The following is a 144,179-nucleotide window of genomic DNA, read 5'->3' as shown; positions in this document are numbered from 1 at the left end:
AAGAGAATTGTAACCTCTAGCTAGTAGATTATTTTACTCCTATCTTCCTTGCTGGTTTGATGAAGTAAGTTGTCATGCCGGTGAAGCCCATGTGGCAGAGAACTAAGGGTGACCATGGTTAACAGCCAGCTGGAAAACAGAAATTCTCAGTTTAATATCCCCAAATCAAGTCAATCCTGGCAACAGTCATATAAGTGAGTTTGGAATTGAATCCTTCCTCAATTAGATGTGATAGAGCCTACAATGGGGTCTCACTGATAAGATGGCTCCACCAGATTCCAGAACTCTGGCTACGTGATCATTCCTTCAAAGAATTTTTCATTGGTGGGGTATAAGAATGACTCCATCAGAAAGGGAAGATGCTAGTTCTCCTTAAGAGCCTCACCCTCTCTTTTCCCTCTAATAAATTTCCCTTTTCTTGCCTGACTGCCTGGCTTGCTCTCTTTTTCTCTGCACTCGTCTAACAAGATCTTCATATGAAACCCAGTAGATACTGATAACTTGATTGTAGCTTCATGAGAGACCCTGAAGCCAAGGACCAAGAAACATACTATCCAGATTCTTGACTCACAAACACTGTGAAATTACAACTGTGTATCATGTTAAGCCATTAAGTTTGTCATAACTTTTTCACATTGTACACATAATAAATATACTTTTCTAGAGTTTTAGAAAGAAATGTATCAGTTTTATCCATTATTTTCCACAACCACACCAACTTTTTGGTGTTCAGTCAATTTTTAAATGAATCATCTCTTTTTAAGTTGCAAAATAAGGAAATAATTACAACCATTAAATTGAAGAAATGTTTTTTAAAAATTAATCTAGTTAAGTCGTTATTCAATTAAGAGAAATTGGATGAACAGGTTTCATTCCAATATTTTAAAACTTAAAAAAAAATAAAACTTTGATTACCAAGAGAATATATGTATATGTATTAGAAGAAAACAATATTTTCCTGTATTTGAACAGACCCAGACTCAATAATATTTAATGGAGAAGGAAAAATAAAGTAATACGTGGAGTTCATAGTTGATGTATACCTTTAAGATATTGAGGAATGCCAGTCACCATGTATATGAGGCCTTGTAGACAGCTTCTTTATCTCAACAATATTAAGAAATATGGATGCTTTTATCAAAGTCCAGCAGTTTTGCAGAAATTTAATATACTATTAATTGAAAATGCTGAATCATTGATTTCTTTCACATTCTTGCTAATCCATTATGTTCAGCCTTGGTTCTCCTATCTTAATTTAGTCTGTGTATGATAAATTTAATGCTCCATTTGAAAGTATGTGAAATTTGAATAGATGATGTTTCACAATCGGTGAGTTCATTAAGTGATTTAAAAATGCATGTACAACAGAACACTAATACCAGACAATATGTAAAAATGCTTAGCTTTAGCACTGATAAAATTTTACTTTTAAGACTGGAAAATCTGGCTCAGGGAAAAGAAAACTACATTTTAAAGAAACTATTTATAAAGGAAGCTATCTTGCAGAAGGGAAAAAAAAAAACTTCAAAAGCTAAAAAAAAAAAAAAAATGTACCTGCCTATTACAAGGATCTCAGTAGAGACGAACAAGAGAAATTGCCAGCAGCCATCTGAGTGACGCTTAACAGAACTCAGTCAAAAGTATTAGGTCAATGAATTTGCGTGTGTTATTTAACATTAAATAGGGAACTATTTAGCCAGATTATCTGGTAGTTATTCATTCCACATTTATTCAGAGTGTACTTGCACAGCCTCCAGCTATTGTATGCCTTGGCTCTTGTTTTGTTCTCCAATACTTACCATCTGGAGGGAGAAAAATTAAAGATTTGCATGAGTTGCTAGGAGTTTTAGATTATGAGCATATAACTTATGGTGGGGATTCCCTAATTTTTCTTGCTAATTTTCTGCTAAAGCAGGTAAAATTAATTGCATGTGTATGTAATTTGGGGGTTAAAATTAGGTATAAAAATATTAAATATTTTGATGTTTAACATAAAAGAACAAAATCAAGAATAATAAAACTTCAAATAAAGTGAAATAAATTCAAATGAGGTTTAAGGAATTGAAATATTGTAATAAAAACAGGTTTTAGAGGGAGGGAGTCTCAAGAGGAAGGAGATATATATATATATATATATTATTATGACTGATTCACTTGGGTGTATGGCAGAGACCACGACATTGTGAAGCAATTATAGTTCAGTAAAAAAAAAAAAAAAATTCAGAAAAAGTTGTCCATTATTTTGGTAAGAACTAATTTTCAAAAGAGATATAATTATCAGTATCATTTTATTCCTTAAACTTATTAGCTGTGGAGAGATTTCTCAGTATCCTCATTAATGAGATCTTTAAATCTGTGATACAGTAAGAAAAAAGAAAGTTCTTATCTTGACTTTCGCAGTGGAAATAAAATGGAGCTTGAAGGTGCAAATTTGATGTCTGTCTTTGGGATCTTATTCTCATTTGCATTTCCTACCATCTCCTTTGCATTTTCATCCTATTCTTTGTTTCCTATGCTGCATAGTCTCTGTTTCTAGAAGTTCCAATCTGGTTGTGAGAAGTGCTCCATTCCCTCTGGCTAACCAAGGCCTGTTTATTCCCACAGCATCTTTTGTTTTTCTCCTGAGAAATTGTTCAACTCATTGCTTCAAGCTCAGGCTGGCTTTTTCATTTCAAGTGGTATTTCTTCAACTGAGAAGTAAAATTCACATTAACTCCTGAATTTAGAAGTACCCCTAAGGGGTACTTAGGGGTACTTAGGGGTGCCTAAGGGGCTTCCCTGATAGTTCAGTTGGTAAAGAATCTGCCTGCAATGCAGGAGACCCCAGTTTGATTCCTGGGTCGGGAAGATCAGCTGGAGAAGGGATAGGCTACCCCACTCCAGTATTCTTGGGCTTCCCTGGTGGTTCAGATGGTAAAGAATCTACCTGCAATGTGGGAGACCTGGGTTCAATCCCTGGGTTGGGAAGATTCCCCTGGAGAAGGGAAAGGCTACCCATTCCAGTATTCTGGCTTGGAGAATTCCATGGACTATATAGTCCATGGGGTTGCAAAGAGTTGGACACGGCTGAGAGACTTTCACTTTCTATGCCTAAGTCATTCTTTGCCTCCTAAAATTTTAACTATAGCCTTTAACAAAATTGAGTAACACATTTGTGCTGGTGCTGCTGCTAAGTCACTTCAGTTGTGTCTGACTCTGTGCTACCCCAAAGAAGGCAGCCCACCAGGCTCCCCCGTAAGAAATGACCATGGGTGAGAGTTACATACGCTATAGGAGGAGAAAAATGCCTAATAGTAGATCAATGGGGAATAATATATTGGTACAGGAAAAACAAAATGGCATCTTTTGAACACATATTTGACCACAGCTAGATTTGGCTCAGTGATTAGCAAACAAAAAATTGGGTTGTATATAAGCATGAAAATATTCTGTCTCATCTGTTCATCATTTACATTCATTATAGAAAAAGTTACAAGGTACCAAATTCACAAAGTAATTTGGTCAGAGAATATTGATTCTTGACAATATCAATTCTTGACAAGTTATTATCTACAAAAAGTAATTATTTTCAAATTATTAACTTAGATCATTTATATGCTAAAACATTACTTTTAATCTATAAGGTTTACCTTAAATCTCATAGGAATAAGGTAGAGCCTACATGTGTTAATATATATTTTCAGATATATATATAATTATGCAGTAATTATATATAAACCTGGAAAGTAGGAAAAAATAGGGAGTAAAAATTTACATGAGATGACTTTGAAGAATTTCATAATCTTTAATGTCTAGTATTGCAAATTCCCTTCCAATATAAAATCCATAGCAGAAGTAGGTGTTTTTGTGGACTTAAGTACACCCCCAAAATAAATATTAGTGAAAATTTGTTTTGGATGGTTAATGCCAACTTACTAGTTTTAGCTTTATTTTTTGCTTAAGCCACTTGTTTCAATGTTTTAGTAAACATTTGTTTTTAACTACTGTGAAGAGAAAAATGAAAGGTGAAGAAAATTCAAAGAAATTATTGATATCCATTATACTTTCAAGTTACTTTTAAAACCAGAAAGATTTTTGCACTTCTTGGACTTGGACGACTGGTTCTGTATCAGAAACAGAAATTAACAAAGCAACCTCGTTTACCATATTAAAAAGGATAAAATACATAGGATAAATTTACCAAAGGAAGCAAGAGACCTAATACTCCAAAAATTATAAGATGCTTATAAAAGAAATTAAAGATGACACAAACAGATGAAAAGATATACCGTGTTATTGGATTGCGAGAATCACAGTCATTGGAATCACCATACTACCAAAGGCAACATATACATTCAATGCAATCCCTATCAAATTACCAATGACATTTTTCACAAAACTAGAAGAAAACATATTTTACTTTATATGGATATACATAAAAAACCCAAACAGCCAAAATAATCTTGATAAAGAAAAATGGAACTGGAGGAATCAGGTTCCCTGGCTTCAGACTATACCACAAAGATACAGTGATAATAATAGCATAGTACTGGCAAAAAAACAGAAATACAGATAGATGGAACAGAATAGGAAGTCTAGAAATAAATCCATGCAGTTGTGGTCAATTAATCTTTAACAAAGGCAAGAATATACAAATCAGAATAGACAGACTTCAATAAGTGGTTCTGGGAAAACTGGACAGCTATATGTAAAAGGATGAAATTGGAACATTATCTAATACCCTATATAAAAATAAACTCAAAATGGATGAGAAACTTAAATGTAAGACCACATACTATGAATCCCCGACAGGGAAACATAGGCAAAACTCTCTGACATAAATTGCAGCAGTACCATTTTGGATTTGTCTCTTAGGCTAATGGAAATCAGTGGGACCTGATTAAATTTAAAAGCTTTTGTGCAACAAAGGAACCATAAAGAAAACAAAAAGACAATCTATGGAATAGGTGAAAATATTTCCAAGGATGCAACTGACAAAGGATTAATTTCCAAAATATACAAACAGCTTATACAACTCAGTAGCAACTGAGCCACCGGGGAAACCCCTAATACCAAACAGACAACCCAATAAAAAAATTGGCAGAAGATTTAAATAAACATTCTGCAAATTATACACACAGATGGTCAAAAGACACATGAAAAGATGCTCAGCATCACTAATTGATTTATATTTCTCTAATGAAACTACAATGAAGTATTACCTCACACCAGTCAAAAATGGCCATCATCAAAAAGTCTACAAATAATAAAGGCTGGAAAGGGTATGGAGAAGAGGGAATCCTTCTATGTTGTTTGTAGGAATATAAATTGCTGCAGTCACAATAGTGAACAGTATGGAGTTTCCATCAAAAGGTAAAAATAGGGTTGTCATATTTTCCAGTGACCCCACTCCTGGGCATATATATGGAGAAAACTACAGTTCAAACAGTCACATGCACCCCAGTGTTCACTGCAGCCATATTTACAATAGCCAAACCATGGAAGCAACCTAAATGTCCATGGACAGATGAATGGATGAAGAAGATGTGGTATATTCACACAATAGGATATTACTCAATCATAGAAAATAAACAAACAATGTTATCTGCAGCAATATGGACAGACCTAGAGACTGTCATACTGAAGTAAGCCAGACAGAGAAAAGCAAATACCATATGCTTTTGCTTATACGTGTAATCTAAAAAAAAAAAAAAAAAAGATACAAGTGAACACATTTACAAAACTGAAATAGAATCACAGACATAGAAAACAAACTTATGATTGCAAAGGATAAATGCAGGGAGAACAGGTAAATTAGGATTTGGGGATTAACATATACACACTATTGTATATGAAAGAAATCCCCAATGAGGACCTACTGTATGGTACAGGAAACTATACTCCATATCTCTGAAGAAAAATAATCTAAGACAGAGTGTATATACATATACATCTATCTATATATATGTATATATACATATTCAAAACTGAATAACTTTGCTGTACACCTGAAACTAACACATTGTACATAAACCATACTTCAGTTAAAAAACAGAAAGATTTTTAATATCCTCAGAAGTTCTTCTTGACTTTTAATAACACCCCTGTCTTTGCTCATTTTTGGTATGCATCTTTTCTTGTCCCTTTTGTCTTCTTGAATCCGTTCTGAGAAGTGAAAATGTCTGCCAAATAAAAGGCTCTTTTGATTAGGTTGATAGATGGTTTTTAGAAAAGGTTTCCTCAAGTATGCTGGATAAGTGAAATGAAAATCAATATTCTTTCATAAAAGATCAAAAGCTTTTTAGGTCTTTAGGAATACTTCAGTTTATAAAATTATTTTGGATTTTTTTCAGGTTTATATAAGTATCTCTTTCATAGTGGTATTTCTTATTCATAGTATTTTTTTTACTGCCTGTACACCCAGCTCAGAATGTTGCTCCTTATTGTGATATCCTGATTCTTTTACAGAAAACCATATCCAACAACATAGCAAATGTCTATAGATTTTATAGAATTTAAAGAAAATAATTTATTTTCTGGTACTGGCTAATGAAACTAAAATGAGAAAGAAAATCTGGAAGTGTTGGGGAAAGCATTCCCATTTTGTTTGAGAGGTGGCATACCACTTTCTATGAGGAATCCAGGAAACTAAAATAGTCATCAAAATCACATTTCCCATTGACTTCTTAACTTTGTAGACTTTGTACACTTCCCCCAAATTCACATGTAAGTATGAAACTATTATTCTCTTCATAATTACTCTGTTTACAACAGTGATAGTCTCATGATCCCAAACATAAGGGATGATGCTTGTATTTTAGTTAGCCCATTTAGTACAAAGAGGAAGAAATTAGTCCCCAGTCACAACATTATAAAATACACATGTACATGCACACACACACATATCAAGGAGTGAGAAGTTGGGGAGGAAATTAGTCATGCCTCATTTAATTGTCCATTTTTTAGTATGTTCAATAGTGCCACATATTGGATTCCCAGGAATGGAGTACATATTAAATATTAAAGTGTATCGTAAGAAACTCCAATAAATTTTGTTAGACATTATACCTAAGTGTCACCCATTCCTATAACAAATTGAATGAGCTTTTCTTCTTGAAATTGCCCTGAATACACTTTTCATAATTATCATTTTTGTCCATCTGAGATTTTTAAAGATCTAGATAGAAAGGACAGAAAATTAAAAATAAATATCCTATGTATGTTTATAGGTTTTAGTCCCCAGTAGATGTAATAGCAGTGCCTAGTGATAATTGGTGTTCAATATTGATAAATGAGTTGATTGTTTACAGTGACAGGGAAAAAGTACATTTTCTCAATGACAAGGTTCTTATAATTTTGTTAGCTACCTAAAACTTTGGTCAGCAACAATGCATTTAGAAATATTTAAGTTTCATAGGGAAAGATGAATATTTACTCATTATTTTATGCTACTTACATCTACTAAGCACTGCACAATTGCCAGCCTAGTTATTAACGGGAAAAACTTTACCCTATGAGAAGTAAAAATAAAATACCTTAAAAACCCTGAGATAACCAAATTCTTTTTAATACTTGCCTCTATAAAATGTTCATTTCAGCTGTAGTTACAAGATCAAGACTCGGAGTATATTCAGAAGACCAAATTGTGTGACAAGTAGATGACATGCAACAGCTTTGGCATTGTTTTGTTTTATGATATTTTCAATTTCAATCTTGATCTCTCAAGCAGATAAGCTTTTTCTATTTTAAAATATTTCTAGTCTTCCTAAAGTAGTATTTAATAATTTGAACTTATTGTTAGACAGAGATACACTTGTCTCTGAATTCATTTAAAATAAAAATTCAGAACATTTTTTGGAAAAGGTAATCTCCTAGACACTATATTCCTTTCTAATTCATGTTCATTGTAATGCTATTTTCTATATGAGCGGTCAAACTAAATTCCAGCTGACTTCAGTTTTTTCAAGGAAAGTTTTATCACAGCACAGGCAGACTCACTTTCTTAAATACTGCCTGTCTCTGATATCCTGCTAAAAAGAACAGGCTTGAATGGTTGTTACAGGGACTGTATGGCCCAAGAAGCTGAAAATATTACTTGAGTTTTACATAAAACATTTTTCAGCCTTTGTGTTGTACTATCAGTTTGAACAATGCTAAAAATCAGATTAAATATTTGATTTAAATTATTGTATTGTCAAAAAGAGGGGTAAACCTTAATATACATGTTTATATTTAAAGAACCTATAGTCAATGCCTAAACAAAATTAGCTCAAAACCGTACTTTAGCACCATGGTTCTCAGTTTAACTACAGAGAAAACAATAAATTATCTTTGAACAGTTAAATGACTTTCAAATAACTAACAACTGCGTACAAACAAATTAAACTTATTTAAGCAACCTAATTACAAGTGTTATTAGGTTTTATTGATCTGACCAACACATTTAATGATATGTTTCTTTAGTTTTTGTTGCCTAAAGAAATTGCAAAAATCCTTAGAACTTTGCATGTTATAAACACATGGAGTAACATCTCCTAAATAGATAGATACTGGTCTTTTACCAATATCTGAATCATTCTGGGCTTAACTAGGAACATGCATATATTTTAGCTCACTCAAAGAGTATTTAAATTAGAAATCAGTCCTTCAAGCCTCAGTAACTCAAGTCAATTAGACATTAGGTTTACAAGTTGGGTCATTATATAGTAATTTTATATCCCATTTCTACCAAAAAGCCATGCTTTTCTGCTCATTTGAACATTGAAAAATAACTATTACCACTCCACAAAGACTAAAATAGAGCAGTGCTATTTTAGCACATAAATATCTACTAAAACCAAAATTTTTTAGTACTCGTCTTTAAATATTATTTTACACAGAGTAAAGCCTAGGCCACAGTTCCATTCACAGAGCATCTGAACAATGCCATGTATACAGCAAACACTATAGTAACAAAAATAATGGTGGCTAAAAATATGCAAATAGGTGATTTGATGATTAGACTTGAAATTAAAACAATTCTGTAAAATGAGTGTTAATATATGTGTTGATTTCTCATAGACTCTGGAATGTTTTATCTATGTTACCAAAACTCTCATTTTACAAGTTCTATGTGATGCAAAGGTTTCACACTTATTGCTAAGTTAGAAGATAATCTTAAGAGAATCACAACTGTTCAGTTTCTTCCAACTTAGTTCATGACCCTTCCACGGAGAGACTAGCACTCTCATGTTGCACACAGTTGTTTATCAATCTGTAAAGTCATTTAAACAATGTACTTACTGCAGGATGTATCAGCACTTTGAATAACATTATTCTGGATGGATGTATATCCGGAGAAGGCAATGGCAACCCACTCCAGTACTCTTGCCTGGAAACTCCCATGGATGGAGAGGCCTGGTAGGCTGTAGTCCATGGGGTCGCGAAGAGTCGGACACGACTGAGCGACTTCACTTTCACTTTTCACTTTCATGCATTGGAGAAGGAAATGGCAACCCACTCCAGTGTTCTTGCCTGGAGAATCCTGATGGAGCCTGACGGGCTGCCGTCTGTGGGGTCGCACAGAGTCGGGCACGACTGAAGTGACTTAGCAGCAGCAGGATGTATATCATATTATTTCAGGCAGCCAAAGTTTCAGTAAAGGAAGAAGCATACATATCAAAAGATAAAAATTCAAAAAATATTTCATTTTGCAATGAAAATTAATGAACTGGCAAAGAAAGAAAAATATCCAATCTATTTTAAAATGCCTTCAACAGTATACAGATTCTGTTCTTTTTTTCTTGATGACAAAAAATAGTGTTGGTCTAAATAATTTTTGAATCACCATTTTCTGAACTCTTGTCTAAAATGTTCCATATGGAGCTGGGAAAATGGCAAGCTCGCAATCTATATTTAACAATCCTAGATTATAAAGCTTATGAAAGAAATTCATTTCATTTTTTAACTATGATGGTAGTGTTTATGTCTCACTCTCAATACCTTTGAATTTCTAAAAACACCTGTATTTAAAATTGTCTATGGTTCTATAAAGAAAGGCACATTATTTCAACTCTGGCAATTAATTGTATTTTCTAAGGACTATTACATAGTAAAATCACTATTGTTTTGCTATTCTGATAATATATCTGTTGATTGAATGAAATCGCCGTGATCTATCAAAAAATCATCAATGTTAAACACTCTCAAAGTCATTCCACTGGGTTGCTGGAAGTAAAGGTTGCTCTGAAGGGAGGGATAGACAAATGTTAAAGAAATAAAACAGGTAAATATTGGAATAAGTTTGGCTGTTTCAAAAGAAAAATGAGGCTGTAATTGTGGGGACCAATATAGGGATGAGGATATAATAACTGTGTACATTGCTTTAAGGAGGAAGAAGGCAGGGTGTGCTCATTTAACATTTAAGATATGCTGAGATATTAAGACTTTCATTCAAGATTTAGAAGGGTGGTGGTGTGCAAGAGAAAGACCTCCGGAATATCGATAATCAGTGACTGTAAAGAGAATCAGGAAGAAACATAAAAATAGTGAATGGTAATACAAATATATTGGTAGGTTTAATGGCAGGAACTTAGATACTATTTTCTTGGTAAAGATATTTGAGTTTTTCTGCTGCTAGAGGAAAATTTGTAGGGTTCAATGCTTAAAGAAATTGGAAAACAATTTAAATAGCTATTGTGAAGAATCTGAATGACATAGATGATTATCCCACAAGATAGAAGGCACAGCTGAGGATGAATCCTCTGAAATCAAACTAGCAATATGTTTAAAATTTTGTAACAACACACATTTGGAGTTTCCCATGACTGGAGTTTTGCCAGGTGACTTTAAGGGATGGGGAATGTGAAATGAGGGTTGAGGTTCTTTTAACACTGTACCTAAACTGGAAAGCTAAGACATACATAAATAGAATTGTTGGACAACAAAGGCAAAACAGAAACAAAAAACTTAGGGGGGTCACAAAATCGGAGTTCTCAAAGTTAAGGCAGAAAGGTAGTAGGGGTAACTGAAGGAGAAAAGACATGGAACTATGAGAAGTTTGAACATAACATTTAAAATAACATACAGGGTCATTATTAAAAAAGAGAAAGATCATTGAGACTGGCCACCCAGGGAGACTGGCCACCCAGGGAGAAAAAGTAACTATATCAGGTAACTAAAGCTGGATGTTCTTTGATATTCTGGATGGAATATCAGGAAAGTTGGTGGCAAATCTGCAAAAAGCAGAAAGATATAAGTTCCAAAATCAATAAAATTGAAGTTTACTTGAAAATAAAGAGAAGAGATGACTGTAGCTGAGTGGCTTTTCTCTCAGTGGGGCTCAGGTATTTAAGGGTGGGCAGGGAGGGGCTGGGGAGAAGTTTAGAAGCAACAGGGCATCAAGCTGGCCTAAGTCCCCACCATCCAGAGAGGGCAGCAAAGGAAGAAGTGCAATGAGTCTAAGTTACAGCAAGGAGAAGAAACAAGTTAGGAATTAGCGTTTATTTTCTAAGAAACAGATGTTCCATAGATTTCAGAGTACGTGGTGAAATTATTTGGGTGTACATGAGAAAATATTTGGGTGACAAGGTATTTTAGAATGATATAGGGATGCAAGTGTGGGAGGTGATGACAAATTGAAATTATAGTGCAGCGATTGTAGTTTGGTCAGGCAACCAATAAGAATCTGGTCTCAGACACATTCCTGCACCACTGAGAACTTGAATTTTCTCTGAACTATAGCAAACCCAAGGACACCACCAGGCATATTTGGAAAAACATCCACCAGCTGCAACTTTACGTTCTCAAGGTCTCCCTTAATTGGTTCAGTTCAGTCGCTCAGTTGTGTCTGACTCTTTGCTACCCCATGGACTGCAGCACGCCAGGCTTCCCTGTCCTTCACCAACTCCTGGAGCTTACTCAAACTCATGTCCGTTGAGTTAGTAATGCCATCCAAACATCTCATCCTCTGTCGTCCCCTTCTCCTCCTGCCTTCAATCTTTCTCAGCATCAGGGTCTTTTCCAATGAGTCAGTTCTTTGCATCAGGTGGCCAAAGTATTGCAGTTTCAGCCTTAGCATCAGTCCTTCCAATGAATATTCAGGACTGATTTTCTTTAGGGTCGAGTGGTTTGACCTCTTTGCAGCCCAAGGGACTCTAAAGAGTCTTACCCAACACCACAGCTCAAAAGCATCAATTCTTTGACATTCAGCTTTCTTTATGGTCCAACTGTCACATCCATACATGACTACTGGAAAAACCATAGCTTTTACTAGATGGAACTTTGTTGGCAAAGTAATCTCTCTGCTTTTTAATATGCTGTCTAGGTTAGTCACAGCTTTTCTTCCAAGGAGCAAACATCTTTTAATTTCATGTCTGCAGTCACCATCTGCTGTGATTTTGAAACCCAAAATCACAGAAAATAAAGTCTGTCACTGTTCCTCTTAATACTAGGCAACCATTTCAGACCCCAACCAATCCTAGCTTAACACGTTCCTTTACTTGTTGCCAGCTCCAATTATGGCTTTCCAGTTGGCACTAGTGGTAAAGAACCTGCCTGGCAATGCCAAAGATATAAGAGACGTTCATTCGATTCCTGGGTCTGAAAGATTCCTTGGAGGAGGGGATGGCAACCCATCCCAGTCTTCTTGCCTGGAGAATCGCATGGACAGAGGAGCCTGGTGGGCTACAGCCTAAAGGGTCGCAAAGAGTTGGATACAACTGAAGTGACACACATGCACACATAGCTCCAATAATAATTCTTGACAAACAACTTATATAACTAACTGCAGCTACAGGTTTTGCCTTTATAAGCTTCCTCCATTTTTTAGTCCAGGAGAGCACCATTCAAGTGTTTCTGGAACCTGTGTCTCTAGGTTACAGCCCTGACCCCAAATAAACATCTATTTTAACCAGGTCTTTGTTTCTGAAATTTTGATTACAAAAGGGATGTACAATCAGAGAAGACCCTTCCAAAGATAATAAATACAGATATCAAGAATATAAGGTCTGGTAGTTTAACTCTCACAGCATTTTTCTGAGTATTAATCAACAGTACTTAGGTGGATTACAACACAAGAGGATGTTCAGCAGACTCACCAGCAGTGACCAGAATGGGCGGCACCTTTGGTGGTAAGGGAGATTCCAGCTCACTTGGAAGGGCAGTGGTTTGGGTTCGTGTTATGTTCTAGTTGTGTAACAGACCTATTGTTAGAGAGCCAGCATCTACTGCTGCTTATATTCAGGCTTGTACGGTGAGGGCTCTTGCTCTTTTACACCATATTTCTGTCTTTATCTGCACACTTTATTCTTTCCTTAATATAATTGACTAAATTTGATGTGTCCCAAGTTTCTGTTCAGCCATAATTTTTAGTTGTATGTACTTGGTATAACTTTTTTTTAGCCTCTTTCCCTAGAACATCATCTAAACACTTCAATTCTCACTGCTAATTAGCACATTCTTCCCATATTTCTTTGTTTAGAGACTGAGAGGCCTAGCTCCTTTTCACTCCTTGCTGAGCAACAAAAGACTCCAGCAGTCTATGGTAACCCTTAGGTCACATCTATTCAGGTGAACTGTGTACAAAGCACAGCTTTAAATCACAGCAAAACCTGAAGCCAGGGAACAATTTGTGATAGATCTTCAGATCAAAGATAAAAGAATTCACATTTTAAAATATATTGATCTTGTGCCATATAGAGGATTACTTTTTTTTTTTCATTGAACAAATTGCAAAACTAGCATTAGACCAAAGAATGTACCAAGGCTTGCAAAAACTTTGACTATATCATCTTTTTTTTTGAGAACAATGAAGCAAATTGAGAAATTAATAACATTATCAGATTCCTGGCAGAGGTGGGTAAGATAATTTTTCAGGAGGTTATTTGTCCACCTAACTATTATTCTGATAGAGCATCAACCCAAATCCAAAGCTGAATACAGTTTGAAGCTCTCTTATGACTGGATGACAGAAAAGCCATAGTCCCTATCTTTTTCAGAGAACACATTCTTTACATTACTTCTACCTGGAACTTGTTGGAAACATTTATTTGGGGGAATTATTCTCTTAAAATTTGCCACTTATTTCTTCAAATAATCTATGTATATGTTAACACAAGGAGGACTATAGAGAATTGTATACACACATCTGTTTTCATACAAATACATTTACTGAAATTCATTTCATGTTAATAACTTTCTATAAAATGTGTTATGAGGAAAAAACCCTAGATTAAAAAAACTGTTTCTGTAATAGGATGTTCTTGAAAGAATCATTGTTTCATTGCACAGAGTGTATCTAATGAAAATACAAGACAGACTTTCAGTATGGTATTTTTAAAACTTTATGTACACAGAGAATCATACAACACATGTTGTGGAAAATAAAGCTTCATACTCAGAATTTAAAATAAGACTATTTTCTGAGAACCAAATACAATAAAACAAAAATAACAGTGTGAGTATATGTTGTCTGAAAGTGAAAGTCGCTCAGTCATGTCCGACTCTTTGCGACTCCACGGACTATACAGTCCGTGGAATTCTCCAGGCCAGAATACTGGAGTGGGTAGCCTTTCCCTTCTCCAGGGGATCTTCCCTACCCAGGGACAGAACCTAGGTCTCCTGCATTACAGGTGGATTCTTTACCAGCTAAGCCACAAGGGAAGTCCAAGAATACTGGAGTGGTAAACTATCCTTTCTCCAGTGGATCTTTCCATTGTCTAAAGGAGTTTATTTTCACTCTGCCTCAGCTACTGAGAGTACATGGACACTGCACAGCAGGTTTCTCTGGCAGACCCTCCTGACTGTTCACACCAGATCTTCCTGAGCCAAAGCTAATCCCCACTTCCCAGCTACCCTCGTGGTCACTGTGGCCATGTGATTAGATCTTGCCATGTGATATTTGTAAAAGTCCAGGTTGAAGTTTTAAGGAAGCAAATGTGTCTCCCACATTCTTTTGCCATTGGCCTTTAGGATACAGATGAAAATGAGACTTTAAGAAATGATAGCTAAAGACAGCACTTATGGTCCTTAAATAATCCCTGCCTCCCCCAGATTAGCCTTTCCACTTACACGGGCCTTGGACTCATATGTGAAAGAATACACTATCCTGATATTCCCTGATTTGCCAAACTAATTTATTTTAAAGTTTCTTTTTGGCCAGTAGGGGAAAGAGGACTGTGACATCATGAGAAAGGGATAAGGAGACTTTATTAACACAAAATTCTATCTTTTATAAGACATGATTCTTCCTTCACAGACTCAGTTTCTCTTTGGTTGCTAACTAGAAAATCCTTATGTAAACAGACGACGCATAGTAGGTTCTTAAAGGTTCATTGCCTTGAACACTCAAGTTGTTAATGCCAGCTGCTAATAAGACGGGTGTTAATTTTGTTTTACTAATCATTATAGCCAAATTTAAAAACTACAACTACACCTATTGAAGGCATTTTGTTTGTTATACTAAGTCTTTCAAGTTACCTTCTGGACCATCTTCCTTTTGTTTCACAAGTATCATTTTTTTTGGTCCATGTTTTGCTATTAGTTGCCTTTATACAAGAAGATTAGAAATAAAGCATTTGGTTTCTTCAGGTAGCTACACATTCTACAACTCAACTCCTGTATGATGGAGTTCTCCATTCCAGAATACTCGAGTGGGTAGCCTTTCTCTTCTCCAGGGGATCTTCCCAACCCAGGGATTGAGCCCAGGTCTCCTGCATTGTGGGCCGATTCTTTACCAGCTGAGCCACAAGGGAAGCCCAAGAATACTGGAGTGGAACTGAGCTATCAGGGAATCCCTTAAAAAAAAAAAAAAAAACTATTATAGATAACTCAAAATTTATTCTGGGAACCTTCTGCAGTGAAAATAGCAGATATCATGACACTGACCAATAGGAAAGACAAAAAAATCCTAAAAATATTTGTCTATGAAGTAAATCATATTTAAATGTCATGGTACTACAGGGGAACATCACCAATTTTCCACTTTTTGCAACCAATTTAGAGAACATCTTGGAATGTCCTACAGTGGTTACAATTTTGACAAAGTAAAAGTGTAATTACAGCTGCGAGGGTCTGGAAGGTGAAAGGGAATAAGGACTCTTTACAAAATGAGAACTGGAATCTGTGGTATATATAAAAGTAGGGCTTTAGTTATGTTATTTGAAGATGAAGTGGGACCTGTGAGGAAATTAAAACTATTAATGTATTTGAAGATTTTTTAAAAAGGTGGAGAGTAGGATAAATTTTAGCCAAATTTTCTATGTGCATATTTAAAAGAATTGTAATTTAAAGAAGGCAGTAAATTTTATAGAACAAAATATGGCCAAAAGTTCTCACTGCTAGGGAGTAGGTCAGTGGGTAGTGAGGATAGTGAGTCTCATTACCCCTTTATTATATTAATAATATGGTATGAGAATGTGTTGCTGTGATCATTCTCATGGGGATAAAGAGAGACTGGAAGAAATTTCACAGATCTAAGCTTTCTTTTTTAAGATTAATCTTTTAGAGATGTCCAGTGAGGCCCACAGTATGTTGTAATACCTGCTCAACCTTTGAACACATCATGTTTACATAAGAGAAATCTGCCCTTGACCTTCAAGGGTAACTTCAGCTTATCATTGGCTATAGATAATACCCAGCTATATAACTTCAGTATATAAAGGTGGGTAGTATTTTGTGAATGTACAATAAGACTAAATTTATTTTGAAAATTTTAACCAATATTGAAAAATATATTTTAATAATTGAACATTGAATATAAATATTTAATAAATACTATAGACTTCAGTTAAAACTCTTCAAAAAGGCATATTCTAAATAAAATGTAGAGAGTCACAATAGCTAAATTTTTTCCACATTCCTACAACCTATTTCTGTTGTTGAGACCCGTAGCATCATAAGTGTGTTCTAGATTAATTTGATGAAAAGTAAACCAACAATTCCAACATAGCAGGGGTGGAGGGGTGGGGGGAGGTGCAGAAACAAGCAGCTACTAGTGTAAATACCTAGAAATATAGAAAGACTTCCTAGCCTAGCTGATGAAGACCAAGAGACTGTTTCTTAACCATTAAATACATCTGTGCATTTCCTACCTACTCACACCAAGGCCTTCATGTTAAATGAGAATTCACACCCTCATTAGAATAGCTAGCCATTACGAGACTCTTCCTGTTACAACGGTACTACACAGGCTGCGTGTTTTCCTGGTTCACTGATTCATTGATGGGTGGGTTTTTCTTCTTCAGACTCGTGTGTATTGTCAGTACCCCAAAAAGAGAGAGAATGCTTGCTCAGATTTGCCAGCTTATTTGACGTGTACCAGAGCTCTTTTCATCTGATAGAATTTTGTGATACACACATATATGAGGGTCCAAACTAAATATTTAGAGTTAACTAAAATGGATCTTTAATAGTTGAATAGATTGTATCTATGTCTGTTAGTATAGTAATAGTATTTCCTTCAATAGGACACTAGAAAAGTTTCTGCCCACATTTTCTCTCAACATGGCATTAGGATCCTCTAGGTTTACCTAACGTCAGACTGGTATAGCTCAAATAGTAAAAAGCAACTTCATTTCACATTTATAAGGGATTCTGTGGTTGGCTTTGCTGTAAATTGGGCATGAAATAAATATCTTACTGCAAAAGCAGAGAAGTAAAATCTATTATGAACTTGAAATGAATCTCAAAATAGCAAATCATTTTCTATGGTATAGTATTTTCTCTGCTATTGTTTTGCTTCTTTCATTTTTAAAGCTTTGCCTAGAAGCAATTATGTTACCCTTTCTCTTTTCTCTCGTTACTTATGAATTCGATATTAACTTCTACTTATTACCACTTGGTTTTATTTTTAAAGAACTATAAGATTTTAAGGACATTAAAGACTTTGTTGGCTAGATGACTGTTATATATTGTCTTTTAACTATCTTCTCACAGATTAGAATGGTCTGAAATTCTTAATATCTTAAAATGCACAAACCATTTAAATTTGTAGAAGAATTCCTTGATGATTACTTGATGACAGTTCAGTTATTTACAAAAGATGTAAAAAGTGAACAAGCAATCAAATTTCCAGAGTTTTTAACCTTATGGTTCCTAAATACCTTTTTGTCATAGTGTTAATATAACTTATTTAAAAAGCTGCCGGTCAGCGCATTTCAGTGAGTTTATGTGAAATCAATATACTTTCAGTTTCATTTTTTGTTGTTGATGAAAAATCAGGTTAGGCATCCATGTATATATAAAGTACACCTCCTTCAAATGAGTTAAAGGTATACTAAATGTTAATGATATGCTTGTGATTATGTGAGAAAGTCAAATGGTCTGAATTTTTAAATTCAGTAAAGGAGTATAGAAGCTTCTGCTCTAATATTATTTAAGTGCTTTTGGAAAAGTCTTGGTGAGGAAATACCAATAGATTAGAGGGTCAAAGTTTGAAATCTATGAAACTTTGTAATGGGAGCAATAGCAAAATCATAAATCAAAATAATAATGCAGTAATATTTCTAGTAAATGAAGAATACCCTAGTAAATATAGAATTTATCTTCAAAAATAGACTGTGAAGGTTGTTTGGTAGATAGGATGATGAAACAGGATTGTAGCTGAGAAAAACAAGAGCAGAAAAACTTCCCCAGAAAGGATAGGTGGAGCAGTACTTTCTTTCGCACACACAAAGAGTGGTGAAATGAACCCTTCCAAAGCAGAATGTAAAGTTAAAACTAACTCATGGAGATCTGTGGGTATAACATCATGCCATGCTTCTATTTCAGTGGGATTTGACTGCCTTTAGCTGTCTGAGGGAAACTTACTTTCAGCTACAGGTTCTTTGTAGTAAAAAGCTTGAATGTGCTGAGAAAAAATATATATGAATCAATGCTATTTCTGAATTATGGTGTCACTCATGTATTGTCAGTTGCATTTTATATTTACCTTTTTCTTTATGGAGATATGCATTGTTGAAAAGCAGACTGTGCTTGTTTTAAGGAATTAAATTGCATTTTCCTCTTTAATACAAAAGTGCATATGAGTTTCAAATGATTTTCAAATCAATGCTGGACTCATACTTATGTTCCCACAGTATACTCAAGACTAATAATGCTCTTACATTAATTTTGTTTAGGAAAAACTTACCTGAGCAGTGTTTTAAAACCTCTTTAACAAAAGCTCTATGTAGGCAATGTCATAAAAACATACACCAATTTCTTTAATACTTTGACTCTCCGTGAAGCATCTTCACACTCTCTGATAAAGTCAGTGGATTCTAGAATTAAAATTCCAACTGCAGAGAAATAGTATCAACTCAAAAAATTTTTGTTAATGAATTACTTCTATATTTTTAAATTGTACTAGTAATTAGAGATAAAAATGAGTAAAAGATATTTCAACACTCAAGATTGAAAACAAAAAGGGATATCAAGCAAAGAGCAATTATAAGAAAACTTCTGCATTAAAAAAAATTTTTTTTTAGAATCTTAAAGTACACTTCAAGACCATGAGAAATACAGAGATAAATAAAGTCACTTTGCAATGAATAACCTGGTCAAGTTGTTTACAAAGTTACTAAAAACTAAGTATTTATACAATTAATAGAATTTCAAAATAAAAATGGATTTAAGGAGGGATAAATCCATAACTGTAGTTATTCTAACATTTTTCTTTCAATAATTTATTCAATGAGAAATAATCTCTAAGGATATAGAATATTTGCAAAACACAATTAACCAATTTGAATCAGTTGCATTTAGGACACTATACCTAATAGTAACAGAAAACATATCCAATTTAAATACACAAATAACTGTCATCAAAAGAGACCATCTGCTGAACCATTAAGTAAATCTCAATAAATTTCAAACCATACTGAAAGATGGGAGCAAAGTCATATTGAAGATGTTCTCTGACCACAGCAGTGCTAAATTAATCAGTAAATGCTGCTGCTGCTAAGTCGCTTCAGTCGTGTCCGACTCTGTGCGACCCCATAGATGGCAGCCCACCAGGCTCCGCCATCCCTGGGATTCTCCAAGCAAGAATACTAGAGTGGGTTGCCATTTCCTTCTCCAATGCATGAAAGTAAAAAGTGAAAGTGAAGTCGCTCAGTCGTGTCCGACTCTTCGAGACCCCATGGACTGCAGCCTACCAGGCTCCTCCGTCCATGGGATTTTCCAGGCAAGAGTACTGGAGTGGGATGCCATTGCCTTCTCCAATCAGTAAATAGGTGTCTAGAAAATCCCTAAGTGTTTAAAAAGCACACCACATAATTTCAAGTAAGAATCATAAGAAAAATCATAAAGCAAATTTAAAAAAAATTGGAACTAAATGAAAATGAGAGCACAGTGAGTGAAAAATTGTCTCTGCGGCTAACTCATTCTACAGAAGGAAACAGAACTTTATCGACTAATATGAGATGAGTGCATTAGCTTCCTACAACTACTCTAACAAATTAGCACAAATTTAACAACTTAACACATAGTTACTCGCTTATAGTCTAGGAAGTCAGAAATCCAAAACCAGTTTCACTCTCCAGAACTCACAATGTTGGCAGGGCTGCGATTCCTCTGCAGGCTTTGGGGAAGAATTCATTCCCTTGGTTTTTGCAGTCACTGGAGTTGTATTATTTGTACCTCTGGCTACAGGGTTCCTGACTGCTCTTCCATCTTTAAAGACAGAAGCACAACACTTCACGCGCCTCCATTCTGCCTTCCATCTCTCTAGTACCTCCCCCACCTGCCTCTCTCTCATAAGGATGCTTGTGATTACATCACTGAACCCGCCTAGATAATCTAGGGAGAAGGCAGTGGCAACCCACTCCAGTACTCTTGCCTGGAGAATCCCATGGACGGAGGAGCCTGGTAGGCTGCAGTCCATGGGGTCGCGAAGAGTTGGACACGACTGGGCGACTTCACTTTCACTTTTCACTTTCATGCATTGGAGAAGGAAATGGCAACCCACTCCAGTGTTCTTGCCTGGAGAATCCCAGAGACGGGGAAGCCTGGTAAGCTGCCGTCTATGGGGTCGCACAGGGTCGGACACGACTAAAGCGACTTAGCAGCAGCGGCAGCAGATAATCTGGGCTATTCTTCTCACCTTAAATCATTTACCCTAGCACAACTATAGAGTCCCATTTGCCATATAAAAGGCAACATTCACAGGGTCCAGGAAGCAGGACTTGGACGGATGTCTTGGGGGTCACTACTCAGCCTACCAGAGGAGGCAAACGGGTTTAAAATTAGTGATCTAAGATTCCATACAAAAAAAAAATGTATATATATATATATGTATATATATATATATATAAAATATTATGGCAGATAAAAACCAAAAAGAAAAGTCACAATGAAGATAAAAACAAAGATGGATAAAATAAAGGCAGTCATTCAAAACAATATGTTAAAGACAAAACTTATTTCTTTAAAATGATTGTTAATAAACTCTAAGAGATTCACAAAGACAATTAGGAAAAAAAATGAAAATAAGAATGGTACCATAGATCTTTCAAATGTAGAAAAAGAAAATACTGAATATGTCATAAGCAAATTAAAACAAATAAATTTGACAACATAGATAAAATCACTAGTGTTTGTGTACTTTAATTATTTTGGACTGTGTTTTAGTTTGGCTGTTTTTCTTTTTAATTAGAGCGATATAAAATAATTAGAGAATAGGAAATGAGAGAAAAAAAGTTCAGAGGTATTACTGTGTCATATATAAAGACCACCGGGGACCTACCTGTAGATTAAAATTTCCAAGAAGCCATTCATGCATCACAGGGGACCATGAACCATCTCAATTAAAACGTGCTATTCTATACAGGGGTCCCCAAGCCCCTGGCCACGGCCACAGCCTGTTAGAAACCTGGTCACAGAGCAAGAGGTGAGGGGTGGGTAAGCAAAGCTTCATCTGCTGCTTCCCATAACTTGCATTATCTCCTAAACTGCAACCCCCCAAACCCCACCACCCATCCGTGGAAACAATGTCTTCCATGAAACTGGTCCTGACACCAAAAAAGGTTGGGGGTCGCTGATTCTGTAGGGTTTGGGTTTGCACTTGGTTTTGAGTAAAGTTTAAAAACGCAAGCATTTCCTCTGATATCAGAAATTTGGGGTAATTTCATGACTAATTTCCTAATAAGATTCACCTAGGAGACAGGTGACATGAATTGAGGCTAAAATAATTGGGAAAGGAATTTTTCAGCACAGGGAGCCCAAATAGGAGGATGTTTGGTTACTTTTACAGTTTTCGCAGTGTTCTTGTTTCTGAGTTTACACATGATTACAGAGTGAGCTTGTTTTGTTCTGCTCCTACTCATTCTTGGACTGGGGTGTCTTAATGGCAGCCTGCAGACTTTTCCACGTTAGTAAGGAAATATCTTGGTGCAACTGTTAGTGTTGTTAGGAACCAGCTGACAGCTGTCAGGTCTGCCTTTTTCTTTCTCAGAGGCCTGAAATGTCTAGAAGCAATGAATACATTGCATTTCCCTTGTGGCTCAGTAGTAAAGAATCCATTTGCAATGCAGGAGATGTGAATTCTATCCATGGGTCTGGAAGTCCCCTGGAGAAGGAAATGGCAACCCACTTCTTTATTCTTGCCTGAAAAAATCCCATGGACAGTGGAGCCTGGCACAGCCCATGGGGTCACAAAAGAGTCTGAGGCTGAGTTACGCGACCGAATGACTAAACAACAACAACAATGAATGCATTGTTTTCAAAAGTATAGAAATATTTTCATACTCTAGAGAAAGGAGAAACCCTGTGGGTTTTGGAGCAAGTTGAAGATTGAATGGAGTGGTAGCTATGTGGACCATCAGTATTGGGTGACATACACGCTAGTTCAGTACCTTCCTGAAAGGTTCTCATGTCCAACCTGCAGATGTATCTATTAGATGTCATCTAGAAGGAGCTGTGAGGATTGTAACAAAGAGCGTTAATGCAGTGAAGTATGTGAAAAAGTAAGTTACCAATGGCTTTGAGCTGCTTCCTGTTACCCTATTAACACGTGGGCAATTTTAAGACAGAAACCCAAAATTTAGTGGCTGGGGAGAATCTTTATGATCCTGTGTTAGGATCTCTTCTATCTCAAGGATTTTGGAAGATTTGTAATCAGAGATTAACTGGTCTCCAAAACAAAAATTACTCTGTGAAACAAAATAAGACGATATGGTTTTTAATAATTTCTAATTGTGAATTTGAAGTCTAACCAGATAAACTCACACAGTTCACATTAGATGACACTTCTTGCCAATTTTACATGCATTTATACTATATATCCCCTGGTAGCTCAGCTGGTAAAGAATCCGCCTGCAATGCAGGAGACCTGGATTCAATCCCTGGGTTGGGAAGATCCCCTGGAGAAGGGAAGGGTTACCCACTCCAGTATCATGGCCTGGAGAATTCCATGGACTGTACAGTCCATGTGTTCGCAAAGAGTCCGACTCGACTGAGAGACTTTCACTCACATACTGTATATAATGGATCTTCACTATGTCATGAGGTTATTTTGGGAAAGTCAGTACATTTCTATGGGCTTTAATTATGACATCTCTCAAATAAAATGTATGCACTAATATATCCTTTGTCTCTATTCTTTTGTTGAAATATGTACATTAGTATCTATATTTAACTTCAAATGTTTATTCATATTTGGAAGAACCACAGAAGAACAAAACTCAGTTCCTGAAAATATTAAGCTGTATTTTGAGGCTGTCTAGAGAAAGCAAAATAATTTTTCACCCAAGAATAATGTTAAAATAACATTAGCCAAACAGTCTATAAATAACCCAATGTCTTTTTCTTCCCCCAACTACAGCTTTCTCTTTCTCTCCTTTATAGACGTCCTTACTATTTAGAGTTAAGACTAATAAAAATGGGTCAGCAAAGGAATTGGGAAAGTACATCACTAGTGCCAGCAGCAAAACTAAGTGCATGCTTGTAGCCACCTCATATCTTTCACTCATGGCATCTATATGAATTTACAGCACTATAGCACTGCTGCACCATCATATTCCATGTATTTTCTGAATCTACATATGCTATCAAATTAAAACACACCTAAATGCGTGAGAATGATGAATGTTTTATTAAGTAAAAATATGTTTATTCTACAAATAAAGGAAAATTTCTAGCTCATGAAATTATAGAGAAGAGACATAAAAATACTGACAACATCTATAACAACTTGATTTGTGACTGATGATTATGAACTGTGTAAAGGAAGTGACTTGAGTGCTCATTTGCTTCAGTCATGTCTGATTCTGCAACCCTATGGATTGTAGCTGTTAGTCTCCTCTATCCATGGGATTCTGCAGGCAAGAGTACTGGAGTGGATTGCTATGCCCTTCTCCAAGGGATCTTCCTTACCCAGGGATCGAAACTGTACCTCTTGTGTCTCTTGCATTGCAGGTTGATTCTTTAACCACTGATCCACCTGGGAGGCCCAAGGCAGGTGGCAGATGGAAGAAACTACTTGCAGGCCATGGGGTTGATTATTGGCTATCTACCACTGATCAGGTACACGGCCCTGGACAGGTTATTTTACCAGTTTCCTCATTTGTAAAATAATATGTTAATACATACACCAGAGTGTTGTGATCTAAAATTTAAAAGCACATGCAAAGTGATGAAATTATTTGGCAAATAGTAAGCACTCAATACCTGTCAGCTATTAGGTTGTTCCTATCCACTCTGACCTCTGTGGAAATTTATTTTTCAGGTTTGTCCTTCCAGTGTTTATTTACATTCTTTTTTGCTTGACTTCCTTAGATCTTTGACACTTTTTACACCAACCAGGAATATTTAATATAATATAAACACTCAAACAATGAATATTTTTAGATAAACCAAGGGGAAAGAAAACAATGGGGTCATCTATTCATTCTATCAGTAGAGTTACTGTTTAAATTCAATGATGTCAGCTGGTCTGTCCATAATATAATTCACATGCCTCTACTCGTATCATAAAATATGATCCCTATGCTTCTGATCATCCGAACAAAGCAATTTCTCTGTGTGTCTATATTAAAAATATCAAGTGTGGTGGACATTAGTACAATTTACTAATATTTCTAGTTTTCCTCCTTCCAATTATACAAGGTATTTGCATTACCTGCCATCTTAAGGTTGTGGCTCAGGTGGCTAATGAAATGTGTGCCCTTTCAGGTGGATGCATCTAATGTCTGGTGCTCAACTCTGCAACCCATACATTCTCTGCATGGGTGACTGTGGAAAAAAGTGATAAGAAGATGCCATAAGATTGAGACTGTGTGGACCACTGAGTCTATACATAGACAATAACTATCTTAAATTGAGGCTTAGATGCACAGCAGATTTTGAGTGAGTATATATATTCTGTGTGAAGCCACTGACATTTGGAAGTTATTTGCTACCATAGCATAGACTCAGTTCAGTTCAGTCACTCAGTCGTGTCCGACTCTTTGTGACCCCGTGAATTGCAGCACGCCAGGCCTCTCTGTCCATCACCAACTCCTGGAGTCTACCCAAACCCATGTCCATCGAGTTGGTGATGCCACCCAACCATCTCATCCTCTGTCGTCCCCTTCTCCTCCTGCCCCCAATCCTACCCAGCATTAGGGTCTTTTCCAATGAGTCAACTCTTTGCATGAGGTGGCCAAAGTATTGGAGTTTCAGCTTCAACATCAGTCCTTCCAATGAACACCCGGGATTGATCTTTTAGGATGGATTGATTGGATCTCCTTGCATAGATAGCCCAACATGATTTTATATGATGCAAACTAAGCATTGTTATATTAATGTTAAATTCACTCTTAAGGTAACAGAATTTTTTAATTATTAAAATTATCTCCGTACTAATGTTCTTAAAAAGATATTTACAGCATTGATTAAAATATTTAGAAATCAGAGAGGTGTGCTTAGTAATATATTATCTATGTATAATGATTTGAAAGGGTAGAGGAACTTGAGCTATTACCTTTCATTGACTTCAGAATGTACCTTTTTTCACTATGTTTGTGCAAAGAGATCTTGGTCTGTTCACAGTGATGTAGATTACCAGTATGACTGTAATAAAACAAGGTAAACTGATTTAAACAAAATTTAGAATAACAACTTACCACTTGTTACCTAGATTTGCCCTAAATATCAAATACAGATCTTATTTTATATTATTTCTAGCATATCTTTCCCTCAGCTCTTCAAGATAAATATTTGGGACACTTCCCTGAATCTATAGGTTGACAGAAAATCAAGGAAAGGTAAATCAAATTTGTATTATTTCCTTCCCAGCTGAATTTACTATGCAGGATTGTCCTGATCAAAAGAGTACATTTCAGTGATATCACTCTGATAGGCAAATAGCATAGTGTTAGGTCAGTGTTTGACCAACGACAGCCAAGGTGACTTGAAGTCTCTTCTATTTCTAGCAGTACAGCAGTTTTCTTCTGTTTTACTATTATCAGTACATCAAGATTCCAAATTTATTGATATATTTTCATTCTTAAATTTCCAGCAATCTTTAATTTTATAGGGAGTGATAGTATTTCAAATTGGAAAGCTGCATAGTTTAGGTATATATTCAGGGAAAAGATTACTGAGTGTCACTGAAAAGGGTTTTACCGGATGACATTCTTGAATTTTCCACTCTGGTCAGCTCTCATCTTAGCAGCCTTAAAGCAGTGAGTTCAGGACACATAGAGTGAATCCATTTATGAGTCATTATACTTAATATATCTCATGAGACTAACTTTAACCTAATCTTCCTGCTAATTTTGAACAAGTGACATTATAAGTGTTGGTTACTATACTTTATGTATTTTTCATTAATGTGTTCTTAAGACATGCTGCTAATTTATAATACTACACATAATATCCATGTCAATTGCATTGCTTGTTTCTGAAATATTAGAATACCTTCTCCCTCTTTTCAGATCTACCTGGAAGCCAAATTAAAATAATACATTTTGTTGCTGCACAGACTTTCTTGCATCAGCCAAAAGTAACAGAAAGTCCAAATTAGCACTGGTTTTGACAAAATACAATATATATATATATATATATATATATATATATATATATATATATTTCTCTCTCAGAAAATTGAGAGTTAAATTGAGTAAGTTAAATTGAGGCAGTAGCCTCAGGGCTGGAAAGGTGCCCAACTGTACCAGTGGACAGGCTTTTTTGAACTGGCTGTTGTAAGGTCTCCCTTACTCAGTATGTTGCTGGTTTAGAATTGATGTTTCAGTTCCAACTTTCATATCCACATTACAATCAATAAGAAGAAATAAAAAAGCAATAATGGACATGCTTCTTCCCTTAGTGACTTTTTTTCTGTAAGTTGCACATACATTTGCATTCTGTTGGAATGTAACATAGTTACATAATCATTACTACTTGTTAAGGCAGAAGAAAGTAAAGGCTACATTCTGAAAGGCCAGGTGTCCAACTAGGACATTTTGAACGAGATAATGGTTTTTAGGGGATCTCAAAAGAAAGATTTTATCATTTAGGTATTTTATAAATTACAGTCATAATACCTAAAGTCTGCAATGGGAAAGGCGTGGGCATTTACGTTGGGACACACTGAATCTTTGCTCAAGACTGTATCTTAGAGATGCTTAGACGGGTACTGCCAACATGCAGCTCTACTTAAAGCTACTGTAGATAACCAATCCATTGGAACCAATATATTTTTACTATACACTAAGATTTTTTTCTTTCTTTTTTTCCAGCTTTATTGAGATATAATTGACATATAGCATTGGGTAAGTTTAAGTTGTACCATATGAAGATTTAGTACCATATATGTTGTAAGATGATTAGAAAAATTAGAATAAGATGTTAACACATGCTTTACCTCACATAATTACTATGTTGTTGATTTTGCTGTTATGGTAAAAACATTAAAGCTCTACTTTCATAGTAACTTCTGGTTATGTGTATATATCAGTTCAGTTCAGTCAATCAGTCGTGTACGACTCTCTGAGACCCCATGGACTGCAGCATACTAGGCTTCCCTGTCAATCACCAACTCCTGGAGCATACTCAACCTCATGTCCATTGATTCGGTGATGCTATCCAACCATCTGATCCTTCGTCATCCTCTTCTCCTCCTTCCTTCAATCCTTCACAGCATCCGGGGCTTTTCCAATGAGTCAGTACTTCACATCAGGTGGCCAAAGTATTGGAACTACAGCTTCAGCATCAGCCCTTCCAATGAGTATTCAGGATTGATTCCCTTTATGATTGACTGGTTTGATCATCTGTCAGTCCAAGGGACTCTCAAGAGTCTTCTCCAACACCACAGTTCAAAAGCATCAATTCTTTGGCTCTGAACTTTCTTTATAGTCCAACTCTCACATCCATACATGGCTATTGGAAAAACCATACCTTTGACTAGATGGACCTTTGTTGGCAAAGTAATGTCTCTGTTTTCTAATATGCTGTTTAGATTGGTCACAGCTTTTCTTCCAAGGAGCAAGCATCTTTTAATTTCATGGCTGCAGTCACCATCTGTGGTGATTTTGGAGCCCAAAAATGTAGTCTGTCACTGTTTCTATTGTTTCCCCATCTATTTGCCATGAAGTGATGGGACCAGATGCCATGATCTTCATTTTTTGAATGTTGAGTTTTAAGCCAACTTTTTCACTGTCCTCTTTCACTTTCATCAAGAGCCTCTTTACTTCTTCTTCACTTTCTGCCATAAGGGTAGTGTCATCTGCATATTGATATTTCTCCAGGCAATCTTTATTCTAGCTTGTGCTTCATCCAGCCTGGCATTTCACATAAAGTACTCTGCATAGAAGTTAAATAAGCAGGGTGACATTATAAAGCCCTGACATACCCCTTTCCTGATTTGGAACCAGTCTGCTGTTCCATGTCTGGTTCTAACTGTTGCTTTCTGATCTGCATACAGATTTTTCAGGCAGCAGGTAAGGTGGTCTGGTATTTCCATCTCTTGAAGAATTTTCCACTGTTGTGATCCATACAGTCAAAGGCTCTGGTGTAGTCAATAAAGCAAAAGTAGATGTTTTTCTGGAACTTTCTTTCTTTTTCTATGATCCAATGTATGTTGGCAATTTGATCTCAGGTTCCTCTGCCTTTTATAATTCAGCTTGAACATCTGGAAGTTCTCGGTTCACGTATTGTTGAAGCCTCGCTTGGAGAATTTTAGCATTACTTTGCTAGTGTCTCCTGCATTGCAGTGGATTCTTTACCCACTGAGCTATCAGGAAAGCCCGTGTGTATGTATGTACACACACACACACACACACACACACACACACACAATATACATCAGAAAATTAAATCACTATCTTGGTTAAATATGTGCACTCCCATATTCACAGAAGCATTATCCACAATAGCGCAGATATGAAAACACCCTAAATGTCCAGTGACAGATGACTGGGTAAAGGAAATGATGTATATATGTGTGTGAGTGAAGGAGACCCATACCTGAAGGAGACTTGTGAAGATCAAATTAAAGATAAAAATTGAGACTAGATTATTAAAAGGTTTTATACATTTTCTCAAGTAACTTAGACTGTATGATTTGGTCATTGAAAAATTTATAACATTATATATTATGAATTGAAGAAAATTATTTTAATTTTTAAAAAGAAATAACTCTGGTAGTACTAAAGAATGTAACTGGTTTTTATAGTGGAGAGGCATATACGAATAAATACCATATAAAGCTAAGGAAGGTTAAAGCAGAGAAGCTTATTTGCATGGGCATGTGCAAGATACTTCAGTGAGTGAAGTCGCTCAGTCGTGTCTGACTCTTTGCGACCCCTTGGACTGTAGCCCACCAGGCTCTTACATCCATGGAATTTTCTAGGCAAGAGTACTGGAGTGGATTGCCATTGCCTTCTTCAGGGGATCTTCCCAACCCAAAGATCAAACCTGGGTCTCCCACATTGCGAGCAGATGCTTTGCCATCTGAGCCACCAGGGAATCAGAGGGGGTAACAAAATGTTCACATATTTATAAGTTTTTATAAAATTTGAAAAGTTAACCACAGTTTAACTTAAAACTACTGTCACCACATTGACTTTTATTTTTTTTCCCATTTCTCTTCCACATATCAGACAGTGATTCAGTTTTCTTGGGCATTTTGTCCGTTAGTTCAAATTCTTGGAAGATACAGAGACATTTAACTTGAGGTATATCAGGACAGGGCTTCCCAGGTGGCGCTAGAGAACCCTCCTGCCAATGCAGGAGACACAGAAGATGCAGGTTTGATTCCTGGGATGTGAAGATCCCCTGGAGGAGGGCATGGCAACCTACTCCAGTGTTCTTGTCTGGAGAATCCTACGGAGAGAGGGACTGGCAGGCTACAGTCCATAGGGCTGCAAAGAGTTCAGACATGACTGAAGCGACTGAGCATGCATGCATTATGAGAACCAGAATGTAAGCACAGCAATTCTGTGGGCATGGTTTGTTTAACACTTTGAGTTTAACCAGAGAACTAGTGAGAAAGAGCTGAGGGATCACAGTGGAGCTTCTTCAGTCCTCCAGGTTCTGTCACAGTCATTCGCAATACTGTGATCTGAAAAGAATATTATATTTTGTACACACCAGAAAGAAAACCAGACAACATCAGACATCATGATGGAGAAAAAGAGTAGAAAAACCACTGCCCATACTCAAATAAAGAAGTATTTTTTTTTTAATGAAAATATGTTGTCATTGATAGTAGTCCTTTCAGATGATTCTGAGTGAGGTACACTGGATAGGAACCTCTGTGGACAAAAGAGAAGGATCAAAGAAATAAGTGGGATTTGGTTTGAACTGAGTGTTATCATAGCTTCTATGACTTGTTGCGTATCTATATTTTCCCAACCACCCTAGAAGTTGCTGACTCTAAAAAGAGTAAACTACAGGTGGGGAAGTGCAGAGGTGTTGTTAATTATTTCTTTCTGCATGTTTCAACCACAAACTTACTGACTTAAAACACAAATTTATCATTTGAGTTTCAGAAGTCTGGGCACAGCTTAGCTGGATTCTGTGCATAATGTCTCACCAAGCTGCAAAGTATTGGTGGGACATAGAGTCCATCTGGAGGTTGGAGGAGTTCAGAATGTTCTTCCTAGGCTCTTTTGGTGTTGACATCAATCAATTCCTTGTGGTTTAAGTGGACTGCTTCATCACAGGCAGTGAGGGAGAGAGACAGAGAGAGAGAGAGAGGAGACTAGCAAGATGACACTACTCTTATGCAATCACACATGTAACTGTACCCATCACATCACCTTGGCTGCATTGTACTGGCTAAAAGTAAGGCACTGGTCCTTAACATTGCAAATACCAATGAGATGAATTACAGCTTAAAGTCTATTGGCCAGAGGCTCCACTCCTCTCTTTGTGAACAATGCTGTGAATGACTTAATGTAGGCTTCTTGTTGGGCAAATGACTCTCCAAAACGGAGTCGGCCCAGCCAAAAACAGTAGAATAATAATAGCTCAGTAACTTGGAATAGTAGCTAATGATGATCAAATCAACCAATTAGGATTGCTAATAAATTTAAAACCAAGAACTTGGAACATTGAAAATGAAGAGAAACATCTGCAGTTTCTCTTGCAGTTTCAATCTATGCCATGCTCAGTTAAATACCTTAGAAAACTTTACTAAATATAATGATAAAGTTTGTGAATATCTTTATTTTAAGATTTTTAAATTTAAGGAGAAAAGTAAAACATTTACTGCTATAAAAATACTTGCTCTTCTCAATATATTAAATTGATTAAAAAAAAAAAAAACCCTACAAACTAAAGTGCGTTTCTTTGCCAGCAAATACTATTGAAATATGCATGGAAAACATTGCAGAGAATATGAAAAGTGTTAGCATACTAAGTTACAGTAATATAGTTACAGTATGAAACATTTGCTACCTAGTTGAAAAATTTTCAGATACTCCCAGAATATCTGAGCTTATGGTATTTTCTGGATTTGGTTTCAATAATAAAATATTCTACAAATTGCCTCTTTAATGACATATTAAAGAAAAGTGAAAGTGAAAGTCGCTCAGTTGTGTCTGACTCTTTGCAACCCCATGGACTACAGTCCATGGAATTCTCTAGGCCAGATTACTGGAGTGGGTAGCCTTTCCTTTCTCCTGAGGATCTTCCCAACCCAGGGATCGAACCCAGGTCTCCCACATTGCAGGCAGATTCTTTACCAGCTGAGCCACAGGGAAGCCCAAGAATACTAGATTGGTAGCTTATCCGTTCTCTAGCAGATCTTCCTGACCCAGGAATCAAACCGGGGTCTCCTGCATTGCAGGCAGATTCTTTATCAACTGAGCTATCGGGGAAGCCCTATTAAAGCAAAGAAGTACTGACAAAGAATATAGTTAAAGGCGTCTTTAACAAAAGTCAGTGCTTGGGTTAAAAACTGTGCATGGATAACCATTGATGAAATGGTCACTTTAACTTGGCCAGAGGTTATGGAATATGGTCCAGAGTGAGCACTAGAGCATTATCTGAAAATTTTCCAATGAATTATTCATAACCTATTTAATGCAGCAAGTAATTAGTTTTGTCAATTGCTAGCTTTGTGACCAGAAAAAGATTATTTAAAGTCACTAAGGGCTCCAGTTCTCTTGTATGTCAGGTGGGAACATTACCTATCATAAGTACATGATAAGCTGTGAGATACTTAGCATAGTGCTTGGATTGTAGCAGGCACTGTCCATCTCCATGTCTACCCCTCACTTACCTTTTCACTGCATTGCACATCTGCATCTTAGGTCGACCCACACAGCAGACCAGAAGAGTTGGTGAATTATGCCCCTTGTGAGAAGCCAAGCCAGGGATATACTGGAGTGGGTATGCAAAAACCTCGGTGTTCTCCTTTCTCAATTAGGATAATTCAACTCATTAAATATTTGACTCTGTTTAGGAACTATTAGGTCAGTTCACTCACTCAGTCATGTCCAACTCTTTCTGACCCCATGGACTGCAACATGCCAGGCTTCCCTGTCCATCACCAACTCCCAGAGCTTGCTCAAACTCATGCCCATTGAGTCGGTGATGCCACCCAACCATCTCAAACTCTGTCATCCCTCTCTTCTCCTGCCTTCAATCTTTCTCAGCATCTGAATCTTTTCCAGTGAGTCATTTCTTCGCATAAAGTAGCCAAAGTATTAGAGTTTCAGTTTCAGCATCAGTCCTTCCAAGGAACTATTAGGTACACCTTAATAAAAGAATGGATACTAATGGAGCACTCTGTGTATTTGTGTATTTGTTTTATTGCACTTGCCAAGGAATGCACATGGAAATGTTTATGTAGTCACATTAAAATGATACCTTTACTAGATATTTGTTGTTCTTGCTTTCTCCTTTATATATAATCTAACTTCTTTTTCATTTAAACAGACTTATGTATGTATTGTAATCAAGTTTACTGAAGTCTCTTTTTGAAGCAGGCTATATAAAAATTGGATAGACAGTATAAGGTAGGTAGAGAAAAGAAAACAAAAGAAGGAAATAGTAAGGTTAACTATTTGTAGATTTTTCCCAGGTCTTGGGAATCCTGAGATATAAAACATGAGACTTTGGCCAGATGATATCAGATTTCCTGGGAGGGCAGGAAGAGGAGGTTGTGTTCAGTCACTGGCAATCAGTCAATCAGTCAAGCCTATGTAATTAAAGTCTAATAAAATCTGAACCACGTAGATAGAGTGACTTGCTGTTGGGTGACACATGTTGATGTGCCAGGAAAGTGTCATATCTTGAGGACAAAGAAGCTCCATGTTTGGAACCCTCTTATTCTCACCCTTTGAGTCTATTCATTTGGTTGATTGTGATTTGTATCCTTTATAATAAAACTACATTCATAATTATAGCAATTTCTTGAGTTCCATGAATCATTCTAGAAAATTATCAAATCTGAGAGGACAGTGAGAATCACCAAATTTGTAGCCCACTAGTTGTGTAGGTGGCTGATGAATCTCAGAGCTTTCAGCTTCACCTCCTCTGAAGAGGAGAGTCTTCTGGAGACTCAGAGGTCAACCTGAGAAGTCTACGCTAACTCCAGGTAGTTAGTATCTGAATTACATTGCAGAATTTAATATAAATGAAGAGCAGAAAGAAGGCAAAATTGTGTTTAGAAAATAACAAGAAAGAAGGAGGTAGGTATAGACCAAACCAGTGGGAGCTAAGGGTATGCAAAATATGGAGTTTGAATGTTTTTCCTAAGTGCAATAGGAAGCTTTTTTAAAAACTTAAAGCAGATAAATAATGGAAATAGAATTATGGTTAAAACATTACCCTGGATGCTATGTGAAAAACTGCAGACTGTTTGGTGGCTACAATGATCATCCAGTGAAGATAATCCAGGCATGGACTTGTGTAGTCACAGTGGAAATGGAGATACTGGGATTTATGTTGGTCTTAGAGCCTCAAGTCTTGCAGCTAGTTGGATGAAGAGTAAAGAAACTGAGAGGAGACAAGGGGCTATTTATTCTTAGGTATTGACATGAACTGCCAATGCAGGAGACACAAGAGACAGATTCGATCTCTGGGTAGGGAAGATCCCCTGGAGGAAGGTGTGGCAGCCCACACCAGTATTTTTGCCTGGAGAATCCCATGAAGAGAGGAGCCTAATGGGCTACAATCCACACAGTCGCACAGAGTCAGACACAACAGAAGCAACTTAGGATGAATGCATGCGTTGGCCTGAAAGTAGTAAGTACTCAGATGGGAAAAAAAAGTGGGGGGAAGAACTGACCTATTTGGAAAGATGGAGAGAATTTTGTGTATCTTCAGATGGTTTATTGTGCCAGCAGATTGATGACTTCCCCAAAGATTTTTACATCCAGATTTTTGGAACCTGTGAGTATGTTGTTCAGTCACTCAGTCGTGTCCAACTCTTTGTGACCCCATGAATCGCAGCACGCCAGGCCTCCCTGTCCATCACCAACTCCTGGAGTCTACCCAAACCCATGTCCATCAAGTCAGTGATGCCATCCAAAAATCTCATCCTTTGTTGTCCCCTTCTCCTCCTGCCCCCAATCCTACCCAGCATTAGGGTCTTTTCCAATGAGTCAACTCTTTGCATGAGGTGGCCAAAGTATTGGAGTTTCAGCTTCAACATCAGTCCTTCCAATGAACACCCAGGGCTGATCTCCTTTAGGATGGACTGAATGGATCTCCTTGCAGCCCAAGGGACTCTCAAGAGTCTTCTCCAACACCACAGTTCAAAAGCATCAATTCTTCAGCGCTCAGCTTTCACTGTCCAACTCTCACATCCATACATGACCACTGGAAAAACCATAGCCTTGACTAGACGAATCTTTGTTGGCAAAGTAATGTCTCTGCTTTTCAATATGCTATCTAGGTTGGTCATAACCTTCCTTCCAAGGAGTAAGCATCTTTTAATTCTAATTAGTGGGGAATTAAGTTTTCAAATAAGCTGACATTAAAAAGAGAGAAATTAGCATGTATTATCTGGATGGGTCCAAGGTAATTACGGTTTTTTAAGAGTGGAAGAGAGAAATATAAGAAAGAGAACGAGAAAGATGGCAGAGTGAGGACTCAGCTCAATGATGCTGACTTTGAATATGGTTAAGTGGGACATAATCCAAGGAATGCAGGTGGCTTCCAGAAAAGGCAAGGAAATGGATTTTCTCAGAAAACCTCAAGAAGGGAACTCAACACTACTGACAGCTTGATTTTAGCCCAGGAGAAGCCTGTGATAGACTTCTAATCTACAGAAATACAATATTATTATGCGGTTGAAATCAGTAAATTTATGGTAATTTTCTACAGCAGCAATAAAAATCTAATATACCTGTTAATCATACAGTTAGAGGTTTTCAGAAAGAAGTTATTTTATAAATATTTAGTTCAGAGAAGGTTGGATAAAGAGATGCAGACGTGAGGGTCAAGGACATATTGACAAAGGCAGATAGACAAAGGAGAGGCTAATTTAGATAGTACATAGGTTAAGATAGTACAGCTTAGCATTTTGGATGTCTAATACTACATAGTTACTGTGTAGCATAAAGAGGGAATTACTTAAGGTACATTTTGTGTCAAGTGACACATGTGAAATCTTACTTATTGTAATTGCTGATGCATGTTTTACACTGTGAATTATTTTGTTTAAGGTATTCAAATCTATATTTTCATCGAGTACTGTTTTTAACATGGAAGTGAGCATCAGAACGCAAAGAGAAAAGAGAAGCTCAAGGCAAAGGAGAAAATGCAAGATATACCCATCTGAATGCAGAGTTCCAAAGAATAGCAAGGAGAGATAAGAAAGCTTTCCTCAGTGATCCATGCAAATAGAGGAAAACAATAGAATGGGAGAGACTAGAGATATGCAGATGACACCATCCTTATGGCAGAAAGCAAAGAGGAACTGAAGAGCATCTTGATGAAAGTGAAAGAGGGGAGTGAAAAAGCTGGCCTAAAACTCAACATTCAGAAAATTAAGATCATGGCAACCGGTCTCATCATATCATGGCAAATAGATGGGGAAACAATAGAAATAGTGACAGACTTTATTTTCTTGGGCTCCAAAATCACTGCAGATGGTGATTGCAGCCATGAAATTAAAAGACGCTTACTCTTGGGAAGGAAAGTTATGACCAACCTAGACAGCATATTAAAAAGCAGAGACATTACTTTGCCAGCAAAGGTCCAACTTGTCAAAGCTATGGTTTTCCTGGTAGTCATATATGGATGTGAGAGCTGGACTATAAAGAAAGCTGAGCGCTGAAGAATTGATGCTTTTGAACTGTGGTGTTGGAGAAGACTCTTGAGAGTCCCTTGGACTACAAGGAGATTCAACCAGTCCATCCTAAAGGAAATCAGTCCTGAATATTCATTGGAAGGATTGATGCTGAAGCTGAAACTCCAATACTTTGGCCACCTGATGTGAAGAGCTGACTTATTGGAAAAGACTGGTAAAGATTGAAGGTGGGAGGAGAAGGGGACGACAGAGGTTGAGATGGTTGGATGTCCACCGACTCGATGGACATGAGTTTGAACAAGCTCTGGGAGTTGGTGGTGGACAGGGAGGCCTGGCGTGCTGCAGTCCATGGGGGCACAAAGAGTCTGACACAACTGAGAGACTAAACTGAACTGAACTGAAGCACCAGAAAATATTTAACATAGAGATTTATATACTAAAGATAATTTTAAAAATGTATTCTATATTAGGAAGATTGGAAGATTTTTTGTTTTCTTTTTATTCTTAGACATAATTTCATACTTCTTGAAAACTACTGAAGAAATTCCAAGAAAGCACTGATCAAATACAAGTATGAACAATTTTCTGTTTGCCAAACAATAATTATTACTTCTCAAAGGATTACAAAATGTATATTAATGAATTTTATTATCATTTTTGGACTCTGCCTTGTCAATTATCTTGAGAAATGTAAAATTATTCCCTATAAATTGTCAGCAATTAGAGTCCATTTCCCTGTGTTTGGTACACATATTTCATATTATCCTATAGTGACATTATAATTGCCTAGTTAAAGTGTTTAACCAGTTGTACTTTGAGGGTTATTTTCCCTGGCTTTAGAAGTATCTTATTGAGACAATAATGAATTCTGTGGAGCCAATCTTATTCTCTCCGGTTGAAAAGACTTTATTATATATCACAGATAGAGAAAGGCAGTTTTCTTCACTGAAAAAAGCAAATTAAAGTGAAGTGAAAAAAAAGAGGATTGCTGGAGCAAAAATTTGGGAAAGCTGCTTCATGAGAATAAAGCAGGCTGTGAAGAGAAGCTGGCCTTTTGTAGTCAGATGTTGCCTTTCACTGGTATCTGCTAAATTTAAAGACCCCATGAAAATTGTGTGACATTGCATTCAAATGCTTTTAGACCTCTCTTTGGATACAAAATGTAGGTTTCATGTACCTTTTATCTCTCCAAGCTAGTGGAGACTAGGGCAATGCTGTTTGTGCTTCAGAGCACTGTGAGTTAGTTAGAGAATCCAAATACAGCCACACAAGAACTTGGGCAGCTTATTTTCAATTGTACTTTTTAACTGCAATGGTTTAAAGATGGATATTTTTTCATACTAAAAATTAGCTGCTTATATGGATATTTTACTTAAACCCAGTCACATTATTTATGTAGTATCAAAATTATTTTTTTAAAACTCATCTATCAAAGCATTTTTACCATTTGCAAAAAATCTTGAAATATTCAATTATAGGAGGAGTTTTGAGCAAAATGTGAGTGTAACTCATAACACTTATTTATCATGAGAGGTCTGCTTTAATGAAAAATGAACTCTTATTGCATAGTATGCCTGGTTCTGGAATATCCTCAAACGTTGTGAAAGTAAAAGCACACCCCTTCGCCTTCCTAAGAGGTGGAGGGTTTTACTTCATCTCTCTCCTGGACAAGGGTCCTTTTCTGTTTGTTTAATGAGACAATGCTACTTGAAGCACATATTTAAATATACAATTTTCAAAGCTTGAATAAATATTTTAATTTCTTTAACCATTAAGAAATGAGCATATTCATTATTCCCCAAAGTTTCCTTTTGTTTCTTTGCAATGCCTCCCTCCTGCCTCTACAGCCAATCCCCAGGCAACAACTGATCTGCTTTGTCAAAGTGGATCAGTGTGTATGATTTCAAATCTCATATGAAAGAATTTATAGAGTATGTATCTTTAATTTTGTTCTTACTATATTTTACTCACTTTTTTTGAAATTCATTATGTTGCAGCGTGAATCAATACTTAATTTATTTTTAATGCAGTGCAGTATTCTATTGCATGTTATTGTTGTTGTTCAGTCATTAAGTCGTGTCTGACTCTAAAGTATAGAAATCTTACAATTTATGTGTCTGTTCCATATATGGGGCTTCCCTGGTGGCTCTGAGGTTAAAGCGTCTGCCTGCAATGCAGGAGACCTGGGTTCAATCCCTGGGTGGGGAAGATCCCTGGAGAAGGAAATGGCAACCCACTCCAGTATTCTTGCCTGGAGAATCCCATGGACGGAGGAGCCTGGTGGGCTATAGTCCATGGGGTCACAAAGAGTCAGACACGACTGAGTGACTTCACTTTCACTTTCCATATATTGATGGATATTACAAATGATATTGCTGTGTGGTTATAAGTTGCATTTGTCCAGGAACTGATGATGTTGAATATGTTTTCATGAGTTTGTTGGTCATCTATCTTTGGGAAAGTGTCCGAATCTTTTATCCATTAAAAAAAATTGGATCACATTTTTTATGAAATTTATTATATTCATTAAGAGTCTGAGCTTCTAAAATTCTTTCTAAAGACCATATTCTGGATACAAGCTCTTTATGAGACACATGGTGTACAAAGAGCAAATATTTTCTCTGTTTGTGTCTTGTCTTTTCATTCAACTCCGAATGAAGAAACCACAAGTGTCAAATTTAAATTCTACAAGTCTACACTACACACTTCCTTCTCAGGAATACTCAGGAGTAAAATATTATTACATCAAACAACAACCATAATGATAGAATTTGGATAATTAGAAGCTATAAGCTGTTTAATGACAGGGCATAGTTTGATCTCTGAAATCCAGGCATCTTAAAACATTGATTTGTTCAAATACTTCCAAGGAGAATTTTGCAATAATAGAAAATAAAACAGAGTTGTACATTTTTTATACAGCCTCCACATTTGACAAGAAATAAGACTGGCATTTTGAGAATATTCTCAATTTGATATCAGCTGTAAATTTATGAATTTGAATTGTGTTTGCACTTCTCTAGCTTCAAAAGGAGAAACAATATATTCTCTCTTTTAGACTATTTTTCACTATCATTATTTTCAAGACTAAGCAATGGAATTCCACAGTTAACACTAAGGGAAGATAACAGGTCTAAAACAAGTACATTATTGGAGCCTGGGAGCTCCCTAAATTAAGGAGATAGAACTCCATGTCTTGTGAAGCCAGGGTGGGTAGAATTTGCAGAACAGAGTACTGCAGAAAAGAGAGTTACCCAAGGAAAGAAGTTCAAATATATCCAGAAGAGCCTCCTTGAATATTCAGTTGATTACTAATCAGAGAATGAAGTAAAGACAATACCTGGTGCCAGGGAAAGGACTTCTTCAAAAAATTAGAGGTAAGAATATCTGGCATTAAAGAGAATATGTTACAACACATGTTCTTAACAACCAAAGTAGAAAGCCTTATAATCAGGGGCGGGGACGGGGGCAGCGGGGGCGGTTGGAGGGACAGATTGGTTACAGTATTAAGCAGGATGTTGCCACAAAAGTGGGAGAAAAAATAATCCTAGACTAAACATAGTTCTAATCCAGCCAAGAAAAGTTTAAAAGCAAGATTCAAATGGTAAAACTATTATCAAAAAGCTTAACCATATTCCAGAACAAAGCTCAAAAATGTAGTAACATAAAAATATTTTAGTTAAGAATCAAGGTAAAATTCAGAATGTCTGGTAACCCCCAAAATGACCAGATATGAAAAGAAGAAGGAAAAGAGAAAATCTAATGAGGAAAAAACAAAAACTGACCCAGAATTACACAGATGGTAGAAATTTTAAAAAAGAACAAACATTAAAACACTGGTTATGAAAATATACTTTGTGTCCATGTTGGTTAATTTGGTCTTTGGCAGTTTCCCAACTTTTAAAGTTATTATTTTTTCTTTGTGATTAACAACATGTTGATGTATGTTGCTGATGTAAGTTTATGATATGTTTCTAATTATGGAAAAGTTGCCATAATTGTTAACATTCAAAGTGAAAAACCATATTCTCTAAAGGACAATGAATTGGCCTTGCTATTTATTTACATCTACCAGCATTTACCTAGCTACTCATGTTTTGAAGCACAGCTAGTTTTGTAAAGGAGGGGAGAAAAATCTTCCTTTCACCCCTTTGAATTATGGACTCTGGGCTTAGAGAACAAAATTTCTCCCTGTAGATCATCTACCACTTTAAGGGCCCGGAAGCCTGGCATGCTGCAGTCCATGCGATCTCACTGGAGGATCAGACTGACTGAGCAACTGAACAGCAACACAGTGTAAGCTACTCGATTCTGCAAGGTGACAAGAAGGTGGGCTCAGGGCTTAGGTTTCTTCTGAATCTCAACTCTTCTTTTTGGTTTGGGACAAATAACATAATTCCTCCAACACATCTCATCCATAAAATGGAAATCATAATACTTGCTAAAGAAAATAAATAATATAAAAATGCCTAGAACATAATAGGAACTTACTAAATATCAACTTTTAGGGAAAATGATGTTGAAGAAGTGAGCATGCATATTTAAAGAAATGAAAATTGAATTTTTTAAATATGTTTAAACAGAAGCCATGTGTTCTTTTCCTGTTTGGGTATTATTTGTGTGTGCATGTGTGTGTGTGTGTGCATGTGTGTAGTGGATTTATAATTTATTTTATCCTCCTTTCAAGAATTCTAACTTAAAAATGTAGACTGTTGGAATCAATATTTTACTATGGTGAGAACTTACTACTTGACTCCTGTGTTTGGAAGAGGTACAGTAAATTTTTAAACTCCTTAAAATTTTTGCTATTTGGTTCATTGTTAGGAAATTCAATGATATGTGAGTTGGTGCTCTATAAAATGTACAAAGCAGTATACAAAGTATAAACAATTTTAACAGTACTTATTAATTTTAACAGTACTTGTTAACATTTTTCACTGTTAATTTTAATGAAAACAATTAAATAAATGTTATTTTATATGGAGCTCCATGACTCAATAATCCTTGCAGGTGCCTGCCAAGAACACTTGACACCAATACACAACAGCTTTTCTTTCCTACTTACAGTTCCATTAGACAGAGTAATAAGTAGCAGCATAGGTATTACATTTCTAGGGGAAATGGAGGTTAAATAGTAAAAAAAATATTACACTGATATTAATCTCACAGTCGTATTGATAGTTACTAAAAAAAACAGGATTAATGAATAAATCATACTAATCTGACCTAAAAAATGGATTCAGTTACTTTGCTTTGAAAGGGTCATTTCGTTAATCTTACAAATGTCTACCAGTTCATAAAATGTTGAATGAAACATTATTTGCATTAGCTCTCTTCACAGCCATCTTGGGTGATTATCTAGAGCTAGTCAGGTTATGTGATTATTTTGCTTCTGTATAAGACAATGTGAAATTTATAAAATGTACTGGATATTTTGAAAGACTGGTAATTTAATAATGTTAGCAGCTAGTGCACGTTTTATTCAGAAGATAGACTGTGGAGACTTTGTTATTCCATACATCGAAAGGGGTCTGGTGAATTAAAAAAATATTTTCCAGGGTCCCTCCTGCGCCGCGGGCTGGTAGGAGATGGTGGCAACGGTTTCCCGGCCATCCCCCTCCAACTTATCCCCCACATGAGCCGGAGACGGTTGGCCTAGGATGAGATTTCATTCTCTCCATTCAAAGGACATCCTTTCTGAGCTTCTGTGAATAAATTTGGAATGATACTATATATTTCCATCTGATGGAGAATTAGCTGAATCTTGACTAAAGATCGCTGCAGTGGACGACTTCAGAATATTATTCGCCATGTCACCTAACAGGAGTCAGAACCCCCACGGACTGAAGCACATTGGCCTCGACCAGATCTGGGATGACCTCAGAAGTGGCATCCAGCAAATATACACCAGACAGAGCATGGCCAAGTCCAGATCCACGGAACTCGACACTCACACGTGTAACTATCACACGAGTGTTCACCAGCCCAACCCGGCTCGAGGAGCTGATGTCTCTCCTTCTAAATCGAAACAGGAGCAGACGCCGGGGGAGCTCAGTTTGTGGGCTTGGAATTGTACAAATGTTTTAAAGAATTCCTGAAGAATTACTTGACAAATCTTCTTAAGGACGGAGACGATTTTATGGATGAGAGTGTACTGAAGTTCTACACTAAGCAGTGGGAAGACTACCGATTTTCAACCAAAGTGCTGAACGGGATTTGTGCCTACCTCAGTAGACATTGGGTTCCCCACGAATGTGATGAAGGATGGAAAGGAATCTATGAAATCTATTTTCTTGCACTGGTGACTTGGAGAGACTATCTTTTCAGGCCACTGAATAAAGAGGTAACAAATGCTGTTTTAAAACTCATTGAAAAAGAAAGAAATGGTGAAGCCATCTTGTAAGTGGAGTTGTACAGTCTTACATGGAACTGGGGCTGAATGAAGATGATGCCTTTGTGAAGGGCCCTATGCTAACAGTGTACAAAAAATCCTTAAATCTCAGTTTCTGGCTGACACAGAAAGATTTTATACCAGAGAGAGTACTGAATTCTTGCAGCAGAATCTGGTTACTGAATATGTGGAAAAAGCAGAGGCTCCTTTGCTGGAGGAGCAGCGGAGGATCCAGGTGTACCTTCATGAGAGCACAGAAGAGGAGCTTGCCAGGAAGTGCGAGAAGGTGCTCATCAAGAAACACCTGGAGATCTTCCACACAGTTCCTGAACCAGCTGGATGCCGACAAAAATGAAGATTTGGGTCCCATGTATGATCTTGTATCTAGAATCCAGGATGGCCTGGGAGAATTGAAAAAACTCCTAGAGACACACATTCATAATCAGAGTCTTGCAGCAATTGAGAAGTGTGGAAAAGCTATGTTAAAAGACCCCAAAATGTATGTACCATGTTGGATGTTCATAAAAAATAAAATGCCCTGGTGACGGTGACATTCAACAATGAGGCTACATGGCCTCACTGGACAAGGCTTGAGATTGCTTCATAAACAACGTGGTTACCAAAATGGCTCAGTCGTCTAGTAAACCTCGCTAGTTGCTGACTTGATACCATGACTCCCTGTTAAAGAAGAGTTCAAATAACCCATAAGAAGCAGACCTTGAAGACACACTCAACCAAGTGATGGTGGTCTTCAAATAAATCGAGGACAAAGACGTGTTTGAGAAGTTCTACGTGAAGAGGTTGTCTATGCTGGCCAAGAGATTGTCCATCAGAACGTGTGAGCGACGATCCCTAGGCGAGCATGATCTCTAAGCTAAAGCAAGCTTGTGGTTTTGAGTATACCTCTAAACTTCAGCGGATGTTTCAAGACATTGGTGTAAGCAAAGATTTGAATGAGCAGTTCAAAAAGGACCTGACGAACTCTGAGCCGCTGGACTTGGATTTCAGTATTGAAGTACTGAGTTCCGGATTCTTGCCCTTTCAGCAGCCTTGTACGTTTGCCTTGGTGTCTTAGCTGGAAGGGAGTTACCAGCAATAAATAGTCTTTTACGCCAGCCATCACAGTGGTGGGAAATTGACATGGTTATATCATCTGTCAAAAGGAGAATTAGTAACTAACTACTTCAAAAACAGATACACTTTGTAGGCATCCACAATCCAGATGGCCATCCTGCTCCAGTACAACACAGAGGATGCTTTCGCCATCAGCAGCTGACCAGGAACACCCAGATCAAAATGGACATTTTGGCACAAGTCCTACAGGTTTTATTGAAGTCAAAGTTATTGGTCTTGTAAGATGAAAATGCAAATGCTGATGAGGTGGAATTGAAGCCAGATACCTTAATAAAATTATATCTTGGTTATAATAAGAAGAAATTAAGGGTTAACTTCAATGTGCCGATGGAAATGGAACAGAAGCAGGAACAAGAAATCACAGACATAAACATCCAGGAAGATCGAAAACTACTGATTCAAGCAGCTATTGTGAGAATTATGAAAATGAGGAAGGTCCTAAAACACCAGTAGTTACTTGTAGAAGTACTGACTCAGCTGTACTCGAGATGCAAGCCCCGGGTCCCAGTTAATTAAGAAATGCATTGACATCTGCTCGAGACAGAGCATCTGGAGCGAGTGGATGGGGAGGCGAACACCTACAGTTACCTGGCTTAACCCCAAAGGGTCTGAGCGCGGGCACAGCCTCTCAGCTGGAAGGAGGGGAGCCGAGCGCGGCAGCAGCGCCTCCGGACTCCTGCTCAGCTGAGGCCCAGGCTCCCATCGCGGGCTGGGGCGATTGGAGCTGCTCAGGATCGCCACACTTCATGTCTGTACATATGGACACCGATGCTATTTAACCTAATTTAAGACCAGAGAGTGGAACCTTCCGCGCTGAGGGCTGCACGCTTCTGCATCTGAATCAACCCATTGGCCACGTGAGCAGCGGCTGCCGGCAGGGGCCCCTCCGAGGCCAGGAGTCCTGGAGAGCGGGTCTGAACCGACCCACGTATAATCTGCTATGAAAAGCCACTTGTATAGTGTGTTTCGTCTTTTAATGTGTGAAAATAAAGAAAATTAAATAAAATATTTTCCACAAACAATACGTATAATTTCATCAATTTATTATAGTTTGATTTCACATAACTATATTTAGTCATATAATAGGAAGACATTTAACCAACTGAAATGGCAATTTATACTAAGATCACAACTATCCACATTTTAGAATTATTTGCCGAAGACTTCTATAACTAAGGCTTCAAAATGTCAAATTTTGTTTATATGTATATTTCAATGAAGTCTCAAACCATTTCCTTACAATCAAATATTTATACTTAAATTTAAATTTATAAATATTTAATTAGAAAAGTATATTAAGTGACTAAAATAAATAATATATGAAATAAATTCAATTTTCCACCAAAGAGATGCTACCAATTCTACAGGAATTTTTCTTTTTTTTTGCACAAAGTGTAAAGGGTTTCTTTTATATTTTTTTATTTATTTTAATTGGAGGCTAATAACTTTACAATATTGTGGTGGTTTTTGCCATACATTGACATGAATCAGCCATGGGTGTACATGTGTTCCCCATCCTGAATGCCCCTCCCACCTCCTTCCCAATCCCATCCCTCAGGGTCATCCCAGTGCACCAGCCCTGAGCGTCCTGTCTCATGCATTGAACCTGGACTGGCGATCTGTTTCACATATGATAATATACATGTTTCAATGCTATTCTCTCAAATCATCCCACCCTTGCCAAAAGACTTGCCAGAGTCCAAGACTGTTCTTTACATCTATGTCTCTTTTGCTGTCTCGCATATAAGGTCATTGTTACCATCTTTCTAAATTCCATATACATGCATTAGTATACTGTATTGGTGTTTTTCTTTCTGACTTACTTTACTCTGTATAATAGGCTCCAATTTAATCTACCTCATTAGAACTGATTCAAATGCATTCTTTTTAATGGCTGAGTAATATTCCATTGTATATATGTACCACAGCTTCCTTATCCATTCGTCTGCTGATGGGCATCTAGGCTGCTTTCATGTCCTGGCTATTATAAACAGTGCTGTGATGAACATTGGGGTACATGTGTCTCTTTCAATTCTGGTTTCCTCAGGGTGTATGCCAAGCAGTGGGACTGCTCAGTCATATGGCAGTTCTATTTCCAGTTTTCTGAGGAATCTCCACACTGTTCTCCATAGTGGCTGTACTAGTTCGCATTCCCACCAACAGTGCAAGAGGGTTCCCTTTTCTCCACACCCTCTCCAACATTTATTGTTTGTAGACTTTTGGATAGCAGCCATTCTGACTGGTGTGAAATGGTACCTCATTGTGGATTTGATTTGCATTTCTCTGATAATGAGTGATGTTGAGCATCTTTTCATGTGTTTGTTAGCCGTCTGTATGTCTTCTTTGAAGAAATGTCTGTTTAGTTCTTTGGTGCATTTTTTGATTGAGTTGCTTATTTTTCTGGAATTGAGATGAGATTCCTAATTTTTGAGATTAGAGTTTCTTTCAATTATCTTTAACATAGGCAAGGTTATTTAAGTCAATAAATTTTTAAGGAATGTCACACGTTCTGATTGTTTCCACTGCCAATCACCATGGCTTGAGATGCACTGCAAGACTGTAACTGCATAGCATAGACTGGGGGAGATTAGTTTGCAGTATGGTTAAAATGTCATCTCTGGTAAAAATAAGATATTACTGCTCTTTGCTCTTTCTTTTTGAAGGCTATAAATACACATTTTATTGGATAGATAGTGTGTTATTCTAAAGTTGACTGTAAACATAATAAATTCTTTCCTTAACAATAAAAAATGTAATTTATTCTGCCATAAACTAAAAATGCCTTTCTGTGGGAAAGCCACATCAAGTTATTATAAAGATGCACTGAATTTCAGAACACAGAAAATACTAGTAGAATTGTGTAGGCATGTACTTGCATAAAATACTAATATTTTGGAATGAGAAATTTTTTGACGCTTCTATTGGCTATGATCCTGGAGTAGGAAATGGAAACCTACTCTAATATTCTTGCCTGGAGTACTCCATGGACAACGGAGCCTGTGGGCTGCAATCCATGGGTCTGCAGAGAGTTGGACATGACTGACTGAGCACATTGGCTATGATATATTTAAACATACAATTATGAAATAGTAATATAATGTACCAGGACCCATCCGTATTGGGTGGCCCTACACAGCATGGCTTAGTTTCATTAAGTTAGACAAGGCTGTGGTCCATGTGATCAGATTGGCTAGTTTTCTGTGATTGTGATTTCAGTCTGTCTGCCCTCTGATGCCCTCTCTCAGTGTCTACTGTCTTAGTGGGGGTTGTCTTACCTTGGATGTGGGGTATCTCCTCACCACTGCTGCTCTTGACCTTGAATGTGGGGTATCTCCTCTCGCTGCTCCAGCACCACGCAGCCACCACTCACCACCATACCGGAATATTATCAAGTACTTTCACTGTCTGCACATCTCTCAGCTAGAATTCCCCGTGTCTTCTGGTGCTGTGAAAAAACAGCCTCGAAAGATCTTCACGACTCAGATAATCATGATGGTGTGATCATTCACCTAGACCCAGACATCCTAGAGTGCAAAGTCAAGTAGGCCTTAGGAAGCATCACTACCAACAAAACTAGTGGAGGTGATGGAATTTCAGTTGAGCTATTTCAAATCCTTAAAGATGATGCTGTGAAAGTGCTACACTCAATATGCCAGCAAATTTGGAAAACTCAGCAGTTGCCACAGGACTGGAAAAGGTCAGTTTTCATTCCAATCTCAAAGAAAGGAAATTGCAAAGAATGCTCAAACTACCACACAATTGCATTCATCTCACATGCTAACAAAGTAATGCTCAAAATTCTCCAAGCTATGCTTCAGCAGTACGTGAACTGTAAACTTCCAGATGTTTAAGCTGGTTTTAGAAAAGGCAGAGGAACCAGAGATCAAATTGCCAACATCTGCTGGATCATCAAAAAAGCAAAAAAATTCCAGAAAAACATCTATTTCTGCTTTATTGACTATGCCAAAGCCTTTGACTGTGTGGATCACAATAAACTGTGGAAAATTCTGAAAGAGATGGGAACACCAGACCATCTGACTTGCCTCATGAGGGATTTATATGCAGGTCAGGAAGCAACAGTTAGAACTGGACATGGAACAACTGACTGGTTCCAAATAGGAAAAGGAGTACGTCAAGGCTGTATATTGTCACCCTGCTTATTTAACTTATATGCAGAGTACATCATGAGAAACGCTGGGCTGGATGAAGCACAAGCTGGAATCAAGATTGCTGGGAGAAATATTAATAACCTCAGATATGCAGATGACACCATCCTTATGGCAGAAAGTGAAGAACTAAAGAGCCTCTTGATGAAAGTGAAAGAGGAGAGTGAAAAAGTTGGCTTAAAGCTCAGCATTCAGAAAACTATGATCATGGCATCCAGTTCCATCACTTCATGGCAAATAGATGGGGAAACTGGAAACAGTGGCAAACTTTATTTTGGGGGGGCTCCAAAGTCACTGCAGATGGTGACTACAGCCATGAAATTAAAAGGCACTTACTCCTTGGAAGGAAAGTTATGACCAACCTAGACAGCATATTGAAAAGCAGAGACATTACTTTGCCAGTAAAGGTCCCTCTAGTCAAGGTTATAGTTTTTCCAGTAGTCATGTATGAATGAGAGAGTTGTACTCTAAAGAAAGCTGAGCACCAAAGAATTGATGCTTTTGAACTGTGGTGTTGGAGAAGACTCTTGAGAGTCCCTTGGACTGCAAGGAGATCCAACCAGTCCATCCTAAAGAAGATCAGTCCTGAGTGTTCATTGGAAGGACTGATGTTGAAACTGAAACTCCAATAGTTTGGCCACCTGATGCAAAGAGCTGACTCTTTGAAAGACTCTGATGCTGTGAAAGATGGAGGGCAGAAGGAGAAGGGGACGACAGAGGAAGAGATGTTTGGATGTCATCACCAACTCAATGGACAAGAGTTTGGGTAAACTCCGGGAGTTGGTGATGGACAGGGAGACCTGATGTGTCCATGGGGTCGCGAAGAGTTGGATACAATTGGGTGACTGAACTGAGCTGAACTGAATATAATGTAGTATTCTGATCGATTTATAATACTGAATGTACTAGTTTCCTAGACCTGCACTAATAAATTACCCAAACCGGGTGGCTTAAAAACAGAAATATGTTGTCTCATAACTCTGGAGGCTAAAAGCTTTAAATCAAGGTATTGACAGGGCTATGCTCTCTCTCTCTCTGAAGGCTCTAAGGGAGACTTGATTGATTCTTCTATCTTCTCGCGGTTCCTTGGCTTGAACATGCATCTTTCCTCCATTGTCACATGGCATTATCCCTCTGTATCTGTGCCTCTCTGTCCAAATTGCCCTCTCCTTATATGTTTCCAGGTAGGCATGACAACCATTTTGAGGGGTAACTATTCAACGCAGTACATAACATATCAAAATCCAAATTATAATGCTTACATGAAAGTTCTGTCTTCCAGGTTTCTACTGAATTTATTGATTGTTGGTCTCATGTAAGGTTTTATCAGATCAATGGTAAAATTTATTGTATGTTCAGCAGTGGTGGCTTATTGTGGCACATGGACTTAGTTGCTCACAGCTTGTGGATCTTCCTGGATCAGGGATCAAACCAGTGTCTCCTGCATTTGCAGATGGATTCTTTAGGGCTTTCCAGGGGGCACAGTGGTAATGAATCTGCCTGCCAATGCAGGGGATGCACCAGATGTGAGTTCGATCTCTGGGCCAGGAAAATTCCCTGGAGGAGGGAATGACAACCCACTCCAGTATTCTTGCCTGGAAAATTCCATAGACAGAGGAGCCTGACAGGCTACAGTCCATGGGGTTGCAAAGAAATGGACTTGACTGAGCGACTGAGCAAGCATGAATGCATACATGCATAAAAGGAATGCAAGTATGCAGCAGTGGTGAATATATGAATATGGTGAAAAGCATGTAAGAATATAGGAATAATAAAGAGACATTTAAAACGGTGAAAGTTAAATAGTCATGTCTGTAACAATCACCTAGTATCTTGGAACTTTGGAAAAAATAAAGCAAATTAATGGGACTATTAATATTTTCTTCTCTAACCTTGGAAGTTGACGATAATAACAAAAGAGAAAAAAGTTATGTTTAAAGCAAGAAATTGTGAGTTGTTTCTAAAATTATATAAACATAATTTAGATAATCTAACATTTAAGTACTCCTTTCCCTAAAGCTGACATTTTGATAGTCAATTCATTAAATGGGACTGGTCAGACTTCAAGATATACTTCGTATAATGTCACTAAATGACCTGAGATATTTTGTATTCATGAGCTTATTGAAAGATGCTTGCTGCAATTAGTACTTTAAAGAGAGGAGAATTACTTCTGTCAATTATATATCAGCTATAATACATGTAGCTCTGAGCTAGCTAGAGGAGTTATTTATAAGACTTGTAAAATGCAGCAGTGAAGTCACTTCATATCTGAGTGATTGGAATATGCCACTAGCAGATATTTTTTCTCTCAGAGCATTTGTGTAATAAAATGTGGTACTTAATATATTCCCAATAAATAACAGATCTCTGTGAAATTTGAAGGTTTTTATAACCTGTTTTTAAAACCATGGAGGAAAGTGTTTTAAGTTGGAAAAAAGGACGATTTTATTGCAAATAGTAAGGTAAAAACGAAAAAAAAGAAAAGATTTTAAAATAAAAGTGTGACATTTTTAGATTCATATAATTTATATTTTTTATGCAATTTTTGGTTTGATTTGAAGTAATTTGAAATCTAGTGTACATCTAGTGTCAGATTAATTCAAAAGCAAAAAAGTTTTAAAGTATTTGTAAATTTTACAGCAAAATGGAATATGAATATAGGAGATGGTATGTTTTAATATGTAGAAAAATATTATTGTCTAGTAGTATTCTCTTACTGAGAATAATTTGAGAATCTGGAAAAAGACAAGAAAAATGTCATCAAGCCAAAGACTTGGGAAACTTAACAAGACATAAAAGAATGATGGTCAAGAACAAAAAGAATAAGAAAAACCAGAACTGCAAGTACGGCACTCAGGGTTGCTTTCCCTGTTTTCTTCTCCTGATTCAAAAGAAGTAACTGAGAAGCTTCAAAGCTGAACTGAAATTTTACACTCTCCTAGGACTAGGAAGCGTTTTTCAATATTGTTTAAAATTTTGCACTAGCTAGCTCTTTGTTGTGGGGGCCCTCTTGTGCATTTTAGAAAGTATAACAGTATCTCTGGTCTCTACACACTAGATGCCAGTAGCAACAAACATTCTCTTCAAAATATAACAGCCAAATTGTCGCCAGGTAATAGATATGAATTGGGGCTTCCCTGATGGCTCAGACGGTAACTAATCCGCCTGCAATGACGGAGATGTAGGTGTAATCCCTGGGTCGATCGGGATGATCCCCTGGAGGAGGGCATGGCAACCCACTCCAGTATTCTTACCTGGAGAATTCCATAGACAGAGGAGCCTGGTGGGCTACAGTCCATTGGATGACAGAGTCCGACACAACTGAAGTGATAAAGCACACAGGAACGCGATAAATACCAAATATCTCCTGCAACAAAAAAGCACCTAGTAAAGAACTACTGTGATAAAGGAACTGAAATTTTAGCTTAATTTAGGGCTTCCCAAGAGGGGGTTCCTAGTAAATGGTTTAGGTTTTTAACTGATACTCCAAAAGGTATTCTTCTACTTCTAGATATAACTATAAAGTTGAAATAAATTGGCCCTGGAGGAATGGGGTTCAACTTTAAAATATTTGGATCCCTGAACTTTACTAAGTGGTCTAAGACTGCTAGCACATCAAGTGTCCGCAAGAAGTAAACCTAAGGCGTGCACCATTATAGGCCACAAATAATGTTTACAAATGTTCATGTTCACTGTATATCATTTAATCAATCTCAGCAGGCACTGAACAAGAATAGGAACCATGACTAGAATTCAAAGAAATACTATAACTTGTCTCTTCATGGAATGGAGTTATCACATACAGACTTTTAAAATATATATTCATAATGTATTTGGGCAACTAAAAGATGAGATTGTAAGCTTTCCCAGAGAATTGAAAAACACAAAAATAAAATATGAAAGTTCTAGAAATGGCATAAAAATTAAAACTAGAGAGGTGGAAATTATGGTCAAAAACTTTCTTGAGGTTTCCTAAACAACAGATGCTATGGAAAATATGCATATGTATGCTCAGTCACTCAGTTGTGTCTGACTCTTTGCAACCTACTGGACTGCAGGTCATCAGGCTCCTCTGTCCATGGGATTTTCCAGGCAAGAGTACTGGAGTGGGGTGCCATTTCCTCCTCCAGGGGAACTTCTGGAGCCAGGGATCAAACCTGTGTCTCTTGCGTCTCCTGCATCTCAGGCAGATTCTTTACTACTGAGCCACCTGGGAAACTCTTGTGGGAAAGAAAAAAGTTCTTAAGAAGATATGGAATATGGAAGACTCTGCTTTTGGTAAAGAAAGAATTTCAAGAGATTAATTTACCTGCTCTCCCCTGTGCCTGAAATATATATATATATATAATGTTATAATAATCAATGATATAGATAATCGATATAAATATTATGTATATATAAATTAATATACAGTAATAATATATATATGAAATGTACCTTAAAATGGCTCTTGCTGCTTTGAGAGTGTTTTCAGGCTTTGGTGCAAGGAAGAGGAATTAATGTGGAGCTCTGAGAACCCCTTGAGTTGAGGAGCTAGAGCTGAAAGTCCAAGGAAACCAAGGCAGCTAGAATTTGCAGAGCAAAGTGCCAGAGAGATGACAGCTGTATAACAGCACTCTTTTGAGTGTTCGGGAGAATACTTATCACACATGGTAGGAAACTACTTGAGGCCCAAGGAAGCACCACTCCAGAGAATTTAAGGTAACCCCACTTGAAAGTCAGGCTAGAAAAAATGGTTAATCCATGGGACAATGGGCAGAGTCTTGAGGAATTTCATATCTCAGTGGTTAGAAATAGCTAGCTTTAGACTGAGCATTGTCTCAAATCTATGTTAATAAAAATGACCATACCCGAAGGATCAAATTGCTCTCAAGTACTTAACTTCACTGAAGGATAAACCATAAGGATATTTACACAAATCTGAAAATGTGAAGCACACAACAAGGTAAACTTCACAATGTTTACCATCCAACCAAAATGTTTCTAGCATGCAAAGAGTCGGAGTAACTTCGCCCATAATAAGGAGAGTAATTATTCAATAAAAACAACACAGAACTGGGATGGATGTTAGAAGTATCAGATAAAAATATTAAATCTGTTTTAATTATCATTTCATATGCTTAAAAAGTTAAGTAGAGACATGGAGAATATAAGACTGTATTTAAAATTTTAGATATGAATACTACAACATCCAAGAGGAAAAATACACTAGATATGATAATCTAGACTATCTGGATGTGGATAATTTACTTAATAGGCAAATTACACACTGCAGGATTAAAAACAAACAAACAAACTTGAAGACATAATATAAAATATACAAAATGGAACATATAGGGGAAAATTTTAAAAAATGAAAAGAGCATCATTGATCTGCGGAACAATATTTCTAGACATCACATCTATAAATGACAAAAGAGAGTATCCGTCGGAAGGTAGATCCCAACTGCCCTCCCAGCCACATTAATGGCATTTCCCTCTCTGGACAAATGAAGCAATTCTTGCTAATGAGGCAGGAGGAAAAATCTGTTGAAATATGTATAAGGAAGTTTTTCTTGGAAGACCTGCCAGACTGTCTTCCTCTTTTCTTATATGAATGTGGTGTCAAGAAATGTTGGAAGATGCTGTGACCTTGAAGGCAGCTGGCTTGAGGATAAATCTGACAACCAAAAACTGCAGAGAAAACAAAATGGAAAGAACCAGAGCACTTGATAATTTTATTGAGTCACCAAATTAGCCAGTCATCATCCCTTGAGACATGGGCTTCCCAGGTGACACTAGTGGTAAAGAACCTACCTGCCAATGCATGAGATGCAGGTTCAATCCCTCAGTAGGGAAGATCCTCTAGAAGAGAACATGACAACCCACTCCAGTATTCTTGCCTGGAGAATTACTATGGACAGAGGAGCCTGGCAGGCTGAAGTCCGTAGGGTCACAAAGGGTTAGACATGACTGAAGTGACTTTGTATGCATGCACATCCGTTGAGACAGTCTATCTGACAATTTTCCTCATTGTTTAAACCACTTTGAGTAGAGTTCTCTGCTACTTGTGGGAAAATATGTTGACATGATTGTCCAAGCCCATTTACTAGAAACCAATATCTGCAATAGAATTAAACAATTCACATTCTAAGTGTCTTTTAAATAGATTTCTTTCTCCTTGGCAGCATCTGTACTAATTCTTAGATAAAAGAAGTAGCTTCCATAGTCCTTAAACCAAATCCCAGTAATTCTAGTTCAACATACTTATCCAAAATCTTTCTAAATACAGTCCTAGAATAACACATCTAAGCATAAATATTATAAAATCATTCTCCTGTGAGAAATCTTTCAATGGTCTTGTGCTAACTGAAGGTTTTCCTTAGCTTCCATGCAGAGAATTTCATGAGGTGATATGCCTCTCCAGTGTAATTTCCAATCACCTTCTATCAAAATGTTTTATTTTTAAGCTACCAATTTTGGATAATTTATTATAATTTTCTTTTTTTATTTAAAAAATGCACTTATGAACATTTCAAAGATTCTAGATTTAGTTCTAGTATAGTTGCGCTATCCCTAAAATTCAATGTCTGAGATACTTTGCTTATCCTTCAAGAAAATCTTACTACATATTCTCATAAACTTCAATATAAACTTCATTTGTCCACAACATGACAGGATAATAGTTCTTCATTGTTTGCATCTGTTTAGTAAATTCTTTTTTCTATACTAAGATCTTATTGGGTATCAGTGGAAGTAAACCAATAATCTTTTAATGTCCAATCCTAGATCAGTACATAGAAAACAATAATTGTTTAGTTGCTTAATGAATGAATGAATGATTTATGCATCAATTTATGAAAAACTCCATGATATAAAAATATTAAAATGTCTCAGCTTCATTGGTGATAAAGTACTGAACATTTTTTTCTTATATTGCAAACATTTTGTGCTATACAAAAGAAATATTTCAATATTCTGTATGTTCTTTTCTTATGACCAAGAATAATTTAAGTCAATGAAATAATAAAGCTATGCAATGAAATGGATAGTATTGTTAAAATAGTAGAAGGCAATTTGTACTTGCAAAGAAATCCTGTTGGATTGCCCTCGTATTACAATATGAACTTCAGTTTTCATATGCAAACAAAGATAAAATTACAATGAGACTTTTTTTGAGAATAAATTGAGATAATTTATGTTATACTTCTCTGTAAATGGGGGCTTCCCTGGTGGCTCAAATTGTAAAGAATCTGTCTTCAGTGCAGAAGACCTGGGTTTGATCCCTGGCTTGGAAAGATGCCTTGGAGAAAGGAATGGCTACCCACTCTAGTATTCTTGCCTGGAGAATTTCATGGATAGAGGAGCATGGCAGGCTACAGTCCGTGGACTTACAAAGAATCGGACATGATTGAGTGACTAACACTTTCTCTGTAAATAATTAACAGTTATATGTGTTAGCTCTAGATTTATCAAGTCCTACTTAGTATATAATCAAAATAATTTGTCATAGGCTGTATCTACAATGCTGGTACATGGTATATTCTTTATATGCATCTGAGATAATCTAGCACATTTACATATAAGTAAGAAAATAGACATTTTTATTGACCAGATGCAAACAAAACTTTTTTTTTTTTTTGCTGGACCAGATGAATTGTAGGATCTTTTTCTCTAACCAAAGATCAAACCCAGAGCTCTGGCACTGAAATCACTGAGTCCTAACACTGGACTGCCAGGAAATTCCCCAAACAAAACTTTTTAAAGGTGTCTGAAGACATATTATTGTCTTCCTCCCTTTCCCTGAAGACAGAAATTAACTCATAGATTTTATAATTGCTAAATTATAAAGAGGTTATTTGGTCTTATCTAAAGTTATATTGATATCAAATCACAGAACCTTACATAATCTTTCTCCTGGAATGCTGTAAAAAGGAGTAAACTCACTTCTATAGAAAACAATAAATTGGTATTTAATGACTGGATCATCAGGAAACTCATGAATCATATATGATGCAGTATTAAAAAGGACAGCTCAAAAAATAACATGTCATGATCATTTTGTGAACAAATGTAGTTGAAAGCATATGTAAACTTTGTAAATTATGTACTAGAACAGTACAGTTATGTCCAATGGAACTTTTTTGGCAAAGATGGAAATTTTCTGGATCTGTGGTGTCTTGAGCACTCAAAAAAGACTGGTGTGACTAAAGAACTAACTCAAATGTAACTTAACTTAGTGCCATTTAAAATAATTTAAATGTGGCATGCAGCTACCGGCTATTGTATCAGCAGTGATCTAGATATTTAATTTGGTGAAAGAAAAACATGTCGTCTTGACTTGAAAATCAATAGGAAATCCATCATACATGCCCCACTAAGCTCTCAGTGGAGAGAATCATAAGTCACACAAGCAAGTCACTGGCCCTCAGACTGTCTCAGAGCTGCTAAGAAGAAGTAGAAATGTAATGAATGGACTTGGCTTTAAGATTTTCTCAATGTATATGTTTGAAAACTAAATACAGTTTTGAGACTAGAGTATTTGTGATAACAAACAAAGGGTGGAACAAAGAAAGTAAAGGCAGTGGAATGCAGAAAAATGAGAAGAAGACAGAGAATAAAGCAAAAGGAATGATTAGGGTTAGCAGGAGATAAGGGGGTAAGAGAGAAACTGGGAGACTGGGATTGACATACACACACTTACTATATATAAAATAGGTAAATAAGAAGGACCTACTGTATAGGACAGGGAACTCTTCTCAATACTCTGTAATGACTTATATGGGGAAAGAATCTTAAAAAAAATAAAATATTGGATATATATATATATATATAATGGATTCACTTTGCTGTACATCTGAAACTAACACAAACTTATAATTCAACTACACTCCAATGAAATTTTTAAAAATACATAAAAATAAATAAAACAAAAGAAATGATGAAATAAAACTAACTTGCATCTGTCAAAGATAGCTGAGTATCATAACCACATAACATCTTGCATTGAATGAAGAAAACAATCTGTGCATTATAGTGATAATTCAAAAGTTGGAAAGAAAGCTACTCCAATGGCAATGACAACTCTATTGAACCAGTAAGCCTAAGGAATAACAATAGGGATGAGAAGGTGGGTCAGTGTTAAGCAGAACTGCCATGTGCAGTTGTCCAAGTTGCAGCCTGCTCAAGGTACCTGGATGAAGTCAATTAAGGGCTAGACTTCAACTGATCTTCCACTCACCAAGCTATAAGCCCTGCTGTTGGAAAGCACCTGTTGGAAGAAAAGACATCATTTTCCATCTTTCCACCCCAAAGCAGCCTTTTTTTTTTTTTCTATCTTTCCATGTAGGGGTTCTATCTGTTTATTCAGTCAAAGGCATAGTGCGTATTTAAGCAAAAGCTTCAAAATGAAGGTTCCACAACTCACTACAGAAGTAACATAGATGGAGGGTTATATCTGACTTAATGCAAAGAGCAAGGAGAGAAAGACATGACATATCTTCTCTTCATCTAAGTGATTTGGGCCATCTGAGTTATATTCATTTAAATAGAAAAAAAATAGGAGCGAGGTAGGGGTGAAAAAGCTTATAACTATTATTTTAATATCTACCTCTGTTTTGCCTTGTAGGCATTCTCCATCTTATGGAGGCTCAAGTTATAGTTGTACTAACAATGTAGGACAATTGTGTCTGTGCAATGGAGACCAATTCTTTTTCTTTTTCTCTTGTGCAGGTACCTAGAGATGCATTTATTCTTTTTCATGACTAGATGTAAAACAAATAAATACCATGGTTCACAGCTAAAAATATAATTCTCTTAGATGCATTACATTTTATAAACATTTAAATACTATTTTATACAAGGCATTCTGCTATCTTTCGTAGGTCATAAAATTTTCTCAATATAGTATTAGTGAACATCTATAATATGGACTGGAGGGCTTCCCTGGTGGCTCAGCTGGTAAAGAATTTGCCTTTAGTGAGGGAGACCTGGATTTGATCCCTGGGTTGGGAAGATCCTGTGGAGAAGGGAACGGCTACCCACTCCAGTATTCCTGCCTGGAGAATTCCGTGGACAGAGAAGCCTAGCAAGCTACAGTCCGTGGGGTTATAAAGAGTTGGACATGACTGAGTGACTATCACTTTCACTTTCACTTTTCATAATATAAACTGAAATGAAATCAACCTTAAAAAGTTAAAGTAAATGAACTGACATAAGGAAGATTAATACACTCATCCTACAGGCTTTAAGGAGAAAGAGAATAATTTAGGGAAGACTTTGAGAACAAAGTAATATTTGAGGGAAGTATTGAAAAATTGTCAGGACTGATTTTGATTGTTTGAGATAAGTGGATTATTAACCCCAGAAGAGGTATGAGTTCAATGTGTGCATGCTCAGTCGCATCTGACTGTTTATGACCCCATGGACTGTAGCTCACCAGGCTCCTCTGTCCATGGGATTTCCCAGGAAGAATATTAGAGTGGGTTGCTATTTCCTCCTCCAGGGGATCTTCCCAACCCAGGGATCAAACCAGTGTCCCTTGCATTTCCCATGTGTTAAATGCATGGAGGCAAAGCAAACAAAGGCAGTGCATGGTTCAGGGGAGCTGTATTAATCCTGTTTGACCAGGCAATAGAAGAAAAAGCAGAGAGGAGGAGAAAAGCACAAAAGGCTGAAAAGATATGTTGTTTCACTGTTGCAAAGGGCCTTAATTTTTGTTTTGTTTTGTTTTTGAAAGAAAAGAATGTATTATTCAGTCAGTGATATGAAGTCATAGAATATGATCAAAATTGTGCTTTGGGACAGAGCATCTGCAGTATTGTATAGTATTGGACTACGAGTGGGTAAAAAATTGACTGAAGAAATAAGAGGAACTTTTAATGTATAATGTGAGAATTAAGTTTCATATACAGAATAAACACATTCATTTATAAAGGTTAAATCTAAAGTATACATTTAGGGCAGAAGATCTAAACAGATGTTTCTCCAAAGAAGACATACAGATAGCCACAAAGCACATGAAAAAATGCTCGACAGCTTTAATCATTAGAGAAATGCAAATCAAAACTACAGTGAGATATCATCTTATGCCAGTTGGAATGGCCATTATCAAACAGTCTACAATAAAAAATGCTGGAGAGGGTGTGAAGAAAAGGGAAGCCTCCTACACTGTTGGTAGGAATGTAAATTGATGCAGCCACTATGGAGAACAGTGTGGAAGTTCCTTTAGAGACTAACAAGAAGAGCTACCATATGATCTAGCAATCACACTCCTGGGTGTAAATAGGAGAAAACTGTGGCTCAAAAAGATACATGCACCCCAGTGTTCATCGCAGTGCTGTTTACAATAGCCAGGATGTGGGAGCAACTGACGTATCCTTCGTTAGAGGAACTGATAGAAGAACGATGTGGAACATGGTACAATGTAATATTACTCAGACATACAAAAGAATGAAATAGTGCCATTTGCAGCAACACGGATGGACCTTGAGATTACATAACTAACTGAAGCAAGTTAGACAAAGATGAATGTCATATGATATCACTTATATGTGTAGAATCTTTAAAAAATGATATAAATGACATTTATGGAACAATCTGACAGACTTTGGTAACAAATTTATGGTTACCAAAGGAGAAAGATGAGAGAAGGATAAAGTAGGAGTTTGGGGTTAAAAAATACAGCCTTATATATGAAATATATAGTCAACAATGACCTACTGAATAACACAGGGGACTCTACTCAATATTCTACATTCCATATACACTATATGTGGGAAAAGTGTGTGAAAAAAGATAGATATATGTAAATGTATAACTGAATCATTTTGCTGTACACCTCAAAGTAACACAATATGGTAAATCAACTATACTCTAATATAAAATTTTAAAAATCATACAGAAAGAGACGAGAAGAAACTGATAAAGTCTCCCTCTCTCTTTAACAGGACAGAAGCATGCTCTAGCAGCAACGACTGAGGCTACTTTTCTTTAATTACCTATTGAATCAAAGTCCACTATAACTGAAAATACGACTATGGTCCAGTTTTTGTTTAAAAAGAGATTGTCTTATCTAAATCTAACATCAATCTCACTGGTTGCTCACTCATCATGTTTCACCAAATATTCATAGATTGAGATAAATAATAAATTGTCCTTCTTCATAGCATTTATAAGCTGACAGTCACAAATATATTCTCATAAATATTGTCATTGGTGGTGTTGTTAGGCTGCTAAGTCGTGTCTGACTCTTTGTGACCCAATGAACTGCAGCAGGGTGGGCTCCCCGTCCTCCCAGAGTTTGCTCAAACTTGTCCATTGAGTCAGTGATGCCATCCAATCATCCCATCCTCTGTCACCCCCCTTCTCCTGCCTTCATTCTTTCCCAGCATCAGGGTCTTTTCCAGTTAGTCAGTTCTTCATATCAGGTAGCCAAAATATTGGAGCTTCAGCTTCAGCACCAGTCCTTCCAATGAATATTCAGGGTTCATTTCCTTTAGGATGGACTGGTTGGATCTCCTTGCAGTCCAAGGGACTCTCAAGAGTCTTCTCCAACACCACAGTTCAAAAGCATCAATTCTTCCTCACTCAGCCTTCTTTCTAGTCCAACTCTCACATCCATACACGACTACTGGAAAACCATAACTTTGACTATATGGACATTTGTCAGCAAAGTGATGTCTCCGCTTTTTAATATGCTGTCTAGTTTTGTCATAACTGTTAACTAAACATAAAATATATTTTTCAAATAATAAGTTTGGGAGATTATTGTTTTTCATTGATTTTAAATTGCTGGCAATCTTAGTTCACATTGATACCATTTGAATTTCACCCATACCGGAACTCTAAGATTCTGTTTTTCACTCACTGAAAGATTACCAAATTGAAAATTGTAAGTGATACTAAAGAATGTGTCAGAACTCTATACATTCTTTCAGAATACTTGATCTTATACTACGCATCGGGTAGTGTTTAAAGATATATATTGATAGAATTAAATTATTTTATTTAATAATCTGTCAAAGTCTAAGAAAACTATGTTAAACCTATGAGAAAACTAGCTAGTTTATTGTCAAGCTGAATAATGGATGTTTAACAGTTTATTATTCACATGATGTATCATACATGAGAGCAGCATTGTTAATGATGTTCAACTTCCATGCATCAATCATAGAAAAATGCTAATGCTAATAAAAATGCTAATGATCTCCCTTGGCTGGAGCAGGACAGCGGGCAGTTCAACAGTGAACTCCCCAAGCCTCCAAGAACCTCCTGTCTGTTTTCGGCCGTCAGCCTGCGCAGCTATCTGCCACAGCCAGAGGACAACAAATGGCTTTTTCCTTCCTGCCATCCCAAGCTTGTGTGAGCATCTCTCTGACAGCATCCTTACTGGAAACCAGCTGGCAGGATATTCGACAAATATTTATTGAACACTCTTTTCCAGGGTAAGTACCGAAAAATGCAGAAAAGGTGGGAGTGACGCTGGGATGACAAGAAGCAATCTGCTTGCTGATTGTGATGAAACGGAAGGGGAGACAATAAGAGGCATTTGCCTTTTACCCTTGGTGATCACATTCAGGAGAGATGGGAACTATTAAGTGCTAACTTGCCAAATCACATAAACATATGAAATCTGAGGTGTCACCGGAAAATGTGGAAACCTTAAGGACATGGAGAATGAGTTTACAGCAGAGTTGTTGAAAATGTCCCTGACGTGAAGCATCCTGCAACCCCAGCTCACTTCTCTGCCCCATATCCATGCTTTCAGCTTATTTGCACTGTTTTCATTTTGAATAAAAGTTGTGACTAGCATGAAAACATCAAGTCTCAAACAGGTGAGAGAGAGGAAAAAAAAAATTATAATAAGGAATAGGCAAAGGATTATACATCTGCATACAGAGATAATATCAATTGCTTAAGATAAAAACATCACAACTTCTGTTATTCCATAGCATGTGAAACTCTGTCAGTGTTCCCTGAGGATCAGCTGCTGGGGCGCCACCTACTGCAGTACTGCCAGTGGCGAGGCAGTAGCATCTGTCTCTGTCACCATCTTCTTTAGGATAGCATTGATTTCTCTTGGTTCTTTCCCATTTTCTAAGACAAATTGTTAAATCTTCCTTTCGATTATGAGAGTCCACTTTGCATTCTAGTAACTTCATTTTCCAAAATAAGTTAAAGAGGCTGGGTTTCTGGCTCATATAAACATTGGGGGTCAGAGTGAATTTCAGGCAAGAGGTTCTGAGTGAAACAAGGTTAATTTGAAATGACTTATTAGCATATTTAGGCTGATGGCAGTGCGAATTCACTGTACTAAGAGTAAAGAATATGGCAATTCATGGTCTGCAGAGATAAAATGGCTCATTACATTATGGTGCATTGATATCTGGAATAAAGTCCCCTCTTTGAAAGTAAGATCTGTAGGGAACTGAGAACCTTTGGTGTTTGTTTGATTAGCAAGAAGAGAGTGAGGATCTCTGCTTCTGTTACTACACTAGGAATGAGAAATGATCTTTGGAAGATTAGCTCAGGACAGGAGAGAGTAGAAGTCAATTCTGAGAAGTAATGTCTATTTCCATATTCCACACCTGTGAGAACTACTGAGAAATCCTCATCTCAGTTGAGAGTAGTACTGGGAAAGATAACTTAATATGGTGTCTCTTAAAGAATATTCTATAGGTAGTTACCTATTTATTAGCAGGTTATGAAATAAGTTTAGTCCATTCTAATAGAATTTTTAGTGATATAGAGTGAAAGAAAAAATATTACTGTCCATACATATTAAAAGTGGGAAAATAATTACATTTTGAAACTTGGGTATCAGTTGCATCTGTATATGGTATGGGTACTTATGAGAGTGTTTGTGTTTTCTTGTATTGGGTTGTGATGAAAGATGTGTTTCTAACACCCGATCTTGGTAAAAAATAAAATAAAATAAAATTACTATCTTAATAGAACAGGTGAATGTAGAGGCAAGATAGAGTCATGAGATTTCCTAACATTGCTATAAGATCACTAAGCATGTACCTTGCTTGTCATTAAATTTCTTTAAATGTATTTTTTTTTCTCATGAGATACAAATTGAAGCTGGACAGCTTCATGGTATATTTCCTTAGGACAAGAGAATGAGAGACGAGAGGTCAAAGGTGATATTATCTGAAAAGACAATACATAAAGACCTGACAAAGGGTTTATTCTTGAGTGATCATGTACTTCATATAGTCTAAAATATTATCTAAGAAAAATAACATTAGAAAATAAATATAAATCCTTAGAAAATGTAAAAATCTTTTATATGTATTGTTGCTGTTGTTAAGTTGCTAAGTTCTGTCTGACTCTTTTGCAACCCCATGTACTGTAGCTCACCAGGCTCCTCTTCCCATGGGATTTCCCAGGCAAGAATACTGGAGTGGGCTGCCATTTCCTTCTCCAGGGGATCTTCCTGACTAGGGATTGAATCCATGTCTCCTACAATGGCAGGTGGATTCTTTACCTCTAAGCCACCAGGGCAGCCCTCATATATATGTATTGTTTGTTATTGTTAAATTGCTAAGTCATGTCTGATTCTTTGAAACCCCGTGAACTGCAGCATTCCAGACTCCTCTGTCCTCCACCATCTCCCAGAGTTTGCTCAAATTCATGCTCATTGAGTCAGTGATACTATCTAACCATCTCATCCTATGCTGCCCTTGTTTCCTTTAGCCTTCAATTTTTCCCAATATCAGGGCTTTTTCTAATGATTCAGCTCTTCACATCAGGTGGCCAAAGTATTAGAACTTCAATTTCAGCATCATTCTGTCCAATGAATATACAGGGTTTATTTCCTTTGGGATTTACTAGTTGGATCTTGCAGTCCAAGGGACTCTCAAGATTCTTTTCCAGCACCACAATTTGAAAGCATCAATTCTTCAGCACTCAGCCTTCTTTATGCATATATATATATATATATTCCCTGGTGGCTCAGATGATCAAGAATCCTCCTGCAATGCGGGAGACCTGGGTTCAATCCCTGGATTGGGAAGTTGAGAAGATCCCCTGGAGGAGGGCATGGCAACCCACTCCTATATTCTTACCTGGAGAAGGAGAATCCCCATGGACAGAGGAGCCTGGCAGGCTACAGTCCATGGGGTCACAAAGAGTCATACATGACTGAGCAACTGAGCGCACGGGCACATGCACACACACACACACACACACACATATATATGTGTGTGTATATATATATATTTGGCCCTATAATACATTATACAATGTTATAATTTTAAAAGGTGTAGAGAAGTATTCACTTTTCCCTTTCATGCACTGGAGAAAGAAATGGCAACCCACTCCAGTATTCTTGCCTGGAGAATCCCAGGGACGGCGGAGCCTGGTGGGCTGCCGTCGATGGGGTCGCACAGAGTCGGACACGACTGAAGCGACTTAGCAGCAGCAGCAGCAGCAGAGAAGTTTTCAGAAGTGAGAAGTGTCAGACACACCTGCTGGTTTGAAGATGGAGGGGCAATGTGATAAGGAAAGCAGGTGGTCTCAAATAGCTGAGAGAGGCTGGCGGTCAGCACAGAGACAGGAGCTCAGCACTAGAGCTACAGAGACTTGAATCCTGCCTGCAGCCTGAAGGAGCCTAGCTAGACGTGGACTCTCTCAGGCCCTCTAAGGAAGAGCCCAGGCCAAGAACACTTTGATTTCTTCCTGGTGAGATCTTGAGTAAAGGAACCAGCTGCACCCTCCCAGAATTTTAACTGATGCAATTATGACACGATATATTTGTATGGTTTCCCACTGTTGAGATCATGATAACTAGTCACGGAAGCACAGGAAAACAAATGCGGATTCTGAGCTCAAATGTTTATCCTTCACATACTAGGATGATTGCAGAACTACACAGTGACAACGACTCAATGAAAGTAAATATTGTTATGATTATTATTAGTAGTAGTAGTCTCTACAGTACTCCAAAAGCAAGTTAGACTTTGCAGTAAAGAATCAATAGGGTGAGATGGAAATACTAACACTAATAATTTTTTGTTTAAAATTCTTAACATGATGAATAGTAAAATATTTACTTCTTAATGATTTCTCCCTTTGATGAGTTTGTGAAATTTCTTCCAGTTTTAAAAATGGCCAGTCTGCAAATAGTGATTTGTTTTAAAATGGATCATACAGATATTTCCCAATGCTGAGTAAGATAGGAAGATGAAGACAGAATACACATAATTGTTTATTCTGAGTCACTCAGGTTGAGGTTACATAAGATAATAGGAGCAACGAGAGAATCTGTGGTGATTTTTGTTAAATACGTGCTTTGACCTTAATGTTGTAATACCATGCTTTCTGACCTAAGACGTTTATAAATACATCTCCTATTTTTGGCCTAGTGAACTCTCTTTTTCCTCTGATAAATATTATTTTCCCTTTTCAAGTGAGAGAATGAGCTTTTAAGTGAGATATTTTAAAAATGAGTTATATTTCTTAAGTGAAAAATGAGTTATTTTTCTTAAGTGAAAACTAAATATTATGAAGAACTTACTATAGCTTTTACTCGTGTTTTCACTGGATACAAACTACAGAAATAATCTTACATTTTTTTCCTCTGAGTTCTCAAGTCTTCTGATTTGCTATGATCTTTCATGTTCATTATGCAACCTTGACTTTGCCCTTATAGAAAAGAGAAACTTAATACAGAGGCTAAATCAGGATTTTGAGAAAAGGAAAAATTTCCTCTGAATTTCATGAATGAAAAAGGTAAAAATTGGATACAGGACAACACAAGGGAGAAACAGAACCTTAGGAGCAGGGCAAAAGCCACACCAGGAGGTTGGAAGTATGTGTAAAGTTACCTGAGCCTCGTGGCTCATCCAGCCTGCATTTCCAAGCTGTGAGGCCTTATTGAAATGTTGGCATTGTATTTAATAAGAAATAGGAATTCCAGTTTGAGAAACAGTTCAAACTAATTTGGAAAAATGAATTAGTGTTTAGCTTTTCTATCCATGCTAAGATACTGTCTGTTGTCCCATGACTGAGAAAAAACTTACTTTAAATTGTTAGGGCATTGAAGCTAAACATGATTCTTTAAAAATATTATAAAAGAATTGCAAGAAATGAATAATTGGTTTTAGTTCTGTGGTTATTTTTAACAATGTATGCCAAGATAATTTCAATTCACATAATTTATTTAATGTGCTTTCCTTCTTATTTAGTCTGAGACTTATTTTTACCCTTTACATATAATGATATATACATATATAAATATCGTATAATGATAGATGTCAATGTATTTGTTTCATATGCAATTTGGAGCATTTTATATATCTTTTACCTGTAGCATGTTTGATATATTCAAGTAAAAAAATGTTTCACTTTCTAAAACCAGAATAAGTGATCAAAAACACAAATACAATGCATGTATACAAATTATTTATAAATATGATAAGAAATATATAATGAAAAGCATATTTAGCATAAATATTATGTTAGGTATATTCTAAACCAGCCATTCCCAAGCTTTTTGGCTTTATGGAAGACGATTTTCCCATGGACTGGGATGAGGGTGATGGTTTCAGAGTGATTCAAGTGCATTATATTTATTGTGCACTTTATTTCCATCAGTATTATATAAGCTCCACCTCAGATCAATAACCAATAGGCATTAGTTCCTGGAGGTTGAGGACCCTGCCTAATATGGATAATGAGAGAAAATATTATTCCTTCTCATCATTGCTAAAGACAATACTATCATAAGGGTGAAAAAACTGAAACCACAGGGGCACAGTGTTGGGAAATAAATTTCTCTTAACCCCAAAGCATCATTTCTTGTGGCCAGTATACTCCTGGGTAGAAGGGTCAGTACAGGAATGTGTCTTCCTTTCTCTGGTCAGCCTACAAGAAAGCACACCTGGGCTTTGTTCCTAGGAAGGGATCTCATCCTCAATGCTCCCCTTTATGAGGTGAGACTGGGAAGGACCTTGACAATAAAGCACACACTTCTTTATTGGCGCCAAATATTTGCAGAGATGCTGAAAACCAATTTCTGAGAAGAAGCTTGGGTTCTGTGTAAACCTTCCTCTGCTTCCATGGGGAACAGAGATCAAGGCAGTTACTCTTAAAGGGGTGGAATCCTCAATTTTGGTATCTATATTGCACAAGGAATCTGGAAAGAACTCCCTGAGACATTTCCGTGTGCAATCCTACCTGTGTCCATACTTAGCCCAATAAAAGTTTATTTTTTAGCTTCAGAGAAAAACCAACCAGCAAGGACATAGGTGCATGGAAGTTCTAACATTCTATCCATGGTTTTCTTTACAGCCTGGGTATTTACATCTTGAAAAATAAGAGAAAAGAAAGTCAAGGCTTATCCAAGAGGATTTTTAGACAAAAGACAACTCAAGTGTAGCATATCACTTCCATCTGCTTTTCACTGGCTAGGACTTACTCAGGCGCTTACATGTAACAGGAAGACATAATTAGTTGCCTTGAGAAAAGGAACATGGGTTCAGTGACGAGCTTGACAGTTTCTGCCACAATAAAATATATCCATTAAAAATTTATTATATTTTCTTTTCAGGTTATTCTCATTTCAAATTGGGTGTTGAGACGTTTTCTTGCAGTATAATAACAGTGTCTTACCTAACGTAATTTCCTTAACCTAAATCCTAGAAAGAAACTGGTAACTGTTGGTGATAGTGTTACTAGTAAAGAAGTGTTTTGCATATAAACAGTTTTATTTTGCACACGATGTACATTGAAAATGAAACCCTCAACACAACATCTCTTTATCACCTGAAACTGGCAATTCTAGTTAAATTCAAATTATGGAATATTTTGTATAACTGTCTTCAAAATGCACATCAGTATTAAAAACAAATTTCAGTTGATGTTATGCTAGATACACCTCACCTGAGATCTACTCTATATAAGTAATGACACATAAAATTTTTATCTAAGAATTGAAACTTTTGAAAAGATTTGTTTTTAACATGCAGAGCACTTAAAACAATGAAAATCATGTTAATTTTTAATAATGCATGCTAGCAAGGTAATGCTCAAAATTCTTCAAGCTAGGCTTCAACAATACATGAGTTGAGAACTTCCAGATGGACAAGTTGGATTTTAAAAAGGCAGAGGAACCAGAGATCAAACTGCAACATCCATTGGATCATAGAAAAAGCATAGAAAATTCCAGAAAAAAAATCTACTCCTGCGTCATTGACAATGCTAACACTTTTGACTGTATGGATCACAACAAACTGTGGAAAATTCTTCAAGAGATGAGAATACCAAACCACCTTACCTGCCTCCTGAGAAATCTGTATGCAGGTCAAGAAGCAACAGTTAGAACCAGACATGGAACAACAGACTGGTTCCAAATTGAGAAAGGAGCACATCAAGTCTGTATATTGTCACCCTGCTTATTTAACTTACATGCAGAGGACATCATGCAAAATGTCAGAGTGCATCATGAAGTTCAAGTTGGAATCAAGATTATCTGGAGAAATATCAATAACTTCAGATATCCAGATGACACCACCCTATGGGAAAAGCAAAGAGGAACTAAAGAACCTTTTGCTGAAGGCTGGCTTAGAACTCAACATTCAAAACACTGAGATCATGGCATCCAGTCCCATCACTTCATGGCAAATAGATGGGGAAACAATAGAAACAGTAACAGACTATTTACTTGGGCTTCAAAATCACTGCAGACAGTGACTGAAGACATAAAATTAAAAGACTCTTGCTCCTTGGAAGAAAAGATATGACAAACCTAGACAATGTATTAAAAAGCAGAGACATCACTTTGCCGACAAATGTCCTTATAATTGAGGCTATGGTTTTTTCCAGTAGTCATGTACAGATATGATAGTTGGACCATAAAGAAGGCTGAGAACCAAAGAAGTGACGCTTGTGAACTATGGTGCTGGAGAAGACTCTTGAGTCCCTTGGACTGCAAGGAGATCAAACCAGTCAATCTTAAAGGAAATGAACCCTGAATATTTATTAGAAGGACTGATGACGAAGCTGAAGCTCCAATACGTTGGCCACCTGATGTGTAGAGTGAACTATTGCAAAAGACCTTCACCCTGGGAAAGATTAGGACAGGAGGAGAAGGGGATGATAGAGGATAAGATGGTTGGATAGCATCATTGACTCAATGGACATGAGTTTGAGCAGACTCTAGGACATAGTGAAGGACAGAGAAGCCTGGTATGCTGCAGCCCATGGGGTCACAAAGAGTCAGAAATGACTGAGCCACTGAACAATAAAACAATAGTAAAAAAAAATACAGTTTAAGTAGAAAAACAGACAATGAGAAATCTGTTAACAACAAATGATAATTAAGAAATCAAGAAGTAAGTACATTTTAGATTTAATTATGTAGAGTTCTTGACAAAAGTGTGCAATTCATGAGCTATTAGTGACCTATTATATTTAGACTTGCTTTGTAATGTTCCTTAGCTATCAAAAACTATTTACAAAATGTATTACTCCCTGAAAGGCAGGAGTTTTTGTTTTATTTTGATGGGTAAGATAGACACTTGAAATTTTAAAAATTGCATAAATATCATATACACCTCTAGATCACACTGAGGCACAGAGAAGTAGAGAAAGACCTACTTCTTGGACTTCCCTGGTAGCTCAGACAGTAAAGAATTCGCCTGCAATGCAGGAGATCTGGGTTCGATCCCTGGGTAGGGAAGATCCCCTGGAGAAGGGAACAGCTACACACTCCAGTATTCTGTCCTGGAGAATTCCATGGACAGTATAGTCCATGGATTCGCAAAGAGTCGGACATTACTGAGCGACTTTAACTTCACATGTACACCTCAATATGCTGTTTTTGTTTAGTCATTACATCATGCCTGACTCTTTGCGACCCCATGGAACTTTTCAGGCTACTCTGTCCATGGGTTTCCCCAGGGTGTCATGCTGGAGTGGGTTGCCATTTCTTTCTCTAGGGTATCTTCCCAACCCACGTCTCCTGCTTGGCAGGTAGATTCTTTGTCACAGAGCCAGCTAATAATAAAAAGCATAACAAAGAAATTTGCCCCTTGAAATCTCTGCTTTAAAATAATTACAAAGTTAATACTGAAGGTTTTTAAAATTCAAAATATTTATGGGTACATATAACATGCCAATTCCTCTGTAATATTTCTGCTGGAAAAAGCTGCTGGTAGTCACATGCATGCATGCATGATAAGTCGCTTCAGTCATGTTTTACTCTTTGGGGTGGGTACAATACACCATAGCCCACAAGGCTCATCTGTCCATGAAATTATCCAGGCAAGAACACTGGAGTGGTTTGCCATGCCCTTCTTCAGGGGATTTTCCCAAACCAAGAATCAAACCCATGTTTCTTATGTTTCCTGCATTAGCAGGCAGGTTCTTTACCACTAGCCCCACTTGGGAAGTCCTGGTAGTCATATGGGTTCCCTTATTTGTACCTAGCTGCTCTTTTCTTGCTGCTTTTAAGGTTTTCTCTTTAACTTTAGACATTTTAATCCTAAAGTGTATTGTTGTAGGTCTCTTTGGGTTATTTCTTCCCACATTCAGTTCAGTTCAGTCACTCAGTCATGGCTGACTCCTTGAGACCTCATGAACTGCAGCACGCCAGGCCTCCCTGTCCATCACCAACTCCTGGAGTTTACCTAAACTCATGTCCATTGAGTTGGTGATGCCATCCAACCATCTCATCCTCTGTTGTCCCCTTCTCCTCCTGCCCTCAATCTTTCCCAGCATCAGGGTCTTTTCAAATGAGTCAGCTCTTCACATCAAGTGGCCAAAGTGTTAGACTTTCAGCTTCAACATCAGTCCTTCCAATGAACACTCAGGATTGATCTCCTTTAGGATGGACTGGTTGGATCTCCTCGCAATCCAAGGGACACTCAAGAGTCTTCTCCAACACCACAGTTCAAAAGCTCTCAAAATTAGCTCTCATTTGAACACCAAAAAAAATCTTTGAGTTGACCAAAATATTTCCAAAGTTTGTCCTTTTTAATTTGAAAGTTCCACATTAAAGTTTAAACAAAAAGTTATAAATGTAAAATAATGCAAATTAATAATTTAAAAAAATGTCTTACATGGTTCATTTCTAGTATTATATGATTTTTGTAGATCCCTAAGAATCTTTTTTAAAAATCACACTCAGTGAGGCTTTCTACCTCTTTACATGAAGACTAGGAGTAGAGGCTCAGAAAGATGAGGTGTTCACATCGAGTGCTGGTTCCCAAACTGTGCTTTATGATTATCAGGGGAACTTGTTAAAAATACAGAAATCTCAGTCCCACTCCAGCCCTACTAAAGCATAATCTTTGATGATGAGGTCTTGCATCTATAATTTTAACTGGCTTCCTAGGCAACTGTAAATTATTCATACTATATCATTGGCCTTCTGATTAAAAATTCAGTTCTAGAACTCAAGCTGCATATTGACTGAACAAAATATAAATCAATTATGTTTAAATAGTATCTTGAGATTTTGAATGTAAACAGTAGAGTTTTCTAGCATAAACACTAGTGCTGGAGCTCTTACAGTGCACCATACTTTGGCTGCTTAAAATTGAGATCTGAAAGTGAATCCAAAATAATTTTCAAATTGCTTATGCAAACTGAAATGCTCTGCATTCAGGTATCACTACACAGATCTGAGAATTTTATCAGTGTCATATGTTATGCAATCATGGAGGTAAAGAAACTTGGAGAGGGTAAATGTATTTATCTAAATGACATGGGTGGTAAATAATATACTGAAGATTTACATTTTCAATTTTTGATATTACTTGCAGTATTTTTTCTAGTGAAGCATCACATCATAATCAGATGAGGAGAAAACAAATCTTTCTATTGATGTAGTAAAAATATTTAAATAAAATTGTAATTTTGATGATAGCAGTGAATGAGAAAGTCATGCACTTTGAGATGTTACAGTTACCCATAAAAATAACTAGTCATTCACTATGTAGCTGAGACATTTCTCTACTTCTCTGTGTCTCAGTGTGTTCTGGAGTGACTTAGCCATTCAGAGGAATAACAACAAAACAACAGCCAAATATTAGCTTTAGAAAATTTTCCAGATTTAGACGCCAAGCAAACTCCACAAAACAACTTATGAATGCTGGCAGAGGACATCAGGCACCCAGAAAGGCAGCCCATAGTCTTTGAAATAAGGTAGGACAAAATAGAAAAGATAAAAAGAGAGACAAAAGAGGTAGGGATGGAGATCCATCCAGGGAAGGGAGTCTTAAAAAAGAGAGAAGTTTCCAAACACCAGGAAGCACTCTCTCTGGCCATTCTGTGGCGAGCCTTGGAATCTCAGAGGGCAAAATAACCGGGAGGAAAAATAAAAAAATAATTAAAACCCGTGGTTTACGTATCTAACAGCAAATCCCAGTGGGCGCTCAGCCCAGACGTGCACATCCGCAACTAGCAAAGGGGGCTGGGCAGGGAGGGGCGGGCTGCATTGCTTTGGGTAAGGACTGGGCCTGAATGTCCTGAGGGCAATCTGAGTGAACTAGCTTGAGATAGCAACCCAGAGTGTGGGATAGCTATCCAGTGAAAAGCCTTAACCTAAGACACCGCCAGGCCTGCTCACAGAACAAAGGACTGAGCAGAGCAAGCCGGCTGTGGACTGACACATCCCCTGCTAGAGACAGGCAGGCGAGGGCAGCCAGAGCCAGAAGGGTGCAATTGCGGCCCCAGAGAGGTATTCTATACCAAACTTCAAGCAGACCTCGTTGCTAACCAAGACTTCTTGGGATTCTGGAAGGTCGACACCTGCTGAGAGGGTCACAGCCAGAGATCAGCTCCCCAGGGGAGACACACGGCACACCTGGGAAGCTGCACCCATTGTACACCCAGAAAACCAAGCAGCTGGGATGGGGGAAGGGAAAAAGGTGCAGCCCCCAACCACGCTAGCCAAAAACCTGGTCACCTGAGCTGCTCGAACCTGGGAAGGGCACAAAACCCAGGTTCAACCAAGTCTGCTCCTTTGTGAAGTACCCAGGAACCTGAGCTTAAGCGGCTTAAACCTGGGAAGTACAGGCAACCCCAGGGGCCCACTTCAGACAGTTCCTGGCAGTGCAACCTAGAGCCTGAGAAATGTTGACTGGGAAAGCACACACACCATGAGTGGGGCAAACCCAGTGTGGCTGAATCATTGTGACCACATGCTAGTGAGATTTGTTTGCAGTGTTCCTTCCTCCCCACAGCACGACTGAACAAGTGAGAATAAAAAAATGTGACCACCACTGCCCCCCTTGTGTCAGGGTGGAAATTAGACACTGAAGAGACCAGCAAACAGAATAAACTAAAAGAAACAGAGGGAAACGCTTTGGAAGTGATAGGTGCAATAGTTTAAAACCCTACAGTTAGCACCGACTACATAGGAAGGGGCCTATAGACCTTGAGAAGTACAAGCTGGACCAAGGAACTATCTGAAAATGAACTGACCCCACACTGTCCATAACAGCTCCAGAGAAAGTCCTAGATATATTTTTACTATTATCGTTTTTAAAATTTTTTGTTATTTATTTTATTTTCTTATTTTATTTTTATTTTTTATTTTTAAGGCCCCTTACTTCTTCAATTTTCATTTTTATAACCTACTATTACCTTGCCAAAAAAAAAAAGACCCTATTTTTAAAGCAAACTTCATCAGTGCTGTATAGATGGAGAAGTCTTGAGGCTACTGTAAGAATAAGACTGAAAACCAGAGACAGGAGACTTAAGTCCAAATCTTGAGAACACCAGAATCCAGGAAGCATTAACCAATAGGAGCTTATCAAATGCCTCCATACCTGCACTGAAACCAGGCACCACCCAAGGGCCAGCAAGTTCCAGAGTAAGATATACCACACAAATTCTCCAGCAACACAGGAACATAGCCCTGTATACAGGCTGCCCAAAGTCACATCAAACCCACTGACATCTCAAAAGTCATTACTGGACACTTCATTGCACTCCAGAGAAAAGAAATCAAGCTCCACCCACCAGAACACTGACACAAGCTTCCCCAACCAGGAAGCCTTGACAAGCCACCCGTCTGACCCCACCCACAGTGAGGAACCTCCACAATAAAGAGGAACCACAAACTACCAGAAAACAGAAAGGCCACCCCAAACACAGTAATATAAACAAGATGAAAAGACAGAGAAATACCCAGCAGGTAAAGGTACAGGATAAATGTCCCCAAATCAAACGAAACAGGAAGAGATAGGTAATTTATCTGATAAAGAATTCTGAAAAATGATAGTGAAAATGATCCAAAATCTGGAAAACAAATTGGAGTTACAGATAAATAACCTGGAGACAAGGATTGAGAAGATGCAAGAAAGGTTTAACAAAGACTTAGAAGAAATAAAAAAAGAGTCAATATGTAAAGAATAATACAATAAATGAGATCAAAAACACTCTGGAGGGAACCAACAGTAGAATAACGGAGGCAGAAGATAGGATAAGTGAGGTAGAAGATAGAATGATCGAAATAAATGAAACAGAGAGGAAAAAAGAAAAAAGCATTAAAAGAAATGAGGACAACCTCAGAGACTTCTGGGACAATGTTAAATGCACCAACATTCGAATCATAGGAGTCCCAGAAGAAGAAGACAAAAAGAAAGACCATGAGGAAATACTCAAGGAGATAATAGTTGAAAAGTTCCCTAAAGTGGGGAAGGAAATAATTACCCAAGTCCAGGAAACCCAAAGAGTCCCAAACAAGATAAACCCAAGACGAAACACCCCAAGACACATAATAATTAAATTAACAAAGATCAAACACAATGAAGAAATATTAAAAGCAGCAAGGGAAAAAAAAACAAATAACACACAAGGGGATTCCCATAAGGATTACAGCTGATCTTTCAGTAGAAACTCTTCAGGCCAGAAGGGAATGGCAGGACATACTTAAAGTGATGAAAGAAAATAATCTACAGCCCAGATTACTGTACCCAGCAAGGATCTCATTAAAATATGAAGGAGAAATCTAAATGTTACAGACAAGCAAAAGCTGAGAGAATTCAGCACCACCAAACCAGCTCTCCAACAAATGCTAAAGGATCTTCTCTAGACAGGAAACACAGAAAAGGTGTATAATCTCGAACCCAAACAATAAAGTAAATGGCAACAGGATCCTACTTATCAATAATTACCTTATATGTAAATGGTTTGAATGCCCCAACCAAAAGAAAAGACTGGCTGAATGGATACAAAAACAAGACCCCTATATATTTTGTCTACAAGGGACCCACCTCAAAACAGAGGACACGTACAGACAGAAAGTGAAGGGCTGGAAAAAGATATTTCATGCAAATAGAGACCAAAATAAAGCAGGAGTAGCAATACTCATGTCAGATACAATAGACTTTAAAACAAAGGCTGTGAAAAGAGAGAAAGAAGGACAGTACATAATGATCAAAGGATCAATCGAAGAAGATATAACAATTATAAATATATATGCACCCAACAAAGGATCACCACAACATGTAAGGCAAATGCTAACAAGTATGAAAGAGGAAATGAACAATAACACAGTAATACTGGGAGACTTTAATACCCCACTCACATCTATGGACAGATCAACTAAACAGAAAATTAACAAGGAAACACAAATTTTAAATGATACGTTAGACCAGTTAGACCTAATTGATAGCTATAGGACACTTCACCCCAAAACAAGGATTTTCACTTTTTCTCAAGCGCACGCGGAACCTTCTCGAGAATAGATCATATCCTGGGCCATAAATGTAGTCTTGGTAAATTCAAAAAAATTGAAATCATTCCAAGCATCTTTTCTGACCACAATGCAGTAAGATTCAATGTCAATTACAGGAGAAAAACTATTAAAAATTCCAACATATGAGGCTGAACAACACGCTGCTAAATAACCAACAAATTACAGAAGAAATCAGAATATGCATAGAAACGAATGAAAATGAACACACAACAACCCAAAACCTATGGGACACTGTAAAAGCAATGCTAAGGGAAAGATTCGTAGCAATACAGGCATACCTCAAGAAACAAGAAAAAAGTCAAATAAATAACCTAACTCTACACCTAAAGCAACTAGAAAAGAAAGAAATGAAGAACCCCAGGGTTAGTAGAAGTAAAAAAATCTTAAAAATTAAGGCAGAAATAAATGCAAAAGAAACAAAAAAGACCATAGCAAAAATCAACAAAGCCAAAAGCTGATTCTTTGAGAAGATAAATAAAATTGACAAGTCATTAGCCAGACTCATCAAGAAACAAAGGGAGAAGAATCAAATCAACAAAATTAAAAATGAAAATGGAGAGATCACAACAGACAACACAGAAATACAAAGGATCATAAGAGACTATCATCAGCAACTATATGCAAATAAAATGGACAATTTGGAAGAAATGGGCAAATTCTTAGAAAAGTACGACTTTCCAAAACTGAACCCGGAAGAAATAGAAAATCCCTACAGACCCATCACAAGCACGGAAATTGAAACTGTAATCAGAAATCTTCCAACAAACAAAAGCCCAGGACCAGATGGCTTCACAGCTGAATTCTACCAAAAATTTAGAGAAGAGCTAACACCTATATTATTCAAATGCTTCCAGAAAATTGCAGAGGAAGGTAAACTTCGAAACTTATTCTATGAGGTCACCATCACCCTAATACCAAAACTTGACAAAGATGTCACACAAAAAAAAAACTACAGGCCAATACCACTGATGAACATAGATGCAAAAATCCTTAACAAAGTTCTAGCAAACAGAATCCAACAACATATTAAAAAGATCATACATCATGACCAAGTGGGCTTTATCCCAGGAATGCAAGGAGTCTTCAATATCCGCAAATCAATCAATGTAATACACCACATAAACAAATTGAAAAATAAAAACCATATGATTATTTCAATAGATGCAGAGAAAGCCTTTGACAAAATTCAACACCCATGTATGATAAAAACCCTCCAAACAGCAGGAATAGAAGGAACATACCTCAACATAATAAAAGCTATATATGACAAACCCACAGCAAATATTATCCTCAATGGTGAAAAACTGAAAGCATTTCCCCTAAAGTCAGGAACAAGACAAGGGTACCCATTTTCACCACTACTATTCAACATAGTTTTGGAAGTTTTGGCCACAGGAATCAGAGCAGAAAAAGAAATAAACAGAATCCAGATTGGAAAAGAAGAAGTAAAACTCTCATTGTTTTCAGATGACATGATCCTCTACAGAGAAAACCCTAAAGACTCCACCAGAAAATTACTAGAGCTAATCAATGAATATAGTAAAGTTGCAGGATATAAAATCAACACACAGAAATCCCTTGCATTCCTATACACTAACAACAAGAAAACAGAAAGAGGAATTAAAGAAACAATTCCATTCACCATCACAACAAAAAGAATAAAATACTTAGGAATATTTCTATCTAAAGAAACAAAAGACCTATATATAGAAAACTATAAAACACTGGTGAAAGAAATCAAAGAGGACACAAATAGATGGAGAAATTTACCGTGTTCATGGATCAGAAGAATCAGTATAGTAAAAATGAGTATACTACCCAAGGCAATCTATAGTTTCAATGCAATCCCTATCAAGCTACCCACGGTTTTTTTCAGAGAACTAGAACAAATAATTTCACAATTTGTATGGAAATACAAAAAACCTCGAATAGCCAAAGCAATCTTGAGAAAGAAGAATGGAACTGGAGGAATCAACCTGGCTGACTTCAGGCTTTACTACAAAGCCACAGTCATCAAGACAGTATGGTACTGGCACAAGGACAGAAATATAGATCAATGAAACAAAATAGAAAGCCCAGAGATAAATCCATGCACCTATGGACACCTTATCTTCAACAAGGGAGGCAAGAATTTATAATGGAGAAAAGGCCATCTCTGTAACAAGCAGTGCTGGGAAAACTGGTCAACCACTTGTAAAAGAATGAAACTAGAACAATTTCTAACGCTGTGCACAAAAATAAACTCAAAATGGATTAAAAATCTAAACGTAAGACCAGAAACTATAAAACTCCTAGAGAAAAACATAGGCAAAACACTCTCCGACATAAACCACAGCAGGATCCTCTATGACCCACCTCCCAGAATATTGGAAATAAAAGCAAAAATAAACAAACGGGACCTAATTAAAATTAAAAGCTTCTGCACAACAAAGGAAACTATAAGCAAGGTGAAAGGACAGCCTTCAGAATGGGAGAAAATAATAGCAAACAAAGCAATGGACAAAGAATTAATCTCAAAAATATATAAGCAGCTCCCGCAGCTCAATTCCAGAAAAATAAACGACCCAATCAAAAAGTGGGCTAAAGAACTAAACAGATATTTCTCCAAAGAAAACATACAGATGGCTAACAAACACATGAAAAGATGCTCAACATCACTCATTATCAGAGAAATGCAAATCAAAACCGCAATGAGGTTCCATTTCATGCCAGTCAGAATGGCTGCTATCCAAAAGTCTACAAGCAATAAATGCTGGAGAGGGTGTGGAGAAAAGGGAACCCTCTTACACTGTTGGTGGGAATGCAAACTAGTACAGCCACTATGGAGAACAGTGTGGAGATTCCTCAAGAAACTGGAAATAGAACTGCCATATGACACAGCAATCCCACTGCTGAGCATACACACTGAGGAAACCAGAATTGAAAGAGACACGTGTACCTCATTCTTCATCGCAGCACTGTTCATGATAGTCAAGACATGGAAGCAGCCTAGATGCCCATCAGCAGACGGATGGATAAGGAAGCTGTGGTATGTATACACAAAGGAATATTACTCAGCCATTAAAATGTATCCAGTCGAATCAATTTTAATGAGGTGGATGAAACTGGAGCCTATTATACAGAGTAAAGTAAGCCAGAAAGAAAAACACCAATACAGTATACTAACTCATATATATGGAATTTAGTAAATCAGTAAAGATAACCCTGTATGTGAGACAGCAAAAGATTCACAGATAAATAGAACAGTATTATGGACTCTATGGGAGAGGGTGAGGGAGGGATGATATGGGAGAATGCCACTGAAGTATGTAAATTATCATATGTGAAGTGAATCGCCAGTCCAGGCTTGATGCATGATACAGGGTGCTTGGGGCTGGTGCACTGGCATGACCTGGAGGGATGGGATGGGGAGGGAGGTGGGAGGGGTGTTCTGGAAGGGGAACACATGTACACCCATGGTGGATTCATGTCAATGTATGGCAAAACCAATACAATATTGTAAAGTTAAAAAATAGATAAATAAACTAATTAAAAAAATAAAAAACAACCCCCCCACCAAAAAAAAAAAAAAAAAGAAAATTTTCCAGAAAGGAAAAATACATAGGTATTTTTCTATATCTATTCATATGAAATGAATAGAAATTCAGTAAGTGTCAATATGCAGTATATTATTTGGCAATATAATTGCAAATTGAAAAACTTTATGAGAATGCATAAGGATAAAATGAGTATAATTTGTTAAATAAAATTGAATTGAAGTGAGAATACTTCATATTGAAAAGTGTTATTTAATGGAATTAGCAATCAAGTTGTCTCTGGCAAAAAGTAAAAGGGAACTGTGGGCTATGAGGAACAGGCTTGATGAAATACCTGAAAAGGCACTGTGTGAAAAGGAAGGAAGAGCACACAGGAGCACAAACTCATGTGGTAAAGAATAGCAATAGAAATCAGGAAAACATCAGGGGAACTATTTACAATATAGCTGTATATGAAAATGAAAGCTCTTCAGAGTAAATTTGGGTTTGCTAATGAGAAAACCTATGCAATATAAACTTTCAAGTAATTATTTTCAAAATGATGCGTTTGCTTTAGTTAAGGTAAAGTTGAAGGGAAACACAACTGTTATATTTTGGCTGGTGGAATTGTATTAATAACTTTGTGTAAATTATTTTCAGGACTGCTTCTTTTGAATCCAAGCATATGAATAGAAATAACAAGCAATATAGATCTTTTCTATCTAGGGGAATGTGTGTGTGAAAATATGAGAAAAATATTGCTCATTTTATTTTACTTTATACATACACCAAAAGATATAATTAAAACTATAATCAAGGTACAACCCACACCTTGACATTATATCATAATGAACAACAAAATTATGTTCACCGTGAGAGAGGTAATTAACAGTTAATGAATCAGAACCTAGCTTCTACACATGACTGTACATTTCCTTTGTCAAGGAAATCTTGTGCCTTTTGGGATTTAGTTTTTGTTTTTGCTTGTTTTATTTATTTTTATTTTATTTTAATGTGAGGAACCACTGCAAATACATAAGCTTCCTTTTTTTTCAAATGATAATTCCTTGTGAAAAAAGTGTGATTAATAAGACCTAGGCTCTGTGATACATATCACATGCATACTTTACACCATAGTCTTCCTTACCCATGATGAAAACCTGAACCTTCAGCAAATGAAGTGTTATTGATGATGCTCTATATCAATACATCATTTCTGCTAGTAACCTTGGTTGAAAGAGAGAAAGTAAGAGAAAGACAGAAGTGAAAACACACACACACATGCTCAGAGAAATAGAAAAATTGAGACATAGCGAGCTTATCTAAAACCTGGTATATTTAACAAGAAATAAAAATAGAAAATTGATCTTGAAACTGTGTGTATGTATGTGCATGTGTGCTCAGTCAATCAGTCATGCCCAAATTTTTGCAACCCCATGGACTGCAGCCTGTCATTTCCTCTATCCATAGGATTTCCCAGGCAATACTGGAATGGGTTGCCATTTCCTTCTCCAGGGACTCTTCCTGACCCAGGGATCAAACCCATGTCTCCTGCATTGACAGGCAGATTCTTTACCACTGAGCCACCTCGGATGCTATATAAATACATATAATATTTATAATATAATGTATATGTATATTATACATTTAAAATTGTGAAGTTACATAATATGAAAGTCTAAAAGATGCTTTACATTGATTTTACTGAAAAAAACAAATTTCTGAAGTTTGCACACATTTTGAAGATGCTCATCAAAAATTTGACTCTGACTTCATACCAACCTCAGTTTCTTTCAGTCCTCCCCCAATAGTCTGCAAAGAATTTCTCACGTTCTTCCAAATTTTATTATATATTCATAATTACTTAACTTTGCAAACACTTAACTTGCTAGAATAAACTACCATCATTCATATTTCTTTCAAGCACCTCCTCAACCCTCCAGATTAAGATCACTTGTCATTGCTTTTTTGTAGTTGGATTCCACACAGATTTTATGTTGAGTGTTATACCACAATTTAAAGGTGTATATAATTATGTCCCTTAAAATTATAACTTAGGGCTTCCCAAGTAGCACAGCAGTAAAGAATCTGCCTGCCAGTGCAGGAGATGCACAAGATATGGGTTCAATCCCTGGGTTGTTGGAAAGATCCCCTGGAATAGGAAATGGCCACACACTCCCTGAATTCTTGCCTGGAAAATCCCATGGACAGAGGAGCCTGACAGGATCCATGGGGTCACAAAGAGTCAGACACAACTGAGCACACACCCTACATCTTAAAATGTGTCTCATTTCCTGTTTCTACATTCACATCTCTTCCTTTCTCTTCCTACCTCATGAACAGCTTCTCAATCAAATACCTTGCTTCCAGTCATGGTAGTTTTATTCAATTTTCAAGGAATTTCACGGTCTTTATTGTTTTATCTCGCCCAAATATTCTCTCTCTGCTTCAACTCTTTTTTTTTTTTTAAATAATAACCCATCCCACATTGATTCCTCTGGCTCTCATCTTATCATTCGGTTCTTAGCATAAATGTGAATTTTCTCCAGGAAATTTTCTCCCTTATAGAATTCTGAAAAAAGACTAAACTTTCCCTATAATCACACATTACTGGAATTGATTATTTCAGTCTAATGGCCTCAGCCAGACTTTTTTTAACACTTGTAAAATGGTGTCTTCTAAATTGTTCACTATTTTATGTACTGACTTTCTAGCATGGTACCTGGTCTAATTAGATTTGCTAAATATATCTTGTAGTAAGATTTCAATATACACATACACTAGCTCACTAATTCAAAAATGATCTTTGGCATTAGGTGATGGAAGCATTTGAATAACAAGTATTTTAGTAAATCATTTAGGAGCAGACCTCCTAGAATAAGACTGACTGAGTTTAGATCCTAGTTCATCATATATAATTTTAATGTTCAGCAACTTATCTATTTTACCTCTCTCTCTATCACCACCTGTAACATTATATTATAAACATCATAAGGATATTTTAAAGATTAAATGAGATAATACATGTCTATCATTTAGCAAAAACCTAGTAGACACAAAAAAAATGGTAGATACTATTTGTTGTTTTTGTTCAATTGCTAAGTCATGTCTGACTCTGCAATCCCATGGACTGCAGCATGCCAAGCTTCCCTGTCCTTCACTATCTCCTGGAGTTTGCTCAAATAAGTCAGTGATGCTACCTAAACATCTAATCCTCTGCTGCCCCCTTCTCCTTTTGTCTTCAGTCTTTCCCAGCATCAGGGTCTTTTCCAATGAATTGGCTCTTTGCATGAGGTGCCAAAGTATTGGAACTTCAGCATCAGTCCTTTCAATGAATATTCAGTGTGATTTCTTTTAGAATTGACTAGTTTAAGCTCCTTGCTGTTCAAATTACTCTCAAGAGTCTTCTCCAGCACCACCATTTGAAAGCATCAATTTGAAAGCATGATGGACTCAATAATAAAATTGAAAATCAATCTAGAGAATGGAGGAGAGAAGAGGATGTCATATAAGAATTTTAATACCATGAGAGAAATGAACTCATTAAACCATAGGATTTGGAGATGATGAGACTGACATTGGGATGCTGCTGTATCCCTGAGAAAAAGCGCAGATTTCCAGACATCTGAGCCTTGTCTGGTGGGAGGTAGGTGCAAGTTAAATGAATAGAGCTGAAATGTGAAAGCATATGGGTCATGTTCTGCAGGAACAACACATGCTTCTCTAATCCTAGCTGCAAGTGGCGTCAAAGGGCCCAGACCTACCTGGGGCTACAGAGACAAAGCAGAGAAGTGTTTGAGAGGCAGGTGTGCAGGGAGGTGTTTGGGTTTGAAATGAGCAGGGCACAGAGTAAGAGGTCTTTGGTAGCTCAAGTCCATAGTGGGGCCAGGGACATTAGTTTTAATTTCTGCCACAAAACCAAAAGCCAGGTGGGACAAACAGAATCCGTACAGAGTCTAGTAAAAACCTGAAACATAGGGGCAAAAGAGAAAGGTTTGAAAATGTCTCCAGTGTCAAAATGCAATGCAAATGAAAATGAAGGGCATGAGTATTTTCTGAAAATGACTATATCTACAAACAGAAGAAACTGAGAAACTAACAGTAACTTTTTATTAATTTTTTTAATTTTACTTGGGAGAACTGGACCCTCAAATATAGGTTTATAATTATTGCTGTTTATTCTTAGGCATTTTTATTTATTTTATCATTATGGTTTGGTGAGTTTTTCCCACTTTATTGAGATTTACTTGACATATAACATCATGTAAGTTTAAGGTTTTTGAAACTGTTTATTTGATACTCTTATACAGTGGCTCAGCTTGTAAAGAATCTGCCTGAAATGTGGAACACCAGGGTTCAATCCCTGGATTAGGAAGTTCCCGGAGGAGGGGAAAGGCTACCCACTCCAGTATTATGGCCTAGAGAATTCCATGGACTATGTAGTCCATGGGATAGCAAAGAGTTGGACACGACTGAATGACTTTCACTTCACTTCACTTCATACAATACAAAATGATTATTTATAATGGTAGAGTTAGCAAAGAAATAGTGGAAAACAATAGTATGGGAAAGACTAGATATCTCTTCACGAAAATTAGAGATACCAAGGGAACATTTCATGCAAAGATAGGCACAATAAAGGACAGAAATAGTATGGACTTAACAGAAGCAGAAGACATTAAGAAAAGGTGGCAAGAATACACAGAAGAACTATACAAAAAAGATCTTCACTACCCAGCTAATCACGATGGTATGATCACTCACCTAGAGCCAGACATCCTAGAATGTGAAGTCAAGTGAGCCTTAGGAATCATCACTATGAACAAAGCTAGTAGAGGTGACGGAATTCCAGCTGAGCTATTTCAAATCCTAAAAGATGATGCTGTGAAAGTGCTACACGCAATGTGCCAGCAAATTTGGAAAACTCAGCAGTGGCCACAGGAATGGAAAAGGTCAGTTTTCATTTCAATCCCAAAGAAAGGCAGTGCCAAAGAATGCTCAAAATACCACACAATTGCACTCATCTCACATGCTAGTAAAGTAATGCTCAAAATTCTCCAAGCCAGGCTTCAACAGAAAGTGATATATGAACATACAGATGTTCAAGCTGGATTTAGAAAAGGCAGAGGAACCAGAGATCAAATTGTCAACATCCATTGGATCATCGAAAAAGCAAGAATTCCAGAAAAACATCTATTTCTGCTTTATTGACTATTCCAAAAACTTTGACTGTGTAGATCACAACAAACTGGAAAATTGTTAAAGAGATGGGAATACAAGACCACCTGACCTGTCTCTTGAGAAATCTGTATGCAAGTCAGGAAGCAACAGCTAGAACTGTACGTGGAACAACAGACTGTTTCCAAATAGGGAAACGAGTGCGTCAAGGCTGTATATTGTCACCCTGCTTATTTAACTTATATGCAGAGTACATTATGAGAAATGCTGGGCTGGATGAAGTACAAGCTGGAATCCAGATTGCCAGGAGAAATACCAATAACCTCAGATATACAGATGATACCACTCTTATGGCAGAAAGTGAAAAATAACTGAAGAGCCTTTTGATGAAAGTCAAAGAGGAGAGTGAAAAAGTTGGCTTAAAGCTCAACATTCAGAAAACTAAGATCAAGGCATCTGGTCTCATCATTCATGGCAAATAGATGGGGAAACAGTGGAAATAGTGACAGATTTTACTTTGGGGGGCTCCAAAATCAGATGATGATTGCAGCCATTAAATTAAAAGACGCTTACTCCTTGGAAGGAAAGTTATGGCCAACCTAGACATCATATTAAAAAGCAGAGACATTACTTTGCCAACAAAGGTCCGTCTAGTCAAGGCTATGGTTTTTCCAGTAGTCATGTATGGATGTGAGAGTTAGACTATAAAGAAAGCTGAGTGTGGAAGAATTGATGCTTTTGAACTGTCGTGTGGGAGAAAACTCTTGAGAATCCCTTGGACTGCAAGAAGATCCAACCAGTCCATCCTAAAGGAAATCAGTGCTGAATATTCATTGGAAGGACTGATGCTAAAGCTGAAACTCCAATATTTTGGCCACCTGAGGTGAAGAACTGACTCATTTGAAAACACCCTGATGTTGGGAAAGATTGAAGGTGGGAGGAGAAGGGGACGACAGAGGATGAGATGGTTGGATGGCATCACCGAATCAATGGACATGAGTTTGAGTAAACTCCGGGAGTTGGTGATGGACAGGGAGGCCTGGCGTGCTACAGTCCATGGGGTCACAAAGAGTTGGACACGACTGAGCGACTGAACTGAACTGAACTAGCTAACACCTGCATTGTTATGTAATTACCTTTTCTTTTTTGTGGTAAGGACTTCAAGATACACTCTCTTAGCAACCTTCAAGTATATAATACAGGTTTTTAGTTATAATCACTCTACTGTACTTATTCACTTTATAACCAGTTTTTGTGCTTTGTGACCCACTTCTCCCCTTTTCCCTTTTCCCTTTTCTGTAGCCCCTATTAACCACCAAGTTCTTTCGTAGATACTGTAGGGAAGTTTCATTTAAGTATATCTGAGTTGTAAGTTAAATAATGTAAGACTGTAGCATGAGGCTGTAGTGATCGTTTGTAGACCATAACGATCATGTTGTAACAATGCAAAGAGAAGAACATCTAAGCGGGTGACAGAAAATAACTTTTCACCCTGTTGTCTTGGCAGGCTAATTGGAAACTTCTGCCACAGACTACTAGAGCAATGGCCTGAGCCAGTAGTGCTGGTAGGGAAGGGATAACGCATGTGTGAGTTCCAAGTCTCTTCCACTGTGTCTGACTCTGTGCCGTCCTATGGACTGTAGCCTGCCAGGCTCCTCTATCCATGGGATTCTCTAGGCAAGAATACTCAGGTGGGTTGCCATGCTCTCCTCCAGGGGATCTTTCTGATCCAGGGATTGATCTCGCATCTCTATGTCTCCTGCATTGGCAGGTGGGTTCTTTACCATCACTGCTATGTGGGAAATCCAAGGGATACCAGGGAGGATACAAATGGGGCAGGGCCCCATGTTGTTGTGGGAGGTCAGAAAGAGAGTATTCTGTACCCGACACTGTACCACCATGGAAAGTGCAGCATTCCTGCCTTTTGACCTAAGCTGTTTCATTCATTTTTTATTGTGTAATTGCCAGCTATGCCTCCAAGAGCTGTTTATGAATATTATGCCAAGGTTTTCTCAGAACTCAACATAGGTACTCAATATAAGTACCGTATCCTACAAAATTCTTCGATAGTTTCTTTTTATTTATAGTGTATACTGTTACTTATGTGAAAACATCTACCTGAAATAAGATAAAAGCATTTGCCCTCACTGCACTTTAATAACATTGTGTCCTTTTGTTTTATAGCCACAGTACATTTGTACTACCTTTGATATAAAATACCAATATTTTTCTTCATAACATACTTGATTTTATGGTCTAAATTGCCACAAACCAGATATCATCCTTCTCAAAACATACACATTCATTTAACTATCTATGCAAAATAATTTTATTTAGAAAACCCTATGAAATTAATAATAATTTAAAATAAAGTACTAACAAGTATATGGTTTGCATTTTAATATGCATTTACATTTGGAATAGGAACTATGGAACATGAAAGTTATATTTCTGTAAAGAAAAACATATTGAAGGCCAGAAAGATTTTAACAATTTTAATAATCGGAAAAAAATGCAAACCCAGCATAGAAAAATATAAGCAAATAATTAGGTAATTCACAGAGCATGAAATACTATTAAGCAAATGCAAAAAAAGTCTAGTTCACATAGTAAATTACTGGCAATGCTTTAATATAATGCAGATTCTCTTTCTATTCAGATTTTTTCCCATTATATTTTATTATCATCTCTTCTGTAATTACTCAGATTATCTATTTGTGTGGGGAGTAATAGACTCAGTAGTATGATATGCTTATGTATGATTTTTTAAGTACTTTTTGTTCTTTCAGAAAATTATTTTAATCTAGTGAAGATATATTTATCAGTTCTTAGGAAACGGTTGGTTCAAACACACCAAACAATTTACCATACATTCATGATATTTAAAAGTCTGCAACTTTTTAAGTTATCAAAAAGATGGAATGCTGTTTTTGCAAAGTATAAAGATTTAAATAATTAAGTGGTTTAGCTATCAATTTCTGTAAAGAAAATTTAATATGTGTTGTAATATTCTCATGCACAAAAGAATTACATAGATTCATATAGTTACACGTTTATTCAATCTTATTACAATGCATAAATTTATCAAAATTAAATTATAGTTATTAATTTTGAAATTCATATATTTAACTTTTATGTTAAATGTAAAGCTCTTTCTTCTAAAGGAGTCATTAAATTCTATATCAATGCATTATAACAGATGATTGTTGAATTTAATGCAAATTCATCTACACAATAAGTTGCTATTTATATAACTTGCTAATATTCACTTTGTGAGCTAATTATATTGTGTCAGAATAAAATCTAACTTACAAACATTTACATAATATAAAATCATTTTCTATTTCAATAAGTGGTATTATAATTTTTTGATTCAACTTGCTATTGCAAAAATACTGTGAATTTTAATTTTTGCACAATTTTAAATATTTTAAAATTTAATTTAACTGAAATATACTCAGGGACCTTGAATACCATTGACACAAAGGCTTTCAGAAAATAATCTATGTGACTGACCATTTATGAAAATGGACTCATATGTACTTAGTTTGAATGGATCTTTGAATGCTTAACATACAAAATTAGCTTTCAAAAGCTATTCTAACATTTCTTTTTCTTTTTTAAAATTTTTAATTGACTTTTAAATTGAAGGATAATTGCCTTACAAAATTGTGTAGGTTTCTGCCATACATCCACATGAATCAGCCATAGGTATGCATATGTCCCCTCCCTCCCACCTTCCTCCCCATCCCACCCCTCTAGGTTGTTACAGAGCTCCAGTTTGAGTTCCCTGAGTCATACAGCAGATTTCCACTGGTTATATATTTTACATGTGGTAATGTAAGTTTCCATGTTACTCTCTCCATACATCCCACCCTCTCCTTCCTCCCCCCACATCATGTTCATAAGTCTGCTCTCTATGTCTATGTCTCCATTGCTGCCCTGCAAATAACGTCATCAGTACCATCTTTCTAGATTACATATACATGTATTAGTATATGATAGTTGTTTTTCTGACTTACTTAAATCTGCATAACAGGCTCTAGGTTCATACACCTCATTGGAACTGACTTAAATGTGATCATTTTTATGGCTGAATAATATTCCATTGCATATATGTACCACAGTCTCTTTACATATTCATCTGTCAACAGACATCTAGGTTTCTCCCATGTTCTAGCTATTGTAAGTAGTACTGCAGTGAACATTGAGATACACGTGTTTTTTTTCAATTTTAGTTTCCTCAGGGTATATGCCTAGTATTGGGATTACTGGGTCATATGGTGGTTTGTTGGATGCAATCTCAAAAACGACAGAATGATCTCTGTTCTCTTCCAAGGCAAACCATTCAATATCACGGTAATCCAAGTCTATACGGCGGCCAGTAATGCTGAAGAAGCTGAACTTGAACGGTTCTGTGAAGACCTACAAGACCTATTAGAACTAACACTCAAAAAAAGATGTCCTGTTTATTATAGGGGACTGGAATGCAAAAGTAGGAAGTCAGGAAACACCTGGCGTAACAGGCAAATTTGGCCTTGGAGTACAGAATGAGAATGCACTGGTCATAGCAAACACCCTCTTCCAACAACACAAGAAAAGACTCTACACATGGACATCACCAGATGGTCAACACCGAAATCAGATTGATTACATTCTTTGCAGCCAAAGACGGAGAAGCCCTATAGAGGCAGCAAAAACAAGACCAGGAGTGGATTGTGGCTCAGATCATGAACTCCTTATTGACAAATTCAGATTTAAATTGAAGAAAGTAGGGAAAACCACGAGAACATTCAGGTATGACCTAAATCAAATCCCTTATGGTTATACCGTGTAAGTGAGAAATAGATTTAAGGGACTAGATCTGATAGACAGAGTGCCTGATGAACTATGGATGGAGGTTCGTGACATTGTACAGGAAACAGGGATCAAGACAATTCCCATGGAAAAGAAACGCAAAAAAGCAAAATGGCTGTCTGAGGAGGCCTTACAAACAGCTGAGAAAAGAAGAGAAGCGAAAAGCAAAGGAGAAAAGGAAAGATATTCCCATTTGAATGCAGAGTTCCAAAGAATAGCAAGGAGAGATAAGAAAGCATTCCTCAGGGATCAATGCAAAGAAATAGAGGAAAACAACAGAATGGGAAAGACTAGAGATCTCTTCAAGAAAATTAGAGATACCAAGGGAACATTTCATGCAAAGATGGGCACAATAAAGGACAGAAGTGGTATGGACTTAGCAGTAACAGAAGACATTAAGAAGAAGTGGCAAGAATACACAGAAGAACTGTACAAAAAAGATCTTCATGATGCAGATAATCACGATGGTGTGATCACTCACCTAGAGCCAGACATCCTGGAATGTGAAGTCAAGTGGGCCTTAGAAAGCATCACTACAAACAAAGTGAGTGGAGGTGATGGAATTCCAGTTGAGCTATTTCAATTCCTGAAAGATGATGCTGTGAAAGTGCTGCATTCGATATCCCAGCAAATCTGGAAAACGCAGCAGTTGCCACAAGAGTGGAAAAGGTCAGTTTTCATTGCAATCCCAAAGAAAGGCAATGCCAAAGAATGCTCAAACTACCACACAATTGCACTCATCTCACACGCTAGTAAAGTAATGCTCAAAATTCTCCAAGCCAGGCTTCAGCAATACGTAAACCGTGAACTTCCAGATGTTCAAGCTGGTTTTAGAAAAGGCAGAGGAACCAGAGATCAAATTGCCAACATCTGCCAGATCATCGAAAAAGAAAGAGAGTTCCAGAAAAACATCTATTTCTGCTTTATTGGCTATGCCAAAGCCTTTCACTTTGTGGATCACAATAAACTGGAAAATTCTGAAAGAGATGGGAATACCAGACCATCTGACCTGTCTCTTGAGAAACCTGTATGCAGGTTAGGAAGCAACAGTTAGAACTGGACATGGAACAACAGACTGGTTCCAAATAGGAAAAGGAGTACGTCAAGGCTGTATATTGTCACCCTGCTTATTTAACTTATATGCGGATTACATCATGAGAAATGCTGGGCTGGAAGAAACACAAGCTGGAATCAAGATTGCCAGGAGAGATATCAATAACCTCAGATATGCTGATGACACCACCCTTATGGCAGAAAGCGAAGAAGAACTAAAGAGCCTCTTGATGAAAGTGAAAGAGGAGAGTGAAAAAGTTGGCTTAAAGCTCAACATTCAGAAAACTAAGATCATGGCATCTGGTCCCATCACTTCATGGGAAATAGATGGGGAAACAGTGCACACAGTGTAAGACTATTTTTGGGGGCTCCAAAATAACTGCTGATGGTGATTGCAGCCATGAAATTAAAAGATGCTTACTCCTTGGAAGGAAGGTTATGACCAACCTAGATAGCATACTGAAAAGCAGAGATATTACTTTGCCAACAAAAGTCCGTCCAGTCAAGGCTATGGTTTTTCCAGTGGTCATGTATGGATGTGAGAGTTGGATGGTGAAGAAAACTGAGCGCTGAAGAATTGATGCTTTTGAACCATGGTGTTGGGAAAGACTCTTGAGAGTCCCTTGGACTGCAAGGAGATTCAACCAGTCCATCCTAAGGGAGATCAGTCCTGGGTTTTCATTGGAAGGACTGATGTTGAAGCTGAAACTCCAATACTTTGGCCACCTCATGGGAAGAGTTGACTCATTGGAAAAGACCCTAATGCTGGGAAGGATTGGGGGCAGGAGGAGAAGGGGACGACAGAGGATGAGATGGATGGATGGCATCACTGACTCAATGGACATGGGTTTAGGTAGACTCCGGGAGTTGGTGATTGACAGGGAGGCCTGGCGTGCTGCAATTCATGGGGTCGCAAAGAGTCGAACACGACTGAGCAACTGAACTGAACTGATGGTGGTTTTATTCCTAGATTTTTAAGGAATCTCCATACTGTCTTCCATAGTGACTATATCAATTTATATTTCCCACCAACAGTGCAAGAGGGTTCCCTTTTGTCCACACCATCTCCAGCATTTATTGTTTGTAGAATTTTTGATTATGGCCATTCTGACTTGTGTGAGATGATATCTCATAATAGTTTTGATTTGTATCATTTTATTTAATTTTATTGGAGTACAGTTGATTTACAATGCTGTGTTAGTTTCAGGTATACAGCAAAGTGATTCAGTTATATATATATATATGTATATATATATATAAATTTTTTTTCAGATTCTTTTCCCATGTAACACAATAATGTAAAGAAATTATCCTCCAATTAAAAATAAATTAAAAGGAAACAAACCTCGTTAGGTATACTAGGTGAAGACAGAGGAAAATATCATTATCAATCATACACAGAATCTAATTTTTTAAAATGATGCAAATAGTTGTATTCCTAAAACAGTAATAGGCTCAAGTATTTAAAAAACAAAGTTATGGTTGCCAAGGGATGAACACTGTGGGGGAGGGACAAATTAGAATTATGGGATTAATATACATACACTGGTGTTGTTTAGTTGCTAAGTCATGTTCAACTCTTTTGTGAACCTGTGGACTGTAGCCCACTTGGCTCCTCTGTCCATGGGATTTCCCAGGCAAGAATACTGGATTGCCATTTCCTTCTCCAGGGGCTCGTTCTTCAATACTATATATAAAATAGAAAACCAACAAAGATCTACTGAATAGCACAGGTATCTCTACTCAATATTCTGTAATAATCTATATGGGAAAAGAATCTAACATTTATTTTTAAAAAGAACACTTAAACAATGTCTGTACATTAACCAGTTTGTTAGTACAATACTTAACACATATATATTTTATAATTAAGAAATATTTCAAGTATCTAAACATTTCTTCATTATTCTTTCTATCACAGAAAACGTATCCCTAATATTAACCATCATTATGCTTAGATAATTTGTTTCTCTTTAATAAAATTACATGTATATCCACATTCATCAAGACAGCTAAAGTTTAGAAAAATAGTACTAAGACTGGACACAATATTCGGCAGAAGATCAATCATTGTACGATATAATGGAAAGTCCTATGTGTACAGGAAAAACATTCACATTTAAAATGTTTACTTTTCTGAAGTAAAATTGAATTTAAGGACAGATTTGAATCTTTACTTAGAAAATTATTGAAAAATAAATAGTGCTTTATGAAAATGTCATGTTTTTAATGACTGGACTTAAGCAATGAGAGCTGAAGTCATTGTCAGAGGAAATGTAGGAGACAACTTTATTTTCCCCTAATATAAGCTTCTAACCAGTAAATGCATCATTTAACTCCTTCACTTAAAAGATCGAAACTACATCTCAGGATGAAAATATATGGGAAAGAGAAGCAAAATATGTAGGCTTTAGGAAATCCTATAAAGAATAAAATGTTTAGCTTGTGAAGTTGTACAAAGTAGATGAAAATGATAAAATCAGACACTCCTGGTTCTTCGTGGCATATTTAAAGTAATCTTATCACTCTGATCGGATTAAAATAAAATTGTAGAAAATACTTATATTAAAATGTTTAAAATTATCAGCTGCTAATTTTCCCAAAGTGTGGAATAGAAAATATATGACATCACTCTGGTTTTCTCTAACTTGATACAAAAACAAACAAACAAAAATTTTAAGGATTAGAAAATGAAAAGCAGAATTCATTTAATGTGCAAAAACCATTAAGTAAGACAAAAAATTTTATCAACCAAAAATGATTCTGTTTAGCTTTATAATATGCAAAGTTATATCCAGGACAACTGTCAGTTTTTCAGGACAAAATCTCCAATGTACAGTCCCCCAAACTATATGGTACCAGAGCTTGAGATGTGGCATTAAACAGCAATACAGGATTAAGCATAAGGAGACCTGAATTTTAGGTACATGGTTGCCATGTACTAGCTGTGTAAACTCCAGCAAATTGTATGGACCCTCAATTCCTCTCCTGGCTTTATCAAAACTAGAAATAAGGTCAGCACTTCAGGTTTCTTGTGAGGATGGAATAAAACAATATATGGGTAATATATAAAGGATGACATACTATGACTAAGAGGGGTTTATCCCAGGGATGTAAGGGTTTTTCAATATCCACAAATCAATTGATGTGATCCACCACATTAACAAATTAAAGGATAAAACCATATAACCATCTTAATAGATGCAGACAAAACTTTTTGACAAAATTCAACATTCATTTATGATTAAAAAAAAAAAAACTCTCCAGAAAGTGGGCATAGAGGGAATATACTTCAACATAATAAAGGACATATATATAACAACCCACAACTCACACCATACTCAACAATGAAATGTCAAAACATTTCCTCTAACATTACACTGCCCATGCTCAACACTTTCATTCAACATAGCAATGGAAGTCCTAACCACAGCAATCAGACAAGAAGGAAAAAAATAAAATGAATCAAAATTGGGAAGGAAAAAATGAAACTGTCACTGTCTGCAGATGACATAATGCTATGCATAGAAAATCCTAAAGATGCCCCAGAAAACCGCTAGAGCTCATCAATGAAACTTGTAAAATTACAAGATTCAAAATTAATATACAGAAATCTATTGCATTTCTACACTAACAGTGAAATATAAGAGGAGAAATTAAGAAGACAGTTGTGTTTATAATTGAATTAAAAATAACAAAATATCTAGGAATAAACCTACCTATGGAAGTAAATCTACCTATGTACCCAGAAAACTATAAGACACTGATGAAAGATACTGAAGATGACACAAACAGATGGAAAGATATACTGGGTTCATGCACTGGAAGAATTGATATTGTTAAAATGACCATACTACCCAAGGCAGTCTAAAGATTCAATGCAATTTCTATCAAAATAAAAAGAAAACTTTCACAGAACTAAAACAAATAATTTTAAAATTTGTATGGAAATACAAAAATATCCAAAATAGCCAATGCAATCTTGAGAACAGAGCTGAAGGAATCACATTCCCTGTCTTCTGACTCCACTATAAAGCTATAGTAGTGAAAATAGTATACTACTGGCACAAAACAAATGCATAAACAAATGGAACAGAATATAGAGCCCAGAAATAAATCCATGCACTTACAGTCAATTAATCTATGGTAAAGGAGGCAAAAATACACAATGGAAAAAAGATAGCTTCTTCAATAGGTGGTGCAGGTAAATCTGGACTGTTACATGTTAAAGCATGAATTAGTACATTTTCTCAAAACATACACAAATTAGTCCAAAATGGATTAAAGACCTAAATGAAAGAGTGGAAACCATAAAACTCCTAGAAGAAAACATGGGCAAAATACTTTTTGACAGAAGTCAAGGCTTTTGATCTGTCTCCTAAGGTAGAGGAAACAAAAATAAAGATATGGGACTTAATTAAACTTAAAAGCTTTTACACAGCAAAGGAAACCACTGACAAAATGAAAAGACAACATACTGAAAGGGAGAAAATATTTGCCAATGATATGACTATATTTGACTATGTCTGTATGGTTAAAGCTATGGTTTTTCCAGTAGTCATGTATGGATGTGAGAGTTGGACCATAAAGCACTGAAGAATTGATGCTTTTGAACTGTGGTGCTGGAGAAGACTCTTGAGAATCCCCTGGAGAGCAAGAAGATCAAGCCAGTTAATTCTAAAGAAAATCAACCCTGAATATTCATTAGAAAGACCGATGTTGAAGCTGAAGCTCCAATACTTTGGCCAAGAGTTCCAATACTTTTGCAAAGAGCTGACTCACTGGAAAAGACTCTGACACTGGGAAAGATAGAAGCTAGAAGGAGAAAGGGATGACAGAGGACGAGATGGATGGATGGCATCAGTAATTCAATGGACGTGAGTTGAGCAAGTTCTGGGAGATGGTATGACTGAGTGACTGAACAACAACAATAGTGATCAATGAAGGTTTAATATGTGAAATATATAAACAGTTCATATAACTCAATATCAAAACAAAACAAAAAAACAATTAAAAATGGGAAGAAGACCTGAACAGACATTTCTTTCCAATGAAGATATACAGATGGCCAACAGACCCATGAAAAATTGCTCAACATCAGCAATCACCAGAGAGATGCAAATCAAAACCACAATGTGATACTGCCTCACACCTGTCAGAATTGCTATCATCAAAAATTTTATAAACAACAAATGTTGGATAGGATGTGGAGAAAATTGAATCCTTGTACACTGTTGCTGGAAATGTTAATTAGTGCTGCCACTATGGGAAACACTACATAGGATCCTCAAAAAACTAATAATAGAACCATTGTGTTATCCAGAAATTCCACTCCTGGGTTTGTATCTAAAGAAAATAAAAAATAATTTTGAAAAGACTCACACACTCCAATGTTCATAGAAGCACTACCATTTACTATAGCCAAGAGATGGAAGCAAACTAAATTTCCATCAACAGATGAATTGATAAGAAAGAGGTGGTTTATTTTCACAATGGAATAGTACTCAATCATGAAAAAGAATGACATTTTCTCATTTGCAAGGATATGGATAAACCTGGAAGATACTATGCTTAGTGAAACAAGTCAGACAGAGAAAGTGAACTACTGTATGTTATCAACTTACATGTGTAATCTAAAAAATAAAAGAAATCAGTGAATAAAACAAAAAAAAATAAAAATAACAGATTTTCAGATGTAGAGAAACAACTAGTGGTCACCAGAGAAAAGAGGGAAGGGTGAAGAAACAAGATAGGGTTAGAGGACTAGAGGTACAAACTACTATGCACAAAATAATCAAGTTATCAAGATATATTATACAGCTCAGGGAATATAGCCAATATTTTATAACTAGAAATGAAGTAAAATCTATAAAAATTTTGAGTCAATATGTTGTACACCTGAAATTAATATAGGATTGTAAATCAACTATACTTCAGTTTTAAAAAGAACAAAAAATTTTTTAAAATAAGTATTATTGTTAAGGAAGGAGGAAAAAAAAAACAAGCTTAGCACTGTTTCTGACAATTCTAACTATCCCTAAATGGTAGCCATTTTTTGCCCCAAGTCACCAACGTAAGTCCAAAGCCTATAATAAGAGTTCCTCCTTACTTTCTCATTGAAATACCTTACAGGTCTTCATTCAGTGTAAACTTTATTGCTGTAAGTAATATATTAATAGTAGTAATAGTGTTATTTAGGTTGGTGCAAATTAATTGCTGTTTTGCCTTGTTGAAATTTGCTGTTGGATATAGAAATACTTTCTTAAATAAATGTAGTTACGTTATACAGCATTTAATGCCCATTTCTCACTTTATGTTTTTTGCTAATGACATTTCTTGCTGTTAATTTTCTATTAATTTTAGACTATGAAAATGATGTTAAACAAAAAGCAAATTCTAGCAATTTTCTTATTAGAGTTCAAAATGGGTCGTAAACTAGCAGAGATAACTTGCAACGTCAACCAACCACACATTTGGCCCAGGACTTGCTAATGAATGCACAGTGCAGTGGTTGTTCACCACAGTGCAGTGGCCGGCCATTGGAAGTTGACAATGACCAGCTGAGAGGATCACTGAAGCTGATCCTCTTACTTGCATGAGAAGTTGCTGAAGAGCTCAACATTTATTATTCTATGGTCATTTGGCATTTGAAGCAGATTGAAAAGGTGAAAAACCTCAATAAGTGAGTGCCTCATGAACTGACTGCAAATCAAAAAAATCATCATTTTGAAGTGTCAACTTCTCTTACTATATGCGACAACAGCAAACTGTTTCATGGATTGTGATATGTAATGAAAAGTGGATTTTATACAACTGGCAACGACCAGCTCAGTGGTTGGACTAAGAAGAAACTCCAACGCACTTCCCAAAGCCAAACTTCTGTCAAAAAAAGTCGCAGTTACAGTTTGGCAGTCTGCTCTTCTCTGATCCACTACAGCTTTCCAAAACCCAGAGAAACCATTACATATGAGAAGTATGCTCAACAAATCAATGAGATGCACCAAAAATTGCAGTGCTTTCAGCCAGCACTGGTCAATAGAAAGGGCCCAGTTTTTCTCTCTGAGAAGGCAATGGCACTCCACTCCAGTACTCTTGCCTGGCAAATGCCATGGACGGAGGAGCCTGGTGGGCTGCAGTCCGTGGGGTCGCTAAGAGTCGGACACGACTGAGCGACTTCACTTTCACTTTTCACTTTCATGCATTGGAGAAGGAAATGGCAACCCACTCCAGTGTTCTTGCCTGGAGAATCCCAGAGACGGGAGAGCCTGGTGGGCTTCCATCTATGGGGTCGCACAGAGTCGGACACGATTGCAGCGACTTAGCAGCAGCAGCAGCATTTTTTCTCTATGACAAGCCTGATCACACATCACACAACCAACGCTTCAAAAGTTGAACAAATTGGGCTACAAAGTTTTGCCTCATCTGCCATATTCACCTGACCTCTAGCCAACCAACTACCACTTCTTCAAGCGTCTCCGTAATTTTTGGCATGAAAAACACTTCCACGACCAGCAGGAGGCGGAAAATGTTTTCCAAGAGTTCATTAAAGCCCCAAGCACAGATTTTTATGCTACAAGAATGAACAAACTTATTTCTTATTGGCAAAAATTTTGATTGTAATGGTTCCTACTTTGATTAATAAAAACATGTTTAAACCTAGTTATAATTATTTAAATTTCACGGTCCAAAACTGCAATTACCTTTCCCAACATAATATAGTTCCACAGGTTTTTTTGGTTATCTTCGATGGGAGAGAATGCACAGTTATATCATAATTATTTATCAATTGTGTTATCAAAGCTATATGGTCAATTGTTAAACCCATCCCTGAGTCCTCATACCACATTCATGTAGTCAATATAGCACAAATCACACAATATTTTAATTCTTCACTTGAATGTCTCCTCTCTACTGGATTAAATCTATTCAAACAAAGTCAATGTTTTTTGTTCTTACATCCTCAAAAACTACCTGGACTAGTGTAATCACTCTTAGGTGATTTGTAAATGAATGAATATTCTTGAATTACCTCTTAAGATTTCCATTTTAAACCTGTCTGCTAAAGTAACTAGAGCCTCAAAACTTTTCCTTAGAGAATAGTGTTAAAATACAGCATGCACTTTTTTCCTATTATTCATTTATTTTCTTGTAAGCATAGACTGTAGCTTGTACATTTTATGTGAAAATGTGTATTCCCTGAGATAGTGATAATTGAATTTTAAATCTTTTTTTTTTGCCCATATGAAAATTACAACTTTTTATTATATTTGTGTATACAGTTGGTGTTAGTGGTAAAGAATCTGTCTGCAATGCAGGAGCCACAGGAGATGTGGGTTTGATCCCTGGGTGGGGAGGATTCCCTGGAGAAGGAAATGGTAACCTATTCCAGAATTCTTGCCTGGAAAATTCCATTGACACAGAAGCCTGGAGGGCTATATAGTCCATTGGGTCACAAAGAGTTGGCTATGATTTAGCAAGAAAAAATTACAGAAAGAAAGAGACAGAGGGGGAGAGAAAGAGAGGACTGGATAAGTAGAGGGAGAAAAGTAACTAGAAATATGTTGAGACCGAAACCGAGAACTCAGTAAAATACAAGGTGACTAGGTGACTAGGAGATTGGAATAAGACAGCTGAGGATGAAGGTTTTAATGTCATATACAAATGACATTGGAGTGAACAAAGGTCACAGGGAGTTAAAAGATAGACTAGAAAATATGGATATTTGGGGGGAAAAGGAAATTTTTTGGCAAAGGGAAGGAGTTTGGGGAAGATATTGTGAGGAACATGAGAATGTATAATAGAATTCATTTTGGTCACATTAGAATGGATCGCCAGTGGACAAGAGAAAGGATATAGATGGGATAGTAGGATTGGACAAATCAGTGGACAAAATTTAATCAACATAGAAATTATAGTATTTAAAAGAATATGTATAACTATATGGAGAATATTTTATTTGTGATAAGGATGATAGAAATTAATGGAATTGTGTAATCAATGAATGTTAGTGTTTCATCTGCGTGACCATATGGCTAGATAATGTTGAAGAACAGATGTGATTAACAAATCTGCATCACTTGCTAATGGTAGCAAATAAAATCATGATACAGAATGTTCTTTATTTTCCCTGAAGGAATTTCTCCCCAGATGGTTTAGATGATGTTCAAAACAGATCTTAAAATTAACTCATGCTGATATAAATTGCATCACATTTTTAAAGTTCTCACTTAGTTAGGTAATATCAACTATCATCAACCATTACTAACAAAAAAATTCAAACATGATATGGTTTAAGTTTCACTTTTCACCATTATGATCTGGAAAACTATGTATTCAAGTATAAATATTTATGTGAACACAAATGCATTAATTAAAAATGCTGATCATATACCTCTTGACAATTAACCTGCAAATATTCTATTTTGTTTTTCCTTATATTATTAAGTGAAAGAAGCTAGTCTGCAAAAACACTTACCACTTGATTCCAATTATTTGATAATCATGAGAATGTAAAAATTATAGAGGTGATAAACAGATCAGTGGTTGTGATCAGGCTGAGATTGAGGTTGGGGTGGCATGAAGGTGAATAAGTGAAACACAGGAAATATTTTAGGACAACAAAGTTATTGTATTTCATATACAATAGTGACAAAATATATGATTTTCCCAAAACTCATAAATTTGCAATATATGTTAATTAAAAATTAAATAGTCATGGGATACAAGAATAAATCTCAGAAATCTTAAAAGAGTTTCATTAGGCTAAAATCACAATGTCAGCAGGCATTCATTACTTTTGGAGGCCCATGGGGAGTATCTGTTTCTTTGTCTTTTCTGGCTTCTAGAAGCTACCTGAGTTCCTTCAATCATGACCTCTTCAAAGCCAGAAGTGAATCATTTTCCAGCCTGTCTCTGACTCTGATCCTTCCAACTCTCTCTTGAGAAGTCAATATACTGGGCCCATGCAGAATATCCAAGGTAATCTGTATGTATCAAGATCTTTAGAGATGGGAATATCAGACCACCTTACCTGCCTCCTAAGAAACCTGTATGCAGGTCAAGAAGCAAGAATTAGAACCAGACATGGAAAAACAGACTGGTTCAAAATTGGGAAAGGAGTATATCAAGGCTGTATATTGTCACCCTACTTACTTAACTTATATGCAGAGTACATCAAGCCAAATGCCAGGCTGGATGAACCAAAAGCTGGAATCAAGATTGCTGGGAGAATTATCAATAACCTCAGATATGCAGATGACACCACTCTAAAGGCAGAAAACAAAGAGGAGCTAAAGAGCCTCTTGATGAAGGTGAAAGAGAAGAGTGAAAAAGATGTTTTCTTAAAACCCAACATTCAAAAAATGATCATGGCATCCTGTCCCATAACTTCATGGCAAACAGATGGGAAGACAATAAAACAGTGAAAGATTTTATTTTCTTGGGCTCCAAAATCACTGCAGATAGTGACTGCAGCCATAAAATTAAAAGATGCTTCCTCCTTGGAAGAAAAGCTATGACAAACCTAGACAACATATTAAAAAGCAGAGACGTTACTTTGCCGACAAAGGTCGGTCTAGTCAAAGCTATAGTTTTCCCAATAGTCATGTACATGTGAGAGTCAGACCATAAAGAAGGCTGAGAGCTGAAGAATTGATGCATTTGAAATGTGGTGTTGGAGAAGACTCTTGAGAGTCCCTTGGTGTGCAAGGAGATCAAATGAGTCAATCCTAAAGGAAATCAACCCTGGATATGAATATTCATTGGAAGGACAGATGCTGAAGCTGAAACACCAATACTCTGGCCACCTGATGCAAAGAGCTGATTCTTTGGAAAAGACCCTGATGTTGGGATAGATTGAAGGCCAGAGGAGAAAAGGATGACAGAGGATGAGATGGTTGGATGGCATCACCGCCTCTGTGGACATGAGTTTCAGCAAACTCTGGGAGATGGTGAAGGACAGGGAAGCCTGGCATGCTGCAGTCCATGGGGTCACAAAGAGTCAGACAGGACTGAGCAACCGAACAACAACAACAACAAAATTAGTCATATTTGTAAAGTCCCTTTTGCCACTTAAGGTGGCAATATTCACAGGCCTCATGAATTAGAATGTGGACATCTTTGAGCATACCATTATTTTGTTTACCATAGTGAATAAAAGACATAAGTCAAATATGGAAAAAATTTTAAATTAAATGTATCAAAGAATGGATTCATTGGGTGTTCATTATATATTGTCTTTCCAAATATTTGGAATATATTATAATTATCAAATACATAATCAGACTTTGGTTGTTTTAGAGAGAATTTTTGGATTTTTTTAAGCTCCTGCATGGTCTAGACCTTTTGAGCAAAGAGCACTGAAAGAATGTTTGTGTAACAGACAGCTCTGGAAACTAGAGATACTGTCTCTAAGTAGATAGATAGTGTCTCTAAGATATCTTCAAGACAGAGACCTACAAAATGATTTGGAAATGTAAACTCTTATCCTTCCCCTTCCTAGAAACATTCTTTTACATTTCAGTGTAATAAGCTTAGAAAAGCTTTCTCTCTGTCCATCAGAGAAAATTTGCTTAATGAGAAATCCTTCTCTTTGGATGAAAGTTTGGACATAACATCTTACTCATCCCTATATGAACTCTATAGTTCATAATTTGGGGGATCTTCTCTGTTGTAACTTGGTGGACATTTGGCCCTTGTTGTGTTGTTTTTTGGGAAACTGGGGAACAGGGAATCCATGTAAGCTGTGAGATAGCATCTCAGTTTCCTCATAATTTCAAAGTTAGTGTTTAGAACTTTATTGTTGGTCATAGATCTGACCTCTGTTGTATTTTCCTGTTATGCAGTGACAATAAAGATTTCTTTCTGTTAAGTTACTCCACAGAGTCATTTTTTATTCCTCAGAATTACCTATTTTTACTTACATAGAGAGATTTACATGTCTTAAATGGTCATGAAAAGAATTAAACATGATTAGCATGGGAACAATGAAAGTTCATGAGTTATATATTAATAGTTGAAGTCACTTTAGATATTTTTTTAGCAAACCATGAACTCCCACAGTTTTCCATCTACAACTAAACGCTTGCTTCTCACACAAAGTTAAAAGTCTCAGTGAGATTTCTGATTTGTGAAATTACAGATCAGTCAGCCCTCTTCCTAGCCAGTTAACTTAGAATAAATTTTAAAATGCCTTATACATTACAAAATCTAAAAATAAAACAAAAGTGGTGCATGATATATGCTTCAGCAATAACTCTAAATATTCTGCTTCACCCCAAAATGGCCAACTCTACGTTGCAATTCTTCCAGTCTCATTAGTATTAATCTTCAGTGCTCTTTCTATGTGTGTACATGTTTATCTATCTTGTTGTTGTTGTTGCTTAGTCACTAGGTCATTGTCTAATTCTTTTGCAACACCTAATCCACCAGGCTCCTCTGTCCATGGGATTTCCCAGGCAAGAATACTGGAGTGGGTTGCCATTTCCTTCTCCAGGGATCTTCCCAACCCAGGGATCGAATCAACACCTCCCGCATTGGCAGGTAGATTCTTTACCACTGAGTCACTAGAATAACCCTTCTGTCTATCTAGCTGTATTGAATTTGGTTTTGGTATGTCTCTCTTTTAGAATTATCATTAATTTTATTTATTTTTTACCATATTATATATTCAAATGTCAAATAAAATTAGAAATTGATATTTCAAATTTTTTAAATGATGAATGACAAATTTTAAAAATATACTTTCATAATCACTTCTCACATTACCTTACTTTTCTATCTCTATTACCATTTGGTTTGCTCAAAATTCCGTAACACTTATCCTAATAAATATCAACACCCTTCATCTGGTATCTCCAATTCTAGTCTTAATTTATCAAATTCATTACCTACCTAGCTACCAGAATAATAGTTTTAAAGAATCGATTTTTATTATTTAATCTCTCGAGTAAAATAATTATAGGTCCATGAGATAAACTCTAATGTCTTTTCCCTGGTACATAAAAACTGCTACCTTTCTATATTCTTGTCTTAGCTGTTTCCTCTCGCTGCTTTATCAACAATAAAAAAATTATCTCCTTGGAAATTTTCTTCTGTTGACAGTGTTTTCTCTTCTGTATCCTTATTTGTGTTTGTTCATGTGACTGGCTCACATTCCTTTTTTTCTGTTTCTATAAAAGGGTAGCACAAACCAGCTATTGTGTCCTTCTCTACTACCACACACAAAAATATTACATCTGTATCACTAATTTCTAAAACCATAGGAAATGTAAATATTAATATCTTAAGCAAAATTAAGAAAGTTTTAGAATAAAAAACAGAAAATTTTCTAAGAATATGCTATACTGTATAATATATTACAATTTATGTATATATATATTTATAAAAACTGGCTATTTATTTAAAATTTAATATTTTACATAAGCAAGAACTATACTTTTTTTGGAAATATAAGTCATTTATTTTGCTTTCAATTCACTGTTGTAAATAACTCTTTCACTTCCAAAGTTAGAATAAGTACATTTATTTGTTAATACTATAACACTAATATTTTCTCCTACTTGCCTAATCAGCTTCAGGTTCAAATGCTATTATTACAACGAGAGATAATAAAGTGATTGAAAATTTACTGCTTTGTATATGCCCATGAATGAGGCAATCAGGCACATATATGTAAATTTAAATCAGAGTAATTGTAATATTTTAATGGGAAATTGATTAACTCTCTCTTCACATTGTCAGGTTTTCTTCCATCTGTGCAAAAATAAATCAGTGTCATAAATCTATGGTCAGCCAAAACTACAAGCCCACATATAACATCCTACTTATGCAAATAGTGCATCTGCTGCTGTATAAGCTGGCCAAAGACTATTTCCAACTAGACTTACACATCCAAAATACTGTGAGGATTAAATCAATCAAAACCACATTCTACTAGAAATATTTTTTAAAATCTTAATATATTCACTCAATATAATTATGCAAATCCATGTTATGAAGTGTTTTAATTACCTAGCACATTTGAATGCCAGTTCACATTTTGACTATCAGTAGCCAATTGGCTACAAAAAAAATGGCTTTACCCCTGCATTTCTAGGAGCAACACTTTTATGTTTTCTGAAAATGTTTTAACATATTCAACATACTAACTCATTTCCTCTTCTAACTATTTTAAAACCTCTTCCATTATTTAACTACCAAATTTGGGTAGCTAAATATGAGATCTTTCCCATGTTTAATATTTTGTAGGACTAATTCATCCTTTTTTATAAAGAAAATCTTAGTTGTAATATAGTTTAATCTTTATTAATATTTGAAAAATAATGCTTATAAAATATTCTAAATACATTTTACTTATGTTATTAAATATGTCTCACAACCACTCTATAAAGAAATCGGATTTTTTTAATTTTTATCAGTTAACAAGTAGAAAACACACTCTCTTAGTAAACTCAAAATAGAGTCTTCTGAATTCAGAAACAATGGCTTAAATTATGCTATATGAATCCATTGTATTTGTATTACAATCATTGCTTGTAAACTTGCATTTTTGCTGACTTAGTAACAACAAACTAATTAATGTCTGTCAGTTAATAGCAATTAATTATTGTTATTCATAAAGTATTCATAGGAGAAACAGATTCTATTGTTCACTTTTGTCATGGTCGTTGTTCTTTAACAAACCATGTTAATGACCACTACATTATACAATTTATGAAAATTCCATTAATGCTAACTTCCCTTTCAAAACTGTGGGCTTCCCTGATAGCTCAGATGGTAAAGAATCTGCCTGCAATGTTGGAGACCCAGGTTTCAGCCCCAGGTTAGGAAGATTCCCTGGAGGAGGGCATGGCAACCCACTCTAGTATCCTGGCTTGAAGAATCCAATGGACAGAGGAGTCTGACAGACTACAGTCCATTGGGTCGAAGATAGTGGGCTGTAACTCGCCAGGCTCCTCTGTCCACTGGATTTTCCAGGCAATAATACTGGAGTGGGTTGCCTTTTCCTCCTCCAGGGGATCTTCCCAACCCAGGGATCAAACTCACGTCTCCTGCATTGCAGGCAGATTCTTTACCGCTGAGCCACCAGGTAAGATATTAGTCATTTAATTGGAGTCAAGCAGAAAGTTAGATGTATGATTTAGAGTTAGCATATTTACAAAGCTATGCACCACAACAACTTAGGCACATTTTATCTCTCCCAGAAGATATGTCATACCCATTAGCAATCCCACCCCATGTTCTCCCACCATCCTCAGCTCTAGGATATCTACTTTCTGTCCCTATAGATTTCTATAGGGCTGGGCTGGAAGAAGCACAAACTGGAATCAAGATTGCCGGGACAAATATAAATAACCTCAGATATACAGATGACACCACCCTTATGGCAGAAAGTGAAGAGGAACTAAAAAGCCTCTGATGAAAGTGAAAGAGGAGAGTGAAAAAGTTGGCTTAAAGCTCAACATTCAGAAAACTAGGATCATGGCATTAGGTCCCATCACTCCATGGGAAAAAGATGGGCAAAGAGTGGAAATAGTGTCAGACTTTATTTTGGGGGGCTCCAAAATCACTGCAGATGGTGATTGCAGCCATGAAATTAAAAGACGATTACTCCTTGGAAGCAAAGTTAAGACCAACCTAGATAGCATATTAAAAAGCAGAGACATGCTTTGTCAACAAAGGTCCATCTAGTCAAGGCTATGGTTTTTCCAGTAGTCATGTGTGGATGTGAGTTGGACTACAAAGAAAGCTGAGCGCCGAAGAATTGATGCTTTTGAACTGTGGTGTTGGAGAAGATTCTTGAGAGTCCCTTGGACTGCAAGGAGATCCAACCAGTCCATCCTAAAGGAGATCAGTCCTGGGTGTTCATTGGAAGGACTGATGTTGAAGCTGAAAATCCAATACTTTGGCCACTGGATATGAAGAGTTGACTCATTGGAAAAGACCCTGATGCTGGGAAGGATTGGGGGCAGGAGGAGAAGGGGACGACAGAGGTTGAGATGGCTGGATGGCATCACCGACTGGATGGACATGAGTTTCGGTAGGTTACAGGAGTTGGTGGTGGACAGGGAGGCCTGGTGTGCTGCGATTCATGGGGTCACAAAGATTCGAACACTACTGAGCGACTGAACTGAACTGATGGGACCAGATGCCATGATCTTAGTTTTCTGAATGTTTAGTTTTAAGCCAAATTTTTCACTCTCCTCTTTCAATTTCATCAAGAGGCTCTTTAATTCTTCATCACGTTCTGCAATAAGGGTGGTGTCATCTGCATATCTGAGGTTATTGATATTTCTCCTGGCAATCTTAATTCCAGCTTGTGCTTCATCCAGCCCAGAATTTCTCGTGATGTACTCTGCATATAAGTTAAATAAGCAGGGTGACAATATGCAGCCTTAACATACTCCTTTTCCTATCTGGAAACAGTCTGTTGTTCCAGGTCAAGTTCTAACTGTTGCTTCCTGATCTGCATACAGATTTCTCAAGAGGCAGGTAAGGTGGTCTGGTATTCCCATCTCTTTCAGAATTTTCCACAGTCTATTCTGCATATTTCATATAAATGCAATCATATACTATGGATTGGCTTGTAACTGATTTCTTTAGGTTAGCATTATATTTTTAAGGCTTATCCATGTTATCACATATATAACTACTTAATGTTTATTATAGAATAATATTTAATTACATATATATATATATACACACACCATCAGTTGATGCACATTTGTTTTATTTCCACCTTTTGGCTGTTATGAATAATGCTACTATGAACATCTGTGTTAAGTTTTATGTGGACATAGGTTTTCAAAAAAAAATTCACCCCTCTGATAAATCTCTGCCTTTTTTTTTGATTTCTTGATTCATTCCCATTTCATGTTTTTAATATACTTGGATTTATGTCTGCAATTTACTTTTTAATTCATTTCTCAGGCTGTTTTTTATTACTTTAATTCTTCTTAACATTTTCTATTCTATTAAATGAATATTTTAAAGTATGATAATGTAATTTCTTTAGTGATTTTTTTCATCTTTTTTTTAAGGTATTCTCTTAGTGGTTGCACTAAAGCATACATTTTACTGATCAGACTGGCTTAGTTTTATACTAACATATTCAATGAGAAAGATTGGTTCTATATAATTTTATTCCCCCTTCTCCTTTGTTTATTATTTTATATGTTATATTTTATGTGTGTTAATCCATAAATGCATATATGTATAATAACATGATACATAAATATATTTTTATAACTACTTTATATAATGTTATATCTATTTAAGAAACTGAGAGAAGAAAGAAAAGCAAATATATATTTACAGATTTGCTATATTGATTTTATTCACATTTCTGATTTTCTTCGTATGGTGTTTTGGACTTAGTTACAATCTGATGTTTCTTCACTCTAATACAACTTTGGTTGTTATTGACACATATATTTCTATATTACAGTATAACAATATATTGTATATCTTTAGTCTATCTTTTCTTTAAATAAGTTAAAAACAACGAAGAAATGTATATTTATAGTGTTTAATATTGACATAATGACCTTTGTTTTCTTTATTGTCTTGTGTGTATTTAAATTACTATCTTTGATACTCACTGTCTGCCTAAACTTCCTTTTTTTATTTTGCATAAGGCAGATCTGCTATGCATTCTATTCAATTTGGAAATGTCTTTGTCTTACTTCTGAAAGTTACTTTTATGGCTATAAGATTCTTGCTGCTGCTTAGTTTCTTCAATTGTGCCTGACTCTGTGAGACCCAGTGGACTATATCTGAGGCTCCTCTAGGCTCCTCTGTCCATGGGGATTCTCCAGGCAAGAATACTGGAGTGTGTTGCCATGCCCTTCTCTGGGTTCTTCCCAACCCAGGGATTGAACCCAGGTCTTCCACATTGCAGGCAGATTCTTTTCTGTCTGAGCTACCAGGGATTCTTAGTAGATAATTTTAGTAGATTCTTAGTAGGCAGTTTTATTTTTCCTTCAAAACTTTGATAATGAAATTCTACTGTCTTTGTATTCTATTATTTCTGATGGGGTATCAGCTGCTAATTTTATGTAGATCCATTGTATTTGATTAGCCATGCTTCTTTTACTGTTTTCAAGAGTTCCCTTTTTCTTGGGTTTCAGTCTTTCAACCATGAAATTAAAAGACACTTGCTCCTTGGAAGAAAAGCTATGATAAACCTAGACAGCATATTAAAAAGCAGAGACATTATTTTACTGACAAAGGTCTGTATAGTCAAAGCTATAGTTTTTCCAGTGGACATGTATGGATGTGAGAGTTGGACCATAAAGAAGGTAGAGCACTGAGGAAACTGACATTTTCGAACCGAGGTGCTGAAGACTCTTGAGAGTCCCTTGGACTCCAAGGAGATCAAATCAGTCCACCCTAAAGGAAATCTACCCTGAATATTTATTGAAAGGACTGGTACTGAAGCTGAAACTCTAATACTTTGGCCACCTGATGGGAAGAGCTGATTCACTGGAAAAGACCCTGATGCTGGGAATGACAGAGGGAAGGAAAAGGGGCAGAAGAGGATAAGAGAGTTGGATGGCATCACTAACTCAATGGATTTGAGTTTGAGCAAACTCAGGGAGATAGTGAAGGATAAGGAAGCTTGGCATGCTGCAGTTCATGTGTTGCAGAGAGTCAGATATGACTTGGCGACTGAACACAACAACAAATCACAATATGTTACCATTTTTTCCCTTATTTTTTTCCAAGAAACTTTCTATTTGGAATCCTTAATCCTCTTGCTACAATCTTAATTGTCACTCTTTAAGTCTATTGTCCATATTGTGAACTTTTTCACTGATCTGCTTCACATCCACCGTTTGCTTGGTCATATATCTTTACTTTCTTTATTTATAAAAGCAGTTCTTTGAATACCTTTCTATGAAATTCAGTGAGGAAAGTAAATTATTTGAACCCCTAACTGGTTGGAAATATAATATTATTGATAACTTATTGGTCATTTGCCCTTTGATCACATCTCGTTTCACCACCTACTAAAGTAATCAGTATCTTGCATTTCATATTAATAATTTTCTTGTTGCTTTTATAATTTTAGCACCTACATAGATATCCTTGAAAGTGAAAGTCACTCAGTTGTGTCTGACTCATTGAGATCCCATGGACTGTATAGTCAATGGAATTCTCCAGACCAGAACACTAGAGTGGATGCCCATTCCCTTCTCCAGGGGATCTTCCCAACCCAGGGGTTGAACCCAGATTTCCCACATTTCAGGCAGATTCTTTACAGCTGAGCCACAAGGGAAGCCCATGAATACTGGAGTGGGGAGCTTATCCCTTCTCCAGCAGATCTTCTGGACCCAGGAATCCAACCAGGGTCTCTTGCATTGCAGGTGGATTCATTACATGCTGAGCTACTAGGGAAGCCCAAGTATCCTACCTGATTAAAAAAAAAAAAAAAAATATATATATATATATATCCTTAAGAAAGTTATTTTTTCTTATATCTTATTTTGAACATTAAATAAACACAATAATGCTCTGCGAGTTCTTCTATGACCTTTTTTACTCAACATTTTGATTTTTAAATATAACCATATAGCTGCATGTGACTTTCACTCATTAGGCACTGATGTGTATACTATCATATGACTGGACTGTGCATTATTAACTGTAGATTTGACAGAGAATTTTACTAGTTTCATTATATAACAAAAATGCTGCCTTGAATAATGTTATATGATCTCCCAGTGCACATGTTTGAGAATTCTTCAGGGATTTATATTCATGAGTGGCATTGCTGGGACTTGAAGTTACATTCATGTTGAATCTTATTAGGTATTTTAGCAAGTCTTCTTTTGAAACCAGAGCCTAAAGCAATGATTACAAAAATTAACACTTTATGTGAGATATGTCAGGCCTGAACATTTAGTGGAAAGGCAAAAGGATCCTGAGGTCATGAATGATGCCAAGCAGTATGTACTCTGTTGCTTTAAAATGTAACCAAAAAAATCATAATAGATGTCTTAGCAAGTGTGCTCCCTGCAAATTCTCTAGAAAGGTTTAAAAGGGAACAAGGAGTATACTTGATAATCCTCTGACCCTATATAAGACATTCTGTTGTTTCACAAGCTATTCAATATTTTTTATGAAATCAACTTTTTCCCTCTAATTTGGTGGGTATAACAAAGTTTCTCTTTATCACCTAATTTTCATTTCAGTAATTAACTGTTTTATTTTCCAAGCATGATAGTCCATTTACACTTTCTTTACTGTGAAATGCCTAATCATATCTTTCCCCATTATTTATGGATACTTTATCTTTTCTCCACTGATATGTTGAAGTACTTACTCTGGTTACCTCAACCTTTGTCAGTGTATTCATTAAAAAAATAGTTCTCCTGTATGTGGCTTGACTTTCCTTTTAAAATTCTATAATAGTCAAATGTGCACAGTTTTACAAAAATGACATTAGTTTTTGTCTATGATTAAAATGATTATTTTTCAGTAAATCATAAGAGAGGTTTTAAAATATTTTCAGCATGGATATGTAAGTGATTTTCCCTCATTTAAGAGAAAATTCATTACAATATATAACATGCTTTAGAAGAAAATTTCATTTTTTAAAATATTATTTATTCAGTTTTATTACAGTGCTCATATGTACAGATGATGATAAGTAGAGGAGAATTTCTCTTGGAGTCTGTTATGATTTTATAGCTGCTTAACTCATTTGGATAAGTTCATTATTTTGTTGCTAAACAACAATACATAATTTGAAATCTTGACAGCTTCAGCTTGAGTTAATTAAATGTCTAATCACAATCTATGAGGATAAAGTAGCTTGTTGGTAAAGAGATATATCACTTCACAAAGCAAATTTACTATTACAGATGCACTAGGTTGTCTTTCAAGTGAAATCGTATGTTTCAGGACCTCTCCATGATCCCACCTTTCTTAGTATTGAAAGATTACATCTGAATATCATATGGTATTCATAGTAGATTAATTTTTAAATTTCTCAAACCAAGTAAGATTTAGTCCTTCAATAAAATAAGTGATTTATCTACTATCTAAAACAGACATCTCATTAAAGAGCTACTAAGCAGCTATAATCATGATAATAAAAATCATATTCCAATAATTAACACCATTGGTTAGGAAAAACTAAAGTTTGAAATATATAAAATTCCCATTTGAGCAAATATTTTATCTTTTTACAAACACTACTGTTTATTGGATTAAAAATTAAAGAAGCCATTCATGTGGTAAATGAACTGATTTAAAATGTCTGAAGACTCAATTCATAAAATACAAAAGCTAATATAGGACTATGAGAAATATAAAATGTACTAAAAAGAATGTAGGAAACTACAGTATATAGAATTTTGAATTTAGAGAAGAAAAGAAGTGAAGAGACACTGACAGTTATGTTAATATAAAGGTTTTTAAAATGTGATTAATTAAACAAAAACTGTTATGATTATTCAGTACAAATATGAAGACCATTAATATTTTATTTTGAATTTTAATTTGTATGAGTATTGATTAAAATTAGAGAATATCTTAAAAGAAAAAATAAAAATTACCTATATCTACTTTTATATAAGTATAGGTACATATATATATATATGTAGATGTATGACTGTATTTATATCCATGGCTGTATCTTACAAGCTTCCAAGAATTCAAAAAATAATCAAAACTGCTATTTAAAATATTATCCATATTTGAGAAAAATATATGAAAATAAAATACAATTATTGTACAATAGCTTTCCTCTTGACCAGTATGTTTCAATGCAGAATAGGCCATAAAATGTAACAAAAAGGATCAAGGAAACTATCCTTTTTTATTTTCACTTTTATTTTCATGCATTCTGCAAACAATTATGTTTTATTAATTGTGCATCTCATTTTTATTTGAAGAAAAGTGTTTCAAGGAAAAGCAGCATACTTACTGATGGTCACTAGCCACATGTGACTATTTAGATTTAGTAAAAAATAAATATAATTTAAAATTTCATTTCATAGTACCAGTAGTCATATTTCAAGTGCTCAAGAGTCATAAATTGCTGATAACTATCATTTTCAAAAGAGTATATATAGAGTATTCCACTATTGCAGAAAATTTTGTTGGTCAGATCTGCTCTACAAATAATCAAATACAATGATAAATGGTTCAACTAGTAGTATGAAAGGATTGGAAAAATGGCAATATGAGAATGCAGTATAATAAAAGCAACTCAGAAACCTGGCTCTAAAATAAGATATATACTTTGACTTCTGGATTTACTAAATGTGGAGCCTTGAGAAAATCACTTGACTACTCCTCTGAGCATCAGTTTTCTGGTTGACAAAATAAGTCTCAAACTGTAGCTTGCTCCTAAAAAGACTAATTTAAATAATGTATACAGCATGTATTGTGAATATTAAACCCAGAGTGGATACTCGATTAAAAAAAAAACCAAAAATCTTTTAATGGTTACTAACAATTTATTTAAAAGGTCACTCTCCATATCATAAGAAATATAAAATGGCAGGAAAAGAAAGACTCTTGAAAATCCCTGAAGATACTACTGTTCAACCAACAGCCATCACCATATAATGCTCACCAAAAAAACGTTACATATTAAGATATATATTACAAATATACATCCAAAATCACTCGATTTTGTTAGTTAAATTATTTCTGATTTCTCTTGTTTTTACCTCAAATTTCTAGTAATATTTCAAAATGAAAATGGTTGAAGAGATTCACTAATCTATTTAAACAACAGTGATTTAATCAAAAGAAAAGTCCTGCAAATCCTAGCATTATCAGAGAAGGGATTAGATGAGAATCATGAGTCAGATACATTTTGTGTCAATTCCATCTACTTGTCTGGAGAAGGCAATGGCAACCCACTCCGGTACTCTTGTCTGGAAAATCCCACGGACGGCGGAGCCTGGTAGGCTGCATTCTATGGAGTCGCACAGAGTCGGACATGACTGAAGTGACTTAGCAGCAGCAGCAGCATCTACTTGTTCAGGATCCTTTAAAGCTCAATTGCCTCTTAAAGTAAAATCTCTTTCAGAATACAGTAACTCCTTTAAAAATGAAAGTAAAAGTTGCTTAGGTGTGTCTGACTCTTTGTGACCCCACAGACTGTAGCCCACCAGGCTCTTCTGTCCGTGGAATTCTCCAGGCAAGAATACTGGAGGGACAGCCATTTCTTTCTCCAGGGGATCTTCCCAACCCAGGGGTGTCAAACCTGAGTCTCCTGCATTGCAGGCACATTCTTTACCCTCTGAGGCACCAGTGAAGCCCATAACTCCTTTAAGGCAGAATTTTAATCTTAGTCTTATCTGAAAGCCATTTAAAAATTTTTCCAAAACGGAGGCAAGTTAAATAGAAAGCTAGAAAATATAAGATAAATTCAAAGATCCTAGATCTACATTATCTATTTATAGATCTATAGGATATTCAGGGAAAAAATAAAAAGGAAGGCAGATTAGTAAGATCTGAGAATAACTTGAAGTGAAGTTGCTCAGTCGTGTCCAACTCTTTGAAACCCCATGAACTGTAGCCTACAAGGCTTCTCTGTCCATGGAATTTTCTAGGCAAGAGTACTGGAGTGGTGCCAGAGTCCTGCTCCAGCTGGTCCAGGGGTTCCCTCAGGATGGACGGCGTCGGCGAAAAGGATGAGAAGACACAACGAGTCTTAGTATTTCCAAGTGTCTCCTGACTTTATTGTTTTCAAGACAGCTTTTATATTTTTAGTGGTACATAGAAACAAATGTAAAGTGTAGAGTCATACCAAATCAGTTTAATGGGTCAATAGTGTTGACCCTTATCGACACTGTTTGCATATCTTAGTTCATTTTGTTTACATCATCTTCTGGCCTGGGGTCCTGCTAACATCTTGTGACTCTTTATTGATAAGGGTTGATCAGCCAGAACACTTTTGTATCAGGCACAGCAGGAAAGAATTCATCAACAGAAAGTTTCAAGGTAAAACCTGTTTTCGGTAATCTGTCCTACGCCTTGAGCTTAACAGAAAAGAATGTGGTTCCATAAAGTCATAGAACAGCAAGCTGAAGGTCAGCTCCAAGTAAGAATCATCAGTTAAATCAACAATTGTCTTATTATTTGTATTAAAGCTAAACTTCTATTTATATAAATCTCTAACTATTATGCTTTCATTGTATAGGCTAAATACGTTAAGAGCAAAAACATAGTGAGTAAATATAAACTAAGTAACAGTTTCATAAAGCAATATTTCTTATATTTCCTAATAAGCCTTTTTTCCTACGAAGGGTTCTGTGCCCATTGGGGCTTTCTGTGCGGAGGCTCTCAATACTGTTTTATTGTTAAGGAGCAGTCATGCACACTAGCTCCAAAGGCACAGGTACATTTATTAAACAAACTAATATGCTAGTAAGAGGAATTTAGATTAGAATATTCTATATCCTAGATAATTTTATTAAGGTGCTATCGTTCAGGGGCCTTGTCGATTGAGGTTTCAGATTGATCTATTTTAGAAGAGAATCAGGAAAAGGCCTTTTGTCTAAGTCACAGAAAATAAGAAGAGGTTTATTATAGCAAACATCAGAAAGACAGATATCATCTTTAATGTGAGCACTGAGGCAGCCTTCCGAGAATCCCTGAGGCTTGAGAAGCCTTGCTTGATCAGTCCTTCTCCTCATGACCTTGCCATGGGTGGGATCTCGTGAGCTGGCTCCCGGCAGAGTGGGTTGCCATTTCCTTCTCCAGGGGGTCTTCCTGGCCCAGGGAAGAATAACTTAAGTGTCTCCAAATATCACAGGAAATCAGAGAAGTTTAGAAAAGCTGAAAAACTTGGAGCTGGACAACATAGGGAGCTTGCATGCTTAGTCATTCAGTCATGTCGGACTCTTTTGGGTCATCATGAGTTGAAGCTCACCAGGCTCCTCTGTTCATGGGATTTCCCAGGCAAGAATACTGAAGTGGGTTGTCATTTCCTCCTACAGAGGGTCTTCCTGACACAGGGATGGAACCTGAGTGGGAAGGCTATCCACAAATCAGGGCTTACATGGTGGCTCAGAATTAAAGAACCCACCTGCCAATGCAGGACACTTGGGGTCAATCCCTGGGTCTGGAAGATTCCCTGGAGGAGGAAATGGCAACCCATTCCAGTTTCTTGCCTGGGAAATCCCATGGACAGAGGAACCTGATAGGCTACATTCCATGGTGTCTCAAAGAGTCAGACACAACTGAGCAACTGAGAACGCATCAACAAAATCACTCTTGTGAAGATAAGTGAATAGGTAATTCATCAGATTTTAGAGCAGATCCTTAACACTTTTACACAGAACATAAGAATAGATCCTAATACAGGTATGTCTACAGCTATTTCCTACCATTTGGTGAATATTCTTAACCAAGAAAAATGAGAATCATAAATTGCCCATTGCTAGATTTTCAAGTTTAGCTAAACATTTGAAACAGTCTCATAACAAAAGCAGACTATTACTCAGCCATTAAAAAAAATACATTTGAATCGGTTCTACTGAGGTGGATGAAACTGGAGCCCATTATACAGAGTGAAGTAAGCCAGAAAGAAAAACACCAATACAGTATACTAATGCATATATATGGAATTTGAAAGGTGGTAACGATAACCCTATATGCGAGACAGAATAAGAGACACAGATGCATAGAACAATCTTATGGACTCTGAGGGAGAAGGTGAGGGTGGGACGTTCTGGGAGAATAGCATTGAAACATGTATATTATCATATGTGAAACAGAACACCATTCCATGTTCGATGCATGAGACAAATGCTCAGGGCCGGGGCAATGGGATGACCCAGAGGGATGGGATGGGGAGGGAGGTGGGTGGGGGGTCCAGGAAGGGGAACACATGTAAACCCATGGCTGATTCATGTCAATGTATGGCAAAAACTATTACAATATTGTAAAGTAATTAGCCCCCAACTAAAATAAATAAATTTATATTAAAAAAAAGCAGACTAAGACAATAAACTGACAGCTTTCAGATAAAATAATTAGATGCTCACACTCTAATCTTTAAGGGCCAGGGGAGGGAACTTTTTGATAAAGACAACTATAGATATTGTAAGCAGAATGGGCTTGGCAAAAAGAATTGTACTATGCCAAAAGCCAGAAAGAAATAAGGAAGTTGGTTCAGGGACAGAGAAGTCCCAAGGGGAGAGCAGACACATATCTAGGTACCCATTTTACCCTTAAATTCATAAGAAGACATTTCTGAAAATGTTAAAAGTTTCCAAAGTATGTACTGATATGCTAGCTGCATACAATCTTAAACTCTTAAAAAATTCCTCTTCATGGTCAGTAATCTACTAACGTGATGGCTATCTTTGAAAAATTTTAGACATTCACTCACCTCAGTTTGTAAATTTCACCTGCAAACTTTTAACCACATTTTTATCCTTGTGAAAGAACTCTGGCTTATTTACAAGCAAGATCACCTGAGATGATGGAATTCCACAATTAAATGGTATCCTGATGACTTCTTCCTTGAAATTTCTGAGGATTCCCCTAGTCAGCGTTAGTTTAGAGGATAATTTCAATATTGACTTCTGATATCTTTGTGTCAACATTAAACCCAAATTAAAGACTTCCAGGACATACAGTTTCATTGAGGGCCAAAGTCTACAGATTGTGACAAGAATTATTGGAGCTAATCCTCTCAAGATTCACATAGACCCATCAAAACCCTCATTAGGTATTTGCAGTACTCACTGAAAGCCCTAACTAGAAAAATGATGCCTCACAGCTTGTACTAGGACTTATAATAAATACTCCTATCCTTTCAGCCAAGAAAAACAGTGGAAGAGAGGGTTTGTTCAGAACCTCAGGGCCATCAATAAAATTGTTAGTATTTACTGTCCTGTGGTATAGAATCCAAATACTATCTCATCTTCAGAATCAGTTGAGGCTACATATGTTGTAGTTGCAATAATGTGTTCTGCTTACTGTGACCCTTTAAACCAAGATAGTCAACATCTGTTGCATTATTTCCTGGGAAGTCACAATATTTCTGGAATTTCCATCTCAGAAGTTGACTGATGCACTCTTTTACAAACTATTATTAGTAAAAGATCAACCATCTACATTTATACAGTATTTGGTGCTCAACAGCTATGTTTGAAGGATGAAATGATCTCTGAGATGAATTCCATTTATCTATCTGCTGTTTTATTTAAGAGAGACATAAAATTTAAACAAAAATAGTTACACTTCTATAAGAAGAAACTATATTATTTAGGGTGTATTCTATTTGAAGAAGGTAGATTCTTCAATCTGGACACACTATATGCCATGTAGAACATTCCCAGGCCAATCACTGTGGTAATTAAGAGGAGTATTTATGAGTTTTATTAGCTGCTGCAAGCAATAGTTTCTCAACTTCTCTGACATTTACTCAGTGCTCGAACTACTTGCAGCTCAAAACATGAGCAAGCATTTTAAGATGTAAAAGAAGCTATTCAGTAGCTTTCTTCGTAGCACCTATCATAAATTTTTCTATCTACACACACATGAATGGCCTGGGCAACTGATTCTGTCGTTTTTCAGTCAACTGTTCAGGACAACTAACTGAACCTGATAGAACTCATCAGACCTGTAGGTTACTGAAACATCTCTCGTGACCCAGTGTCGATAGCCAATTAGAGATGTCTAAGTCCAATTCTGTGTTTAACTTCCCAGGGTAGAGGTTCAGGGACTAAGGGACATGTTATCACGAAGAGATGATGTCAGGGGCTGCTTTTATCTTTTTTCAATGAGAACATCGTCATAAGGTCATGCTGAAAAAACATCTCATCTCATAGGTGTTTGATTTTATATCCTCATACATAGCAATAGTGCATTCAAAATGTCTTCATGAACAGTGATCAAGTTGATGTTTAAAATTGTGCTTTGTAAACTGGTTCACATGTTTAAGAAATTCATATAATTTTTCACTCAACAGTCATCAAATAGAAGACTTAACTTAAAAGGAAAATTTGTGACAGCTTTTGGTATAATTGGAAGTATTTTATTTTCTTAAATTTCAAGTCATGGCATTTGCCATATTCCAAGAAATATATTAGGCATTAGGGAAGTTGTTAGAATATATTTTTAAGTTTCTGATGATCTCAGTAGATAGTCTTTTTCCCACTTTATGTTTTTATGTATACATAATAAACATTCATGCTATAAGCTCTGAATAACATACCTACTAAATTACATAACTACTAAACTCTGACAAGGTGATACATAACAACTGACTGTTTTACAGCAGCTCAGATTAGTCCAAGAATATCATTTCCACATCACTGCTCTCAGCCAGCCAAAAAATGATGAAAATAAATCAGTTTGCTTCACATCAAAACCTCCAGTAATGCCCAAAGTGCTAAACAGCACCAGTTATACTTTTATTGAAGCCAGTTAAATCTTCTTTAAAAGACACAGAATGAATCTGCAAATGAACACTAAAAACTTCCTTATTTACAATTAGGGACTTTTCAATAACTTTGAATACCCTTTATGGTGTTCTTAAAAATTTTAAAAAGCTCTTTCACTAAGCACTGTAAATAGCTAATAATAATATTAGTGATAACAAAAGCATCAATAAACTTAAAAGAGCAATATTTTTAAAGGCCAGGCAAAAGTTCAGTATTCTAGCCCTATTCTAATCAAGTAATCAAGATTCAACGATATATTCAAGAGAAAATATTGTCTCCTGAATATCAATCCTTTGTCACAAAGAACTTTTAGTATTTATACAGAAATCATAATTTTAGAGACAAATCCTGTTTATCCAAGTCCAACGGAACAGTTCATTAAACTTCATTTCTATCATTTGTATCTGTAGTCATATGCATATAGTACTTTAAGAACATACCTTAAGAGTACAGGTATCTCATTTCAAACAAACAGTAAAACATAACCAGTATAAATTATAATTAATGAAAAGGCATTTGTACAGTATTTTAATTTTTGAAAATTAGTATGCTCTTTTTCAAAAACTAAAGGGCTTTCTATATCTGTTACACAATTTCCTTGTGCTTTATATTTTTCTAGGTTGCTATGTATACCTGTTAACATATGGAACATTTTTCACACTAGTTAACTATGAACAAAGTGTTCAAGTGCTAACCACAAATTTTCTAGGCTTTTACCTACAATGGATATTAACCAAACTTCATTAAATATAAATATTTAAACTTAAAGCTTTCATCTAGAAATGAAATAGCTAACACTGTGACTGATCATATAAAAATGTTGCTATTTCACAGTGATTACAATATTTACAAAATAGGAACTCAAACAATGATGCAAATTTGAACATTTTTGTTTGGGGAAGATTTTTGTTTTGTTTTTTTAATTCCCTTTTTATTTTCTAGTTTGAAATGGCAAACATAGAAATTTTTTTATTAAGTTACTAGTGTTTGTGCATAATCTGAAATCTCAAGTGTAATTTGTTATACCTTTTATTATACAACCCCCTTTACAACTGTGGTGATGACCAATCCCTAATATAACATGACAGCAGAACATATAATTTTCTGTGTCTATATCATAGCTGCTTCTTCCTGAAAAAGAAACCATAAACTTTCAATACTGAAAATGTGTTTAAGTTTAAACTTGATGAAAACTCTTTCAGACACATACATTTCAAGATAAAGGAACAGAATATTATAGCAACCCATCTAGTTTACCAATCTGAACATGTCTGGGTCAGCCATGAGCCCCATTGCAGCCCATTTTCTAAATTGCTATAAATGGATTCCCTGCTTCCCCCAGTCAGGACACTACTGAATCTCTGTTACAGAAGTGTTCCCACACCGCTTCGCAAGCTTGATAGACTCAGCTTGTCCTCTAGTTACTTCCCTGTTATCTTTGTGAGACTAATGTTTTTTATGCTAAATAACTTCTGGGAGTCAACAAAGAAGAAATTTTAAAAAAAAAGTCACAAAAATCTTTCTCACATTTATAGAAAGAGTTAGAGATAACATAGATATATTTTTAAGGTAATAATTTTTACATAGAATTCCTAAGCACATGAGAACTCCTAGGCACAAGATTCTAGATATCCAACAGAAATAATTTTAAAGTTTTCACTTATGACAATTTTTTTTATTTTCTAAAAAGAAAAGAAAAGGATTATAATCCTAACTTAAAGACTTTCCCTCAGTGAAAACTGGCAAGTCTTTACTTACAAAACATTTCAGACCACAAAAGTACCAAAAAATGAGATTAATAAAAGCAATGATATTATAATTGATTTAATCTAATTTGAACCAGTTAAAAAATGCTAAACTCATGAGAAATTTAACATGGGTCATACAGTGCAAATTTTTCTAACTTATATTCAGAGATACAACTCAGTAAGTAGTTATTAAATACATGGTAAGTTTTATTTTATTACCTATGTATTTGAGCTATATTAAAAGGTGGGAAAAACTGAGAACTTTGTTTATAATGATTATACCTGTAATATATATAGGTAGAAAGGTAAAACAATCCCCCACATTTTGTCTCCTATATTCCCCTTGTACAGGCAGAACCTGTGAATATAATGAGCTATCACTCTTGGGATTATGTTGCACTGTGTAGAAAAACAGACACATTCTTATTGGAGCTAACAATCAACCCAAAGAGTTTTCTTTGACTGACATCAGAGGAAGACTTAAGAAAGATGTCCTGCTGGTCTGGAGGAAAGCAAGCAGCCATGTTGGAAATTTCTTTTGGGGAAAGGACAGTTTCTAATTGGTGAGAGAAGCTTCATACCAGCAGTCATCAGTGAACAGGCAAGAAAATGAACTCTTTCAACAACCAGTGTGTTTCTGCAAGAGGATCCTGAGCCCAAGATGAGAAAGATAGCAATGGGCACGTGTAGATTTAAGCTTTGTGAGACTCCGCATCTCCTGCATTGGCAGGTGGATTCTTTATCACTGTACCACCTGGGAAGCCCTGCTCTAGATTAGACTAAAGTTTTTCATTTGGGTATTCAGGCTCTACTGGGCATTGTTTTTGTTGTTTCATTAAGCAATAATTCTATAAAATTACAATTCATATTGCCACAAAATGTTAGTACATGTGCTTATATTTGTATTTACTTTTGCTTTGGATCAGCATAAAGTCAAATCTAACTTAAGATTGATGATTTTTTAGTCCAATGGTAAGAAATGTTGGAAGAACACCACTTGATATGTGAATGCAGCACTTTAAAAGAATCTGGACTGTTTAATCGAGCACCCTGTTAATTTTGGAACAAGAGATACTGCAATTTTTTTTATTGCACTGCTTTGTAACAATTCATTATAAGAAACTGAAATATGGTAAAGTGAAAAAATGGGTTTTTGTCTTCCAGCAATCATTGAATTAGATACCCACTTGATGTATATTTCAATTAGAATGAAACACTAATTCTTTTAAAGTGGGACAGGCAGCTTTGCAAAGTTGTTAAATAATATATCATCAGAATGGAATTTGAGAACTGATGTCTTAAAATGTATTTTGGTGGTACAACTGATTTCTTATTTTACCTAACTAGCAAATAAATTTTGTCTTTATTAATATGTTTTGAAGAATATTTATACACATAGACATTTTCTGCATTCTCACATCAACACACACAAATAGATTAAGTATATATCAGAAATTTTATCAAGCTAGCTTTCTTTACCTGCATAAGCAAAAAGAACAAGTTTTGGAATTTCAAGAGTTTCATCTTAACTGATTTTCTCCAGTCTAAAGAATACTGTTGCCAAATATTGGTTTAAAAAAACATCTTTCTTTTTCTTTAGTCATAGATAAAATTTTTCATAATGAATTGAACCTGAACTTCCCATTTTACATAAAACAACAAAGATACCAGTCACACAGGTGGACTATTCACTTGCACTCCAAATCACAAACCTTCTCTGAAGATGACCAATACCAGTCCCAAACAAACATTTTCCCAACATAAGCAGTCCTCAATGGTAGACAGACATCAAAATCAAATTGGCAAAATGCCCAAACGACACAAATGTCCAAATGGCCAAAATGCTCACAAATAGGAAGGTTGCCTGGCTCCTCACCAGTGGACTTACCCAGTCTAGGAGTTCATCAGTTCATCCCAAATTCATTTTTCATTTCTACCAACTGAAAGCAAAAGTCAGCATCCAGTGCAGAGCAGGGGAGAAACAGGAAGGATTCCCAAAACAAAAGATTTTGGCAGCTGCTGAGAATGACCCCTAAAATCCCAGTCATGGGGTGGCTAGCCATGAGCAGCTGGCCCCTCGCCACTTACCAACTTATCTTTTCGAGGAGACCCAGAGAAGCCTTACACCATGAGAGCAGAGCCCCACGTGGCACACCAAAATCTGTTACTGAACCAAGGTCTGGCTGCTTGCTGCTCAAAAGCCATTAAAGAGATTGTTGGTGGAAAGGCAAGTTAATTTTATTTCAGATGCCAGCAACTGAGCAGGGAGGGCAGACACCTGTCCAAAGGCCCACTCCCCCACTGACAATCAGGGCAAGAGCTTTTATAGACAGAAGGAGAGAGCTACATGCGGAAGCAGTGCAGGCAGCTCCAGACAGTCATCTGGAAATTGGTCATCGGTGGTCTGACCAGCGCTGTCTTGGTTATTTTTGGTACAGTTAATCTTCAGTTCCAGGGACGGTTTGTTCTTGGACGGCTAATTCTTGGAACTGTGGCAGCTTATGTCATGGCTATAGTCTGGTCACCATATAATCAGCTTCTCCCACCTGGTGGAGGTTTCAGTACATATAAGACAACTCACAGGATATGCCTCAGAATATTATCTATAGCCCTTGAGGAGGAACTGAAGGTCCTTGACCATGCTTAATTATTATTACTTATTATCAATACAATTATTAATAATAATAGTACAATTAATGCAATCATTACCACATTATTATTATTTGGTCTACTTTGACTGTTTTCCTTTCTTTCTGAATTTTCTCACTTCTCTAATTAAACTTACTCTTTGGCTAAAGTTTTTCCACAGACCAAAGGCAGGCTGAGGACGTGTAGGGGCAAGACCATAAAATCTTGCTCCATTTCAAAAGGTCTGTGGAATAATGAATGAGTGAAAAACAAATAAACTAAAAATATCTTGACATACAATGATGAAGTTTTAAAATGAGAATCCTAAATATCTTCTGATATTTGGTGGAGGTTTGTAGATATTTTAAAATCAGCTTAACAAGAAAAGGACAAATGCCATTGCGTATGTTTGTATGGTCACTAGAGCATTTCCTGAAAAATTGAAACACTAATTTTCCATATGTATATAAGTGGTTGGGCCTTCCCGATGGCTCAGTGGTAAAGAATCTGCCTGCTAATTCAGGAGTTGCAAGAGACTCAGGTTCTATCCCTGAATCAGGAAGATCATTTGGAGGTGGGTGTGGCAACCTACTCCAGTATTGTTGCCTGAAGAATTCCAGGCCAGAGGAGCCTGCAAGGGTACAGTCCATGGGGTCACAACGAATTGAACATGACTGAAGCAACTTAACACTCCTGTATGCATATAAGGGGAGAAGGAAATGGCAACCCACTCCAGTACTCTTGCCTAGAGAATTCCGTGGACAGAGGAGCCTGGTGGGCTGCTGTCCATAGGGTCGCACAGAATAGGACACGACTGAAGTGACTTAGCATGCATGCATGGACTGGAGAGGGAAATGGCAACCCACTCCAATATTCTTGCCTGGAGAATCTCAGGGACAGAGGAGCCTGGTGGGCTGCCGTCTAAGGGGTCACACAGAGTTGGACACGACTGAAGTGACTTAGCAGCAGCAGCAGCATGCCCAAAAGTGGTTAAATAACTTTTAGTATACTGATATTATGAAAAATTGTTCAGGTATTAAAAATAAAACTGAAAGATACTGATATAGAAAGAATTATGAAACAAAATAGGTTAGAGAAAACAAATCACAGCATACAAAGATACATGTAGTATTTACACTTTAAGAGGATTTATTTATGTATTATGTGCTTTTAAAATATTTTTTGGTTGCATCAGGTCTTGGTTGTGGCATGTGGGAGATTCATTGAGGCATGAAGGAATTTTCATTGTGGTGACAAACTTGCTGGCTGTGGCTCACAGTCTTAGTCACTCTGAGTCATATGGGATACCAGTTTCCCAACCAGGGATTGAACCCACGTCCCCTGCATTGCATGGCAGATTCTTAACCATTGGACCACCAGAGTAGTCCCTTGTGCCTGCATATTTTTAATATAAGGTCAGAATGTATATTTACATATGATTTTACATATTATTTGAATTATGGAGGACAAGGATATAATAATATAACTACAGTATAGTAAAGTTATAAATGTGTACATGTAGCTCTCTATTGATATATTTAGGAATTCTAAAGTATATATAATATGAAATATATAATAATATGTACACACATATATACATACATTTACAGTTTTTAAAATGTATTCTCTTTGGAATTACTCTAGGCTATAAATATAAAGGTGATTTCTGTATGTAGTAGGATTTTATTTGATTTTTAGTTTATACTTTACAAGTTTCCATACTGTTTAATTTTTGAAAGTTGATATTATATTTTAATAAATATATTTTTATTTTTGTATTTTATTTTTGAAAGAAGCTCTGCATTTTATGTCTTCATATTTTTTGTGTGTGCAAAATCTTTATTGTATCCTAAAGGGAATACCAAAACATGTATACTGTTTCCAGTTTAAAAATATTTGTCCATAAATATAGCACATAGCAGTTTTTAATGATTATTACCCACCATATCTTATCCCTGAATTTTATACCATTATTTTATCATTTTATCACTAATTTATTGTTAACTTGCTATGACCAATGCGTTCTCTTGGCAGAACTCTATTAGCCTTTGCCCCACTTCATTCTGTACTCCAAGGCCAAATTTGCATGTTACTCCAGGTATTTCTTGACTTCCTACTTTTGCATTACAATCCCCTATAATGAAAAGGACATTTTTGGGGGTGTTAGTTCTAGAAGGTCTTATAGGTCTTCATAGAACTGTTCAACTTCAGCTTCTTTGGCATTACTGGTCGGGGCATAGGCTTGAATTACTGTGATATTGAATGGTTTGCCTTGGAAATGAACAGAGATCATTCTGTTGTTTTTGAGAGTGCATCCAAGTACTGCATTTTGGACTCTTTTGTTGACTATGATGGCTACTCCATTTCTTCTAAGGGATTCCTGCCCACAGTAGTAGATATAATGGTCATCTGAGTTAAATTCACCCATTCCAGTCCATCTTAGTTCGCTGATTCCTAGAATGTCAATGTTCACTCTTGTCATCTCCTGTTTGACCACTTACAATTTGCCTTGATTCATAGACCTAACATTCCAGGTTCCTATACAATATTGCTCTTTACAGCATCTAATCTTGCTTCTATCATCTGTCCCATTCACAACTGGGTGTTGTTTTTGCTTTGGCTCTATCCCTTCATTCTTTCTGGAGTTAATTCTCCACTGATCTCCAGTAGCATATTGGGCACCTACTAAACTAATATCACGGTATCTGGTCCCATCACTTCATGGCAGATAGATGGGCAAACAGTGGAAAAAATGGTGACTTTATTTTTCTGGGCTCCAAAATCACTGCTGATGGTGATTGCAGCCATGAAATTAAAAGACTCTTACTTCTTGGAAGGAAAGTTTTGACGAACCTAGACAGCGTATTAAAAAGCAGAGACATTACTTTGCTAACAAAGGTCCATTTAGTCAGGGCTATGGTTTTTCCAGTGGTCATGTATGGATGTGAGGGTTGGACTATAAAGAAAGCTGAGTGCCAAAGAATTGATGCTTTTGAACTGTACTGTTGGAGAAGACTCTTGGGAGTCTCTTGGGCTGCAAGGAGATCCAACCAGTCCATCTAAAGGAGATCAGTCCTGGGTGTTCATTGGAAGGACTGATGTTGAAGCTGAAACTCCAATACTTTGGTCACCTGATGTGAAGAGCTGACTCATTGGAAAAGACCCTGATGTTGGGAAAGATTGAGGGCAGGATGAGAAGGGGATGACAGAGGATGAGATGGTTGGATGGCATCATCGACTCGATGGACATAGGTTTGGGTGGACTCCGGGAGTTGGTGATGGACAGGGAGGCCTGGCGTGCTGTGGTTCCTGGAGTCGCAAAGAGTCGGACACGACTGAGCGACTGAACTGAACTGAATTAACTTGCTTGAAATTAAGGACACATAATTCTAATCCTTGTTCAGGAAAAGTATGGAGAAGGAATGAATGTTAACTTTTATCAACTGGCTTTCAATATATTTTAAATTAGAATAAGTAAATAGTTGTACGTATTTGTGCATGCATGCTTGAATGTCAAATCACTTCAGTTGTGTCCAACTGTTTGCAGCCCTATGGACCATAGCTTGCCAGTCTCCTCTGTCCATGGGATTCCCCAGGCAAATGGGTTGCCATGTCCTCCTACAGGGGATCTTTCTGATCCAGGGCATCTCTTGTGTCTCCTGCATTGGGAGGCAGGTTCTTTCCTGCTAGCACCTAGGAAGGAAGCCTCCAACATATGGCTATATAGTTCATAAATACATGTAATTCATATGTATCTTCTAGGTCTGCTGACTTTCCTAATAAAGTCGCTATTCCTTTCCCCAACACCCCATCATCTCTTGAGTGATTAGCCTTTCATTCTCCTAGCAGTATGTTTGGATTCAGTAACACCACTAGATTATAAATTCCGTAAAGCTCCATGAGGGAAAAGACTGTCTGTTTTGATGAAGTTTTTCACTCCACTATGTAAAACAGGATGCAGTATGTTTTTAGGCACTCAAATATATATACTGGATAATTTGCTTATTGCTTTTATATAATTCTGGATTTGATTTTCTGATTTTTTTTTTCTAATTTTTTGTTTAATTTTCAATATTAAGTAATTGGACACTTGGGGAGACCATCTGTGATAGGTTTTTTAACTTGACTACCTACATTGAATTAATTGACACAGCATTTTTCTATTTCTTCTTTAGATAATAGTTTGTGAAAATAGCATTTTCTGAAATTTTAAGAGATTTTACTTATAAAACCATTTAAATTTGAGCTGTTTTCAAGATTGTTTCTAAAAAGAATAAAGATTTATGGAGGTGTATATGACATACAATAAATGGCACATATTTTGTGTGCTATGTTAGAACTTGCAAAGACATTTCATTGAAGAAAATATATACTTAGGCAATGAGTTCATGAAAAAGAAATGAAATTAGGAAATCTATTAGGATAGCTATTATCAAAAAAAGTAGAAAGTAACAAATGTTGGTAAGAATGTGGAGAAATTGAAACCCTTACACACTGCTGGCAGGAATGTAAAAATGGTGCAGCAGCTATGGAAAATAATATGATGGTTCCTTTAAAAGCTAAAAATAGAATTTCTATCAGTTCACTTCAGTCACTCAGTCATGTCTGATTCTGTGACCCCATGAACTGCAGCATGCCAGGCTTTCTTGTCCATCACCAACTCCTGGCATTAACTCAAATTCATGTCCATCAAGTCAGTGATGCCATCCAATCATCTCACCCTCTGTCGTCCCCTTCTCTTCCCACCTTCAATCTTTTGCAGCACTGAGGTCTTTTCAAATGAGTCAGTTCTTTGCATCAGTGGACAAAACTATTGGAGTTTCAGCTTCAGCATCAGTTCTTCCAATGAATATTCAGGACTGATTTCCTTTAGACTGGTTGGATCTCCTTGCTGTCCAAGGGACTCTCAAGAGTCTTCTCCAACACTACAGTTCAAAAGCATCAATTCTTCGGTGCTCAGCTTTCTTTATAGTCCAACTCTCACATCCATATATGACTACTGGAAAAACCATAGCTTTGACTAGATGGACCTTTGTTGGCAAAGTAATGTCTTGGCTTTAAAATATGGTGTCTAGTTTTGTCATAGCTTTTCTTCCAAGGAGCAGGTGTCTTTTAATTTCATGGCTGCAGTCATCATCTGCAGTGATTTTGGAGCCCAAGAAAATAGTTTGTCATTGTTTCCATTGTTTCCCCATCTATTTGCCATGAAGTCATGGGACCAGATTACAAGATGACAACATTTTTTGAGTGTTGAGTTTTAAGCCAACTTTTTCACTCTCTTCTTTCACTTTTATCAAGAGGCTCTTTAGTTCTTCTTCACTTTTTGTCATAAGGGTGGTGTTATCTGTGTATCTAAGATTATTGATATTTCTTCCAGCAATCTTGATTCAAGCTTGTGCTTCATCCAGCCTGGCATTTTATATGATGTACTCTGCATATAAGTTAAATAAGCAGGGTGACAATATACAGCCTTGACATACTCCTTTCCCGATTTGGAACCAGTCTGTTGTTCCATATCCAGTTCTAACTGTTGCTTCTTGACCTGCATACAAATTTCTCAGGAGGCAGGTCAGGAGGTCTGGTATATCCATCTCTTGGAGAATTTTTCAGTTTGTTGCGATCTGCACAGTCAAAGGCTCTGGGGTAATCAATAAAGCAGAAGTAGATGTTTTTCTGGAACTCTCTTGCTTTTCCTATGATCCAGTGGATGTTGGCAATTTGATCTCTGGTTCCTCTGCCTTTTCTAAATCCAGCGTGAACCTCTGGAAGTTCATGGTTCACATACTGTTGAAGCCTGGCTTGGAGAATTTTGAGCATTACTTTGCTGGCATGTTAAATGACTGACCCAGACTTCCCTGTGTGTGTCCAGTAGTCTCCAGCAGAGGTATGGGTCAGTGGTGGCATGCTGCAGTGTTGGGGGCACTGAGTGAAGCAGTGCGTGTAGAAGACCTCTTGAAGTAGGTTGCCATTATCTTCATTAAAGCAGTTTGGTCTTTAATTAATTAGAATTATAATTTGGTCTTTAATTAATCATATTTTGTTCTTAGGTCAAACAACAAGGAGGGAACACAGCCTCACCAATCGACAGAAAATTGGATTGAACATTTACTGAGCATGGCCCTGCCCATCAGAACAAGACCCAGTTTCCCCCTCAGTCAGTCTCTCCCATCAGGAAGCTTCCATAAGCCTCTTGTCCTTCTCCATGGAAGGTGGATAGATTGAAAACCACAATCCCAGAAAACTAATCAAACTTATCACATGGACCACAGCCTTGTCTCATTCAATGAAACTATGAGTCATGCCATGTAGGGCCGCCCAAGATGGGTGGGTTATGGTGAAGAGTTCTGACAAAATGTGGTCCACTGGAGAAGGAAATGGCAAACCACTTCAGTATTCTTGCCTTGAGAATCCCATGAACAGTATGAAAAGAATTTCCATAAGATCCAGCAATTTTACTTCTGGATCTAAACCCAATTAATTGAAAGCAGGAACTCATTTGTATACCCATGTTCATTTAAGTATTATTTGCAATTACCAAAAGGTGGAAGCCACCTAAGTGTTGATTGATGGATGAATGGATAAACAAGTGTAGTATACAGACAAGGGCTTCTCTGGTGGCTCCAATGGTAAAGAACTCATCTCCTATGCCAGAGACCTGGGTTCGATCCCTGGGTTGGGAAGATCCCTGGAGGAGGAAATGGCAACCTACTCCAGTATTTTTTTTTAATTGAATGATAATTGCTTTACAGAATTTTGCTGGTTTCTGTCAAACCTCAACATGAATCAGCCATAGGCATATATATATATCACCTCCCTTTTGAACCCCCCTCCCATCTCCCTCCCCATCCCACCCCTCCAGGCTGACACAGAACCCGCATTTCAGTTTCCTGAGACATAGAGCAAATTCCCGTTGGCTATCTATTTTACATATGGTAGTGTAAGTTTCCTTGTTACTCTCTCCATACATCTCACCCTCTCCTCCCCTCTCCCCATATCCATAAGTCTATTCTCTATGTCTGCTTCTCCATTGTTGCCCTGTAAATAAATTCTACAGTACCATTTTTCTAGATTCCATATATATGCGTTAGAATATGGTATTTATCTTTTTCTTTCTGACCCACTTCACTCTGTATAATAGGTTCTAGGCTCATCCACCTCATCAGAACTGACTCAAATGTGTTCCTTTTTATGGCTGAGTAATATTCCATTGTGTGTATGTACCTCAACTTCTCTATCCATTCATCTGTCGATGGACATCTAGGTTGCTTCCATGTTCTAGCTACTGTAAAGAGTGCTGCAATGAACAATGGGATACATATGTCTCTTTCAATTTTGGTTTCCTAAGTGTATATGCCTAGGAATGGAATTGCTGCGTCATATGGTGGTTTTATTCCTTTTTTTTTTTTTTTAAGGAATCTCCATACCATCTTCCATAGTGGCTGTATCAATTTACACTCCCACCAACAGCACAAGAGCATTCCCTTTTCTCCACACGCTCACTAGCATTTATATACTATAAAACTGTAAAACTCTTAGAGGAAAACATAGGCAGAACACCCAATGACATAAATCAAAGCAAGATCCTCTATGACCTGCCTCCTAGAGTAACAGAAATAAAAACAAAGTAAATAAGTGGGACAAGATTAAACTTACAAGCTTTTGCATGGCAAAGGAAACTATGAGTTATGCCATGCAGGGTGAAAGCAAGGTGAAAAGACAACACTTAGAATGGGAGAAAATAATAGGAAATGAAACAACTGACAAAGGGTTAATTTCCAAAATATATAAACAACTCACACAACCCAATACCAGAAAAACAAACAACCCAATCAGAAAATGGGAAAAAGACCTAAACAGACATTTCTTCAGAGAAGACATACAGATGGATAACAAACATATGGAAAGATCCTCAACATTACTCATTATTCAGTTCAGTTCAGTCGCTCAGTCGTGTCCGACTCTTTGCGACCCCATGAACTGCAGCACGCCAGGCCTCTCTGTCCATCACCAACTCCCGGAGTCTACCCAAACCCATGTCCATCGAGTCGGTTATGCCATCCAACCATCTCATCCTCTGTCATCCCCTTTTCCTCCCACCCCCAACCCTACCCAGCATTAGGGTCTTTTCCAATGAGTCAACCCTTCGCATGAGGTGGCCAAAGTATTCGAGTTTCAGCTTCAACATCAGACCTTCCAATGAACACCCAGGATTGATCTCTTTTAGGATGGATTGATTGGATCTCCTTGTAGTCCAAGGGACTCTCAAGAGTCTTCCCCAACACCACAGCTCAAAAGCATCAATTCTTCGGCGCTCAGCTTTCTTCACCGTCCAACTCTCACATCCATACATGACCACTGGAAAAACCATAGCCTTGACTAGAGGTACCTTTGTTGGCAAAGTAATGTCTCTGCTTTTAAATATGCTATCTAGGTTGGCCATAACCTTCTTTCCAAGGAGTAAGCATCTTTTAATTTCATGGCTGCAATCACCATCTTCAGTGATTTTGGAGCCCAAAAAAATAAAGTCTGATACTGTTTCCACTGTTTCCCCATCCATTTCCCATGAAGTGATGGGACAAGATGCCATGATCTTAGTCTTCTGAACGTTGAGCTTCAAGCCAACTTTTTCACTCTCCTCTTTCACCCTCATCAAGAGGCTCTTTAGTTCCTCTTCACTTTCTGCCATAAGGGTGGTGTCATCTGCATATCTGAGGTTATTGACATTTCTCCCGGCAACATTGATTCCAGCTTGTGTTTCTTCCAGCCCAGCGTTTCTCATGATATACTCTGCTTATAAGTTAAATAAGCAGGGTGACAATATACAGCCTTGACGTACTCCTTTTCCTATTTGGAACCAGTCTGTTGTTCCATGTCCAGTTCTAACTGTTGCTTCCTGACCTGCATGCAGGTTTCTCAAGAGACAGGTCAGATGGTCTGGTATTCCCATCTCTTTCAGAATTTTCCACAGTTTATTGCGGTCCACACAGTCAAAGGCTTTGGCATGGTCAATAAAGCAGAAATAGATGTTTTCCTGGAACTCAGTTGGTTTTTTGACGATCCACTGGATGTTGGCAATTTGATCTCTGGTTCCTCTGCCTTTTCTAAAACCAGCGTGAACATCTGGAAGTTCACGGTTCACCCATTATTAGAGAAATGCAAATCAAAACTACAATGAGATATTACCTCACACTGGTCAGAATGCCCCTCATCAAAAAGTCCACTACAGTATTCTTGCCTGGAAGTCCCCATGGACAGAGCAGCCTGGTGAGCTATAGTCCATGGGATTGCAAACAGTCAGACATGACTGAGCAACTAAGCACAGCACGGTATACAGATGCAATGTAATATTATTTAGTTCTAAAAAGAAAGGAAATTCTGACACATATCACAACATGAATGAACCTTGAAAACATTATGCTAACTTAGATAAATCAGTCAAAAAGGACACATATTTTATGATTCCTCCTTTGTGAAGAACCTAAAGTAATCAAATTCATAGAACTACAAGTAGAATGATGGTTTCCTATACCTCGTGGTGGGGTGGTGATGAGTTATACTTTATGAATACTTAGTATAGTTTAGCAAGATGAAAAAAGTTTTGGAAATGAGAGTTGGCTATGGCTGCACAAAAAAGTGAACGTAACTAATACCACTAAATGGTACACCTAAAAATGATTTTTTAAGTACATTTTGTTTTATGTATTCTTTGCCGCCATAAACAAAATAAAAATTATAAAGGAAGTAAGTCGCTTTACCTATGTATAATAGCAAAATACAGATTTAATTTTCTTTAATTTTACATGAAATTTATTATAAAATCAACTTAACCTAAATTTCCTGGTGCTTTATCGTCATCTTTTGAGGCATATTTTTATTTTATTCATCAAGAGCTTTGTACCATATTTACATAGTTTCTCAATCCTAAGTAATAGCCGTCAACAACATTTTTTTTAAAAATAGCAATTGATGTCTGTCATTATAGGAAGGAAAGTTTTATGAGTCTTTTGGTAACTTTCATTTTATTGTGTGCTTAATTTTATATGTTTTAGGGGATCAATATAAAGACAAAAATTAACTCAAAGTTCATAAAATATAGGCAGCAACTTCCAAGCACATGTAACAATAGTTCACTGATTGAATATTTTATAATTCTTATCTAACTTAATCTTCACATGGAATGAGTATTATTATTTTCATTTTACAGAGTAAGGAATAAAGAAACAAAGTTAAATACATTCCCTAAAATCACCCCATTCTTGCATCTCAGACTTGAAATAAAGTTTTAAAAAATATTGTTACCGATTTTCACTAATGCTAATGATTTGTACTTTCTGTCACATTTGTTGCTTCCACAGGCATAACAGTGTGTGAGTATGTGAGTGTGTGCATTGTGTGTGCATCCATGACAGCTCTTTTGAAGATAGTTGTACTTAATTCTTACATATCATCTAGAAATTTTATACAGATAGATGATTAGCAAAGGCAGCATTTACCTTTGTTTTCTTGAGTGATTTATCTTACAGTGTACAAGTCAGTCACTAGCAGCATGCCTTAAGTTAGAGAAACAACGATTCTTCAAAGGGAAAAAAAAAATATTTTTATTGTCAATAAGCAATATGTGACATGCTTAGTATTCACTTCATGCAACTTTTAATTTAGAAGTGAAAACTTATGTTCCCATAGGAAATAGCTCACTTTCTGCACAAAGTATTACATTTTTGTGATTTACTGAAGTATTAACATGGAAATGGTGATGTTAAACAATACTTTTGATAGCTCTAAAAGTGTAGTGGGAATCATGATTTCATAAGAAGAAAATTAGTTATGTAGGTAACATTATTGTATAATTTCCCTCAAGATCTCTACATCAGGATAGGTTTTATTATATCCTAAAACAAGTTGCCTACATTCACTTTAGCTATAAAGTAATGCTGAATACAAAAATATCATAAGGCAGCTCACAGTGCGAGCAAAGACATCTGTTAATGGTACCATGAATAGCTATGAACTGAGGTGCTCAAATGGCTTTGCCAGCAAAGTATTGCCTCCTAATTTATTTTTATAGCAAATGGAAGTCTCATTTTTTATGGTTGGGTAGTTTGCATTCAAATGTACCAATAACTTCAAATGCAATCAGTTCTACACAGCATGCTTTATCGTAGAGCATAAGATAAAATTGCTAATGGTCCGTTGATGGGAAGACATCTTCTTCATCAGCAAATTTGTCTCATTCTTTGTTTTTCTGTATATAAGGTAATTTAAAAATACTATGTATCTATTTATAGAAGTATTTAAGAGACTGATTTTATATTAAGTTGATATAATTCCAAATTGTGTAAATCTGAAATAAAATGTATATTTTCTCTCTTTGGATCCCGAAATGTTTAATTTACATTCAGTTATGCTGTAACAGAAATTTATTTTTGAAAGGATTTTTACTTAGGAAAACTATTTGCTATGGACTGAATTCTTTCCCCTTAGTTGCTATGTTTGTCATCACCCATAATGTGACTGTATTTGGAGAGAGGACCTAGTAGAGGGTAATTAAAGCTGTGAAAAGTGAAAGTTGCTCAGTCGTGTCCAACTCTTTGTGACCCAGTGGACTACACAGTCCATGGAATTCTCCAGGCCAGAATAACTGGAATGGATAGCCTTTTCCTTCTCCAGGAGATCTCCCCAACCCAGGGATTGAACCCAGATCTCGCACATTGCTGGCAGATTCTTTACCAGCTGAGTCACAAGAGAAGCCCAATTAAAGTTAAACGACTTCAATACGGTGGGGCTCTGGTCCAATAGGATTAGTGTCCTTAAAGAAGAGACACTGGAGAGTTACCCATCCCCTGAGCATGTGAAGAAGAGGTCATATGAGCACCTAGCAAGATGGTGGTCACCTACAAGCCAAGAGAAAAGGCTTCATAATAAAAATCTATATTGTCAGTGTCTTATCTTAGACTTAAAGTCTCCAGAACTATGAGAAATAAAATTCTATCTTTAAACCACCAAGTATGTGGCAGCCTGGACAGACTGATAGATTGTCAAAATATATTTAAGGTTAAAGCTTTATTGACATGAATTTACCCATAAGTAAGATAAACTATGAAAATGATAGTTTCATTTATAGAACAGAGTCATAGTAGCTTCTTTAACTACTACATTTCCAAAGGTTCAAATTTAAACTGTTTCAGTAGGTTACTTTTTTCCACTACTTTTGAATTACTATTCAAAAGAACTTCACATATACGTGTCTTTATTTCTGAGTTATAAATAGAAAACCAAAATATTTTTAAGCCTAAATATAAAACTCATGATTTGTGAATCAAATATTATTTGTTAACCTGAAGAATTCTATACTAATGAGTAGAACTTTGAAGAACTAAACATTGATTTATCTTATCGATACTTTTATACCAGTAATGATATCATTGAGTATAGATTTGAGAGCATTTAAATACGGATTGGGGCTTCCTTGGTAGCTCAGCCATTAAAGAATTAGTCTGGAATGCAGGAGACCCTAGTTCAATCCCTGGGTCAACAGATGCCCTGGAAAAGGGATAGGCTACTGACTCCAGTATTCTTTGGCGTCCCTGGTGGCTCAGATGGTAAAGAATCCACCTGCAACACAGGAGACCTGGGTTCAATTCCTGGGTTGGGAAGATCCCCTGAAGGAGGGCATGGCAACCCACTCCAATATTCTTACCTAAAGAATTCCCATGGACAGAGGAGCTTGACAGGCTACAGTTCATAGGGTCACAAAGAGTTGGACGTGACTGAAGCAACTGGGCATGCATGAAAAAATGGATTACTTTATTTAAAAACCTTCAAACAGGAGTGGTTTAATTAAAACTAAATAGAATAGAATTATACTGACAAGAATTTATAGCAGTAATGCAATAGTGATAGAAATGGAGCGTATCTTTTGTCAATAAGAAACAGCATTGTAATTTAGTGGAAAAAAGAAAATAAATAGGTAGGTTAAATCTGCAACTCAAGCAGATGATGGAACTTAATAATAACATTATTATTATTATTATTTATACCTTTTTAGCATAATATGTCCGACTTGAAAATCTTGTTGATTTACCCTATGGTCACATTTAAGCTCTCAAAAATTCTGTAATAAAAACCCCAGTGTTATGCACACTCTTACTCTTAAATTTTAGCTTCTTTGAAAGAAATTGAGGCTGGGAAAGAAGTTGTCTATTTGATTTAATACAGTTGGAAAAAGATGAAAACAGGGTTTCAGCCCAGGTGGATAACTAGGTGAGAGTACTAAGCTACATATTTCCATTCCACCATGGGGATTTTTAGAATTTTATTCCAAACTCTATTTTTTTTTCCTTTTCCCAAAATTTGCATCAACAACAACAAAGACAAGATGCTAAGAACTGTGTAAAATCATGTTTGTTGAGTGGAATGGAAAAAATTGAGAAAAATAGAAAACTTCTCCTTAGTTATTTTATCTTAAAGCATATATTATAGAGAATCTGAAAAGATTTTCACAATATTATATATTCCATAAAGATCCCAACTGACTTATGACTGACATTTTTTCCATTGTTTTCTATTGAAGGAAAAATCACAAAACATAAAACTATGCCTTTTAATGTACAAATCAATGGCATTTACTAGATTCACAATGTTTTGTAACCACTACCTCTATTACTCCAAAAAGAAACATTTTTATCACCTACAAAGGAAACCTTGTACTCATTAAGCAGCAACTCCAAATTTCCTCCTCTCTCCAGCCCCTGGAAACCTCAATCTTTTTATGTATGTGGATTTACTTATACTATATATTCAAACAAGTGGAATTATACAGTAGGTGATCTTCAGTGTCCAGCTTCTTTCACTTAGCATAATGTCTTGATTTCCATTCACATTGAAGCATTTAACAGTACTTTATTCCTTTTTATGGCTGAATAATATTCCATTGTGTATACATAACACAATTTATTCATTCATTCATTTATGATTTTTGAGTTGTTTGCACTTGTGGTTATGTGTGTGTGTGTGTGTGTTCTCAGTCACTCAGTTTTGTCTGACTCTGCAACTCCACCGACTGTAGTCTGCCAGGATCCTCTGTCCATGGAATTTTCCAGGCAAGAAATATATGTATATATGTATATATTTCAAGAAATATCTATTTAAGTCCTTTACTTTTTTTAAAAAAAATGAGTTATTTGTATTTCTGTGGTTGAGTTGTAAGAGTTCTTCATTTATTATGGGCACTAGACTCAGATATTAATAATTGCAAATATTATCTCTCATCCTCTTGGTTGCCTTTTAACTTTCCTGGTGTCTTTTGAATCACAAATTTTTGAAATTTTATCAAAATCTAATTTAATTTTTTCCTTTGTTGCTTGTGTGTTTGCTACTACATTTCAATAATCCATTTCTAAAACCAAGATTATGAACATGTATGTTTTATACTAAGGGTTTTATGCTTTTGTCTCTCATATTAGGGTCACTGATCCGTTTTCAGTTGATGGTGTGAGATAGAGGTTCAACTTATTTGCATGTACATATTCAGTTGTTTAATCACCATTTGGTGAAGAGTCTATATCCGCCCCCCCCATTAACTGATTTTAACACCTTTGTTGCAAACCAATTGACTACAGATGTACGGGTTTATTTCTGTACTTTTCATTAAATTTTATTGTTTTCTATGTGCCTGTTTCTAAAGTAATATCATGCCATCAAAGCATTATCATGACATTTTGATTATTGTAGATTTGTAGTAAGTTTTGAAATTTGGAAATGTAAGACTTCCAAATTTATTCTTCTTTCTCAAAAAGAAACTGCTGGGGACTTCTTGCAATTCTATGTTAATTTGCAAATTGGCTTTTCTTTTTCTGAAAATTTTGATAAAGATATGCTAAGAATTTTGATAGAGATTGCCTTGAACCTATAGATTGCTCAGGGTAGTATTGTTATCATAATATGATTAAGTTTAACAATCCATGAACATGGAATATATTTCTGTTTATTTAGAAAAGTGAAAGTGAAAGTGTTTAGTTGCTCAGTGGAGTCTGACTCTTTGGGACCCTATGGACTGTAGCCCACCAGGCTCCTCTGTCCATGAGATTATTCCCCCAAGAATACTGGAGTGGGTTGCTATTTTTTTTTGTCTCCATGGATCTTCTTTTTTAAGTTTTCTTTAACTTTTTCCAGTAATATGTTGTAATTTTCAGTATGCAAGTCTTGTTCCCTCTTGGTTAAATTTATTTCTCAGTATTTTCTTCTTTCTGCTTCTACTGTACATATATTTTTTTTCTTAATTTCTTGTTCAGATTGTTTATTACTAAAAAACACAACTGCTGTTTCCATTAACCTTGTACTTATGCATTTGCTGGATTTTTTATTTTCTCCAGTAGAATTTTTTGTGAACTCTTTGGGATTATATATATTTTTCTGATGAGCTTGTCAGAAAATAGTCATAATTTTTCTTCTTTATTTACAGTTTGGTACTTTTTATTCCTTGACCAATTTTCTTATCTAGCATGCTACAAAATGTTGCATGAAAATGAAAGTTGCTCAGTGGTGTCCAACTCTTTGTGATCCCATGGAAAATACAGCCTGTGGAATTCTCCAGGCCAGAATACTAGGGTGAGTAGCTGTCCCCTTCTTCAAGGGATTTTCCAAACCCAGAGATCAAACCCAGGTCTCCCAAACTGCAGGCAGGTTCTTTACCAGCTGAGTCACCAGAAAAGCAAAATGTTGAATAGGTGATGAAATGGGCATCCTTGTCTTGTTTCTGATCATAGGGACTGTGTTAGTCATTCAGTCGTGTCCGACTCTTTGCGACTTCACAGACTGTAGCCTGCCAGGCTTCTCTGTCCATGGAATTCTCCAGGCAAGAATACTGAACTGGATTGCCATTCCCTCCTTCAGAGGAACTTCCTAATCCAGGGATTGAACCCCGGTAATCTTAGGAAGGACATTTTCAAACTCTCACTCTTGAGTATGATGTTAGCTTTGTTTTTTGTTGTTGTTGTTAATAAATGTTTTTACCCTGTTGAGGAAGTCTTCTCTCTCTCTATTTTTTTCTAGTTTTTAGTCATCAAAATATTCTGTAATTTGTCAACTACTTTTTCTGCATCAATTGAGATGAACTATAGTTACCATTTTTCTTGGTTATGCAATTTGGTGTATTACATTAACTGATTTTCTTATGTTTAAACACTCTTGAATTCCTGGGATACATCCCACTTAATAATGCTATGTAACTCTTTTAATATGCTGCTGAATTTGGCTTGCCACAGTTTATTGAGGATATTTATGTCTATATTCACAAGTAATACTTATTTATAGTTTGCAGCAGGAGAGCATAAGAAGCTGAAATCTGACTAAGTGTCCACTAGCAGTGACATATGCTTTGAATTTAAAACTATAATCCTGAGAAAATCAAAATCAGATTATGGTCCACACAGAATTTGAGGCAGATGCAATTCTCTTTTTTTTTTTTTTTTCCTGATCACAACCTTTCTTTTTTCCATTCAGAGAAAGACAACTTACAACCTTAAAATTGGTTGGGACGTAAGAACAGGGAAATCTTTGTTGTATTTTTCTAAGAAAATCATTATCTTGTGAGTAAAAGTAAAAAGTGTCCTATAAGCAGTGGATTCTAGGGAGTTGTTTTCAAAGTTTCACAACAGTGTCATAGTTCAGTTAGTTCAATCGCTCAGTCATGTCCGACTATTTGCGACCCCATGGATCACAGCAAACCAGGCCTCCCTGTCCATCACCAACTCCCAAAGTTTACCCAAACTTATGTCCATCGAGTCGGTGATGCCATCCAGCCATCTCAACCTCTGTCGTCCCCTTCTCCTCCTGCCCTCATTCCTTCCCAGAATCAGGGTCTTTTCAAATGAGTCAACTCTTCATGTCAGGTGGCCAAAGTATTGGAGTTTCAGCTTCGACATCAGTCCTTCCAATGAACACCCAGAACTGATCTCCTTTAGGATAGACTGGATGGATCTCCTTGCAGTCCAGGGGACTCTCAAGAATCTTCTCCAGCACCACAGTTCAAAAGCATCAATTCTTCCACACTCAGCTTTCTTTGTAGTCCAACTTTCACATCCATACATGACTACTGGAAAAACCATAGCCTTGACTATATGGACCTTTGTTGGCAAAGTAATGTCTCTGCTTTGTAATATTCTGTCTAGGTTGATCATAACTTTCCTTGCAAGGAGTAAACGTCTTTTAATTTCATGGCTGCAATCACCATCTGCAGTGAATTTGGAGCCCCAAAAAATAAAGTCTGACACTGTTTTCACTGTTTCCCCATCTATTTCCCATGAAGTGATGGGACCAGATGCCATGATTTAGTTTTCTGAATGTTGAGCTTTAAGCCAACGTTTTCACTCTCCTCTGTCACTTTTGTCAGAGGCTTTTTAGTTCTTCACTTTCTGCCATCAGGGTGGTGTCATCTGCATATCTGAGGTTATTAATATTTCTCCAGACAATCTTGATTCCAGCTTGTGCTTCTTCCAGCTCAGCATTTCTCATGATGTATTCTGCATATAAGTTAAATAAGCAGGGTGACAACATGCAGCGTTGACGTACTCCTTTTCCTATTTGGAACCAGTCTGTGGTTCCACGTCCAGTTCTAACTATTGCTTCCTGACCTGCATACAAGTTTCTCAAGAGGCAGGTCAGGTGGTCTGGTATTCCCATCTCTTTCAGAATTTTCCACAGTTTATTGTGATCCACACAGTCAAAGGCTTTGGCATAGTCAATAAAGCAGAAATAGATGTTTTTCTGGAACTCTCTTGCTTTTTCAATGATACAATGGATGTTGGCAATTTGATCTCTGATTCCTCTGCCTTTTCTGAAACCAGCTGGAACATCTGGAACTTCATGGTTCATGTATTGCTGAAGCCTGGCTTGGAGAATTTTGAGCATTACTTTACTAGCACGTGAGATGAGTGCAATTGTGAGGCAGTTCGAGCATTCTTTGGCATTGCCTTTCTTTGGGATTGGAATGAAATTTGACCTTTTCCAGTCCTGTGGCTACTGCTGAATTTTCCAAATTTGTCAGCATATTGAGTGAAGCACTTTCAAAGCACCATCTTTCAGGATTTGAAATAGATCAATCGGAATTCTATCACCTCCACTAGCTTTGTTCACAGTGATGCTTTCTAAGGCCTACTTGACTTCACATTCCAGGGTGTCTGGGTGATTGATCACATCATCGTGATTATCTGGGTCATGAAGAACTTTTTTGTACAGTTCTTCTGTGTATTCTTGCCACCTCTTCTTAATATCTTCTGCTTCTGTTAGGTCCATACCATTTCTGTCCTTTATCGAGCCCATCTTTGCATGAAATGTTCCCTTGGTATCTCTAATTTTCTTGAAGAGATCTCTAGTCTTTCCCATTCTGCTGTTTTCCTCTATTTCTTTGCACTGATGGCTGAAGCAGGCTTTCTTATCTCTCCTTGCTATTCTTTGGAACTCTGCATTCAGATGGGAATATCTTTCCCTTTCTCCTTTGCTTTTTGCTTCTCTTCTTTTCACAGCTATTTGTAAGGCCTCCTCAGACAGCCATTTTGCATTTCTTTTCCAAGGGGGTAGTCTTGCTTTCTGTCTCCTGTAAAATGTCACAAACCTCTGTTCATAGTTCATCAGTCACTCTGTCTATCAGATCTAGCCCCTTAAATCAATTTCTCACTTCCACTGTGTAATCATAAGAGATTTGATTTAGGTCATACCTGAATGATCTAGTGGTTTTCCCTACTTTCTTCAATTTAAGTCTGAATTTGGCAATAAGCAGTTCATGATCTGAGCCACAGTCAGCTTCTGGTCTTGTTTTTGATGACTATATAGAGCTTCTCCATCTTTGGCTGCAAAGAATATAATCAATCTGGTTATGGTGCTGACCATCTGGTGATGTCCATGTGTAGAGTCTTCTCTTGTGTTTTTGGAAGAAGGTGTTTGCTATGACCAGTGCAACAACGAATTGTATCTAGTGTTGTAAAATAGCCACAGAACCTAATCAGCAGTCCCACCTAAGTCCCAAAAGCCTTTCATGTTGGGTATCTGAAGAAAATTAAGTCAAAGACCATGAGTATCAACCATCTGTCACTAGACTACACCTGTTAATACAGAATCAGGGAGGAACAAAGTATATCAAGGACTGTTATTACCATCTTTCTAAATTCCATATCTATGCGTTAATATGCTGTATTGGTGTTTTTCTCTTAGACTTACTTTACTCTGTATAATAGGCTCAGGCTTCATCCACTTTATTAGAACATTTCAAAAGTGTTCTTTTTAATGGCTGAATAATATTCCATTGTGTACATGTACCATAATTTTTTATCCATTCGTCTGCCAATGGAGATCTAGGTTGCTTCCATGTCCTAGCTATTGTAAACAGGGCTGCAATGAACACTGGGGTACATGTGTTTCTTTCAATTCTGGTTTCCTCAATGTGCATGCCCAGTAGTGGAACTGATGGGTCGTATGGCAGTTCTATTCCAGTTTTTTAAGGAATCTCTACACTGTTCTCCACAGTGGCTCTACTAGTTTGCATTCCCACCAACAGTGTAAGAGGGCTCCCTTTTCTCCACATGCTCTCCAGCATTTAATGTTTGTCAAATTTTTTATGACAGCTGTTGTGACTAGTGTGAGATGTCTGTTTAGTTCTTTGGCCCACTTTTTGATTGGGTTGTTTATTTTTCTGTTATTGAGCTGCATGTTCTTCTTGTATATTTTGGAGACTAATTCTTTGTCAGTTGCTTCGTTTGCTATTATTTTCTCCCATATAGGCTGCCTTTTCACCTTGCTTATAGTTTCCTTCGTTGTGCAAAAGATATTAATTATGCCCCATTTGTTCATTTTTCCTTTTATTTCCATTACTCTGGGAGGTACGTCATAGAGGATCTTGCTAGGATTTATGTCAGAGAGTGTTCTGCCTATGTTTTTCTCTGATGTTTTATAGTTTCTGGTCTTACATTTAGATCTTTAATCCATTTTGAGTTTATTTTTGTGTATGGTGTTAGAAAGTGTTCTAATTTCATTCTTTTACAGATGGTTAACCAGTTTCCCAGCACCACTTGTTAAAGGGATTGCCTTTTCTCCATTGTATATTTTTGCCATCTCTGTCAAAGATAAGGTGTCCTTAGGTGCATGAATTTATCACTGGGCTTTCTATTTTGTTCCATTGATCTATATTTCTGTCTTTGTTCCAGTACCATAACTGTCTTGATGACTGAGGCTTTGTTGTATAGCCTGAAGTCAGGCAGTTTGATTCCCCCAGTTCCATTCTTATTTCTTAAGATTGCTTTGGCTATTCAAGGTTTTTGTGTTCCCATAAAAGCTGTGAAATTATTTGTTCTAGTTCTCTGAAAAATGCCAATGGTAGCTTGATAGGGTTTGCATTGAATCAATAGATTGCTTTGGGTAGTATATTCATCTTCACTATATTATTTCTTCCAATCCATGAATCTGGTATATTTCTCCATCTATTTGTGTCATCTTTGATTTCTTTCATCAGTGTTTTATAGTTTTCTACGTATAGGTCTTTTGTTTCTTTTAGTTCAGTTCAGTTCAGTTGCTTAGTCATGTCTGACTCCTTGTGACCCCATGGACTAAAGCATGTCAAGCCTCCCTGTCCATCACCAACTCCTACACTTTACCAAAACTCATGTCCATTTAATTGGTGATGCCATCCCACCATCTCATCCTCTGTCGTTCCCTTCTCCTCCCACCTTCAATCTTTCCCAGCATCAGGGTCTTTTCAAATGAGCCAGTTCT

At 36.6% G+C, this 144,179-nt stretch overlaps 1 long non-coding RNA gene and 1 pseudogene across 1 annotated transcript; one reads left to right on the top strand and one right to left on the bottom strand.

Annotated features, from left to right (window-relative positions):
- Positions 1-42,435: 42,435 nt before the first annotated feature.
- LOC145504482 (cullin-1 pseudogene) lies at positions 42,436-44,747 on the top strand (annotated as a pseudogene).
- A 773-nt stretch (positions 44,748-45,520) lies between these two features.
- On the bottom strand, positions 45,521-123,093 carry LOC145504486 (uncharacterized). The gene is made up of 4 exons (XR_014052233.1): positions 122,880-123,093; positions 57,492-57,569; positions 51,574-51,686; positions 45,521-47,595 (listed from the first exon to the last, which is right to left on the bottom strand). It is a non-coding gene; the product is annotated as an uncharacterized LOC145504486 (long non-coding RNA).
- Between the last annotated feature and the right edge of the window lie 21,086 nt (positions 123,094-144,179).

The sequence above is a fragment of the Giraffa tippelskirchi genome, chromosome 1 (assembly GCF_054371585.1).
Source record: "Giraffa tippelskirchi isolate mGirTip1 chromosome 1, T2T-mGirTip1v1.2.pri, whole genome shotgun sequence".
Classification (NCBI taxonomy): domain Eukaryota; kingdom Metazoa; phylum Chordata; class Mammalia; order Artiodactyla; family Giraffidae; genus Giraffa; species Giraffa tippelskirchi.
Note: the sequence above shows the minus strand (reverse complement) of the source record. Positions and strands in the feature narration are given on the sequence as shown.